At 39.6% G+C, this 144,179-nt stretch overlaps 1 protein-coding gene across 1 annotated transcript; it reads left to right on the plus strand.

Annotated features, from left to right (window-relative positions):
- Window positions 1-1,814: 1,814 nt before the first annotated feature.
- On the plus strand, window positions 1,815-92,013 carry DKK2 (dickkopf WNT signaling pathway inhibitor 2). Its single transcript, XM_063460063.1, has 4 exons — window positions 1,815-2,273; window positions 71,449-71,599; window positions 80,508-80,663; window positions 90,321-92,013. Exons 1-4 carry the CDS (start codon window positions 2,055-2,057, stop codon window positions 90,569-90,571), a joined length of 777 nt encoding a protein of 258 aa, XP_063316133.1. The 5' UTR covers window positions 1,815-2,054; the 3' UTR covers window positions 90,572-92,013.
- The last annotated feature ends 52,166 nt before the right edge of the window (window positions 92,014-144,179 follow it).

A 144,179-nucleotide genomic window follows, 5' to 3' on the forward strand; every position in this document is an offset into this window, starting at 1 on the left:
ATGCACTGTGCAAACTGAGTATTGTGTTTTCTTGTCTGTCTGTCTGTCTGTCTATCCCCTGCTTCTGTGCACTTGTGCATAATCCACTTCTATGGACGAATTGTGCGAATTTCATTTATGGGTTTCATTTAGGAAACAGACACATATGGGCATATTCTATAAATGGCATGTGCACAGTTGCTAGTAATTTAACTTTTAAAAGTAATACCATATTTTTTTTTTCACTTAGTTTTCCCATACAGGGAGACTGCAGATAGCAAAATAAGCATTGCAAAAATTATATTACCAGAGTGAAAACGATGTAACCTACCACACGTCAACGTGTAAATAACGAAAAGAAAAATAAATCATGAACACACAAACAAAATCTTTGTTCATAACAGGAACGCCTAAAATATACTGACTTCTGAAAATCAAAAATGCAAGCCCAGGAAGCTGCTGTGATTTAATATGTATCACTTGCTCATGTAAAACAGACATTCATTACTTCCCTGGAATTCAAAAATCAGAGGAAATAAATGCATGCATACCTGCAGCCAATTACCATTCAGAGGGGAGCTGGGATCATGTCCATATGTTTATTGAAATATTCCCTCTGATTTGATAACCATATGGTACAAACAGTATATTCACCATAGCACTGAACTCATTTGGTAATAGAATAGGGATGGACCACCTGCAGTCCCTCAGCTTTTATTATTATTATTATTATTATTATTATTATTATTATTACACTGCTACTCCCATCAGGCACAGTATTCTAACACTGCATAGAACACACCTAAGACAGGTCTAAAGTTTATTCTGAACAAGACATTTTAAGCAGAACAGCTGCGCAGTCACCAAAAAGACAGCACATGCAGTTAGGGAAGGGATTAAAAAATCAAAAACAATGAAATATGTCTAATTAGTTGCCTCAATACACAATACTTTATTTAGAATACTTAGTGTAAAACTAACAATAGTATGCATATTGTTGGTGGGTGACTCACTCTAAGCAGACATGGGAGTGACAGTTTTCATGAATGGGTACATCTCCTTCCTAATCAATTTCTCAAATAAAAAAAAAGTCATAATAACAAATTTAATGCCACAACTACAAGAGATTACAGTAAAAAGAAAAAAAAAAGCTATCACACCCTTCACAGGTTTTCAATCATGTAGTCGGTGTAGGAATAGCTTGTCAGGTTAGGTTACAGAATAAAAGAAGATGCCACCTATATATACATCTTAACATTGACTTGGTGCTGGGTTCACAGATACATTTATGAAGAGGGAAGAATTTCTCTTCTCACTTGTAGCAACTGCAAGAAGTAGTTAGGATCAGTTTCATCCTTTGTCACTCCTGAATGTGGGCGGGGGAAATAAACCCATTGTGGAAACCTATAAAAAGAAAGGAGCTGAGATCATAAAAGACCAAAGAGAAGGGGGAAAGCCAGGAAGAGACAGAATAACATGGAGTGATTGCATCTGGGTTGTTTTGGACTCACAGTAACGTGTGAACTGCAGCAGGGTCTGGCTCTGTACATCACTAGCATCACATCGGTTTGCCTTCTAGACTGGCTGCAGCCTCCCTCACTGAATGGAGCCCGATGCGTCTCTGCAGCAAAGACATCTTAATCCTAGCTATGCTCACCTGGAATCCGGTCTCAGTGCAGCTCGGATGCTGAGGAGAACAGCCACTCACACATAGATCTGCAAACAGCCAGGATACATTCTAACTTGTTTTTAAAACTCATTTCCTTTTTTATAGTTAAAACATTATTATTTTTATATATATATATATATATATATATATATATATATATATAATTTAGTTATTGATGTGAGCATGCACTGGCATGCTTATGGACATTAAATTTGCCATTTTCTCTTTTTTTTTTTTTTAATGTCCCAATGAAACCAGAGATGCAATGAACATCCGTTTAATTACTTGCTGACAGTCAGGGACACAAACTGAAGAAGCCCATTGTGAATCGTTCTCTGCTTTAGACTGTTGGGGGGTATCTACCTTAATTTTCTTCCCCCTCTTGGCTTATCACAAGGGGAGAGAGATGAACATGCTGTTCCTGTTTTGGAATTGGGAGTGTAGCTGCCTGTTGCCTCTGCTGGCGGCGGTGCTGTTGGTGGAGAGCTCCCAGGTGGACATCTCAAGGTCTAAGGTTAACTCTATCAAGTCCATCTTGCTGGTACAGACTCCAACTCTAGCCACCAACAGGTCTCTAATCATTCATCATGGCATGTCTCATAAGAAAGGCAAAACCATCGGACAGGTAAGAGGAACTCAGCTGTGCGATCTGCAGCCAACTGGCAAGTAAGAGCATTTTAAAATCAATTGGTTTAGCTAAGAGAGGCTTCCTGGATGCTGCTGACTATATAATCAGCAATGTATGTTTTGCCCAAGCAGAGGGAAAGCCCCACATATAAGAGAAAACAAATCTGTTTTAAATGTTTTTGACGTCAGTAGTGATTAGGGAACTATTGTGGTCAGAACGTTAGCCATGATTAATAGAATGCCATATAGTGATATATTACTCCCCTATGCTGCTTATCAGCGGGCATATCCGGGTAAGGCTTACACTACTGTACACTGCATGCCATGTTTGGGGCAATTAATTAAACCCGCAGGATGTAACTCCATAATTCTAAACGTTAGTCTGATTCCTTTCTCAGATGCCACTTGATGCTTTAAATGTATAGTACCGGTGCGATTTACTAAGGTGCGAAATGATGGAGAACCTTCACTCCAAAGAGACAACTTTCTCCAGCACATATGCTATTTTCCTAAGTAACTGTAATTATACAAAAGTCTCTATTGGGAAACAAAACATTGCAGGATAACATAAATTGCAAAAGCGTCTCCCAATGGAGAGGACACAATGTCTTTGACTACATTTTATCCATATGTTAGCCCCAGCTGTCTGACATTCCTCTTGGATATGTATATTTAGTGAGGGGGGAAATAGCAATTTAACTGCTCTTAATTGCAAAACAGTTAAACTTTTAGCTGCCCATGGAATGTACATACAGCGATCTTCTTGGCATGAAGTGTTATACATAAATGTGACATGTATTTACATGACCAGCAGCCATGATCTTCACACACGTGGAGAGTTGGTGAGTGGTACACGATTCTTGCATTTCACTTTTACTGAGAAATCACACAGCATGACTATCATTACTTTGGGTAACTGCGAATTCTCTGCCTGTAACTTTTCTTATGATATCATGTTTAAAGGAGCCCCTGCCATAAGGATTGACAAAGCCTCCCTTTGTGGGGGAAGGAATATTGCACTAGAGTGAAGTGTAGATTAACAATAATTGTTACAGTGTCTGGCTGTTTGCAAGCAAGGTATATATATATATATATATATTTAAAGTAGCATTGGTCTAGCGAAATAGCATTCGTTAATTTATGAAGATTGCCCATGATCCCAACACCTGTAGAAGGACATGTGGATAGTCCAGTGTGAGATTACTATATTGTGATCAGTCACAGGGAGAATTTTGTTGTGGTTTGGAGAGACACTTTAAAAGCCCATGTGGCGTTCACAATACATTTCTTGGGTTTTCCAAAATCCAAAGGGGATTTTTGCAAAGGGATTCCATAATGGGAATGTAATAGCTGATGAAGAGTGTGGGATGGATGTCGATTAGATCAAAGCAGGAGCTTAGTTTAGGATAGGAAAGGGACAGACATTTAATGTCATAGTTATGTAGATTTCAAATTGGAGAGTTTGTATCCTATATGTAGCCCAAAGGGGTTGAGAAGCGGGGTGGGGGGGGGGGGGGGGAAGAGAGCAAGGCATATTATAAAAACCAGTAGCAGCATCCTAAATTCCATTTTAGAATTCATCATTTTATTTACACAATCTTAAAGGTGTATTCACTGTGAAGTATATATTTATATATTGATATATTAGATGTGTTAATATATTTTATTATTCATTAAGAATGAGTGATAGTTGATATATATATAAAGCATTCCTTGTTCTCTTGCATTGAGTTACATTTTATGTTTATGATATACTTGCAAGGGATTTTGAACATATGATATAGGACGATGTATAAGAAGCTATGCAGTCTACACAGTTTTGGACTGCGAACAAGGGACTCCGCTATCTACAATTGTACAGGATTGTTAATATGGAGAGTTTCAATCTACATGCTTAAGACAAATGTATTTCTGCTTTTTGTGCGATAAAGAAAAATGGCTAGTAGAAATGCTAACGTGTTAATAAAACAGAGCAAATAATGGATAATTTCTCATTGGTAACTTTAAGTTGTTCTGCACAGTTTTTACATTTGATGGGTTATATTGGTAAATATTGGATTTGAATACTAATATTAGACCTAATGAGCACTTTAAATTGCCCCACCGTGCAAATAGATATTGATTAGACCCAATAGTCCAAAGGACAGATTCTTTTTAACTCATTCTGTAGAAGCTGGGTTAGTGATGTGTAAAGTACATAAATAATTCCGCACAGAAATCTCCCTTTTTTTTTTACTGTGTGGCGGTGTGCTAAGAGAAATTATATTTGAATTGCTATTCTCCCCAGCCACTTGGATGGAGCTAGAGGAATTACCATGATTTTCATTTTTTTCACAAGTCTTTTATTTGCATTTCAGTTCCACATTTATTCATTAAACAATGGGATGCAATGAAGCGACAGCTAATGTTTTTTAAAATTTATTTTACATTTTTTAAACTATTATCTATTTTTCAATCTTAGTGTTTTGATTTGTTTGCTCCAGATTTTGAAAGGCACATGCCAACTCACTGTTTAGTAGAAAACTCCCTTGAATTATGTCCTTTACAAGCTGGCTAGGCAGACAACTCATACCTTCAGTTTTCCAGAGCTCCAGACAGAGATTTCCAGCACCCCATCTTATCACAAAAACATCTGGTTACTATTAACTTGGTCAAAGTAGTTTTTCAAAAATGAGCTAACGTATGCACATCAGGAGATAAGTGACTTACCGAAAAAAGAACATTATGAATTTCAACTGAAATTGCAATAATTAAAATGGCAATCAATATGTCAACTAAAGATAAACATGTGTTATGATACTAACAGATAAAAAAAAAAAATCCATCATGTACCATAGGCAAGAGACGCAAACGGAAAAAAAGAAAATATAATAGATCAAAGTTTGTTAGAACCTGGCTTTCCTCTTTTCTATAGATTACATGAACATATGGGTGTATAAATTAGATTCTATCCATCATTTTGTGCTATCAGGCCAGATAGTGACTTTCACTTTTAATACTAGAATTTTTTCCTAAACAAAATTGTTGTTGACATTATACATGTGCTTAATGTCCACTAAAACACATATCTACTATGCGCTATATGAAAAAGTAATGTTGGCTGCTGTTGTACAGAGGACAAGCACACATTAAAATAAACACATTATACAACACACTTGTGTTTTTGTTGTATCAATAACTTTTATGTACCAGTTTATCTAGGTTACCACAAGAACATTTTATTAGACCTTTAAACATTTGTTTTATGCAATCACAATTAATAATGGCCATTAAAGACTGGACTGTGACAGAGATGTTTCCTTCAATGACTAACCACAGGTTCTATAGAGCATAGAGCAGGAGTAGGCAACCTCCAACACTCCAGATGTTTTGGACTACATCTCCCATAATACTCTTACAGTCAGCATTCTTACAGGCCAGTGAGATAGCTCAGTTGCTAGTGCATCATCAGTAGAATCTGTTCAACTCTTGGGTTGCAGGTTGACTCAGCCCTTCATCCTTCTGAAGTAGTATTATTAAATTGGATGTTGGGCTGAGTTAACATCCCAGGACATACTTGAAAACCACAGTAATCTAAATGTACCTTTCCTGGTTAAATACTTTGTTATTATTATAATGCAAGCAAAGCATCAGGGGTGATGTAGTCCACATAATCTGGAGTTACTGATAAGCAAGACTATCATATTGTCATGTTGATGAAGGAACATAGTAGTCATTGGACTAAATATTGAACAAATGCCATGAAAACTGTTGGATTGCTTTATATTTAAAACCTTATCTATTATTGACATAGTTTTGCCATTAACAAATAAGGCCCTAGATGCATCTTTAGAGTTGGTTTGCACCCTGGATAATAAGATTCACACAAAAAACAACAAATAAACAACATTTTGCCAGAAGGGAGTGTTTTCCTAATTTTGCATAAAAAACAACAGCCATATCTCATAATCATTTCTAAAACTCTACCAGTAATTAAAGCAGAAGAAAACGTTCCGCTATTGCTATCAGGCTGTTTTTGATTTTCAGAGCAAAACAAGTGATTTTTTTCAAATATAATTTATTTGAAATTGTACTTTTTAGAGTTGTGTGTTTTTGCTACGTTGGTTATTTATTTGAAGTGCAGTCTCAGTCTTAATTGTATAAAACAGATTTAAGAATACTAAAACACAGCTTAATCCAGAAATCTCTGACAGATGGGGATAGTTATATAAAAGAAAACATCCTGTGTTAATCAGGATTTTTGTAGAACGTTAAATGCCACATTCAGATATATTTATCTTAAATGGACACCTCCTGTATGCACAAGTTTAAAATACATATTTTCTTTTTTCGTCAGCCGGATGTTTTTACTTTTCCGGTGTATACTTCCTTTGTATGGAACAGTGGAACAATTATCTGTGCATTTAGATCCTTTCAGTGACTAATAACTACTGCAGGGCTTATTATAAGTGCGAACTTTGTTTGCTTGTGAACTACATTTAAGGTGATGACCATCATGGAAAATGTACACTGCACAAAATTATAAACACAACACTTTTGTTTTTGTCCCCATTTTTTATGAGCCAAACTCAAAGATCTAAGACTTTTTCTATGTATACAAAAGGCCTATTTCTCTCAAATATTGTTCACAAATCTGTATAAATCTGTTATTAGTGAGCACTTCTCCTTTGCCGAGATAATCCATGCACCTCAGAGGTGTTGCATATCAATATGCTGATTAGACAGCATGATTATTGCAAAGGTGTGCCTTAGGCTGGCCACAATAAAAGGCCAGTCTCAAATGTGCAGTTTTACTGTATTGGGGGAGTCTGGAGGGGGGAGGGGGTGTTCGAAAATCAGTCAGTAGCTGGTGTGACCTCCTTCGCATAGAGTTGATCAGGTTGTTGATTGTGGCCTTTGGAATGTTGGTCCACTCCTCTTCAATGGCTGTGCGAAGTTGCTTAATATTGGCAGGACCTGGAACACGCTGTCGTATATGCTGCATCCCAAACATGCTTAATCGGTGACATATCTGGTGAGTATGCTGGCCAAGCAAGAACTGGGATGTTTTCAGCTTCCAGGAATTGTGTACAGATCCTTGCAACATGGTGCTGTGCATTATCATGCTGCAACAGGAGGTGATGGTCGTGAATGAATGGCACAACAATGTGCCTCAGGATCTCGTCACGGTATCTCTGTGCATTAAAAATGCCATCAATAAAATGCACCTGTGTTCGTTGTCCATAACATACGCCTGCCCATATTATAACCCCAACGCCACCAGGGGCCACTCGATCCACAACATTGACATCAGCAAACCGCTCACCCAAACGAGGCCATACACGCTGTCTGCTATCTGCCCTGTACAGTGAAAACCGGGATTCATCCATGAGGAGAACACCTCTCCAAAGTGCCATGGAATGTGTGCATTTGCCCACTCAAGTCGGTTACGACGATGAACTGCAGTCAGGTCGAGACCCCGATGAGGACAATGAGCATGCAGATGAGCTTCCCTGAGGCAGTGTTTGACAGTTTGTGCAGAAATTCTTTGGTTATGCAAACTGATTGTTGCAGCAGCTGGTCTCAGATGATCTTGGAGGTGAAGATGCTGGATATGGAGGTCCTGGGCTGGTGTGGTTACACGTGGTCTGCGGTTCTGAGACCGGTTGGATGTACTGCCAAATTGTCTGAAACGCCTTTTGAGATGGCTTATGGTAGAGAAATGAACATTCAAATCACAGGCAATAGCTCTGGTGGACATTCTTGCAGTCAGCATGCCAATTGCATGCTCCCTCAAAACATGCAACATCTGGGCCATTGTGCTGTGTGATAAAACTGCACATTTTAGAGTGGCCTTTTATTGTGGCCAGCCTAAGGCACACCTGTGCAATAATCATGTCGTCTAATCACACTTGTGAGGTGGATGGATTAGGCGATAAGGCGAAGTGCCCACTATCACAGACAGGGGCGGACTGACACCTCACAGGGCCCTCGGGCAGTGGGTGATCAAGGGCCCGCCCTCCTGGTTTTCTGGCCCCCTGCTACTCTTCTCCCCCTTCTTTCTGCCGCTTTTATACATATATTATGTGTAGGTTGCCCAGCACACAGAATGGCTGCGTGCGAGCCACACATACCTGAGGTGGGAGCAGAGGTGGGTACTGGGGGCAGAGATGGGCACGGGGGGTTGATGTGGGTACTGGGGGCTGAGGTGGGAGCAGAGGTGGGTACTGGGGGCTGAGCTGGGTACAGGGGGGCTGAGGTGGGTACAGGGGGCTGAGGTGGGAGCAGAGGTGGGTACAGGGGGCTGAGGTGGGTACAGGGGGGCTGAGGTGGGAGCAGAGGTGGGTACTGGGGGCTGAGGTGGGTAAAGGGGGGCTGATGTGGGTACTGGGGGGTTGAGGTGGGAGCACAGGTGGGTACTGGGGGCTGAGGTGGGTTCAGGGGGGCTGAGGTGGGTTCAGGGGGGCTGAGGTGGGAGCAGAGGTGGGTACTGGGGGCTGAGGTGGGTAAAGGGGGGCTGATGTGGGTACTGGGGGGTTGAGGTGGGAGCACAGGTGGGTACTGGGGGCTGAGGTGGGTACAGGGGGGCTGAGGTGGGAGCAGAGGTGGGTACTGGGGGCTGAGGTGGGTAAAGGGGGGCTGATGTGGGTACTGGGGGGTTGAGGTGGGAGCACAGGTGGGTACTGGGGGCTGAGGTGGATACAGGGGGGCTGAGGTGGGAGCAGAGGTGGGTACAGGTGGCTGAGGTGGGTACAGGGGGGCTTAGGTGGGAGCAGTGGTGGGTACTGGAGGCTGAGGTGGTTACAGGGGGGCTGAGGAGGGTACAGGGGGGCTAAGGTGGGAGTACAGATGGGTACTGGGCACTGAGGTGGGTACAGTGAGGCTGAGGTATGTACAGGGGGGCTACAGTGTGATCAGAGGTGGGTACTGGGGCTGAGGTGGGTACAGTGGGATCAGAGGTGGGTACAGTGTGATCAGAGGTGGGTACTGGGGCTGAGGTGGGTACAGTGGGATCAGAGGTGGGTACAGTGGGATCAGAGGTGGGTACTGGGGCTGAGGTGGGTACAGTGGGATCAGAGGTGGGTACAGTGTGATCAGAGGTGGGTACTGGGGCTGAGGTGGGTACAGTGGGATCAGAGGTGGGTACAGTGGGATCAGAGGTGGGTACTGGGGCTGAGGTGGGTACAGTGGGATCAGAGGTGGGTACAGTGTGATCAGAGGTGGGTACTGGGGCTGAGGTGGGTACAGTGGGATCAGAGGTGGGTACAGTGGGATCAGAGGTGGGTACAGTGTGATCAGAGGTGGGTACTGGGGCTGAGGTGGGTACAGTGGGATCAGAGGTGGGTACAGTGGGATCAGAGGTGGGTACTGGGGCTGAGGTGGGTACAGTGGGATCAGAGGTGGGTACAGTGGGATCAGAGGTGGGTACAGTGGGATCAGAGGTGGGTACTGGGGCTGAGGTGGGTGTTGAGCTGAATTAAAATTATTTGAAGCTTACCTGTGCTGTCTGCCAGGCTGCTGCAGCTCCATATCTTCCGGCTGCTCTTCAGGCAGGGCAGGACGTGATGTCACTTCCTGGCCCCGCCTCTTCCTCCTCACACAGCACCGCACGGCTGGAGACCTGGCAGCAAGAACTGAATACTCACTGCCAGGTCTCCCTGAGAGAGGGGACACGGGGAGGGGGGGAGGGGGTTAACTACAGAGTGATATGCTGCAGGGGTCCTGCAGCATATCACCGGAATAACGGAAAAATCATGTTCTGGCTGAGGAGATCTCTGATCTCCCCAGCCAGAGCATGGCTGTGCTGCCGGGCCCCTGACTGCCTCGGGCCCTCGGTCCGTGACCGATCTGCCCGACCTGTCAGTCCGCCCCTGATCACAGATTTAGACAAATTTGTGAACAATATTGAGAGAAATAGGCCTTTTGTGTACATTGAAAAAGTCTTAGATCTTTGAGTTCAGCTCATGAAAAATGGGGGCAAAAACAAAAGTGTTGCGTTTATAATTTTGATCAGTGTAGTTTACAAACATCTGGAGTGTCAAGATCACAGTGTCAAGTATTGACTTTCCAGTCATTTCCACAAATCCTTATAACAATATATTTTGTTCAATAAGGGCATTAAACAATTTAAGCACATTTTCCTTTAATTCCAAATAATGGAATTTTAAACAGTGCAATTACTTTTAGACTTGCTAGGCATAAACACTTTAGTGTTCCAATTTTATTGAAACTTTCCAAAATTTGTATATTTCTAGGGGTGCAGTAACACGACGGGTTCAAGTCAAATGCTTGTAATTTTAAGGTTGAAAAGTAAGAAGTATTTATTTTCATTGGGTTTTGTTCTGACTTATCAGATATCAGCACTTGGTTAAAAGTTGAGTTAGACTTTTTATTACAACACAATTAACTTTAAGTTATCTGGTCTGCAAAAACATAAAAAAGTTCAGCCAAATTTTTTTTCCTTCCCCACCCCTAAAGTATCTGCTGACTAAATTAATGGGAGGGGAAGAAATAACTTATTCATTGTTTTGCTTCTTCAAATGTCATTGCGATGGATTCACAATCCCATGAGAGCTCAGTCTCTTGCAAACAGCACCATGTCGTTCCCCTTGATATAAATATATCACTGAGAACCAAACAGTAAAGTGACATTTAAAACTGTCAGGATCAGGTATTTTCCTTCAGGGCTAACAGGAAAAGAGAAGCCCTTGGAAAAAAAGGAAATCTCAGAGGTGTTCAGGTCTAAAACATGATTTTGTCAATGATGAAAGGGCAAAGGGATGGATTTCGCACAGGCAGACATTATTAGCACCTTTGAATACATTCTTATCTAGAGAACGATAGAATGTGGGAACATATTACAGAATTTTCAATAGGAAACCTTGAGAGGCATCCAGCAGCACTGCACGCTGGCCTGAATGAGTTCATTTCAACTGATATACAGTGACAAAGAAAGGTATAATGTGGGAAAATACTCAGTATATTCTTACACCTTAGAGTGAAAAGGAATTCAAAGAAAAGAAAAGAATTACTTTGAGTGATAACACAAATATGTTTCAACTTTTTGAACTTGTTGAGTTATGCACAAATTAATGGATTCGTCACTAGTGCTTGGCTAAATTTCTCAACATATATTCATCCATCAATCCATCCGCCTGTTGGTCCGTCTGTCTGTCCATCAATCATCCAACATGCATAAAGACTTGTTGGTCACGCGTAGATGTCAAGACACACTCTTACATTGAAAAAAAAAAAATTACAATGCAAAATCATTTTTATATGATTAAGGAAAAAGCACATTTTAACACTTGCAGGTTTAAATTTTTTTTATTATCAAACCATTTGTAGAGGCAACAGCAATAACATCATCTTTTATTAGCTTGCTATGTCGGGACTCTTATAATGAAGATCTAAATACTCTACATCAATAAAAGTATAAATAAGCATTGTTAACCGAGAATATACCACTAGCAGCATTTAAACTGTGTCATTAAGGCACTTTTCATTATTTTTTGTCATTATTAGTGTACGTTTCTTTGCAGTATTTTATTTTTGATATTTTGATATATTGCCATGAACAATAGATTTATTGGTACGCAGTGTGTTGAACTACAGACAAGTACAGATAAGTTTGCTTTTGGAATTTTGAATATATATTCGTAAGTTGGATATCTAGTCAGATATATAAGGTACAGATGTATTCTTCCAAACAATTATAACCCAGAATTTAGTAGCAATGAATGGATAAGTGATTTTGTGTATTCTGTGATGGGAGTGGAAGGATGAGGAAGTTATAGTCAGCTAGTTTAGTTGTCAGAGTTGATGATAGCATAGTTATTTTTAATCAAAAGAGAATTATACTGTCACCCCACTCCCTCCCCTGCAAAATGAATATTTCATAACAATAAAATCTTTATGAAAATAGTCATATTGACTCTGTTGGAATTTCACCAAAATTCCAACCGAGTAAAGAGATATACTGAGATAAAGTAGGGACTAGTGCCAGGTGCAGAAGCGGACCAGACAGAAGATTATTGCGTCACCCGCAAAGGAACAGGTTCAGGTAAGTTAAACTCACCTTTGCCTGCCCTCCCTTTCCCTCCGACCACCGGACCCCCAGTCATGATGTCACAAATTATGCAAAGGCCCCAGAGAGTGACAGTTCTGCTTTAATGATTTTGACATATCTCAAAATTTCCAACTGAAAAATACATGGATGTTTCCACATGTGAGCATTTGTATGTGTTATTCATGTTGAGGTGATGATGGTCCATTTAACAGGACCCTTAGTATGCATCGCAATAATCTTGGATCTGGTGGGACAGTCTCAGTTAAGTTGTCCTGTAGTGGTTTTCCAAATCCCTGTTCTGTTCTGCATCTGAGGAGACCAAGCAAATATTCCCACAGGGTGCAGGCGAAGAGCAACAAGACACTGGCATGTCCCCTCTTTGGGTGGGACTGTCCCATTTCTGGACAGATCCTACCAACCATTATATGACAACTCCACCCATCCCTTGGGCCAGTGATGTTATTGTCAGGATCGGGACAGGGATCCAACACGCAGAGTACAAAGAGTGGAAAGGTACGTATACCGGGCCTTAGAATGGCCGGACTAACGTACCGAGAGTAAAGAATAGTCAGAGACAAGCCGAGGTCGAGGGAACGAGAAGACAGATAAGCGAGAGACAAGCCGGGTCAAAGGATAACAGAGAAACAGGGTAGTACAACGAGCCGAGTCAAAACCAAAAGAGCAAACTAGAATACCAGAGCACTGAGTGACTAGACAAGCTAGAACCACGACAGGGCAATGAGCTGAAGTAAGGAGTAAGCTTAAATACCCTGGCTCTGGATGGAAATCACGCCTCTGACAAGTACCGATTGGATATCGGACACTTGAGTGACAGATTGCTCGTGCTAGCGTCATGACGTCACGTATTGAGCGTCCTGCTAGAAAAGGACGTGGATTCCTCGCGGCCGGTGTTTAAGTGACTGGATGAACCGCGAGGAACGGAGGAAACAGCTCGCCTGGACGGATACACCACCAAGTCTCTACCTCCCTTAGAGGTAGAGGCCTCAGGTACCCTGACAGTACCCCCCCTCTCAGATACGCCCACCGGGCGGAATGAACCGGGGCGAGATGGGAAGCGAAGGTGAAATGCTCTGCGAAGGCGAGAAGCATGGACGTCCTCCTGAGGTACCCAACTCCTCTCCTCAGGACCATATCCCCTCCAGTTGACCAGATATTGCAATTTTCCCCTTGAAATTCTGGAGTCAATGATGGAGCTGACCTCGTACTCCTCCCGACCTTCCACCTGAACAGGACGAGGCGAGGAGACCTTAGAGGAGAATTTGTTGCAAATGAGGGGTTTCAACAAGGAGACATGAAAAGAGTTAGGAATGCGTAAGGCAGGTGGCAGAGCAAGGCGATACGCAACCGGATTGATACGAGTGAGAACCCTGTAAGGGCCTATGTAACGAGGAGCAAATTTCATGGACGGAACTTTTAGGCGAATATTCTTAGTACTCAACCATACCCTATCCCCAGGAACAAAAACAGGAGCCGTTCTTCTATGTTTGTCAGCGTGTTTCTTGAACAGCGAGGAACTATGCAATAGAATTTGTCGAGTCTGGTCCCATAATTTCTTCAGGTTGGCGACATGATCATCAACCGACGGTATCCCCTGAGAAGAGGAAACCGAAGGAAAAATCGAAGGATGAAAGCCATAGTTCATGAAGAAAGGGCTAGAGCGAGTTGAATCGCAAACAAGGTTATTGTGTGCGAACTCCGCCCAAGGAATCAGACCGACCCAATCGTCCTGGTGTTCGGAAACAAAGCAACGCAGATACTGTTCGATCTTTTGATTAGTACGTTCAGCAGCTCCGTTAGACTGAGGGTGATAGGCAGAGGAAAAGTTCAGTTTGATGCCCATTTGAGAACAAAAGGATCTCCAGAAACGTGAGACAAATTGAGAACCTCTATCAGAAACAATCTCTGAAGGAATCCCATGTAGGCGAAAAACTTCTCTCGCAAAAATCTCTGCCAATTCAGGAGAGGTCGGAAGTTTAGGTAAAGGCACGAAATGGGCCATCTTAGTAAATCTATCCACCACCGTGAGGATAACAGTCTGTCTTTTGGAAGCAGGCAAATCAACGATAAAGTCAATGGACAAACAGGACCAAGGTTTCTCAGGAATGTCCAAGGGATGTAACAGGCCACATGGGGATGCATGAGATAGTTTAGTCTTGGCACAAGTCTCACAAGCTGCGACGAACTCCTCAATATCCTTACGAAGAGAAGGCCACCAGAAATCCTTGGATATCAGAGAGTACGTCTTGCGAATACCAGGATGACCAGCTATTTTACTTTCATGAAAACACTGTAAGAGTTCCAGTTGAAGTTCAGGAGGAACAAAGTTTCTTCCCTCAGGAGTGTTTCCGGGAGCCAGATGTTGTGACTTCAAGATCTGGTCAAGTAGCGGGGAATGAATTTTGAGACTGGTATTAGCAATAATATTGCATTTGGGTACAATGGAAGACAAAAGTGGTTCAACTGAAGCAGAGGGTTCATATTGGCGAGATAGCGCATCGGCTTTAGAATTCTTTGACCCAGGTCTGTAAGTCAGAACGTAATTGAAATGGGTAAGAAACAACGACCAACGAGCCTGCCTGGAGGACAGACGCTTGGCCTCTCCGATATAGGACAAGTTTTTGTGGTCTGTCAGGATGGTAACAGGATGTAATGTACCTTCCAATAAATGTCTCCATTCTTTCAAAGCCTTGATAACCGCTAGTAATTCTCTGTCACCAATGTCATACCTGCTTTCAGTACCGGTCAATTTTTTAGAGAAAAATCCACATGGATGTAATGGCTTATCAACACCCAACCTTTGAGATAGAACAGCACCTAAACCAGTCTCTGATGCGTCTACCTCGAGCAAAAATGGCAGAGAAGTGTCAGGGTGAACTAAAATTGGAGCGGAAGCGAAAAGCTCCTTGAGAGTCTTGAACGCAAGGAGAGCTTCAGTAGTCCAATTCTTAGTGTCAGCCCCCTGTTTGGTCATGTTAGTGATAGGTGCAATAATGGAAGAATAGCCCTTAATAAAGCGCCTATAATAATTGGAAAAACCAATAAATCTCTGTATGGCTTTAAGACCTGCGGGTAAAGGCCACTCTAGAATGGATTGGAGCTTATCCGGATCCATCTTAAATCCCTCCCCAGAGATCACATAGCCGAGAAAGGTTACCTGGGTTTGATCAAAGCTACATTTCTCCAACTTGCAGTACAAGCCATGCTGGAGAAGCTTGTGCAAAACCCTCCTGACTTGTTTGTGATGAATCTCAATGTCACTAGAATGAATGAGTATATCATCTAGGTATACAATGACGCACTCTTGCTGAAATTCCCTAAGAACCTCATTAATCAGATCTTGGAATACTGCTGGCGCATTGCATAACCCAAAAGGCATGACAGTATATTCATAGTGGCCATATCGAGTATTGAATGCCGTCATCCACTCATGTCCCTGCTGGATTCTCACCAAGTTATATGCCCCTCTGAGGTCTAACTTGGTGAAAATTGTAGAGCCCTTCAAACGATCGAAGAGTTCGGTGATCAAGGGAATCGGGTAGGCATTTTTAATGGTTATCTTATTCAAGCCTCGATAATCAATACAAGGTCTCAAAGAACCATCTTTCTTTTTAACAAAAAAAAATCCAGCCCCGGCAGGAGAGGAGGACCTCCTGATGAATCCCTTGTCTAAATTTTCGTGAATATATTCCTCTAGGACTGAGTTCTCCTTTATAGATAATGGGTATACATGACCTCTGGGAGGCATGGTACCAGGGAGTAGGTTAATTTTGCAATCAAAGGACCTGTGTGGGGGTAAGGTATCGGCTTTCTTTTTGTCAAAGACTGCTTTTAAATCTAGATACTGAGGCGGAATTTGTGTCTCTGTAGGATTGTCAGAGGTATTCGATGTATTAGTTAATCCAAGGGGTAAGACCTTCCGCAAGCATTTTTCTTGACAATTCTCTCCCCACGAAACTATCTCCCCTGATTCCCAATTAATAATAGGGTTGTGTCTCCTCAGCCAGGAGTACCCCAGGACTATGGGAATAGACGGAGAAGAAATGAGCATTAAGGATATATCCTCTTTATGCAGGATGCCAACAGTCAAGTTAATCGGTATGGTCTCATGGAAAATAACAGGCTCAAGTAACGGTCTACCATCGATGGCCTCGACAGCCAGAGGTGTCTCCTTTAACTGGGATGGAATAGCATGCTTGGCAGCAAAACCCTGATCTATAAAGCTCTCAGCAGCTCCAGAATCGATTAGTGCCATAGTCTTAACTACTCCCTTCTCCCATTTTAAAGAAACGGGTAACACAAGCCTGAGCTCCTTATAGTTGTGAATAGAGGACAAAGTAGAAACACCCAAGGCCTGTCCTCTAGAGGAACTTAGGTGCGAGCGTTTCCCGAACGATTGGGACAATTTAGGCGTAAATGACCCCTGACTCCACAATACATACACAAACCCTCCCTTCTCCTGTACTGTCTCTCCCTTTCAGTGAGATGAGTACTGCCTATCTGCATAGGTTCAGGAATACGTAAGTCTTCGAACTCAGAGATTTGAAAGGTAGGCGCTAGTTTAAAGGAGGGTCTACGGGTCCTATCTCGAGTGTTCTGCCTCTCTCTTAAGCGTTCATCAATACGAGATATAAAAGAAATTAAATCCTCCAAATTTTCAGGGAGTTCTCTAGTAGCGACCTCGTCAAGAATTACATCTGATAACCCATTCAGAAACACATCTATATAAGCCTGTTCGTTCCACTTAACTTCTGCCGCCAAGGATCTGAACTCTAGTGCATAATCCACAAGTGTTCGATTATCCTGTTTAAGGCGCAACATTAATCTAGCTGCATTGACCTTTCTGCCAGGAGGGTCAAAAGTTCTTCTAAACGCAGCTACAAAGGCATTATAATTATAGACGAGTGGATTATCATTCTCCCATAAAGGATTGGCCCATCTCAAAGCTTTTTCAATGAGCAGAGTAATAATAAATCCAACCTTTGCTCTATCTGTAGGATAAGAGCGGGGTTGTAGTTCGAAATGGATGCTAATTTGGTTTAGAAAGCCACGACACTTCTCCGGTGACCCGCCATAACGTACTGGTGGGGTAATACGGGAAGAAGCACCTACAGTGGCTACCTCTAGACCTGAGACAGCAGGAGAGATAGAAGGAGTACGTGTCTCCTCAGGTGGATTACTAGCACGAGACAAAAGTGCCTGTAGTGCCAAAGCCATCTGATCCATCCTATGTTCCATGGCGTCAAACCTGGGATCCGAAGAACCAAGCTGACTGTTTGTACCTGCAGGATCCATTGGCCCTGTCGTAATGTCAGGATCGGGACAGGGATCCAACACGCAGAGTACAAAGAGTGGAAAGGTACGTATACCGGGCCTTAGAATGGCCGGACTAACGTACCGAGAGTAAAGAATAGTCAGAGACAAGCCGAGGTCGAGGGAACGAGAAGACAGATAAGCGAGAGACAAGCCGGGTCAAAGGATAACAGAGAAACAGGGTAGTACAACGAGCCGAGTCAAAACCAAAAGAGCAAACTAGAATACCAGAGCACTGAGTGACTAGACAAGCTAGAACCACGACAGGGCAATGAGCTGAAGTAAGGAGTAAGCTTAAATACCCTGGCTCTGGATGGAAATCACGCCTCTGACAAGTACCGATTGGATATCGGACACTTGAGTGACAGATTGCTCGTGCTAGCGTCATGACGTCACGTATTGAGCGTCCTGCTAGAAAAGGACGTGGATTCCTCGCGGCCGGTGTTTAAGTGACTGGATGAACCGCGAGGAACGGAGGAAACAGCTCGCCTGGACGGATACACCACCAAGTCTCTACCTCCCTTAGAGGTAGAGGCCTCAGGTACCCTGACAGTTATCACGATGCTCTCACTGTTGGGGAGGTATACCTTAACGCAATACACCATTTTAGTGAGTAAGAAAGTATTACAGTATTTTTTCAGGCTAAAGGAAACTCCATGATTTTGATCTGATAGTTAATGTAGAGTTGTTTATTTGATAAAACAATTTTAGCCATTTTGTGCATCAAAATCAGATAGAATTGCAATGTTTGAAATACTGTACCTGGATATAACATTTAAGTTGGCAGAAACTAAATTCATCCAAGGTGTAAAGTCAACTGTAAAATTAATCCACAAATAATTCAAGTGGGAAGGGGAGCAGCAAAATGGCAAATTGGAGATTTTTTTGTTTTATGTCAAAATGAGAATGAAATGGGCAACACCTCGGAAATAGTAATGTTTTAATTGTTAACAATAAAAAAAGACCAGGAAGAGAAATATCATGGATTGTCAAATTAACCATATGTTTATTTATGACTGCAGCAGTTTATCCATTTTATTTTTTAGCAGCTCAATAGTTTTTAGGTCCATATTTTTTTAGATGTTAAAGGTTTACCTTAACCATTTGGAGGAGGGGGACCTTTTTGTGTAATATGCCCTACTGGCACTATGGAGAAGGTTCTCCTCCTCCGTTTGGAGTAAAACCTAAACAAAATGATTTTTACTCACCTTAAATCCAGTGTCTGGTGAAGTTCCCAGTGCTGATCTTCTGCATCCCCCCCAAAGTCATAGAGAAGCCTATGATTGAACTTATTGACGTCTCATAGAGAAGACTGTGATTGGACCTATTGCCAGCTCAGAGTGCGTGCGCACACTACAGACTGACGAGGGGAGGGAGGCAGAAGGAGGTTTTTTTTTTTTAAACTAAACAAATGTGCAACAGAGGCAGGCAAAGGGAGTGTCCACAAGGAAGGAGCATTGGGGGGGATAGGTAGATTCCCCTTGCAGGCACTCTGCTTTCGAGGGGAAGATTTCTACATCGGTTGTCAGGTGACAAAAGCTATGCACATAATTAACATTATCCAGCCAGGAACAGAGTTCTGGGCTGCCAAAATTGTGTGCTGGAGGTGCAGCTTGTCCCCAGCACACAAGCACAAACATCTCAGTATGAGCAGTGTTTCAAGCTGAAACACTCCTCATACATACTCCTACCACCATTAACAAAGTTCAAATCGCTGAAGTGGCTATGGTGCTTGGAGTAACCCTTTAAGTTTCATTGTATACAAGGGGACTTGTAGAGATGTCGATGATGACATCACCATAGACAATTCCTTTTCATTGCCATAGAAAAAGAAGAGAGACACATTCAGGATCTTCACACTACATCCACTTGGGGCTCTGCCAGAAACATTGAGTCCTGCCTACATCCATGATGATGTCCCCGGTCATTAAACACAAACGGTCACACACAAAAACAGCAACTGAGTGGCAAGATGACAACAGAAAACACCTGTAAAGTAAGTGGAGCGGCTAATTTTTAGGGACATAAGCAATGTATATTCTAATCAGATGTGGAATTAAAATAGAACCTAACACAAATGGCATTTTTTTGTCTGCTTTGTAAAAAAGATAACGCATCTAGAAGAATATGGGGAAAGCATTACAATACAGCTAGTGGATGTTTAAATCATGATCAAAGAGCCTCAAATCTAAACTGTCACGCTGTGTGCTTATTTTATTATTCATCAAATATTATAATGTTAGATTTTGCTTTGAATACTGGCTTTGTGAAGCACATTAACCTTTATTAGAACTGGAGAGCAAGTATTAATTTCTGTGTGCAGTTCAGTTAAGATTTATAGTGTCTATTATTTTATTATATGTCAGGTTCACTTTTAGTCTGAAGTGTGAGCCAAGGTAAATAAAATGACAACTTCTTAAAACATGGATTTAGAAACACGTTTTTAATCTTTGCTGTGAGCTCATCCTCTCAGAAGTTAGCCACTATTTATACCATGTATCTTTAACATCCTGGTGAATGTGACCTCATAAGGTGGTGATACGGGTTGACAGGCCGGGAATTTTGGCTCAGTAAGTGTACACGGCTGTTTCTAATGGCCTGCTAATATATCTAATGGAGGCCTCTATTAAGATATGTTCTTTTTTTTTTTCCCAACAACTATATCCTGCTATTGTTGACACACAGATTTTAGGAAAACTATGAACACCTGTTTGACGTGTGCAGCTGAACTTATCTAAGATTTATTATCTCCTCAATTGCTCATAAGATCATAAAAACAAAATTGTGTAACAATCACACATCTGTTTAGGAAGAAAAGGAGGGGACATAGCTTGAGAGATGTTAGACATGCTCCATTGTCAGAATTGATTCATTGCTGGAGAGAAAGGCTTCGTGAAAATGTCAAGGATGTGGACTAAGATGGTCAACAAAATCCTCTTATGTGCATGGTTTATGAACTAAATTGTTCACCTTATTAGTGTAAAATGTTACGCACATTCTCAGACCTGTCTGATGCAACAGGCACATAGACAGCCTGCGTAGGTACACTCATTATAGATTGTGGATTATATTTTAAAAGAGACAACGGCGTGTGAGACCAGTTTAGTGGAATTGACTAAGCTTATTTACCTGTTTTATGGGATAATGTTCACTAGGGAATGTAATTGACATTTGGAGCTGTGCTTATACAAATGAGTTACATCCTGTTAGCTAACCAACTTAAATGTACATTTGGTTTTGTTATAAAACAATATGTGGCTCTTTTGCAATGTTGTAGACGACATATAATCAGGGCATATGAGACTAATCATGGCTGCAAAGGCAACCTAGATTCAATGTCATTCAATGTCCTTCTTCAAAAGTGATAAAGTAATCCCAAATGTTTGTTTTGGCCTAGCGTAGGCTTCGTTCTGTGTGTTGCAGTTGTTGCCTTTCAATGCTAGTAACAACTACATGCCTGGAAGTAACTTTCTTTCCTAGGAAGAGACATTTAGTGTGTATTCAATAGTAAATAGCATGCAACACAAGCTCAACTGAGAAATCCCAAGAATTAATAGTCACACATAGGGAATATTTCCCAATATTACTCAACCTCTCACGCATTGTATTAAGGGGCTTTTATACAATTGTACCTGAGGTAACTTTCCAAATTTCATATAAAAATGTGCTGTTATAAATGTTGCTATAAAACAATATGCTTTCATTAATTGTAAGGTAAATCAAAGGGTTCACTAATGCCTTGTTTCCCCTGAGCGGTATGGTTCGGGTCGGTACGGTTCGGAAGGGTTAAAATGGTCCAGCCTATTCAGGTGAGCGTTTCCACTGCAAGTTGGACTGCCAGGGGCATGGGGGGGTTTAGGCCAAATGCCTAGCGTGCCATTTGTGGTGAGCATTGACGTTTTCCTGTCCGCCAATCAATGGATTGTATAGTGTGACGCCAGTAGCTCCGCCCTAACCGCACCGTACCATTTCCTATGGACCTACATCTGAAGGGGGCCCAGGAATGGTGTGGATTGGTTCAGTTGTATGGGCAACTTTCAGAATGGAAACACTCAAAATAGCATACCAGACCGTACCAACCCAAACCGTACCGCTCAGTGGAAACGGGACATAAATCACACATTGTGAATACATTATAACTGTACTCAAAAATAGTATTTTTTATCATGTTCAATAAAAATATCGCAATGTGGCAATACTACAGTTCTTGATCTAGATACTTAGACATCCTTGAAACATGTTGTTTTGTATTGCTTGAAAGGGATCTAAATAAATGATATGGTGTGTCTTCATACAGAAAAATTCTGACAAAGTTTGATCTTTTTGATCAAATTCTACACTTCCTTTTTTTGGTCAAACGGTAGTTCTAGTTCCCACTTTCCAAGTTGTTAACACAAAGCTGCTTTTATCCTCAACTTTAACATTATCTTTCATTCACAATTTACACAACCAATTTAACTTAATTAGCCTGATTAAATAATATAAACGATCGTATTGTGTGACATGTTCTAGTAGTTTCGTTTTGTAAGCTTTCATGATATATTTTCTTAGAAATAAATTAAATATTCAACACTGCTGAATTGTGTTGATAGAATTAGCCATGTTCGTGCCAAATTGCTTATGATCAATGAAATATAATAGGAATGTGTCCAATACTCTGTTATTCCACATATTTTTATAATAATGAACACACTGTGGATAACACCCCCCCCCCATTTGAGCTTTAGCTAGGGACATCATTGATTTGTCAAAGTCTCCTTTCTTAACCCACTCCCTTTCAACATCGTATATACCCTTAGGGCTAAGTTTTACATTAGCCCTTAAAGCCCTATTTGACTTCCCATTTAGCACTGTGTTTCCCTCAGCATAGTTATCTCTATCAATAAAATAGCAATTCTTCCTTTTACACCTATAGAACAATTACTGTCCAATTACCAGAAACCTGTTTACCTCTTGAAGAATTTAACCTTTAGAATGCAAATGGTGGGTCCCCTCATTCTTGCCTTAAACTGCAATGCCATGTGAGTGGGTCCTGCTGGATCCCAGTTAAGAAGTCAAACTGTTCTAAAATGGTTTGACTACTTACAATGAGAAGCACCAGGGCACTCCTGGCACCATAACCACTATAGTACACTGTAGTAGTGTTGGTGCTTGGAGTATTTGTTGAACTCCTCTGCATCTCCATTTACAACTTTACAAAACCTGCCTGCACAGGATTGTTTAACACAGAAGTATTTTTTTCCTTGAATCAATTATGCCAAATTTATGACATGACCTATAATTTCTAGAACAATCATTTTAATCTGTGACCACAAAAGTATTTAGTCACTGCTACCTATATTTTGACTTTATAGGCAAACCAATATTACATACACACAATTCTTTGTATAGGGGACTAGTTTTTCCATATGAAGTACTAATGTGAAAGGGAACTTTAATTTGCAAAATATTGCCAATAAGAAAATTCTCCAACTTGTTTTCAGTTCCTGAAATTGTATTTACCCCATAGGTGGATATGTAATAAAAATAAACCGGGATTTCTCCCCAAGGTTACAACAGTAAGAAACATCCCATTATATGCGTTTAGACCATAAATAAACAGCACATAATTGCATGGTAGTATTTACAGTCTAGTTTAACTGTATGCATAATTATATACACGTCTGAAAGATTCCTAATAACAGAGAAAAATAAACTTTTGGACTTCCTGTATACCCCTTTTTTTTTTAACCAAATTTGTTACAATTTATGTCCTTGTGCTGTACACAATAAATGAGGTGAGTGGCATTTCAAGGGGATTGACTGCATTTATAGAATTATTTAAAAGACTCACCATGCTGGAGTTAAAACCACCATTTAAAAAAAAAAAAATGCAGTAAATAAAAATATGCAGCAAATAAATTCAAAGGTTACTCATTCTTGAACCCCATGTCAGCGCATGGGTTACTGTAATGTAACCCCAGTGTCTGACTAATAAACTACAGCTTGTTGCAGGCATGGGTGTCGGGATATGGACAGGTATGTGCCTGCCTGTGAAACTGGAAGCCCTCCTAAGGGAGCAGGAAGAAGTTGGGGCTCACAGTGCACAGGTCTCCTGCTATTCTTAGATACCATTGACATGAATTCACACCAGAACACATTGTCCTGGGGAAATTGTGTGAGTGCTTAAGTGAGTGTGTGTAAGTAACAATGTGTGTATGTTAATGTGAGTGTGTGTAAGTGTGTGGTGTATGCTTATGAAAGTGAACAGATAGGTAAACATCACAGCTTAGGCTCAAAGATTCAATTTATTGGAAATCACAGGATACAGAATAACATGCAATGTTTTGGCCCATGAAACTTTAATCATGCTTGCTGTCATGGTTATGGTGCCTTGGCACGCACCCATTGTAAATTGTTAAGTAGTCTAAAAATTTTGAACAGTTTGACTACTTACCTTGGGTCCACCGGGAGAAGCCATTCCCTGCAGAAATTAGTTTAGAAGAGCAAATGGAACTTCTGACTCTCGGGAATTAGTGGTGGGGAATAGCGCCCGCTGGATACCAGGTAAGAAACTGAACCATTCAAAACCAATTTGATTACTTATGGTAGGAGGACATCAAGGCCTGCCTTGCAGCCTTACACTATACTACAGCAAGCTGTAGTGGTCATAGAGTTTGAAGCATTCTTTTAAGTTATCTTTTCCACCTATATATCTACACACTATACCAGTGGTTTGCATTATATGGCTGGTATAAAAAAATATCCAGGGCTGCATTTTGTTTCTAGTCCAGTCCTGCATAGCTTCATGCTTTGGGGATATTTTTCACTGGCAAAGACTGAGAGACTGGTCAGGGTTGTGGGAAAGCTAAGAACAACAAATTGCAAAGGTACCCTCAATGAAAACCTGGTGAACAATGCCTTGGACTTTACACTGGTCTGAAGTTTCAATCTTCCAACAAAACAATGACTCTAAGCACACAGCCAAGACAAGAGTGGCTCAAATGACCTCGAGTGACCCAACCAAAGGCTAGACTTGAACCCAATGAACTCTGAAGAGACCTGAACATGGCTGTACACTGATGATTCCCATCCAACCTGACAGAGCTTGAGAAGATATATATAGAGAAAATGCAGCAACAAACCAAACCAAGGTGTGCAAGCTGGTCACATCAAATCAAAAAAGACGAGGTTGCAAGTGCTGCCAAATGGGTTTTAACTGAGTGCTAAGTTAATGGTCTGAATGCTTTCTGTTTAATATATTTCCAATGGTGTCAGAAATCCGTTTTTTTTTTTGCTTTGATACTATCGGACATTGAGTGTAGATTGATGTGACAAAATTGTAGAAAAAAAACTGCAACATAAAAATATGTGACAAAATTGAAGCATCTGTAAACTTTTTGAATGCACTGTTTCATTAAGTTAATAATTAAATTTGACATATAATTGTATTTCAAACCACATGTCAATCAATTCTAAATCATAGAATACATGATACTAACATACAGCATATATTGCAAAGGGCTTAGATGTAGACTATATTGGTTCTTTGTATTTTAAAATAAAATCCTATCAAACAAAACTACTGGAAAAATCTAACTAAACCAACTTCCTGTAAGGATATTTTATTGGCTTGTATTTTTAAAATTATGAGACACAGAGCATTGCAAAATGAAACGTTCCAATATCTCACCTATTGTTTAACTATATAAGGTGTTACATATAAAAATAATATAGAGACATTATAAACATGGTATAATTGACATGGAAACAATTAGAATATTTCTGCTGATTGCTCTGGTTGTAAAGTTTCACTCCAGAAATGTTCTTTATAAATAACACCTATAGCCTTTCTCACAGAAACACAATATACCTAACGGAAAAAAATGAGGAAAAATTTTGCAGTAAAAATGTCCCAGTCTCTTTGCGTTGGAGTTCTTGCTCAATGTATAATTGGGCAAGACTGTATCTTGATTGAATACATGTGCTGTCTGTGATAATAAAATTAGAAATGCATCATTATACAGAATACATTAAATGCCCTAAAATGTCCTTAAACCTAAAAAAAAAAAAAAAAAAGCCTAAGAACAATGAAAAGCAGATTGCAAAGTTGGAGGTGGGCAAAATACTACCAGTTTTTGTGTCTGTTTTCTATTATTTGTAGACATTCAGGTTTTCAAATGATTTGTTTTTCGTTCCTAAAAAAATATGTATTTGTTATACCTTTTATTTCATGTAAATAATATAAATATATAAATATATATATATATATATACATACAAAATATAGTCAACTTTTTTTACAGAAAATAAACTCCAAATGCTAATGAAACTAATATGATTGTAAAGGCAATTTACCCTGCTAACAAGGTTACAAGGTCTGTATTTCACTACTATGAATCTGGTTTTAAGCTTGTGCTTTTTGTTCTTGTTAATATGTATGAAAAGTCAAATCTACAAAGTTCAGATAAATGGATCATTGTGTGACATTCTACTTGATCCACAAGAGGGCGTAACATAATTATCAAAAACCTGTGCACTGCAAAACTCATTTCATTTGGATTCTCTTCATTGACGTCTCAGTTCTTAGGGCAGGAAAAAATAAAATAGTTTCACTTATTATTATTATTATTATTGCCATTTATATAGCGCCAACAGATTCCGTAGCGCTTTACAATATTATGAGAGGGGGATTTAATTATAAATAGGACAATTACAAATAAACTTACAGGAACGATAGGTTGGAGAGGACCCTGCTCAATCGAGCTTACATTATGATTGATATTACACTCCTCTAGTACATCAAGTGTTAATTATACTTTCTGTTAATCAATTTTAGATATATAAGTGAACAGCCAAATAAAATTATTATTAGCTGTGTGTGTAACTGAATTTGTTTATATCAGTTTATGTAAAAATGCTGTATTTTTTTTAAAGTTCTATTTTTTTTTTTTAGCAATACTGTGCTTCTTATACAGTCTGCAGAACAATTAAAGCACAGTGTGAAGTTTCCAAACACAGAATAAGATGAAGACAGAAATGGAAACATTGCGCTGAAAGGTCATTTTGTGTCACAGTATATGCAATCGTGACAAATTGGCCCCTTGCCGTACTTCTCGACTGAAAAAATAGCTCCTGGAAATAAATAAATAAATAACTGCAGCATTGTTTAGCTCCCATTATAGAATTTTCCGAGACTTTTGCTAGCTTGTTTCTCTCAATAACGATCCCAATTTATATTTCATTTTTTACATTATATATGTCATTATCATTTATAAATCACATTAAGTCATCTTTAATCACATAATCACTGTCAGGAGCAAAACTACTATTATAATACAAGAATAAGATGTGAGAAGGTACTAATATACTAATCAGTTGCAATACAAAATAAATCACAGTTAAGAAACATAGAGACAAAAAAAGTCACAATAATGGGAATCTTACTTTTTACTTTTTACTTTTTATTTGTACATTATCATTTCATGAGGGTATGAGCTACACCTTGCTGATTAGGTTTGGATTTATATGTCAGGTTTCTGTAGGCACCAAATTCTTAGACGGCCTGATAAATTGAATTTAATGGCTATTGCAGGTATAAAACAAGTATTGTTATTTAACAACTGCTTATGTACACACACACACATATATATATATATATATATATATATATATATATATATATATATATATATATATATATATAAATGCATGTAGGGTTAAAGATACTGTTAGAAGTAGTTAGGGTAAAAGGGGTGTTAAGGTTTGAGACAGGTTAACATCATGGTTAGTTCACATAGGTGTTTAGTGTTAGGTGGGTTAAAAGCTTGAGAAGACGTACAGTGTGTGGCAGAAGGGGCGTTTAGGATTATTTTGTTAAGGGTTTGAGTGGGGTTAAATTTAGTATTTGCTTATGGAAGTATTATGTTTTTAAAATAATTTAAACTTAGTATTAAGGTAAAGTAAACTTACCTTCCTATGTCTTCTGTAATCCACCCAGCCTCCTATGAATGAATGCTGTGCTGCAGGAACTGTTACACAATGTGCTTCATTCACTGTTCCTCCTGCAAAGCATTTCCTGTGTGAGAGGCTACTGTCACGACTACTATGTGACCCAACATGCAGAACTATGAAAAACCGAATAACGTATACCACTTAGAATGGCCAGACATAAACGCAAGAGAATAGTCAATAAACAAGCCGAAGTCAGGGATACAACAGTAGACACAAAACGTAATACTAGCCAAAAGTCAGGATACCAGAAGTAGGGAAAGTCGAAATATAAGCCAAAGTCAAATACTAGAAATATTAATGAAAAGGAACGCGCTCTCAGACAACCAACAAGTAGAAACCCACGACAGGGCACTGAAAAAATACATTACAGGGTTTAAATACGCCTATCAGTGGTGTGATTGGCCAGTACGTGGCCTTTGACCCCAAAACGTGCATGTGTCAACAGTGTGACGTCACAAGCACGCCGGCGCCATTTTGGATGTGGGCATTGTATAATTTATTACTTAGAACGAGTCCGCAGTGGCCGGTGTCCCTTAGAATGCAGCACCAGCCGGGGCCCGTCGCACTGGAGTATCGGCGTGACTGTGGCCGTGACAGCTACTAGTAGGCAGATGAGAAGTAATCCTGCCCAGCCTCACACACAGCACTGAGTTTTATACCATCTATAACTGTTTCTGCAGCTCTGCTATCAAACATAGGAGGCTGATTGGACTACTGAGGACTTATCTCTCTCCATCAGCTCAAAAAAGGCATATTATAAATGTTAAAAACAGGTGGCCTCTATAGGACAGGCGCCTTTAGGCAGGTGCCTGCTCTGCCTAATGTGAAATCTGACCTTGACGCTGATGAGGCCCAAAGAAAGCCAAAACGATTGTCCAGGATTGCTGTATCTCCCATGCAGAAGTAACTTGCTATCATTGTGGATTGGGACTGCGCTTATGTGGGGGATCAGTCAGATATGCAAATTATATAGGATATAGTGGCAGAATTGAGTAAAACCTTCTTTGAGACCTGAAAGGGTACTAACTGAATGCCAAACTATTGAGGTTTCACTTAGCTTATACCCACTCCCAGAGTTCTCATATTCTCTGTTTTTGGCTTTTTTGCATGTTAACCTCTGAAAATAAAATTAATGTATGTAATTGCACTATTCTGAAAAGTAGAGAATGTGTAATTAAGAAGAAAAAAATAGTTTCTGAATAATTAAGGCTTGCATACTTGTTATAGAACTAAGGAAACATCTGTATCTGCAATGAAAATCAGGGGATACTTGCTTCACGTTAAACGTTCATCATTTATGTAATAGGAGAAGCCATAATATAGTCAAATCTTACATTGTGTGTTATCAACGGGAGTCTAATATTTTCATCTTGTAGACTGTAAGCTCATTAGAGCAGGACTTTTACTGCCACTTGTTTCTGTCAATATTATTTTCCCTGGTCAGTTCTCTACAATTCCTTGTTTAGTAAATAGCCTTGTGATTATTTTTAGCAGATTTTTATTTACCAAAATTCGAATGGTGGGGAATTAACAATTGAAGTCAAAATGGACAAGTTAATTTTCCCTTTAACTCCTTCAATGCCAAGCATTTTTTCTATACAAATATATTTGCATAACATTTGAATCATGAGATGCAAAGCTTGCCATAGATAAAAATTGTAATATTGATTGCTGTTCAGAAAAATATAAATATTTAAAGTTACACATTTTTTCCACCCCTTTGTTCATCCTTTATAAAATATATTGGAGGAATGAAAAGCTTTAGAGAGTATACAGTATCCATTTATTTGCTATTAAAAGTAAAACTATTTTTTTTCTCAAATACAGTAGATGTAAGAAAATAGATGAATAAACATGGCCAAAGAGCCTTCTTGGTGGTTTTTGTAAGGAATCTGACAGCATTTTAGCCCATATGAGCATATGTCCCACTTACCGTAAAGACCATTACAGACCATTAAACACCATCTAGCCCCCTCTGTCCCTGCTTGCACCCCCCTCACTCCCCCATAGGAATGCATAGGATTGACTGAGACTTTCAAGGAGGCAGGGGCAGAGCCAGCACAAGCCAAACAAAGCCCTGGTCAATCAGCATCTCTTCGTAGAGATGCATTGAACCAATGCATCTCTATATGAGGAAAGTTTAGTGCTACCATCCAGAAGCACCTTTAGTTGCCACCTGAGTAGTGGCCAGTGGAGTTATCACTAGGCTGTAATGTAAACAATACATTTTCTCTGAAAAAAGCAGTGTTTACAGCAAAAAGCCTAAATAAAATGGTTATACTCACCAGAACAAAAACAATAAGCTGTAGTTCTAGTGACTATAGTGTCCCTTTAAATTATATATTTCAAATATAAAAATATTTAAAAAGTGTTACAGAGATCTGCCTCTGTCTCTGTAATGTTAATAAGGAATGTAGGAATGGTATGATCAGTAAAGCTTCCTTTACTGTTTGGAAGGAGTTTTCATTACAGTCCATTTGCAGACATTAAAGTGGTAGCATGGGTTCCAAAAAAACAATGTATTCCCCCACAAGCTGGTATCAATCCATGAAAAAAGGTTTTATTGCAAAGCAAATGAAAGCGAAAATGTCTATACACATATTTGGTAATGAAGGGGTAAATGTCCCTACTCTGTTCCCAATTTCTATACATCACCTAGGGGTGATTCGCTGTCTATCCTACATAACAATCTACTTTTAAATCAAATTCCATATACTCATAAGACTGTCTTCTATTTTTTGACTAGGAAATAATTTGGTTAAATACACATTAGTAAAAACCATGAATTTCCTTTTTGTGGTATGCGGCCAAAATTAAAATTTTGATGCATTGAACACCTGTTCATCCGTAGATTCCATGATTCTACCCAAAAGTATCTACTTTTCCCACATTACTGGAAACAGACCAAAGTCAGCTGGAAACCAACTGTGTTCTTAGGATACCGAACTGCATACTCCACTTGTTCAAAGCTGTGACAACACACACATTAAAGCTCAGAAATTGTCCTAACAGACAGAAGATTTTGTTCTACAAAAATATATATATGATTAACTCTATGATGTAATGCCTGATTTATCCACTTTACCCCAACATCATACAATCACGGAATAGGCTTTGCCCAATATGGCATATTACACAGGAAAGGTCCCATCCTCAAAAAGGGTTGGAGTACCCTTTAAGCATTTTTGCTGTTTTTCACTGTTTGCTTAATTCTGCAAGCCTTCTTTACATGTGCCTTTACTACAGGGAGAATGATGGGAAGGGATGATACAAACTATCCCTCCAACCCTTGCTGAAATGTCTGGAGAATGGGAGGGAAAGGTTTTCGTTTGTTTGCTTATGTTACTGCTGAGGCATTTCACACCAATGACATTAATGACAGCTGCTTTGTCTAAGTAAAAAAAAAAACTTGGAGAAACATATTTTAAAAGCCAGGTTACAGACAATAGTCTGAACATCATGTTTTTCTCTGATTTCTTTTGGTCTTTGCCACAATACTACTTCTAGAAGGGTAGTGTTTCCTCCCAGCTTCGTTCTTGCTTCCCTAAGGGCAGGTCAGAGAGTGACGCAGCTCGGAAAATCGGTTCCATTCTGATCTCTACAGCTGTTTAAATTCCTTATAAAGTCAGAGAACCTGCTTCTTTTCATCTCCTCTGCATGAGAGGGATTACAATTTCAATCCCTTTCCTTCCTTTCTCTGTTATGGACGTGCCAGGAACTGTGACTTGCCACTGTTGACGTTTTTATAATTTTGGCCTCAATTGCTCTTGACAAACTTATAACCAGTTGGTTGTACAATAAGCTATCCTTTCCTTTCTGAGGAAATGGCATTTTAATGTGTCTGTGAGTTTATGAAAATTTGCCATTGTTACTAGACTTTTTTTTATTGATTTTATCAAATATAAAGATGTTTGATTCATTTGTTTCATTTTCTTTCTAAACTGTAAGTTTGCAGGAAGATTTTTCAATATATTTCTCTACCATTTCATCTTTGTTGTTCTGCGCTATGGGGTTTGTTGGAGCTTGAGAATGAAATAACAGCAATGTTATTTTTGGAGTCTTGTTTTTAAACAGGTATATTTGATAATTTAATTCAGATCCATTGCAAACTGAATTAATGGTTTCAACTGCAGATATCAGCTTCCACTAAGAAGCGTAACTCCAAATACTTTGGGGCAGACTAGGATATGTACGTGCTGGTTCTTCCTTGAGATTAGTGAAGTGCTAACACAAACACTTACACTAATATTTACATTAACCCCACTCTTACACTGTGTAATATGGAAAATATATGCAACAGTGAAGTGTTTAATAGTAGCCTAAACTATAACCCTAGCCCTAAACCTAAAAGCTGACCTTAACAAGCATAAAATATACACAATGGTGAAATACTAGACTTGGGCAGTTGTTTTCCTAAAAATGTTTTTGTCCATCTGAAAGACGAATGGACAAATGCAAATTACTAATGAAACAAAGAACGGATTGATTATTGGATGAAATGCAATTAATTTGTTCCGTTACAAGGAGGGAGCTACCAGCTCCTTCCTTGTAATATTTAAAAAGAGAAGTAGTGAGATACTGTGCGCCTGCTGCTTCCTAAGCTCCACCATGCCCCCTCTCGTGCTACATTAAACAAAATTTGCCTCTATTTTTCTTTTATATTTCAGTATATTTTTTAGTTTACGGTTAGTGTAAGTGATAAGATATTGTAGGGGATTAATGGTTAGTGTAGTGCAGGTATTAATGAGTAATGTAGGGATCAACATTTATTGTTAGTGTAGTGTAGTGGGTTAATGTTTAGTGTACTTGTAGTGGATACATGCATTATATCCCATTCCCCTTCTTTACAGGGAATAAATGCACAGATTACATCACTATCTGTACGGGCTTTTAAAATGATCCGCTAGTCGTAAAATATTTGTATGCATGTGTGTGTATGTATATAAATTTGTGGAAATGTGTGTGTATAAACATATATATTTTCACAAATTCCATTCAAGTACATTTGCATCTGGAAGTTGAATATTACAAAAACAATACACATTAACGGCCAAATTTTCTGTGCACTTCATGACTATAGCAAGGCCAACTCTTGCAAGTCCAACGTGACTGAATTTGACGGGAGCAGAAACTATCACGTTTTCTTAAGATGCTATCAAGTTGCAGAGTGCTTTACCCAACTGTTTTATAGCAGCTCTGTATTTTTAGCGAACAATTACATTTTCAAAGTTTGCAAGTGCATTATGTCCTATACATTCTAGTTATCCAACCAATATTTGGGAATAACTAGTAAAAGAAGTGAAACATCCACGGAGGAAGTTTTCCTAAAATGTTGGTTTCATGTTTACAATATAATGTAAATTTGTTTGAAACTTGATTCCTGGATTAGTAATCTGTTCTCCATGTGGTTTGTGTTTTGTTCTTCCGCTGTTAGTTTTCAAAACATGTACGGCATCCAAATGTCCCTGCACGTCTGACACCTCTATTTTAAAGTGCCTTTGACAATGGACTGCTCAACTGTGATTAACTGAGCAACAGGGATCCCCACTGTCTAATAAGACAAATGAAAACAAAGACTCAACTAAGAATATTTTTAAACCAGAGGGGGATAGCAAATTACTTTATATGGGAAAAAGGGAGCTGATGTGTTTTACACTTATCATGTTTTTAAATATTTATTCACTTTACTTATTTGTTTAGTTGTTAGGCTAATTTTAGCTCAGCAACATTAATTTGATGTAGAATTTCATATTTATATGAATCGTACTGCTAGAATCAAGATAGACCAAAGCAATCTTAAAAATAGTCCAGAATAGTCTATAAAAGATGTTGAGCACCCCTTTAAAATGAATTTTGCAGTGCAATAGGAATTCTTGGGTAGGCAGTAGGTCCTTGTGTCAACGAATACGATGGGTAGAAGATTTCTTTGCGTAATCCAGACATACATGCAAGACAAGAAAACGAAAAATCCAATAGTGCAATATGTTAACTTAAATGAGTAATAGGTAATAAAACAACGGTAGCTTACTCACATTTGGTGAAGCTATGACCAGCTCCAGCTTCGATAGTGTATAGTGGTATAATCCCCACTTACAGGATGTGTTGGTAAGTGTCCGTAGAAGATGGTGTTGTGGCACCCAAAATGACAAAAAGATAGAAAGCAGATAATAATGCTCTCTATTGCAATAAAATTGGCAAAATATTAAAAATAGTAAATACTCACAAAGGTGGAGCAGGAAAACTGCTCTATGGATAAGGTGCCAGTGGTATGATCCCCACCTGGGATTTCTTTGGAGTAGACAGGAAATGAGGTAGCCAGGAAGTAAGTATATTTAAAAAAATAAATAAAGGTGTTTATGTGATAAGTCGTTATTCTACACCCACTGTTCTAGTCATTTTCCAATTAGATTGCAATGCTATTATAAACTGATTGCAGTCATGATGAAGCTACCATCAGTTTATACAGAGCCATATTGAGCATGCATCATGCACTTATTGCATGCCACTATAAGCTACTAGAGGACCTCTAAGCATCAGGCATTAAGGTGCCTAAACTGATCCCTTTAAATGACATAACTCTGCCCAAATACAAAATAAATAAAAATCACTTTCTAGTAGATATAGCCCAAATGAAAACTTGTATGTATTTAAAAATGCATTTTTTTCCATTGGTGGTATATCTAAAAACAGTTTGCGAAACCTGTGTTTCTCTTGTCTGCCAGCCCTCCCCTTCAAACCACGCCCAGACATTATGTGACTGTCCAATCACAGACCTCCCAATGCAGTTCAGTGAGATGTCTTTGCAAGGCAGGTGTTCTGAACAATTGCTGCCTCTTGAGTTTAGCCCCACTGAGTTAACCACACCAGGAAGTTAAATAACCTGTTGTCTGCTTGAAAGCCAAGGGTGTGTAGCCAGGTTAATTTATTAATTTTAGCTATCTTAAACTAAAAATCTCATCTTTCAGATTCCCGTCAAGCTAATTTACATTAGTGGTCCTTTTCCATCAGTGGGTCATCAGTCATTATTTTATTTCACTCTGTGTTATGTAAAATAATGTTATGTAAAATATGGAATGTATGTGGGAAAGCAAAGATTCTATTAAATAGAAACATCTGTTTTCTCTATTCTATTTGTAGCAAATTATAATTGCAACTGACAAAAAAAAAGTTTAAGAATCACTGTAAATCCTTAGAAGGAAAGCCTGACAATCTTTATGGAATTTCCTCTATATAGATAAGTAACATATTTTTCATTATCTCCCATTCACTACAAATAACATCGGATTTGTAGTCATCTGATTCATGTTTAGCTTTTACGCCATGAGCTTATTAACGTATTTTAAGACTAATATAATTAAGTCAGAATGTTTCTATATATTTTCCATAAAGAGAAACTCGGATGCGTCTGAATATTAAATATGTTATAATCTGCTCTAATCCCCAATATGATGAGGGGGTTTATTCACTAAAGGTCAATTCGCTGTGACTTTTAATCTCATCTGTATTGTTAGTTTGTCTATTTTACTCTAGAATTCGTACATTTGGATTTCAGTTCACGGTTCACAGTTTAGAAAATTAAACGCTCAATGTAATGCTTTCATCCTGGATTCTGATTAGCTGGGTTAAGTGTAATTTCCTTGAATTCATATACTGACCTTTGGGTGTGAATAGGAGAGCTATGTAATATGTGGCATTGATGTAATTTTGATTCACACTTAATCTAAAATCATGCATCACAGGAAAGGGTGTGGAATTCAATATATAAATGAAAACATATTCAAAGAATAAAAAAATAAAAAAATGCTGCCTTTAATTTTTCTGAGTAATACTTCCTATCATTCTTTCAGAGGAAAAGCCAAAATTTATAGATTTGAAATTACATGCAATTATATGACCTAGAGGCTTATTTACTAACGCACTAGCAGCCAGCAGGCAAATGTATCATTAAAAAACTAAAACTAAATAAATATTTGAAAAACCCTATTGGGGGCTAATGATATTATATACTATACTGTAAGGGAGGTTTTAAACCTCCCTATACCCCTACCTGCCAGATCACTGTTCACCCTGCTGCCCCTAACCTGGACCAATTGGTGAGGGCTGTTTATTAATAGAAAAGGGGGACATCCTAATATTCATTCAGTTACAAAGAGGGAGCTACTAACTCCTTCCTTGTAATATTTAAAAATATAAGTAGTGGGAAACTGTGCTCCTGCCACTTCCTAAATCCCTATACCCTAAAGGGAATTAGGAGTTAGGGGGTTCTATTTTCCTATTTCCCATGCTTGTAAGCCAACCAATCAGAGCACTCTGCCAGCCAAGTCTTGAGAGAACACCCACGTCTGTCTCACAGCAAAAGCTAGGCTGTAAGATATTTAATACATTTTTCATTATTTTTTGCCTAATATTTAAAAATATATAATTTGCTATACGCTTTATGCAAAAATAAGTTTATTTTATATCTTAAATTTCTTTAGGTTCCATTAGCAACACAAAAATATAAACACCTTCTAACGGTAAAAGATACACTTGTACCCGTAGTGGAGTGCTAAAGTGCAAGGATAAGGGGAATGACTTGCCCCCATTTATACCAGGTATATGCAGTACAAAATCCAATACATAAAAAACAAAAGAATACAAATATAGTGCAGATGGTAAAATATTTTAATAATGAAACAGTGTAAAATCAGACCACTCACATGTAACAGAGCCTATATTCATTGGCTCCGTATATCAGGTGGCTATGCTCTTAGGGCAGTACACACCACTCCTTAATGGAGATATATCCTCCAATAAAGAGAGAGAAAGACCAATATGGTGTAGTATGTTAATCAAATCGATAACCAATGTGAGGTAGATGTTGAGCTCACCTTATCTAGTGCCAAAGGTCCCTGCTCTAAGGTATATAGGTATAGTGCCACTAGAGAGGGGGTGGCACTTCCCCAAAAAATGAAGATTACTAAAGCTGGATAGGATATCTTAAAATACTAAAACAATTTATTAACAAAAAAAGTTTAAAAACGTAAAATAAATACTGTCCACACTGTATCTGGATACCCAAGGTCAGCCAATACGCGTTTCACTCTCCTCTGAGCTTCTTCAGTCAGCTCCATTAGCAACAGTCTAATATGTTAAGATTGCTGTTTCAGAAATAAAAATATGACCTAAATTAACCGTTGCTCAACCAAGTATAATTAATTTACCCTTTGGGACAGCCCAATGCGGTGCTGACTTGATTAAAAGAAGGAAGTGTTAATGACATCAACATTCTAAACACTATTAAAGTGGTGAACAAATATAAAACATTCTAAACATCTTAATACCAGGAACTTATTGTAGAATTCTGAGCAGAGAAAAGTGAGCATGTGTATTTACAGAACAACAGGAAGAGGCTAATTTATCAGACATGAGCAAGGAGTGCATGCTCACTGCAATGAAAGTAAATGAACATCTGCATGGGGAAAGCATCAACTGATGCTCTAAGCTAATCAGTAACTCCCCATTCAAAACACAGCTGGAGAATTGTACATATTTTTCCAAGCCGTTATTAGAAATGGGGAGACACTGATTGGCTTAGACTTGGAGTGTTAGCTGATGCTTGCAGTCAGTGTTATTCAGTATCGCCCCTGTCCAAAGCTGTTTGGGGTTTCCTTGTTCAATATTCTCAGAGAAGCAGGAAAGGGACAGAGCTACACAGCCCTGCATTCAATAATAGTTACAATTTGATGCTGATGAAGTTGTTATGGTGCCCAGCATTTTCCTTTAATTTGTAGCATTTCCAATATTCTATAGTTTACTTAAATACACATAGAGTTTGAGTTGCATCATGTTATTACTCTCCACAGCCTTGTATGTATGTGTACATGCATGCACTAACACATGCAAAGACAAGTGAACAATCACCAGCATACACATGCATACATATTGGTGTATTTTGGATTTGTGCTGCCCTAGGCACAACTAAATTTGGGCACCCCCAAAATCTAAATTTGCCCCCCCCCCCCAATTCGTGTCAAGGCCATTTTTTGGATTGACAGACACATGCCCCCATTGATACCTGCACTGATATACACTCACTGACAGATACACTGTCATTGGCACACACTGTTTAACCAACACACACTTTCACTGACAGACACACACTGACACACCAATTTACTGACAGGCACACACTCTCAGATACACATAAAATTACATACACACACTGTCACACACTTACAGGCACACCCATTCTCACTCACAGACACACACTGACAGCTACACTCACTCACTCACTCACTCACAGTAAGGTGGACAGCCCCAGAACATGAGGCAAACAAGGCATTTGTCTGGGAGCTTGGGGTGGCATTTTTTTGCCCCCCCCCTCCACCCCCTGAAAGTGCCACCCTAGGCAAATGCCTTGTTTGCCTTGTGGTAAATACATCCCTGTGCACACACATAGACAAATCTCTTTCTATATTTGTATTTCAGCAACATAATTCTGAACAGATTTATTTCCTCTGTAGCACTCAGAAAACATGGTCATGAAACTAAAAAAAAATGCAATTTCTTTGAAGGGATATGGAAAAATCATTACACAGCAAGTGAAAAAGTTATACACGTAACTATCTGCCATTATGTTTCTAAAATATACAAAGCTTCTGTGGTGGCCTCACACTACGTTAACTGTCTGTAAGTGAGCTTTATTGTGTCTTATTAATTTTCTATTTTGGGCAACTTTGCCAGAAAGAATTGTTCTCTAAAAATAAATTCAGTTATTTCTGATTTTATTATGCTATTCTGATCATTTATTTCCTTCCTCAGACTTCCATGGAAACAATTTAAATGCAAAAAGGAAAATAGTTTGTCATTACAACAAGTTGACTTTTATATTCCTGAGGTTATTTTAGTTTTTTTGGAAATTAATGTGAAGCTTAAAGGGAAACTCCAGTGCCAGAAAAACGATCCGTTTTTCTGGCACTGGAGGGTCCCTCTCCCTCCCACCCCCCAATCCCTGGTTACTGAAGGGGTGAAAACCCCTTCAGTGACTTACCTGGGACAGCGGCGATGTCTCCGCGACGCTCCTCCTGGTGATTACGTCGGCCGGTGGGCGAGACTAATCTCGCCCACCGGCCGAGGAGACCTAATGCGCATGCGCGGAAATGCCGCGCATGCGCATTACGTCTCCCCATAGGAAAGCATTGAAAAATCATTTCAATGCTTTCCTATGGGGAATAGAGCGACGCTGGAGGTCCTCACACAGCGTGAGGACGTCCAGCGACGCTCTAGCACAGGAAACCTGTGCTAGAAACTAGGAAGTGACCTCTAGTGGCTGTCTAGTAGACAGCCACTAGAGGAGGAGTTAACCCTGCAATGTAATTATTGCAGTTTATGAAAAACTGCAATAATTACACTTGCAGGGTTAAGGGTAGTGGGAGTTGGCACCCAGACCACTCCAATGGGCAGAAGTGGTCTGGGTGCCTACAGTGTCCCTTTAATTTTCATGTCAGACATTTGAAAGAATATAAGTGAATTACTATTATATAAATCCTGTACATTGTGGCAGCTGTAGAAAACAAACTTCCCTGTTATAGAATTCTGGGGGGCTGAAAACCAAGTAATAACTGGGCATAAAGAGATACAAGGGAGGTATTTTTAAAGAGACGAAAAGTCATATAAAAAAGTAAAGCTTAACCACAATAGATTGCACAATTTATTTCTGTACTGAATTTTTAGAATTGAATTTTAAAGTCAGTGTATAGATGAATCCACAGTTTATGCACTCAAATAGGCAAGAACTATGTAAAAAAACATCTTTATTTGGACGTCCAGATATTCAAATCAGTGTAATTTAATATTACAATTACGTCATTAAATCATCTAATCTGCTACCATTACAGAGGTCATTATGGTTACACAACCAATAGCTATGAACAATGAAGTCCTCAGTATGCAGCAATATAAAGGTGAAATGATAGAATATTTAGCCATCAGAAAGCAGGCTGGGCAAGACTTTAAACAGAAAAGATCTAAACTGCTGACACTGATTTTGAAAGTGCTCAACTCACCTTGCAGAGATCCAGAATCTTCAAGCTGTACAGGAGTACTAGGTGATGCAGATGTACTCACTCCATCTGTAATCTTATTTAGCCAGAATGCCTCATATAACCCTCAAAGATCAAACATTCAATAAAACATACACCTTCAGATCATTTCACAAATACAATGTCATATAAACCCCACCCCAGGAGACTACAGAGCTCATGGAGCAGGCAGCCAAGACAGACTACTAAAATGTTTCATACATACTACTCAGCCCAACACTGGACCTACTCACATATTGACATGTTTCTAATGTCCTGTAGACCTATACCTCTCATATCATGATTGTGAACGCATTTCGTTCAACACAGGAACTTCATCAGGGACCGCACAATAAAAGAAATCACCAGCAGTATTGCAGATTGTAAAAAAATATACATCCCTGTACATACAGGGATGTATATTTTTTTACAATCTGCAATACTGCAATACTGCTGGTGATTTCTTTTATTGTGCGGTCCCTGATGAAGTTCCTGTGTTGAACGAAACGCGTTGGACCTATTGCTGCACTTTTATATTTTATCTCTATGGTGTTGTTCCACCTTTTTAAAGAGAATAAAAATTACTAATATTTTCTACTACTACTCACCTGGAGTCCTGTGTCCCATTGGCTGCTCGACATTTGTAAAGGATACCAGTATCCCCCCATATATCCTGGGGAGGCACCTTTGAATGCTCTTTTATCTCCATTATCTCGTGAGTGCATCCATTTAAGCGCACAATTCACTGTATATACTGTATTACACTATTGTTTTTTCTTTGCATGTTCCCTCCATAGACTGTACAGCCGTATCCCATTTCTGCTTGTGGTTCTATACATATATAACGATCGTTTTTGGGTGGATAACGATCCTGGGAGGCTACAGATTGATTGGAGTTAAGTAATTTACACGATATTAACACTTAACAACGGTGTTGTTTTGTTTTGTTGTTTGCTATATCCACAGAACTACATATACAGGATTTCATATCTCCAACACCTTGATCATGGAAACTTAATGCCTCCATACTAAAGGACAAAAGACAAATATCACCAATATTAAACCAACAGAGTAAAACAAATACTGAAAAAAAGGATTAATAAATTAAAAATAAAATAATGTATTTAACGAGATAAAATATGTAGTGTACTAGGTATAAAAATGTATAGTCCCAAAGTTGTTTTCCTTTCTAGTCATGGGTTTCCATGCAATGTTCCTGATTGTAGCTTCACTTTATAGATGCACATGAAAGAGAGCAAAATACAGGAGAACTAAATAGGGCAATATGTTAGTTCAGATGGAGAACGCACAAGGTATAAGCTCACAATTGCCAACTCACGTGTAGTGGAGCTATTACTAGCTCCAGTATAATAAGCCTACATGATTTTGATACCCTCTTGTAGGATATCTTATTAGCACTTTAATCACTTTAGTCACGTTGTACTGAGGTGGATCAATATAGTACAGAAAAAGAAAAAAACAATAGTGCTCTCCATAAAATTAAATGCGCAAGTAATAGTTGAAATATTACTTACACTGTAGTAAGCAAACAGACCGCATATAAGCAGTATAAAATACTGGTAACACCAGAGCTCCACTTTATAAAGCCTCAAGGGATAAAACGCATTGTAGATTTTATTCTGCATATTTAAAATAAAGTATTATTTGGCTACCTCATTTTTTGAGTTTTTGGACATATACATTTAGCTATTTTAGCCTTCTAAGGCTGTATTTACCTGGCATCTGTTCCTACTACCAACTACATCTGCGGACGTTCGTCAAAAAAATCCTATGTGGGGCTTATACCACACACACTTGATACAAAGTGTGGTCTGCCTGCACATCACACAAATGATGAGGAGATCAGACTTGTCGATGTTCTACATGTGGTTAGAATGTCATAGGTCTTTGAAGGCACAGCAGGGTGTTGTATTAGGTGTTGATGATGCAATCAAGACCCCAGACAGAGTAGCGGCATGGTGGGACTATTGTAAGGGCCATTTCATTGATGGAGGACCCCCTGGTGGGAACACTCACATTTCTGTGTATAAATATTTGTGGTGTGAACCACACAACTGCATTCTACTCCCCTTCATACAGTCTTAACTAATGTGTGGGGAAAAGCTATAATTATCGCTTTACAGGAGAGATGGTCTCCAGAGATTTAATCCCTGCAATGAGCTATAACCTCTGCAAGATGCAAACAGAGGGCTGAGGAGGAGGAGAGGTACACAGAGGGCTTGTGGAGGGGGGACACACTGAGGGCTGAGGGAGAGAAGAGGCTCACAGAGGGCTGAGGGGGGTAGTGCTACGGAATCTGTTGGCGCTATATAAATGGCAATAATAATAATAATAATAATAATAATAGTGGTACACAGAGGGCTGATGCGGGGGAGTGGCACAGAGAAGGCTGGTGGGGAGAGACACACAAAGGGCTGAGGAGGAGAGGCACACAGAGGGCTGAGTGTGATAAGAGGCACACAGAGGGATTGGGGGGAGTGGCACACAGAGGGATGAGGGTGGGAAGAGGCACACAGAATGGCTGAGGGGAGCAAAGAGACACACAGAGGAGTTGGAGGGGAACAAAAAGACACACAGAGTGGCTAGGGAGCGAAGAGAGACCCATAGAAGTGGTGGGGGGAAGAGACACATACAGAGGAGCTGGGGGGGGGGGCAAAGAGACACACAGAGGGGCTGTGGGAGACAATGAGACCCAATTAGGTGCTAGGGGGATGAGAATCACACGGAGGGGCTGAGGAAGGGGAAAAAGACACACAAAGTAGATGGGGAGAAAGAGACACACAGCAATGTTTTGGTTTTTTTGGTGGGGGTAGTGGCGCAAGTAGCTTGTTTGGTCTAGGGCGCAAAATAGTCTCACACCAGCCATGGATATGCCTACTATCACAGGAGCATAGTACAAGGTACAACTCAAATGGCATACTACCAGTGTTCTGTTACACAAAATGGCCAACATCACAACAGACAATTGTTGGAGACTCTGTGGGCATAGAGGTTCCTGTCTCCACATGTGGTGGTCCTGTCCCGTCTTATCTACATTTCGGAAGGGATGAGGAGAATACTAACAAAAGTATATATATGCAAAATGCAATCTTATTATCTCATTGTCATTACAACCTGAATTAGAATGTTGCGTGACATTTTTTCATATGGAAAATAAAGAATAGAAAAATAAATACATTGGCAGGAAGTGCGCACGGCCAGAGAGTGCCAATGGGGAACCACAGATGTAGATATTGTGACATGACTGTAGTGGCATACCTCATACACCTCATCGCAATATAATGAAGCCATTGTATATGAGATGGAATGCGCTAATCAGATCTGAGATTCACAGAGAGCCACCATGACACAACTGTAGGAAAACAACAGAATACCAGAAAAATACTTTACTGGCACGTTTATTAATCTTAAAATATAAGCAATTGATGGGGGCGGGACCTGACAGCCAAGATGGCCAGCCACACATTTTGAGAGCTCCTGCAACCACGGACAAAAGTGTGAAGATACCGACCGACCCAATTGCATTAGCGGCAATTGGAGATCGGGATCAGACACAGAACAGCACTGTGAACATAATGACACATATCCGGCACCGAAGCACCGTGGACACACTTCAAACGACCATGCGGCCTAAACCGGAGTGGAGCCTGAAGCCCGGGAAGACGGCCGATCTCCCGGCCCGGGACGCACTCCTAAGCGGAAGCCCATCACTGCCCTGCTACCCCCCCCCTATGGACCGGCGGGGGACATCCCGGTCCTCGCTGGGGACAAATATCCCCACAGTCACGCCTGCACAAGCGACAAAGACATCAACCAGCCAAAGCTTACAAGGCCCCACCAAGATGGTGTCGAGGCTGCGGCCCAAGACCAAGCACCCACACCTCGCGCCACCCAAGCACACAAGGGACTTTATCAGCTTGCTCTGCACCTATCTCTGGGCAAAGCTCAAAGCCCGAAGGCAACCCCACTGGATGGCAATGAGAGAGGTGGTGGCGTGGATCCGCCCGTCCACATGGCGCACCCTGCTATGGCACCCCCCTCGCAAATCCAGAGCGACCTCCAAAATGAATCAGAGCCGACGCTCAAACAAGCAGGAAACGGAGCCGGGTCCCCCGATTGCTGCAACCCACGAGCCTGTGCCACAGGAGAAGCCCAGACCTACCACTCACTCAGCGGTCCCAGACACCATGAACCAGCACAGTACCAACTTGCACACTGCCACCCACAAAGCCCGCGGCAACGCTGATCGAGATGCAACGAGGCAGAACTCAGGGGAACGAAAAATGGCAGAGAGCTCATCCACGACCCATTGGGGAGAGAACCCGGAAGATAGTAGGGAGGAAAGAGGAGCCTGGTACCAAGTTGCCTTACAGATTCTGGACTATGTGTGGCATCGGCTGACAGAAACGGGCAGAGACCTCGACAGTTCCTTCTGGCAATACAGGAGCAGTTGTGACTGTATATAGGATCCTAAATGCCAACCTTTCCAGATGGTCAGTTAAATTCTATCACTGTTAATTTTGCATACTGACTTTACACGTTTATAGCACTTAATTTAGCAAAGGGAGCAGCCTAGAGCCTAGATATGTCTAATACTTAGAATTCCACTATTACACAGCACTTGACAGGCTCAATAGGAAGTCTAGCATGTTACAACTTTTACCACTAGCTTTACCAGACCTTGGGAGATTTTGCTACACGTAAAACGACAAGTCATGTAAAAAATGTTCTTGTCTCAACTCTCCTGCCTCCTTACCCAGCGGTACATTTAAGTATCTCAGCATGCCATTCACAGCCGCTAACGGCTCGCTCGCTATTGTCTTAACACTATATTTAAAATAGATACTAGCATTACATGTTAGACTCTATATGCATTTACGTTAGCAGTTTAAGGTCTAATTTCTGTTGATAATAAGCCTAAGACCTGGTTACCTCACCATGGCGTGACCTATCAAGCGTTAACTCTAAGGCACTTATCGTACGCTCCTGCATAATCCAAGCCACTACCATAGTCTAACTTTGTCTGGACCACCCGTCCTTATAAAAATGTGCCGGTAAGATACTACTCTATCACACTAGCATATAAAGTGCACTGTTCCTCATGGCACATACTCGCTAAAATTCTACTCAATATTACGCTTATGTTTAACTACTTTAACTATTCTCACGCTAAACTCGCTGGCAATACTATGAAACGTCTAATTACCCAAAAATGTGCAAGTCCTTTTTATGCCACACATATGTTTATCACTCTATGAATATCGCGCTTGTGAGAGCTGTTGTGGCTATACAATATATATATATATATGTTGTAACCTCATATGCACAACAAAAATAAAGAATAAAAAAAAAGAAAAAAAAGAAAAAATTAAATAAGCAATTGATTTAGATTAGGTTTAGATTAAGATTTTAGTTTGGTAAGTGACAGTGTCAGGACGCATTATATACTTTGCAGTTAATATACATTATGTCACTAAAACAAACAGACATGGTTCCAGGCTTATTGCAGAAGGTAGAGCAAACATGCAAGCATTGTCAGTATGTTATTAAGATGTTATTCAAAATCACATTTCTGGTGTTCATTAGTTTTCGAGATGGTTTTACTGTTTGCTTCTCCCTTTTTGCAAAATCTAGGCTTCCATTTTGGAGATTCCCATTTTCCAGACTGTGCTTTTAGAATGCTATCGAAATTCTACAGAGAATACAATCTACAAATAAAATCAAGCTTCTGTTAGAAGTGATAAGCACCGATAATTCAACAGAGGCTTGTTGTTTGTATTGGAAGAGCAAAACTGTATTAACTTTCTGAGAGGGATCCAAGAGCAGCACTTTGAAGTGGTTTGATAGCTGCAGTATTTTGTGATGATGGGTTAAAGTGCATGTAGCGCTGATGTAGAAGGCCATTTCCTGTTGGGCATATTATAGTTTAATGTCTGCTTCAGCAGAACGATCTTACTTTGAAATTATATTTACTGGGACATATCATACAGCTTGCTCACAACCATCTAGTCTCACCTACTCACATGTTAAAAACAGTTTTATGTGATTCTGCATTCAATGGATTTTGAATGCGTTGTATCACACCTCCTCTTTCACACTTTTGACAGTTTCACATAGTTTTAATTCCCTATTTTAGATGTTTCATTTTGCCAGATGACTACAATAATAGATATATTGCAGAGCTCTTACACCTGGGCCGGGCTATTTGGCTAATATATGGCTGCATTGCACTGCTGGAACAGTACAACAAATTGCATGCTTTAAATTTAAACAAACAGAGCTCCATCTGTCTTTCAGCATGGATGACAAAAGCATCTCAGCATAAATAGAATCATGTACGATGAATACTAACTTGTAGTATTACAGTTATCATATTTACTCCATGTTTTAATATGTTTAATAGAGCCTTTGGACTTGTTTAGTCATGTTAATGGGTTCCTTAACTTATTGACAATGTGAGCATACATCATATTTTTTCATGTATTGTAGTTTGCCAGCAATATGTTGTTAACTGTTTGTCTAAGATGTTTCTTGTTTTGTTTCTATTAACATGTGTCTTTAACACATTCCCTGACAAACGTTTAACCTTTAAAACTCTGTTTACCTTCCTTTTTTGCTGCAATTAAGGTTTGCAACCTGTAATTTATTACCAGAGCTCCATTTTGCTTTTCTGCATTATTGTATTGTAGAGGTAGATAAACTGTAAAAGCCACCCCAACACCCACACACTTTATAGTTTGTAGTTCATGTTTCATAGCTGCATTTCCATACCAGAAAGCATTATTATTATTGGCCCTAAGTCTTAAGTCTTGGGGATAACTGGGCACTCGGAGGCTATATGCAGTTGCGTTATGCCATCACTTGACCTTGTGATTGCAAAGTGCTGGAACTCCAGCGATTGCATAGTGCCATGGTGTTCGTGAGGTGTGAAGAGCTAGAGCGGACAGTGGGAAAACCAGATGGGCTCGATTTTTTGTTGAACATCACATCTGATGGGGGAACAGGATCAAAAGAGTTACTCTAGCCAAAAACAGTGTTTTCTTAAAACACTGTTTTTGGTTATAGTAACCTTTAATAAAGCAAAACCCCTTTATTCAGGTCAAGATGAAATGTTGGAAGTGCTCCAATATTACTCTCTCAAGTATTCTAAATATATATCAAGGGTCCTCACTATGGGAACAATGGGTTTTACATTTGAGGGTGACTTCTACTTACTGGCCTTTCAAATTCTATATATTTATAAAATTACTTATTTTCAAAATATTGATAATTTACGTAAAAAAATATTTTGATGCTTGTTTTTACTAATTTTAGGGAGGTTCTCTTAGGACATATATTTATTGAACTTTATATTCGTTTTCTTTTGTTAATGTTAGCATATTGAAAATCACAAAAAAATGTATGTGTCATTGTTTCTAAAATGTTTTCATTGATGATAGAATATGTTAATATATTTGTGCTTTAAATATGCATTTGAATTTATAATACTCTGTATAATGTATATTCTGGCTGTCGGTACTTTTATGGTACATGCCAGTTTATTCCAAATTCTGGCTGTATTTGACTTTAGGAAAAATGAGAATTGCCATTGTGGTCGGAATTTGGTCATTTTCAGCATATTTTCTCCATCAAAACAAAATCTGCTCTTAGTAACCCTGTTTGTCTAATTTTATTTGTATAAACACCTGCATTTAAAGATAGATTTGAGTTTCTTATGGACTTTGGGTTGAATTCTCCTAGCAAAGTAAGGGTTTACTTTGTTTACTGAATAGCAATTCCTCCATTGACGTTTATGGGCAAATTGCTATTGAGTGAGTGCCTCATTTTATTACTAAACATCGGTTTCTTCTTTTCATCTGTATTTTTTTTTTTATATACAACTACACATTTACCTTGCATTGCTGTTAATTTCTAATTACAGTAAAATAAACCAGCTGCAATCAATGAGCATGGCATACCTTACTTTGTATGATTAACATATTTTTGTTAATTGGCTATTGAATGGCTTGTTTCTATCATGGAAGTAAAATAAACCAAATACGTTAGAAGAGATTCTTTAACAAATGTGTAAAATTATTGTCAATTCATAACAAAGCACAGACACCAAACATCTGGGATACTTTATTTGCTTAATTGCAAAGTTGATGGCTTTACATGACATTACACCGAAATAACCCACCCGGTGCAATCCTTCAGAAACTTCAAGAGATTAGAAACTCTGTGTCCTATCTGTGCTTTAAAGGAACACTCTGAGCAACGTAACAATTATGGTGCCACCAGGGCTACCATCAGAAATTTTGGGGACATTTACACAGCTTCAGTTCTGGGCCCCCGGGGCCTGCCCCAGAGTCCCCCCACAGTCCTCCCACAAGGATGCAGTGTGTGTAGAGTGGATGCAGAGTGTGTGTGTCATGAATGCAGTGTATTTGTGTAGAGTGTGTGTGATTGTAGTGGTTCAGTATGTGTAAAGTGAATGTGGCATGTTTGTAAAGTGGATGTGGTGTGTACTGGATGCACTGCATTAGTAGTGCATGTAGTGCATGTGTGTTGTGTGTAGTAGATCCAGAATGTTTAGTGGATGCAGTGTGTGTGTAGTGGATGCAGTGTGTTTAGTGAATGCTTTGTGTTTGTATAGTGAATAATGTATGTTGGTGTTGCATTGTGTGCATTGAGGGAATGCAGAGTGTGTGTATCACATGTAGTGTGTGAATAGTTAATGCAATGTTTATAGCGGGTGCAGTGTGTGTTTGTGTAGTGGATGCAGCGCACATATTAGATGCAATGTGCATAGTGAATGCAGTATGTGTTTGTGTTGTGTATTTAGTGTGTTTAGTGGATGCAGTGTCTGTTTGTGTAGTGGATGCAGTGTGTGTTTATATGTAGAGTAGGATAGGGACTGCATTCTGTAAAGAAAAAGTTGTGTTTTTGTTTTTTATTTAAAAAATGTTTATCATTCATGTATTAATGTTACCCCCTGCCTCTTTCCTGTGGCCAGGAAGGGGAAAGGGGGGGGGGGGGGATATTACACTCCATTGTGGTCTGGTGGTATTGTGCAGGCTGCCAGGCTTCCAGGTGCCTGCATAGTAAAGATAGGGGGCCAAGCAAACAAAATCTTTAGCTTCCAGCAGTTCCTCTCTCCAAATCTCACCCACCCTTTGTTGCTGCACAGAGCTGAAACACTCTAATTGCTGGGAGCTTGAGACACAGTTGAAGAGAAGAACTGCTGAAAGCTCAAGAACATGTTTGTTGGGCATCCTTTTCTCTATACACGCAGTGGGGGTCCACAGGGGCACATACACATATTGATCATTGCTATATATGTGCACATAGAAATGTTGTGGCTTGGGTACCATGCAGCCATATCAACTGTCCCCCCGATGGTGGTCCTGGGTGCCTGGCAACTCCTCCCCTCCCCCTTCCCCCCAGTGTAAGTAATCAATCCATTTAGTAACAGTTTGGTTTCTTAGTATCCACAGGCCCTCCACTGCAACCTTCTCATAAACTCTGAAAGTAGTCAGATGACATTCTCTACCAATGAGCTTGCAGTGCACAGCGGGTTTTAGCTCAGGAGAGCTAACTGAAGCTTCTGGCTCTCATTGGTGGCTGTGAGGAGGAGGGGATGGCACTTGGTAAACACTGGGTAAGAAGTTTAACTGATACTAAGCAATTTGACTACATACATTGGTGGGGAACCAATAAACTCCTGGCACTATACCCACTGGCTGAAGTGTGCCTCTAAGTAACTGACTAGCCATGGCTTCTTAAACCTATAGGTTGCTACCTCCAGTTATGCTTTATAAAGAACAAATGTGACATTAACTTGTTGGCAATATAGCAGCAAACTAAGCATAAACATTTATTTTCTTTCATTTAAATATTTATTTATTTTCAGAAGTAGCTTTTTTCATTCCCAAAGTCCTGTTTTTGTGTTTAGTCTAAGTTCAAAATAAGTCATTTTTAAACTGCTGAGCGAGTAAGTAAAACTTATTACAGCTGTTTTAAGGTCACAAAGTTAAGATTTATGAACAGAAATTTTGATGCCATCAGCACGAAAACGTGATATGGCTTCACATGAAAGGAGCATATAATTTTATATAAGACAAAAGAATAATGACTGTGTGAGAGAAAACAGAAGCCCTACCAGTACGTCATTTAGATAACGCCTAGACTTTTTGTAAATGATCAGATTTTCCACTGAAAGTATGTTTTTATTTTTGCCATCCCATTATAATCTGTAAATGCACGTCTTGTACTCATTAATGTTTAACTCATGTACAGAATCCCATGAGTTTCTACACTCGTGTTAGGCTTCTTTAGTTGATTGGATTCAGATTTGCAGTTTGAATGTGGAACAGCACAAAGAAACAGTCAACATTTAAAGGGATCCTATAGTGCCAGGAAAACAAACCCGTTTTCCCGGCACTAAAGGGTTATTAGGAACCCCCTCCCTCTGAGCTTTTCTCCCGCTGGGCTGAATGGCTTAAAACCCCTTCAGCCACTTACCTTCATCCAGCGCCAGGCTCCCTCGCCGCTGGTGACCTCTCCTCCACCTACCGACCTCAGCTCCCGAGTGGAGCATTCAAACCACCCATTGGAAAGCATTACTCAATGCTTTACTCAATGCTTTCCTATGGACGCCCAATGTGAGTTCAATGCGATTTTCACATTGCCTCTAGGGCAGTCTTAGGGAGGCAGCCACTAGAGGCTGGATTAACCCTCAATGTAAACATAGCAGTTTCTCTGAAACACTGCCACTGCCTAATAACACTTTTCTCAAGTAGAAAATGAAAGGATTTAACCCTATATTGTAATACTCCAATAAGTTCTAAGCTGTGTCAAAGTACCCTAAATATTGATGAGTCCTAAGCTAAATTTAATTAATATGCAATATAAACATGCTAGCTGCATAATCAATTTACTTCTTTAAAAACCAAAGAAAAAAAGAGTTACCTGCACACTAGCCCAAATCCCTATGCATATTTAAATAAATGGAGATTATTTAGCAAATCCAATGGTCATTAGATATAAGCCCACCTGCCACACCAAGGCAAAGTGCTCAAATAACTTTTATTCTTTGGTTTTTATTTTATGTATTGGGGCTGATATGTGCTATGGTCATTGCTGCCACACAGGAGTAGTGGGAGTTTGAGTGCAGGATTTATTTTTGTGTATTTGAATATACCTCTTGCTACATACTACATTGTATTTGCTTCTCAGTAAAACAGGTAAACAATTTGGGGAACCATTGTGTAGACCCCCTTCTTGGGAAACTGCATTTCTAATTAAATCATCTCTCCATCTCACAGCTGGTGAAGGAGCAGATGAGAAGATCATAGCTATTAACCTTTACCCCCAACAAGCACAGGATGAGGGAATGATAGCAGCTCCACTTGCCTCAGTAACCAAACTGCCCTCCCATGCCCAATTAGTCCTGTCTTTGTCCATTCTTTCCAAAAATGTTTATAAAAATTTACACAAAACCTGGTATCCCATATCATGCTTACACCATTTCATGTTAAAATACATTATTGACTCCACAACCACTTCATGACAAAGAGACAAAGAGTGATTAGTACCTTGACAAACTATTAGGGAATCATTTAAAAATGTTTGCTATGTCTTTATTTTAGAAGTATTTCCCTCTTACGCATTTATTGTACAAACACACATATTATACAGTGTTTTGTAAGATCCACCTAGTGCTTTATTTTTAGTATGTGAAAATAGATTCATGTTTTAGTCCTGATTTCTACAATACCACAATCACCAAGTATTTTCACATATTTTGGTGCAGTTACAGATCATATACTGAAAGGAGTGCACTTTTAAATTATACTATAGTAAGTTTCTGGACTAATTTTATACTTACAGCCTAACCTTCTCCATCACTCCCATCTACTGTGAGTTATAGACAGAATGTTTTTATTTTTTTAGGGGGGGGGGGGATTGTTGGCTTTACTATAACTGACTACATGTTTATTCTGTGAAAAAAAACAGACACAGCTTAGTTAAAAAAGAACTATCCCTAGTGTCACTGAGTTATACAGGGACCAAGAGGATTTCTTTTTTGTAATGAGTGGGGGATACTTATTGGCTCTTAACTACATTTACTATGAGTGAGCAATGAAGGTGGAGGGCAGTCCGTGTGCCTGTTAGAATGTTTCATATACATTTAGTCTCCAGGGGAAATAGCACGCAATGACATGCTGTAACTATCACTCGTCTTCTAGAGCAAAATATTTTGTGACTGCCTCAGCATGTCAGTAGGAAGGGGTTAAGTAGCATTTTGCTTTAGCCGTGTGATGTTTACTTCAAGTATAATGCTAGGCATGCAGCAAAGTCTTCAAGGAAACGTTTGTCGAAGGTTGGCAAGCATGAAACAGGCCAGTATTAATTTCATTGCCACATCCCAGTGTTATAATTATATGTATCTCCCAGCCATAATTGTTTTAAAGTGTTCACAATCAAGAAAATCCCTATTGACAGCAAAATAAAACAGTGGAACAGACGTTATCAATGGAGGAAATGGCGTCTTTGCATGGAGGGATTCACTAAATGTATGACTTGTAATTTCATTCAGTACTCGATATTCATTATGTGTTTAAGAAACAACCACTGAAAAGTCTTCTTTATGTAAGCAAATCATCAGGGAGTCCTCTAAATTATGTGTGTGAAGACTGTTTGGTTTTGTCAATATGTGTATCTCGTATGGTTTAACTTTTTTAAAGTCGGGTTCATTAAAGGCTAGTTGGTGTGGTATGGCCTAGATGGGAAACAAGGAGTTGGTAGGTGTAGCAGTAATGCAACAATAACTTGCCCCAGGTGCTCTAAAAAAGAGCGTGTAGCTCTAATAATAAAAGTTCGCAATGAGACAAGCTCGAGGCATGGTCCGTAGTCTGATGGATGTGGGCAAATTTATATGGGAAATAATTGAATCAGAGTTCGGATATTATTTTTGACTTATATCACTGAAAACCCCAAACTTACAAGAGGAAGTAAAGCAAATCAATTCCCTGGGAAATATTCTTGAACCAAGATATTAATAATCTTTCCATCTTAGTATTTTCTTCTGGATCTCATTTAACAATGTATTACAACTTAGCTGTACTGAGAAATGCACCTAGAATACTTAAGATGGATATTCTCCATGATAATTTTAAATAGAAACATTCCATGTGTCTCTCTATGTCAGGTTTTTAATCAGGTCACAACTGGTAATTTTTGACATGTTTTTTCTAGGAACAATAAGTACAATATAGAGGAATAAGAGTAGAAAGGAGAATATAAACTAGAGGTTTAGGGAATATGCCCAAAACAGGTAACTCAGGAAATAACGCCTATAAAGGAAAATATAGGACAAAGGGTGAAAACAGAACCAATAAGCGAGATTATAGGTAAGTATATTGAGGGATATAGAATAGAAAGTTAGGCAATATGCCCCAGACAGGTTATTATGTAGCAGGAAAATCTATAAGTGGGGTTATAGGCAAAAGGTAGTAGGAGAACCTATAAGTGAGATTATGGGCAGTAGGTAGAAGGAGAACCTATAAGAGAGATTATAGGTAAGTATAAAAGAGAGATATCAATAATAGAGAGTTTAGGCAATATGCAGCAGACAGGTTATTTGGTAGTAGGAAAACCTATAAGTGAAAATATAGGTAACACGTAGTAGGAGAACCTATAAGTGAGATTATAGGTAATTAAAGTGAAGGCAAACCTATAAAATGAAAATATAGGTTACAGGAAAACAAATATAACAAGACAGAACTAAATAGAATATTGAGGTTTAAGAAATACAGTTTTTCAGACTTTAGGGGATCAACCTCTTTGGTTTTAGATTAAGTGTTTCAGATTTCAGATAGTTGTAACAGGATCATTCAGGGTAGTCGCAAATAACAGGCATGTTTGTATTATCCAGGTTGATTCCGTAGATTTAGATAGGTGTAAAGTAGGTTTGAAATAAAGCAAGAATGTATTAAAGTCCAGTGTGGAATTAAGCAGGTAGGTATTGTAGATCAGGTTTGTCCCCAAACTTATTGGTAAAAAGCAGATTGGAAATGAAGCAAGTTGATTGGATGAATCAGGTTGGGTCCAATGCTAGGCAGAAAATAACAGGTTTTCTCTGTAGGAGCCAGGCTTAGAAGATCAGTCAGGTTGAACATCAAGTTCAGTCATTCAATGTAAATGCCATTTGTTCAGCAGGGTGTGGCCTCTTATAGCAGATTTAGTAATCATGCTAGGCAGGTGAGAGAAACTGTGGTTAGACTAGTGATTAGGCAGGCCACTAGTGGTGGAAAACTGGAATTTGTATAAATAAACCAGAAAAAAATAAACATAACTTTGGTAGTCAGGATAGGATCCCCCACTATCTATCTATCTATCTATCTATCTATCTATCTAGCTAGCTATCTATATCTATCTATCTATCTATCTATCTATCTATCTATCTATCTATCTATCTATATATCTGTCTATCTATCTATCTGTCTGTCTCTCTGTGTCTGCCTCTCTGTCTGCCTCTCTGTCTGTCTGGCCTGCCTACCTATCTATTTAGCTAACCTTCTACATAGAGGTAAAAGGCTGGTCAGATACATATAGCAGCACTACATTTTACGATGAGAAGCCAAACACATCACAGGTTGAGAGCTTGATCTCCAAAAACAAACTTTAAATACTAACACAATTGTCTCAGTTTGGAACAAACAAAACAATCTTAAATTACATAATGGCCCCAGTTTACTCCCATAAATATCTTGGTATGCAGCTTGACCCTGACCTCTTATTTGGACTTTGTGTTGACTTTATCCTAAAATGAATGCTCTGTTCAGAAACAAAACTTATTTAAACCATGTGGCAAGGAAAGGGAAAATCATTCACTGTCTATGAGAATGTAGTATGCATCTGTCCCATTGGCCCAGTGTACTAAACTGAACATTCCGTTTTGTGATGGTCATATCCACAACCAGCTCTATATTTAATTATGCTGCCCTTAGATTTGGGCTTTAGGGGACATTTGGGCCCCCTGTTATCAATATAATATCCCCCGCACACCCCTAAAGGGTGTTGACTGGTGGGCATTAGGTACCCCCAGTTTGTCAAAGGACCACTCCACACTTGGAAAAAAGCCCCAAGAAAAAAAACCTACAGTTTAGTAGATATACCCCCATGAATAAAGGCATGTATGTTTTTATGAATGTATTCATTGAGAGTATAGTCTAAAACCGTTCTTATGACTGCAGCCTCTGTAAGCCCTCCCCTTTTTCACAGGAAGTGACATTCCATCACTTCACAGAGAATTGTCCAATCAGAGGCCTCCCTGTGTCAATGCCCCCTTCCTGTGTCAAAGCCCCCTCCCCTCTGTGTTCCAAAGCTCTTGCCCCTCCATGTCAAGGCCTCCCTCCCCTTCCTGTGGCAAAGCCTACCTCCTCTCTTACCTCCCTCCCTCACTCCCTGTGTCAAAGCTCTTTCCATTCCCCTCCACTCCATGTCAAAGCCTCCCTCCCTCCTCCTCTCCCTGTGGCAAAGTCCCCCCTCACCTCCCTGTGTCAAAGCTTTTTCTCCTCCCTGTGTCAAAGCCTCCCTCCCCTTCTCTCCCTGTGGCAAATCCTCCCTGCCCCCTCCTATCCCTGTTGCAAAGCCTACCTCCTCCCTCCCCTCTTCTCCCTGTGGCAAATCCTTCCTCTCCCTGTGGCAAAGTCCCCCCTCCCCTCCTGTGTCAAAGCCTACCCCCTTCTTCCCCATCCTCTCCCTGTGTAAAAGCCTCCCTCCCCTCCCCTGCTGACCTTGTATTTGCTAATCTGGGGGTAGAGAATCTGTCTGGGTAGAGGAAACTAAAGCTCCTCTACCCTTGGGTTGGCAACTACAAGGTCAGCAGGGGAGGGGAGGGAGGCTTTTACTGATTTCCACATTTATGAGTACATTTTTTAGAGATCAATACTAATAATTTTGGAATTCTAATAAAGATGAACCTTTTGCTACTTTATTTTTTATTCAGAATTTTTGATAATTAATTCATTAATATATGATCCGTTTCGTGGAGTAACACACTGTAAGACAACCAACAGGATCAGTGAGTAACCATTACATTTGATTCAAATACTGTTTATTGCTGGAACACATTAGACTTCTAATCTACCATCTGCCCTCAAGAGAATTAGTGGAACTTTATCAGCAATATATTCCATTCATTACAGGTATCAAGTTGTACATCTTGTGCTGAGACGTAATGCGTGCCTTGCCCATGATACTCAGGGGGGTTCAAGTATGATGCCCTTCTGGTACTAAAAAGGATAATCCCTTTAATTGGGTAATATAAATGCTCACTCCGTAATAAACGGTGCCATGTTTCTGTCCTGTGTTAAAATTCATTGCTAGAAACAGTAATTCAGAGAATGGCAGCTGGGCCACCCACTATTGCGTGTGGTGACCATTATAAGAAAACCCTAGCTTTCATGTGTAAAATATTTACTCTGAGAGCTACAAGGAAAGTGTACCCAGACTGATCTTGTGCCAAGCATGCAGGATTAAGTCTTTAAAGGAGGTTACTAAACATATCGTGAATATTACTTTCAGCTGAGTAGGATAGAGAGCACTTGATCAAAAGAATGCTTAATAAGTGGAGAAGCAGTGGTTAAAATGATCCAAGACGACAATATAGATGTATTTAATCATTAGGATGATATACTATTTATATAATAATGGAATATCAAACGATTGGCAAATCAAGGGAATTGTGTAACCTGTTCTATTGAGTGACAAGTTACAGTACAGTAAATCACTTGAATATGCAGTTGGGGGGGGGGGGGGGGGGGGATAATTATTTGCTCAGAAATTGTAATATAATTATTCTTTAAAATGTTCAAATATCCAAGAACTAATCATGTGAATTTCCTGGATTGTACTTATTTTCCCTTTCATTTGTAAACATTCACATAATTGTAGACAGCCCAGATACTAGCTGACTGAACTGAAAAGCCGTTTTAACATTTTTTGTGGGGAAAATATTAAAACTTTATTTGTCTCGGTAAATTGATGTCAAGGGATAGCAGGCAGGACATTTTAATCCCAGAACATTTTTAAAAGCTGTGTTATGTAGGAATGTTCGTAAAGGGATCTGAGCTAAATTTGATGGGAAATAAAAGTGATGTGACTTCCTTGCTAAATACGATTTTATTAACTTTCTGAGACATTTGTGGTTCCCAAAGTAAGATTTATTTAAAAAAAAAAATACTGAAATTCATACAACAAATAACAATTAGGTTAGTCATTTTAGGTAGAAACAAGCCCTAAAGTAAATAGAAAAATCAGCAGCACAAGCAACATTTTAGTTTGATCCTGCTATCATGAGTGCAATTCAGATGGTTCCCCAGATGGTACCCGGGAATAACCCATTATGTGGTTTAATGTCTGCATCACCTGAGACCCCAGTTTTGGATATTAACTATGGCTTTAATAGTCTGCTTCCATACACAACATATAGTTCACAAAAATATAACTTTATTAAAAATAATAAAAAAACATGTTTAAAAATGTAGTATATACAGGCAAAAGGCAATAGGGGGTTGTAAAAGTTTGATATTCATACTATTTTTTGCTAACTCTAAGCAATGTGATAAAAATCTATTAAAAATGAGCTTAACCCTGTAAGGACCACTAGCATTTCATGGTCCCAGCGCACTCTAAATCAGTGTGGTGTGCTGACTTGCAAAATTTAAACCTACATAGTCGAGTTTGAAAAAAGAAATATCCAGATCGCCAAGTTATAGATTTCATGCACCTGGTCTAGTTTAGTGTAACTTCTGCAAGGTGATTCTCAACACATTGCAACTCACTGTATTTAGAAAAGAAACGTTATAACTTCTAACATAGATTTGTACATAGATTTGTCTCATAGTTATAAAAGGTATCCTGCAACTTTAAATCCAGTAACATTAATGCATTTTCGTTGCTTTAGTTCAACTAATAAAAGTCTGTGAACTCTCCTATTATATGTCAACATCTGTGACAACGGTGGCATCTGTGGCATGAACCCAAATGATCTGGTTAAAACTGTTTGAAAAAAAGAAACAGAAAAAAAAAACCCAACTGTGGTATGGATTTTCTGAAAGGTTACTTTTGTGGTCATAGGGCTGCAGATTGTAGGGTTATAGAGAAGGATTCACCACACAGTTCACTCTTTACAAAGAAACTGTGTCCGTTGGCATTGTGTCCATTGGCAGGATGTCCATTGGCATAAGTTGCTCATACAGTGAAAATCATTGTATGAAAATATATTTGGTTTTGGAAAAAAGATCTCGCCAGTTGAGAGCAGGAGTATGAATTCCTAAATTTTAAATGTTTTTCTTCCTGTCTATCTAGGAATATAACATTTTAAATTATTACAACCTTCAAGCGTTTTAAGGGGACAGACCCAGGGCTGTTGTTATATGTTGTCCTTATTCTATGTATACTCACAATGTTCAATGTGTATATTAGTCTATTTCATTGAAGGCTGTAACTATGTCATACAATCACTTATGAACTATCATTCATGCTTCCCATGGTTTTGTAACCAGACACTTTCACTAAACCAAAAGCATCTCTGATTGGCTAGATATGTTATAAGGTATGTTCCCATTTGTCACTTAGTAGACCCCAGTACAAACGCAACACAAATAAATTAAGAATAAATTACACAAATATCAGTAATTCTGTTTCTTTACTCTACTAAGACGTGTAAGTGCATTACAAATATATATATTGTTTTCCTTTTTTTTTTTCAATCCAGCAATCTAGTGGAATTATCGTTGTCTCCTCTTCTTCATTTCCTTTCCTTTGAATTTCACAGCATGTGAAATATTGGTTCACTTTTTTTAATTTCCTTTGAGGTTAAAACCTGTGCCATTTCCACTTTGAAGATTGCCCTTTACCTTTACTGCCATTCCAGCGATTTCTGATCAATTGTAGATGGTCCAGGAGTTGCCATAAATAGTTTTACTAGAGGCTGGTAGCTTAAAAGTTACAGGTTTTAGGAAATGTGAAATGAACTCCTTGTATTAAGTAGCGCGATTGTTTAGCCTGTGATATGCTTTACAACTTTGTCATTATTTGTCATGAGCGCCACATGGGATAAACATGTTTTTTGGGGGGTTTCTCATCTCCTTATTTGAAGGCTTTACATTTATTTCAAATTATTTAATTTGAAAGAATACAAATGTTTTTGTAAAAATGCTAACTTTTGGTAACATTTTGGTAAATGTGTTTGTAAACACATGCATAGATATGTACTATTGTAGAACACAGACACAAACACAGACACTAATCTTACGTAAATCTCGAGGTTTGGAGTATTGCAGTTTTTGGCAGCATCAAAACCTCTAGACGTGAAATCATTGAGAAAATGATATATTTTATATTGTACCATAAAATAGTGAATGTTGGGTTCATATGAAACAGTTTTCATTGTTTTAAACAGAGTGAAATAGAAAGGGGCACAGTCCTAGAAACTAAATTTAAATTACACTGCGTGAAAAATAGAAATTAAGTTAGCAAGGGAAGGAGAGGAGAAGGGAGAGTTGGAGAGAGGGTTATAGAGAGGGAGAACGCAAGAATAAATGAAAAATAATTTTGCTTTGTTTAATCCTCCATATTAAATGAGTACATGACCCAAAAGGTACTATTAGTAGGCCTAGTATGGATGAATTTTGGCGGCTTCCAGTTACTTACTATACTGCGTAGGCCACATCTTCGGAAAGTAGCAATCAACGGTGAATAAATGTACCAGTTACACAAGAATCTGTGCTCCTGAACTCTAAAAATACAAAACCACTGGATTTTTGCTTTCTACGAATCTTTTTTCCCACATCAGCAGATTTTTTACTTGCAATTTGTATGCATCAAGGGACCCTTGGATGATACACACGCAAGTTTAGACTTCAACAGATGTGTACAGTATTTTCCTTATTTTTGTTAAAATAGAGAAATGAACTATGTGGCTTTGTCTTTAGCTGAACTATAATATCACGTATTTAAAGAATTAATATTCAGCATATTATTTTTAGATTATTGCAGGATTGTCCTAATACACTATCCCTATTAGATGTTAATAATATAGTTACTGTATATATTATGTCGGATAAATACGGTATTCATTTTAGCCTTTATATAGTGGTAGTTTTGCCACTTCCTTCCTAACTCCAGTATCTGACTGACAGTGACTACAAGTCTAAAGGGTCCCCACTACCTTAGCTTTTCTGTTTAAGTATTGCGATGATCCCCCTTATAACTAATAGTGCAGCCATCCAAAATAAAGTGCCACTCTAAAACAAAAGGTATAGCCCCTACCTCCTCTGCCATACATTTAAATATATGTGTTGATTTCCTTATAAGTTTGCTGTTTGTAAAGTTGACTTTTCTATGTCACTTTCCAGTGTAATGTCTGCAATTTTCTTACATTTGTAGCCATTCATAAAAAGAACAGATCTGCATATATTGATATCTGTGAACAAAAGTGTTTTAACTTTCATGTTGAACGTGATTGAGCAATTCCAGGTAATCACATTGCTACTTCAATTTCATACAAATCATGAGAGCAATGTGTCCAGATGTGCCTACAACCACTTCATGACCAAGTGCAGTGATAAAGCTGACACCCACAGAACCCTTAGTGACATTAAATCAAACGATCGAATTTGAGCTACAATACTGGTAAAATAGCTAAATAGCCCTATCTCAATTATAAAGCATTATCCACTCTCTGATCACCACCTCTTATCATTTGCTCTCACATACCCCCTCACCCAAAAACCTCAGCCTAACCCCCCTCAACTCAGGAGGGACCTTAATTCTCTTGATCTCCAACAGTTGTCAGCTGACATTGATTCACAACTGCTGTCCATCCCTTCCCTCTCCTGTCCTTCACAGGCCATCTCCATATATAACTCTACTCTTACATCTGCCTTGAACACTGCAGCGCCACTCCAAACAAGCACCTCGAGGAGGACCCGCCCCCAACCATGGCATACTAAATCAACGCGCTACCTGCAAAGATGCTCCCGTTGTGCTGAACGCTCATGGAGGAAGTCTCGTACACAATCAGACTTTCTCCATTATAGATTCATATTGTGTTCATACAGTGCAGCCCTTGCCCTTGCCAAACAGTCCTATTTTTCCACTCTCATTAGTTCATGTTCCCGCAACCCCAGGCGTCTCTTTCACACCTTTAATTCTCTTCTTCGCCCTGCTGTGGCCACCCCCAAAACTAACCTTACTGCTGATAACTTTGCATGTTACTTCACTGACAAGATTGAACAGCTAAGGAAAGAATTCTCCCCTCCTTGCCTTTCTGTTTCTCAATCACACATAGATCATGCCTTTCCTACCCTTCAGACATTCTCCCCAGCTACTGACCAAGAGGTGGCTGCTCTTCTTTGCTCCTCTTGCCCCACCACTTGCCCGCTCGATCCTGTCCCATCTCACCTTATTAGATCTCTCTCCACTTGTCTCGTGCCTTCTCTAACACACATCTTCAACTGCTCGCTCTCCTCTGGCATCGTCCCTGCTGACCTTAAACATGCCACTGTAGTACCTATACTAAAAAAACCATCCCTCGACCCATCCACCCCCTCTAACTACCGTCCCATATCCCTGCTCCCTTTTTCCTCAAAGCTTCTGGAAAGACTTGTCTTTACCCGTGTGTCTCATTTCCTCAATTCCAATTCTCTCCTTGACCCTCTTCAATCTGGCTTCCGCCCTCTCCACTCTACAGAGACTGCCCTTATCAAAGTTACTAACGACCTAATCGCAGCTAAATCCAAAGGCCACTACTCCATACTAATTCTTCTTGACCTCTCAGCGGCCTTTGACACCGTTGATCATGCTCTCCTTCTTCAAACTCTTCAATCGCTTGGTCTCTGTGACTCTGTCCTCTCATGGTTTTCCTCTTATCTCTCCCAACGCTCATTCAGTGTCTCCTTTTCTAATGATACCTCCTCCCCTTGCCCTGTCTCAGTTGGAGTTCCCCAAGGCTCCGTCCTTGGTCCCCTTCTATTTTCTCTTTATACTGCCTCTCTTGGCAAACTTATTACCTCTTTTGGATTTCACTACCACCTGTATGCTGATGACACCCAACTATATCTCTCCTCCCCGGACCTCTCCCCTGCCGTCCTGCAACGTGTCACTGCTTGCCTTTCTTCCATCTCTGACTGGATGTCCTCCCGCTTTCTGAAACTCAATCTCTCAAAAACTGAGCTCCTTGTCTTTCCTCCTCCTAATACTGATCCTCCTCTTTCGCTCTCCCTCCAAGTTTGTGGTACCAACATCAGTCCATCCTTGCAAGCGCGCTGTCTTGGCGTCATACTTGACTCTGGTCTCACCTTTGAGCCTCACATCCAGCATGTTGCCAAATCCTGTAGATTCCATCTTAAAAACATAGCCCGCATCCGCCCCTTTCTCGCACCAGATACTACCAAGGAGCTTGTCCATGCTCTAGTAATTTCCCGCATGGATTATTGTAACCCTCTCCTGATTGGTCTCCCCAATAGCCGTACTGCACCCTTACAGTCCGTAATGAATGCTGCTGCTAGATTGATTTTCCTCTCTAGTCGTTTCTCTCACACCTCACCCCTCTGCCAGTCCTTACATTGGCTTCCTGTATGCTATAGGAGTCAATTCAAGGTACTAACTCACACCTATAAAGCACTGAACAACTCTAGCCCCTCTTATATCTCCTCACAGATCCATAGGTATGTCCCTTCTCGGTCTCTCCGTTCTGCCCGTGACCACCTCCTGTCCGTTGTCCGCACTCGTACGGCCAACTCGCGCTTGCAGGACTTCTCGCGGGCGGCTCCCTTCCTATGGAATAGCCTGCCTACCGCCATCAGACTCTCCCCTAGTCTTGCATCTTTTAAGAAGTGCCTTAAAACCCATCTCTTTAGGAAAGCTTATGGCCTCCAAGACTAACCCTTACCTCACATACCTGTCTCTTGCCCTCTCCTAAAGGGCAGCCCACCTTATTTGATTGTAAATTCCTGTCCTAATGTGTTTTACACCCCACCTCCTATAGAATGTAAGCTCGTTTGAGCAGGGTCCTCTTCAACCTATTGTTCCTGTAAGTTTATTTGTAATTGTCCTATTTATAGTTAAATCCCCCTCTCATAATATTGTAAAGCGCTATGGAATCTGTTGGCGCTATATAAATGGCAATAATAAATAAATAAAATAATTCACAGTATCGCAGGAGTGGAGACAGTAGCAGGACCCTGCTCTAACTAATAGCTGTTACACATGGAAAGAAAGCATTGTTTATGCCCTCACTACCATGCATGGAATGAAAGATGTGGAATGGCAATAATTTGCTGGTCTCCCCATTTAACAGCTGTGCATGGTATTCCCGTGTATTTATTCGTATTTATTTATTTATTTACCTACCTGCTTGTTTTAAGCTTCCAATTGACTGTTTCATTGTATAGTTTGTTCAGGTAAAACCATTACTAGCTTTCCACTACAAAAAAATCCCACCATGCGCTACCAACCTAAGTCAATGTAACCTAATCAGTATAATATTTACTTGGGAAATAGAATTTCAATGCTAGTGTATTTGCCTTGAACTGACACAGACAGCGTGATTTGCTTCTATTAGATACTTTTACTACTGACTTACCTTTAGTCAATAGTACCTTGAAAATGTTTTTTTTGCCCCTGTGTTCTGCATTCAGTTGGTTCAGCTTAAGATTTGGCTTACAGATTCCTTGTAATGATTAAACGATTTGTCAGATTCACTTTTGTGCAAGAAACTGAGAAAATAAAGGTATGTGCACTGAGTGGTTGATAACACTTAAAATGTTGGCCCATGTCAAAGCCGATGGATGTTCTTCTCCAGTTTAAGATCCTACAGCTTATATCTATACATGATCAGTTACTTAAAACTTCTAGCTATTATAGAAACATAAAAAAGAACTTGAACGTATTCCAATCTGCCAACCGCTGCGTTACTTGAAATGTTGACTTTGTACGTTTATTATCATCCAAATTGCCCTCTGACTCCCTGTTTTAGCCAACTGGGATCCATCCCAGGAGTGTGGTTTTTGAAGATTTGAGTGGGCTAGGTGGCATAAGAAGGGAGCAGAAAAGGTCAGACGGTTTTCGTTTTGAAGAGTTACGAAAATATTTTTGTTTCTGTTAGAGGTTTTGGCGTATTGGAATGTACTATCACACCCAGGATTATTTTAAAAAAATACATGCTGATCTCTTAGGTTCATGTTTTGTTTAAGGTAAATAGGAAATATATATTTTTTCAGTCTCAACATCTAAATATTATTTATTAATCATTTAATGTGTTATTGAAAAAAATAAACTGAACAAATTAGGAATTTGTTCACTAGATGTGGAATTGGGGGGACTTTAAGAATAGAAATGCAAAATGTGGCTAAAATAACCGCAATGGAGAAAATCTCCATTTCAGCCAAACCATAGGTTTTTTTTTTCCAAATGTGCTATTTGTCCTAATGTTTTTGTTCTGTTTTTGTTTTGGGAACATAATCTTTAGTATATTTTTGCATCATTAGCTTTTATCTATTGGTGTTTGAAGTACTTATCTTATAATTAAAAGCAATTCTATTTTATATTTGCTTTTTTATTAAGATATACATATATTACATTTATGACCTTAATTTTTTTTAAAGTACCATATTCAGCTTTTTTTTTTTATTTACATACATTTAAGTTTAACCCCTTAAGGACCAAACTTCTGGAATAAAAGGGAATCATGACATGTCACACATGTCATGTGTCCTTAAGGGGGTTAAGCAAGAAGAAAATTCTGAACCTTGTCTTTTACTTAAGTTTACATACTTCATTTTTTATATGGTGTCAGATTAATTTTATAATGTTATCCAATAAATAAAAAAAATATTTAAAAATGTATAAAAAAGTATAGACAAAAAAAGTTTTTTCTTTTGAATCTATATATTCAATATATATCTATATTTATACATGTTTTGTTTAACGTTATTTGATATGGTTGCTGCTAGAATTAAGGTTTATGGCTGTGTTAAACCAATCTGCCCCAATATGTCCCCTTAGGTTGGCTTGACTGGTGGGAGTTGCACTCCACAGCTTCAGCTGTCGTCTTAAATTCAGCACCTGTCCTCTGCATGTGTATACATATGTATATCTCTTGATCGGTCTGTTATTATAGAAATCCTACACTGCATTTGTATCAATGTCAGTTGCGCAATTGCTTTCTGTAACAAATGGGGAATAATACACAGATTTCTCCTGTGAAGTCTGAGTGCCTTAATCTTGACACATATGCTTCCTGGTCTACACGAATTTTGTGAAGGTTACACTCCCAAGTGCCACCAGCTGCCATTTCAATGAAGAACGTTAAAATAGGGACTGCAACTTCCACTAATATCAGGCAGCATTTGGACATGTGTGTTCCAAGGCCGCCCTTAGAGGAAATACTAAAATGAACCTCTAATCAGGGAAAAATCAGCGTTTACATTGCTGCCTAGTAACACCTCTAGAAGCAGTCACTCGGATGGCCACTAGAGGTGCTTCCTAGTCCACTGCTGCATAGTGTGCAACACTGGCGGTCAGCATCTCCATTGATTCAATGCATCTCTATGAGGAGATGCTGATTGGTGCAGAGCGGTGTTTTGCTGCGCATGTGAAATACCCTCCCAATGCTTTCTAAGGAAAACATTGGATTGGCTGAGATCATCAAGATTAATGATCTCAGCCGTTGAGGTGAAGCCAGATGGGACAAGCCGCAGTGAGACCAGCATGGAGTGTGAGAAAAGTCGAGTAAAATCAACTTTTTACTGCGATCTAAGGGAGCCAGGAAACAAAATAGTTTAACACTATAGTGTCAGAAATACATGTTTGTATTCCGACACTATAGTATTCCTTTAAAAGACACTTAATAGAAAAATATGTATTTGGAGAAAATATTGCCATCTTGCAGTTCTAGAGACATTCATAAACCACTCCATCTTGAATTTAATTTAACTCCTTGATGGCATTGTTTTTTCATAATACACCGTTTTAATGCCATCAAGAGCTTCTGGAGACATCACAAATTAGTGAATATATTTTGATATATTGTAATTTTTATTATTTTCTATACACTTTTTTGAACTTGTGATCCACAATAGCGTGTGGACCAGAGATATGCTATTATGTTGAATGGAATGCACATGCAAACATACACACAAGTACAGGCACACACATAAATACTCATGCACACATCTGTTGGGTTTACTGTCCAGACTGCAGCCACAATTCCTGTCTGACCTTGGCTGGTTCCATACAAGAAACACTGCAAGCACCATAACCACTATAGCCCACTCTTTTCTAGTGTATATACTATACACTATATACACCTTATACTAATATGAGGGTCATATTGAACATCATAGATTGTTTTTTAAACAGATTACAGTGTTATTTATAAAAAAAAGCAGATAAATGCACATTTATTGGCAATTTTATTTCAAACAGCTGCCCCATTTATTAAGCTTGGCTGCGTGAATTTTAACTGGTGTTAAATCCACCTGCAATTCGATAAAAAAAAAATTGGGCAAATTATTTTTTAATTATCAACTGTTACCTGCCGATAAAATTAAATCTAGATTCATATTTTTTTTTATTATTCCTTTAAAACACTAGAGGACAATATTGGACATGCATGAAGCAACACATGCGTTATTTGGAGTTTTTCATGCTTTCAGAAGCTTAATAAAAAGTAAAAACGAAAAATCTCGAGTACAGTCGTTAGGGCTGAGAATTAGTGCTAACCAGGGGTACGTACCTTGTTCAATGACATATCGTCTCACATCCGGGATATCTACCCAAGACGATACCTAGTCCACCTCAAAAGTTTGAAGCATTGTACAAAACCCATGTATGTATCAATTGCCAAAAGATGTAATGATGTCTACCCATATGATGTATAGTATACCCACTGTTTGAATATGAATACCCTCTTTCTCTCTGTTCCCTACTGCCTCTTCACTGACTTAATAAAAATTGTCAAATTGAAAAAAAAAATTTGGTACAAATTCCTGTTAATGTATCCATTGTACATATTGGAGATTGCACTCTCAAACCGTTCACCTTTCATTAACTGTCTGAGCACCAGAGACCTTTAAATAATCCTTTGCTTTCTCTCTTAGTTTAAAATATGCCAAAGCCATGTGACGATGATGTGTTTTTTTGTTTTTTTTTAATATAAAAAGCTCTCCCATTTCACTATCTTTCCAGCATTATAGTCTGCGAGTCTGCAAATTCATAGCATTTATTGGTTTGGCGGTTATGGATTGATACCAAATATTTGCGGCCACATCGTATTTTCTTTTTGGTTAAGGAGGTATAGATGTTGCACTAATGTCTATCGCTAACGTAACCTTTTGTCTTTAATGAAAAATTGATTGTCATCCACAGACCCTTTGCGACTCGAGCTTAATTTTTTTCCAAAGTAATCATACTTGTGTCCAGTAATATAAACTAACAAATTGCAATACTAGCTATGTTCCACTTTAAAAAATAATAATAATTTGCAGAGTTGGAATGTACTGTCTTTTCATGTCTTCATGGTGTGTGTGGTTAAGAAATATCTCACCCACTCATGTAATAAATCATTTTAACAGCAGCTGTGCCACTTAGGGCACCTGCATAAACAGACAGATCTTGTACGTTTCCCAAATACATTGTGTTAATGAACAAAACCCGGACCTCACACATTGCAAGACTGACTGCTGAATACGAGATGCATCTGTCAGATACACCAGCTTTCAGTTGAAGAACGAATTATTTCATTACTCTGTGAGATTATAATTAGATGTTGAGATTACTTGAATTCCTGCCAGGCAATTTTAGTGTATCCATTCGCATCAGGTGAACAAATACATTTATTTTAAAGTACTGGAGCTCTGTAATTTAATCTTCAGAGAGTTGTGCAGTGTGTACAGAACTTGGAAGATCTGGGTTACAGACTGCTAGGTTACTCTCTTTTAAAGTTGATATGTAAATATTGAGGGTTTTGTCTCATTAAACCTAGAATATTAGGACACTTTGTATTATCTTAATGCAGAAAAGATTAACCCCCAATACTAATAGCATTACTGAACCCTACAAAAAGACAAGCAAATTGCAATAAATGTTTTAAAAAAATACAGCAAACAAAAAAACGACTGCCCCTGCCTCTTGCTTTCTCTAATGAGTGGACACGTGCATGGATATTTGGAATACGTATTATCATGTTTTCCTCATTAGTGTCATTATGTCACGTTTTTGTAACTATGTAGAAAAAATAATGGATACCGCACTCTCCAGGCTTCCAGGGTACTCAGGACCTGAGGACAGGCTTGACAAAGACCCTGCTGGGTCGAAACGTTGCTGTTGTTTTGCTCTAAATAGCGCTGCTATTTTGGCTTTTATCCTTGAGTGCCTGAATCAATGTGTATTTTCTATACCTTTTTGTAGCTAGCCATTTTTTTCTACTTTTCCCTTACTAGTAAGTGTATACTTTCCATCAGTTGTCGTTAGATGTTTTTTGTATAAGGCTCACAATGGTGGGTTCTGGAAGAAGACTAAACTTTGCTGCCTAATGATTGGCTTAATTTGTGCCAATTTTATTATTATTATATAATTATATTTTCTCCCAAAAGCAAATTCAAATAACATATTTTTCCATGATACATTTCTTGTATGTATCCGTGATTTTTTAAATGTATTTCTTTTTTTCATTATTATTTTTGGCATTTATATAGGTGTATTTATTCCACAGCACTTTAAATTTTCAGAAAATGGTGGAATTCAACAATAAATGAGACAAATACAAAATGTTATATGAACAATAGGTTGATGACCCTGCTCAAATTAGCTTACAATTTATCATGCATTTATGTCATTTCAAATATCTTCATGTACTATGTTGCCCTCTTTGGAAGCATGTAAAATCCCTAATGTTCCACTCCAGCTTCCATTTACTTTTTATCCATTTCTGCCAAAACCCCAAGCAGAACATTTCAGATTAAACCAAAGCAATTTTTCAATGAAGACATTAATAGAACAGAGAAACAAAGAAGAACTCATTTTTCTCGGTTTGCTTTAGAATAGGAATGGAGAGTAAACTGAGACATCACAGATTGTGTTGCATTTTTATTATTATTATTATTATTATTATACGCATAAGATAGAATTTCATGCCAATTTAGTTTTTGGTGCAATGCTTTTTGTCCAGATGCTGCTGTTTCTAATTTTGAATTGTTTATGTAATATTATTATGGTTAAAAGGCATGCAATTTACCAAGCTTCTCCTTAAGTTTTAGATCTGAGAAGCTACACCATGTAATGTTTTCTTAAATATGAGGCCTACTGGGATTTGTGTTTTTGAGTACACTACAGGAATTAATTGTAGGACGTAAAGTTACGCATACACAACAGATTGTCATTGCTGAAGACACCACTAGATTAAACGGTTAATTGTGACATTGACAGGGTATCTCTATAAAAGTGTATATTTTAAAGGGCTAGTCCAAGCATCATCCTGGTAGTAGGGCAAACTAAAAAAGTCTAGTGGCAGAAGCCAGGTTCCGATCCTGCCACTCATTCGTTGGCTGAGAGTGTCAGCTGATCACTCTCAGCCAATGAATTACATTCTGTGCATCCGAACTTCTTCATAGCAAAGTATTGTATACAGTGTTTTTCTATGATCTGCCACGTCATTTGACCAGGTTTTAGTAAATCAGTGCAGCGAAAGTGCCTCTAGTGGCTTTCATTATGACAGCCACTAGATATGGACTTAACCCTGCTAATTTTTGTAAAAAAAAAATGGAATGTTTTACTTTGTAGGGTCAAAACGACAGGGCAACTGCACACAGACCACTTGATTGAGCGGGACTTTAGTGCCCTTCTAACAACTAACGTCCTGATTAGATTAGGATATTTAAACTGAATTGCACAGTGATTTGATCCTCACTCAGCTGGCTAGCATTGATATTATCCCTTAGTTCTGAGAAGGTTCTTTTTTTTTTATCTCACTAAAACCAGTTTTACATTATTCTGCATTTGTCTACTTACACTTATCTATAAACATATTGGAAAGTGCTTGGGAAACAGATACAATCTCTTACCATAAAATATACATACAAGATCTGTATTCGTTGCAATATTTACATAAAATTGTATTCTCATAATGATTGGAACAAATAACTTGCACCACAACGAGACAATGTTTCTTGTTGTTTCTTAATGCTAATTTCTGTGTACATTCCTCAAAAAAACAAAATTACAACAAAATCTGTAACTAAAGCCATTTGATTTTGTATTATAATTGAAAGTCAATTTTCCTATTGACTGCTCTGTTATTGTTAACATATGCGACAAACTTGGTTTCTCATCATTATACATCTGCAGAATGATTACATATTTTGAGGATGTGACAAATTTTCCATTGCCATTAAAGGCACCATTAACTGTAGTACCAGGCTAAGATATGGAACAATCCTTCTGTTTTCAATACATTATTGAAGAATAATGTATAATGCCTCTGCAAAATGTGACTGCAAACCCGTAGTGTAGTTTTCACTCTATAAGCACTTGCAGGTGGGTGTACTTTGTGCAGGCATAGAATAATCAAAGATACTATCTAGGTATCATTTATTAATCAAGCACAACAGATCGGAGAAAGCATACTTAAATCCAGGGCAAAATTTCTAATAACATATTTGAAGTAACAAAATAGATGCACAGATTGTAGGGTTTGTAACTTCACTGTATGGTTAATGGTCAAAAACACAGACAAAAAAATACAATGATTACTTGCATTCATATTATGACATAATTATTGTAGAAAACTGCATTTTGATTTTAATGGCAATCACGTCTTTCTCAATATCCCTTTCAGCTACCTGAAATAGAATTATTGTTGTAATGAAACATCTCACCTACTTGTAAATCCTTTCAAAATATATGCAATATATTTTTTAATTAATGAATGAAATAAATAATGAGAGAAAAGGAGATTCCACACTACCGAAATAACCTAAATTACTGTAAAGTGAATCACAGTTTTTTTTTTTATAATTTGGTAGTTTGTATAAAAGCATCAAAACATGTTTACATTATATAGACTATATTATATATATTTACATTATATAGACTATATTATATATATATTTTACTATTTCTGGCACTCTTCCCCAATAAACAAAAATGTACCTTTAAAAAGACCAAGGTGCTGTGCCAGCGCAATGTATAACCATTGGAAAAAAAAGAGAGCAGTCACTGGATTTAAAGTCACAAATTTCGATCAAAGCTTCAACCGTCTAGTGGTCTGTATCAAGAAACGTTGATCGAATTTATGCGACTTTAAATACAATTATTTGAATTTATTCACTAAATTCAGTGAGTGCTCTCATTTTTTGGATGGTTATATATATAAGTATTAATATATATTAATTGTCCAACAGCACTAGACCAAAAAAGGAGTAAAAATAATAAAAACAAAATGCTAACCTTAAAACAGTGAATATAATAAGTGCTGTAAAATGTGGTATACCTGTAGATATTTAAAAAGGACTTATTTATTTATTTATTTATTTATGCACAATCTGCTTATAGAGTCCTCATCCAGGGTTGTTTACACAAATTATTAATACACCAAAGGTAATGCAGCATATAGCTACGTTGTTCATTGTTTGTTCTTTACACTGATTTCCTTTCATTTTCCTCCAGCCATATCCTTGCGTTAGCGACAAAGAGTGCGAGGTTGGAAAATACTGCTACAGCCCTCACCAGGCGCCATCTTCCTGTATGATTTGCAGACGAAAAAAGAAACGTTGCCATAGAGATGGAATGTGCTGCACTGGGAATCGCTGCAACAATGGTGAGAACTAGCTTGATTTTTGTTTGAATAGATGAAAATTAGCTATCGTTATGTTCTACACAATCTTAGCAGGAGTTCCAGGCCCATGACTTGAAATCCCAAATCCCAAAGACCCAAACAGCCACATTATAAATATTCCAGGTTTTTAATGTGCTTATTATGAATTAGGTGGTTTTCCAGTACTCAACCTGTACCCGGCACAGACAGTGGATTTTATATAGTTGCTGTTATCCTTAGAGTAAAGGGTGGAAGAGTGAGGTCCTGGCATGAACCAGTTTCATGGGTGAGGATCAGAGGTTTTGCAATTGTTAGTCCTTCACAGAGGAATTAAAAGGGTGAGGTGTGAGACTGAAAGAACCGCTGGCAAAGCATTCGTTTAAGAACTGGTTTTGATTTATATTGTTTCTACATGCTATTTTTTATGTTAACCCCTTCACTACCAAGTGATTTGCAGGAAAACCTCCTGTAAAGCAACGTTTGAATGCATTTTTCATTTCAGTATGCATAGATAGCAGATTATTTAATGGAAATATTGTTTACCAGTTCATGAGGTTACAGATAGGAAAACAGAGTTATAAATAAATAACATTTCTCAGTATGTAACATACACATGTTTACTCACAGAGTCTATATACCCTCTCACCTATACGTTGTCCAATAAGCACTCAGTTCTGTGTGTGTGTGTATATATATATATATATATATATATATATATATATATAGCAGGACTCCTCTACCCCGGCTGGCTGGCTATCCCCGCTGGATTCTTCTCATAGCTGGATAAAGTGCTTGTTAGAGATTATAACCCTTTCCCCCAGTAACTAGACAACACAGAGACCTGGGAGTACAGCTGATTTTATTGAGCCGGATGCAGCCTTTTATGCAGAGACCCCCAGCATGGGATCTCCATTCAATACATACAGTGCCTGCCCAGGTGTCTCTGTGTCTGGGAGATAATTGAGTTGCTGTCCGCTAAACTAATTATCTCCTGGATACAGAGTGCCAAACATGAAAAACACCCCAAAACACAGTGAAAACACACAGGAACCCCACATGTCTTACATCCCCTGCTAGGCCTGGTCCGAGCACCCATGTTGGCCAAATAGCACCCGGATCCATAAAGAATTGTCAAATCGCCATCGGGGTAAAGTTTTGACTTCACACATGAGGACTAAGCCCCAAATAGTTCCAGCATAATCGGGGCTTGGGGCAGTCAAATAGCGGGAGCTCCTGCAGTTAAACAAAAGAGGGCTCCCCCTGGTTCTCAGAGGGCAATTGTTTCAATTAGTTTGTAGTACCTTCCCTCCAAATAGCGCTGTTCTAGCAGGTTGGCAAGTGGGTTAAAACAGTGGGTCAAGGTGACCGGGAGTCGCAAGGTCAAGTAGCCATATCTGAGTTCCAGGTGGTTCAGGGCTAAGTACGGCTGGGGCCCGTTCAGGAGTTTGTGTAGCCAAACGACTGCCATGGAGGGCACTTTCAGCAATAAACGTTCAGGAGAAGATAAAGTACTGAACCAGGTGGGCAGTGAACAATTATAAGGTATGGGTATAAGGTAAGGTATGGGTGCAAGGACATGGACTGCCAATATATATATATTGTATATATTCCTTTGTCTGGTTCAGGATTCCTTAGAGACCCAACATGAAGGATGTAATAGAAAAACGTATACCGGACCTTAGAATGGCCGGACTTAATGTTAGACAGATAAAGCATGGCAAGCCAAGGTCATGGGAGCGAGAAGTCACAGGATCGAGGAATACAAGCTGAGTCAAGGGAACCAGAAAACACAGTAGCGAGGTACCAAAGCCGGGTCAGGAACACAGAAATGAGAATAGTCAGAAAGCCGAGGTCAAAATACAAAATACACCGAAAAGCAAAGCACTATTGGGAACTGTGAGTAGAGCCACAAATGGGCAAAGAACTATGGTTGAATCTGCCTTTTATAGGCTGGACCTTTAAATTTGAAGCCACATCCCAAAAGGTCAGAGATTGAACGTCCGAGTTTTTCCATTTTGGCGGGCTGTGATGTCATTAGCGTCATGACATCGGCACGCATGCGCCGCGGTGAAGTAATCGGTGTCATGACGTCGGCACGCGTGTGCCGCGTCAGAAGAGGGGGCGAAGCTTAAGCTGCCAGTGTCGGAACTGCTGGAGGTAAGCCCATGAGAGTGGAGAGGTTCCCTCTTCTCCTGAAAGGATTCCCCAACCAAGTAAGCATGACAGTCTGTATATTTTGCCACATTACCATGACATCATCCATTCCATATCTCCCTCACAGTGAAGCCATATTGCTACTTTGGACACATATATGTACTCAATACACATGGCAGTATGTACTGGTACCTCTACGTGTATGTCTGGCATTGTGTAGCAAGTTTATGCCTGAGAGTGTGTGTCTGGCAATGAGTATGCTTGAGCATCTGTGAATGCATATCTGTGTCTATGTGTATTCATGACTGTGCCTGCAATACATATATATGTCTGTGAGCATATGTGTAGAGGGAGCAGCTTTCCGTGTGTTGTGTGTATGTCAGGGGGGGGGGGGCTGCTTGTGGTCTTGCTGTGTGCATTGTGTTTACATTGGAGTTGTGTTGTATGTGTTAGGGGTGATTGTGTGAGTATGAAGTTACAGTCTGTAGGGTTGTGCCTGTATGTTCATGAGAGTGACTGTGGCAGGGTTGTTGTGACAGAGTGATTGTGACAGGGTGACTGCAACAGAGTTAGTGTGTTAGTGTGACATGACAGCTTGACTGCAACAGAGTTAGTGTGTTAGTGTGACATGACAGCTTGACTGCAACAGAGTTAGTGTGACAGGGTGACTTTGGCAATGTGACTGTGTGTGAGGGGTAAGTGTGGGGAGTGTCTGTGACATGGTGACTGTGTGTGTGGGGGAGATGTGTTGTCACAAGGAGAGTGTATGTGAGTGGGGAGACGGAGTAATGTGACGTAATGACTGTGTGTGGGGGGAGGTGATGTGACAGGGTGAGTGTATGTGTGTGTGTGTGTGAATTGATGTGACATAATGACTGTGTGTGTTTGAGGGGCAAGGGATGGTGATGTGACAGACTGTCTGTATGTGTGTGGGAGGGGTGATGTGGCAGGATGTTTGTATGTTTGTGGGGCAGTGGTGATATACTACATACTATATTACATCATGGCAGTGAGGGGGCTCTGAACCTTGGTGGCCAGGTGGATCCAGTTTCCTTGGTGGTCCATTTGCGGAGGATGGGTGCAGACAGCAATCGTGTATACTCAAAGACTTTTATAAAGTCTACTTGCCTCAAGATTCCCTTTCTAGGTTATCATGTGGTAGTTGACCTGTGTTTATTTTTCTCCAGTAAGTGGTGTTAAGTGGTTTTCCTTAGAAAAGTATTATCATTTAAAAACCTGTACTGAATGATTAAGACTAGAAACAAATAAGTTAAGAAAATAAAAAATCTTTTATTAGTTCACTGAAGATAGAGCTTTACATTAAAGGACCACTATAGGAACCCAGACCACTTCAGCTTAATGAAGTGGTTTGGGTGCCAGGTCCATCTTGTTAATTAATCAACCAAGGTAAATTGGGTTTAAAAATGTAATGGAGCACTATAGTACCAGGAAAACAAACTCGTTTTCCTGACACTATAGGGTCATTAGGTCCCCCCCACCTTCAGGGTCCCCCTCCCGCTGGGCTGAAGGGGTTAAATCCCTTCAGCCACTTACCTTTCTCCAGCGCTGGGCTCCCTCTTTGCTGGGGAACTCTCCACCTCCTGCCGACGTCAGATCCGAATGCGCATGTGCCACGGGTGCGTTCAAACTGCCCATATGAAAGCATTACTCAATGCTTTCCTATGGACGTCCAGCGTCTTCTCAGTGTGATTTTAACCGTGAGAATCGCGGAAGCGGCCTCTAGTGGCTGTCAGGGAGACAGTCACTAGAGCAGGGATAAGCACTCCTGATGTTGTGGACTACATCCCCCATAATGCTCTTACACCCATAATGCTGGTAAAGCATCATGGGAGGTGTAGTCCAAAATATCTGGAGTACCGAAGGTTGCCTATGCCTGTACTAGAGGCTGGATTAACCCTCAGTCAAACATAGCAGTTTCTCTGAAACTGCTATGTTTTCAGCTGCAGGGTTAAAACTAGAGGGACCTGGCAACCAGACCACTTCATTGAGCTGAAGTGGTCTGGGTGCCTATAGTGGTCCTTTAAGTTAAAGATGGATCTAAAACACAGCATAAATTAATGTCTTGCATGGGATGACAGAATATAAACAATTAAACAATAAAACCTTGACTGGAATACCCTTAATCATATGCGGAAATAAGTCTAATGGACTCATCCTCTTTTGGTTTTCTGGTTGCTACTTGTGGGGAAAAATATTTCTTTATGGAGAGAATGTGGTAAGAATATACTTATTATTTTGAGAGTATTTCTTTCTTCTTAATACCTTAGGGACTTGAGTTTAAATGAAACCTTTGAGAATGGAACCCGGGAAACAGAAATTGAAATCTCAATCTGAGATTTTTCCAAAGAACCATGGACCATTAAAAGGGATGGAATAGCACTGTAAAAAAGTGCATGGTGTTTAATGAAACACAGAGATGTCAATATGAAATGCATTCTTTGCCCAAACTAAGCTTGTTTCATGTGAAGTACCACACAATGAGATTCCAGAAGGTCCCGTGAAGTTTTAAAAGCTTTTTCTTGGAAATAACAGTATTTGTTAAGCAAGATCATGAAAGAGTGGATTTTTCCCCTGTATTTTGGCATTTTCATCTTTGTGATGCTTTATGGTATGTAGGTATCATGTAGGCTTTTAACAGTAATAGTTTTAAAAAAAAAACAAAAAACATTACAAGGTTATGTCTGGGTCTGATACTGTATGGCTTGAGCTTTTGGAAGCAGAACAGATGCACTTCTAAACCATAATAATTTCAAAGAATGTGTTTTTAGATTTCCGTTGATGGCACAGACAAAACCCGCAACATTTCCACTCATTTTCACTCATGCTACCTTGCCAGCGATTTATTGCTGATACATGCTACAACAGAAGCAGGAACAAACATATCATTTTCTAGCGTTTTGGAAACTTTCAAACTAATTTGTATAATAGATTATTTCCTTCTATTACAAATATAGTTTTTTTAAATGAACAGTTTTGTTATATTCTGATCCTGGCATATAGAAAATTGTGTCTAGTTAGCAATTTGCAACATTTGCTACACAATTTTATATGTAAACTTTCACAATTTGAGATAAACATATACAGAGCAAATTACTGAACTAGGAATCATTTAGACCAGGGATAGGCAACCTTCCTCACTTCAAGTGTTGTAGACTTCATCCCCCATAATGGTCTTACACCCATAATGCTGGCAAAATATCATGGGAGGTGTAGTTCAAAACATCTGGAGTGCCGAAGGTTGCCTATTCCTGGTTTAGACCTTACAAGAGAGTTGGAAATTTAGGCCATACTAGTCAGATTGGAGAAATTCTCCAACTTTGGACTGAACTTTGCAGCCTAGCGAATCATTTTACATTTCTGTTTGAACCCAGTGTATTATCACAAAGGGCCAACACACAAGCACAGTCTCCATAATAACTGATTTCAAAGCCTCTCCACATGGTTTTCTAAGTGAAGAATGTCAAAACATAATTTAATGATTCTCAACAGGATAAATGCCTTCAACTGTAACCATTTTTCTGGGTGGTCGCCTAATTTATTATCCTATAATAGATTACGCCACTCTTTTTCTCTTACATCAGTGGTAAAAAATTGTGATCATTAAATAATGAGATGATTATATGTATTTTTTTTGGTTTTTCCTTTTCATTTTTTACTGAAGAAAAGGCAGGATAAGAAAGATGTTGCACGTAACTCTAATTATATCAACCATAAGTCTGTTTTAGCTTATATATATATATATATATATATATATATATATATATATATATATATATATATATATATATATAAATGTGAACGTTTATAGCCCAAATTCAAATGCAAGTTAGTTAAACATTTAAGATCATATTTTCTATTATATACTATAACAAGTTACCTAACTGGTCATTTGAGGGGTTGCCTGTCTTTTGTAATCTGCAAAAAAAAGCAGCACTCAATTGCAGTGCAAGCTGTTAGACAATATATGTTATGTCCCAGAGGTGCAGTAAAAATAAAAATCCAGCGCACTCCCTTATCTGCTAAACCGCTGTTTTGCTAGTTTTATTAAAAACACCTAATCTAGGCAAAAAATAATGGGGGTTTAGTTACATTATATGATCATACATCGCATAAGCCTGCCACAAAGTCAATGTACCCCATCTTTGGCAGGTCCTACTCTAACAGCCAACTGTCTACTAAATAAGCTACTTACTTGGGGAAATCCTTCCATCTAAAGTTCTCTGCAGTACAGGGCTAAATAGGGTACTGAGAGGAGACACCTGTGACAGGGAGGGGTGCAAACCGAAGGAGCTGGCTAGACTCCTAAATATATACATGTATATGAAAACAAAGGACTAGCTGCACTCACCTAAACATGCTTAAATGGGGTGCTGAGGTGCTACAGCATGATGTCTTAAGAAACTGCATGATGTAATGAGATGGTTAGTGGTATAAAGCATCACAGAGAATAAAAGATTGCACGCATTGTGTCAGAATTTATCAAATATATAAAAAAAAAATAAGTTCCTTTCCTAAAACTTAAAACTAGATCACTACACCACAAATGACACCACTTTTAAAATGGACTCGTAAAAGAGTGGTATTTTGTGTAAACATTTGATATTACACAACTTTATTTCCTATTTGAGGTACATTGTAAGTATGGTCATCCCTGATATCTAAATGGGCAAGGAGAGCAGAGTTATACTTTATATTTCCTGGCCTTATTTTCACGGGTATACGTAGCAATGGTTTACTGTGTGAAACAAATTGTACCATTTTCAATATAACGGGTCTCCTCTTCCAGTGCCTTTGGTTTAAATTAAGATGATTTGCTTTTTGATATTATCTCCAGAATGTTACATTTAGGTCAAATGAAATATAAATCCTTCGGACAACACCAATAAATGTGTCAACACAAACACTTTCCCTGTTTGTGTTAAACAGAGAAATTCCCTGAGTATATCAAACTGACAACATAATACATATTCCATACATAATGTTAAGTATTTCTCTATAAATAACAGAGCCTGTCATGGATGACCTCTATCTGCATTCCTATTTCATTTAAGATCACGTTAGAGTCAGTGTTAAACTCTTGAAACTACATTTAATCTGAGATGTGAGAACCCAAAATGTGAATTTAAAATCCCCTCTTAAAATGAGAGACCTTACTGATTCAATAAGATCCAATTTCTATTTCAAAGACTATTTTGTTACATAAACACAGAAAACAATCTGTACTGACAATTTCTTTACTAATCTAGAAATTTAGGTCATGTGCCTCAGTTCTGGGAATCAATTAGCTCATGAACTAATCCCATTATACCTTTCTAAACTGTACGTAGAACTTATTTTTTAATAACCAGAACCTGATATAAATAATATTTTTTTTTTTTATGAGCGTTGCTCTGTTTTTAGGACCTAAGATGTAGAGCTAACTTATATATCTTATGTCACAGACTTTAATGCTTGCCGTCCTAGTGCTGGGCATTATATATCTATTTAACCAAATATGTTTTCACTTAATGGAATACTCCAAATACCTAAATCACTTGAGCTTGCTTTATGTGTAAAGAGTGTGTCCTCTTTTTCATTTTATAAAAAGTGCAGATTTGAAAAGAATTTGCCACTTTCATAAATTACCTTGTTACACCTCGTGGCTGTGAGTCAGACCAAAGGTCCTGTTATTTTCTGGTTTGTGTAGCTCAGTGGAGCTAAACTCAAGAGGCAGCAATTGCTCACAACACTTGTCTTGCAAAGACTTCTCGTTGAGCTGCATTAGGGAGACTGCTATTAAACAACCAACCTGTGTAAAACAACCTGTGTAAGACAGTCAGGGCTTGGCTAGCAAACGCTAAAGAAAAGAGATCTGCAGCTTTTACAAACTGTTTTTAGGTATATGAAAAAATGCATAATTAAACGCATGCAAGTTTTCACATATTATACACATAATAACTATGTATGCAAAACATTTTAAATTGACAAAACCAAAATGATGAATCCGGTTAAAAAGTGAACCACATAATTTCCTTTTTTTTTCCAGTTGATTACTTAAAGCTAGCTGGATGCTGGGATCTATGCTGTTACAAGACACATAATTAATTTAGGAGCAACAAGACTTATCAGCATTCAGATATAAATATTTTTATTCACTAAACTGAGAATTGCTACAAATACTCACAACATAGCGACACAGGGAGCCGCGACACTGCAAGCTGCTGAACAATGGATACAGAGACTAGCTCTCTGTATCTTGCGCTGCAAGCTTGTCCTTCAATACAACAACAGCACCTTATACACAGAATGCAACTCCTATCTTTTTTCCTCTTTGGGTGTTAGTGGGGACGTCATGTTAGAGTTTCGCCTAAGGACTCACAAAGTCTAGAGCCGCCACTGGTTAAATGTACATAGTACTTTTTCTTGCATATGTATGAAATCATATATATTTTTTTGAAATGTGCCAACATAGCTGTAAAATACAATTTTTTAAAAAAAATAGCAATGAGGATAATCAGGTTGCAAATTGTTGTCCTGATTGAGAACACATGGGAAAATAGAATAATTTATTTGATTGAATTAATTTTGTATTGGTTTTAGAGTACAAAATGGATTTTCTTTTTGTTTTCTGTTATTTTTAGTGGTTACATAGATAGTTTCCCCATAATTTGCACCTATGTACACGTCTCTTTTAACTATAACTATAATGACCATTTTACCAGTTGACACTAAAATGCTTTATTTATTTCCTCCGCAGGTATTTGTATTCCTGTTGCTGAGACAATTCTGACTGCTCATATACCAGAACTGGAAGGACGTTCCAAAACTCCAAAAAAAAAGGGTCATGTGTCTAACAAGGATCTAGGATGGCAAAATCTTGGAAAGCATCACTCTAAACTCCCACATATAAAAGGTAGAATTTTTGTTTTGTTTTCTTAACTTTTTATTTTTTTTTAACCAATGTATTGTGAATTGTGGTAATTTTTTACCTTTTTGTTTTTTCAATGTTATGGTTTTTGTCCTAAATGTTACATGATTGTGTTCAATCACAATTATTGGCTGACTACAAACCACCAGGATCTTCCTATGAACATAAATTTAATGTGCAAATATATTTTGGAAAATTTTAACACTGATGTGTCTAAAATCAGGATAAAGCATCTCTTATTTAGAGGGACACTTTAGGCACCATAAACACTACAGCACTCTGACGTGCTTATGCTGCTAGGAGTCCATTTTCTGCAAAACCGTTTACGAATGGTTTGATACTTCCCTTGCTATGTCAGGTGCCTGTGTTCCTTCAGGTCTCAGTTGTTCTGATAAAGTGGTAGTATATACTTCAGCTTTGTCATACCAACTCGTACCAGATTTAAACTGTATTCATTGTCTGAAAGCCATCAGTTGAAGCAGCACTGTCACTGCAATATCAAAAATTAATATTTCATAAAGATAAAATTACTGAAATTCCAACTCAGTCAAAAAATATTCTGAGACTTTTGTCTCAGTATTTCTTCTACACTTGACAAGCGTGACACAAGGTAGAGTTACTACTGTCAAGCTTGCCATTTCCCCCAGCCGTCACCAGTGATGGCTGTAGGGAAATAAAACTATTTCTATGTAGCTACATAGAGACTCCTAGTAGCTAAAGTGAAAGGAGGTTAAAAGAGCAACAAGAAGAGGATGACAGAACTCACAAAGGACCCCTTTTCCTGACCCCCACGGCTACAGGACCCCCATGGCTACAGGATCCCCAGTAATGAGGTCACCATTGTTTTTTTTTGTAAAACATGCAAAGACTTCAGATGGCGACAGAGTAGGTTTAACACTCTAAACCAATGAATACTGTCTAACCTGGTTTGAGTTGGTATGGTAAGGTATGAACTTCTGCTTCATCAGAGCAGCTCAGACTGCAAGGACTGCATACATCAAACATCAAGGAAAGTGTCAAACTGTTTCAAGCAGTGTGACAGATTACCAGAAGGTGGCTCCCTGGGACTCCTGCACCATAATCACTACATTTAATGTAGTTGTGTTGAATTGTTTTATGGAGTTTTGTATGGACATTGGCAATAAGCTCTGCTCCCCTACTCTGTACTAGCATACTTTTTCTCTTCCTGAGAGTCTTAATTGCATATGTTCAAATTTTGATTATAAAAATAAACTTCTTATGCGATAAGCTCAGCAGTATTATAGTACATTAAGTGACTATCACAGTGGTCCCCAAACATTTTAGGTTTAAGTCACACCTAATCTTTCAATATTTTTCCAAGGCTCCCCTAGTCAAAAGAAAGTTCTAGTGTGTATGTCTGTACAGCACTTTGGCATATAGTGGCACCTTAGTGTATAATGTATAGTGTTGGTGTTTGATTGAAAGGGTGCTTGTATATAATTTTAGTGTGTAAATAAAGGGGTGTGTTTGTATGTAATGTTTGCGTTTGATTGCAGGGTCTATTTGCATGTAATATTTGTGTAAGATTGCACCACGTTATGTTGTGGTGGTGTTATATTGCTAGGATGTATGCACAAATACACTACCACATACATTTTTATTTTTTATTTTTTTTATTTTAAGAAAGATACATTGAGATTTCTCTCATTTTCAAGTATGTCCTGGATCCACAAAACATACATACTTACACAGATATGCATACATATTAATACACAGATACAAATAAACACACTGACACATACACGCATTCATATAGTCTCTGGCACACACACACACCTAGATACACACACTGACACACACACAAAGAAGAACACCCAGACACAAAGATACACACACAGATGCACACACCGACACCTACACATCTACAGATACACACACTGACACAGATACACACACACCGACGCATACAAACCTTGACCCAGATACACACTGACACACACAATCAGATGCACACTCTGACACACAGATACACACAGTGACACACCCACCTTGACACAGATACACAAATGCACACACTGACACATACACACACTGATTCACACGCTGACACATACACACCTTGACACATATACACACACTGACACACACAAACACAGATTCCCACACACAGACACACACACAGACACACACTGACACACACACACACAGATACATACATGTGATTCTATTTTGAAGTTCGCAGATACCCTCCTGTTAGCTTACCTTTTCTGTCAAAACTGGGCCTCTGTTCATCAATAAAGAAATAATACCCATCGGGTGGCCACCCAATAAGTCCCGGGCCCTGTTCCGGGCCCTGTTGCAGACTTGTTGGAGGTAGCACCGGGGAAACATTTCGCAGCAACCATGTACACCAGTCAGTGGCGGCTCTAGACTTTGTGAGGCCTTAGGCGAAACTCTAACATGAGGCCCCCACTAACACCCAAAGTGGAAAAAAAATAGGGGTTGCATTGTGTGTATAAGGTGCTGTAGTTGTATCGAAGGACAAGCTTGCAGCACTGGATACAGAGAACTAGTCTCTGTATTCATTGTTCAGAGGCTTGCAGTGTCGCGGCTCCCTGTGCTGCTTGTGAGCTCTCCAACTGTAGTTATGGCATAATTTAACTAAATTAATTTGCAATAAACTAATAATAATTTAATTAGCAATTATGCTAATCATTTATACACAACTGTGGGGTATGATTACACAGCCTTGCAGTCGTGTACACAATACTGCCAGTGTTTGTATTTCAGAGTGTGTTTGGGATTGTCTACCTGTGTATGTGCATGAAAGTGTGACCGAGAGTATCCTTGTGTGTGAATGTGTGTCTTTATGAGTATGTGTCTGGGACCATATGTGTGTGGGGTAGCTGCTTGCGGTGTGTGGTGTTTATGCGGACTGCCTGTGACCTTTCTGCATGTATGTATGATGAATGTCTTCAGTTTGTGACTGTGACAAGGTGAGTAAAGGGGTAACTGTGGAAGGGTGAGTGTGACAGGATAAGGGGGTAAATGAGAAGAGTTGGGGGGGTGAGTGTAACAGAATGAGGGAGGGTGAGAATGATAGGGGGGTGATTGTGACATGGTTGGAGGAGGGAGTGTGACAGGGCATGGGAAAGTAAGATTGACTGGATTGGAGAAATTTAATGTGACAGGTTGCATGTGGCATAGTTGGGGGGTGTATCACAGGGTTGGGGTGAATGTGTCATGTTTGGAGGAGGCAGTGTAACATAATGAGGGTAGGTGAGTATGACAAGATTAAGGGGGTTAATATGGCAGGATTAGATTAATGTGGAAGGGTGAGTGTGGCAGGGTTGTGGGGAGAGTGTGACAGAGTTTGGGGTGAGTGTGGCACAGTTGGAGGATAGGATTGGAGGGGCTTCTGTGAGTGTGACAGGGTGAAGGGGGTGAGTGGGACATACTGATAGAGGATGAGTGTGGCAGGGTTGGGGACTGTGTGTGACAGTGAAAGAGAAAGTGAGTCTGACAGGATTAAGGGGGTTAAAGTGATAGGGTAATTGTGGTAAAGCAAGGGCAGTCAAGTTTGGTATGGTTGGAGGGGGTGAGAGTGACAGGATTAGAAGGGTTTAATGTGAGTGTGGTTCGGTGAAAGGGGAGACAGTGTATTGGGGCTAAAAGTGATTGGGAATGGTGATAGTGTATGTGTATGGGGTGATAATGTGTGCATGTGGGGGTGACAGTGTGTGGAGGGGGGCTGTGACGGTGTGTGTGGGGGGGGGGGCTGTGACAGGGTGTGTGTGGAGGGGTGACAGAGTGTGGGTGGAGGGGTGAGAGGGTGCGTGGGATGGTGGGGGGCTGTCATCCCACAGCCAGTAAGGTGGGTTGTGACGTGGTAGGGGGGAACTGTGACAGGTTGGCGGGGCTGTGACAGGGTGGGGGACTGTGAGAGGGTTGGGGGGACTGTGACAGGGTAGCAGGGGCTATGACAATATGTGTGGGTGGCTGTGGCAGGGTGGGTGTAGATGCTGTGATATGGTATTGGGCTGTGAGAGGGTAAGGGGGCTGGAGGGGCTGTGACATGGTGTGGGGGCTTGAAGTGCCCCCACAGGGTGGGGGTGGAGTGGCTGTAAAGGTGTAGGGGGTGGAGGGGCAATGACAGGGGGTAAAGGATGAAGGGACAGTGAGAGGGGGTAGGGGGATGGATGGGCTGTGACAGGGGGTAGGGGGGATGGAGGGGCCGTAACAAGGGGTAGAGGGGTGGAGGGGCTGTGACAGTGGCTAGGAGGGGCTGTGACAGGAGTAGGAGTGGCTGTGACAGGGGTAGGAGGGGTGGAGGGGCAGTGACAGGGGGTAGGGGGGATGGAGGGGCAGTGGCAGGGAGTAGGGGGGTAGTAACAGGGGGTAGGAGGATGGAGGGGCAGTGACAGGCAGTAGGTGGGGTGGAGGGGCAGTGACAGATGGTAAGGGGGATGGAGGGGCAGTAACAGGAGGTAGAGGGTAGTAACAGGTGGTAGTGGGATGGAGGGGCAGTGATGGGGTGGAGGAGTTTAGGGGCAGTGACAGGGGGTAGTGGGGTTGTAACAGGGGGTGGGGTGATGGAAGGGCAGTAAGAGGGGGTGGCGGGGTTGGAGGGGCAGTAAGGGGGTAGCGGGTAATAACAGGGGGTAGGGTGTGTAGGGGCATTGACGGGGGTGGGGGTGGATCGTAGTAACAGGGGGTAGGGGGTAGTAACAGGGGGTCAGGGGGATTGAGGAGCAGTGAGAAGGGGTAGGGGGGAAAATATGGGTTAGGAGGGTGGAGGGGCAGTAACAGGGGGTAAGGGGATAGTAACAGGGGGTTGGGGGTAGTAACGGGGGTGGGGGGATGGAGGGGCAGTGACGGGGTAGGGGGAATGGAGGGGCAGTGATATGGGGTAGGGGGGTGGAGTGGCAGTGATATAGGGTAGGGGGTGGAGGGGCAGTGACAGGAGGTAGGGAAGGTGGAGGGACTGTGACAGGGGGTGGGGGGGTGGAGGGGCAGTAACATGGGGTAGGGGGTGGAGGGGCAGTGACAGGGGGTAGGTGCGGTGGCGGGGCTGTGACAGGGGGTAGGGGGGTGGAGGGGCAGTAACAGTGGGTAGGGGGTAGTAACACAGGGTGGGAGGGATGGAGGAGCAGTAACAGGGGGTAGGGGGCTGGAGGGGCAGTGACAGGGGGTAAGGAGGTGTCGGGGCAGTGACTGGGGGCCGGGGCGATGGAGGGGCAGTAACAGGGGTTAGGGTGGGTAGTAACAGGGGTTAGGGGGTGGAGGCGGTCGTCTAAATCGCCTAATTAGAGAGCCGCCTCTGAGCCAGTCATAGCACAGTTTGGAAACTGTTGGACTATCATATAGAATATTAGACCCATTTCCTAGACTGATTAGAGTTCACTGCATATCCCACAAAGTTCAGGGATTTGCTGCAAATATGAGGACTTAAAATATGATTTTTTTATTTTTTTCTGCATATATTATAAGGCAGTATTTCTATAATGCATTAAAAAAAATAGCACAACTCAACTGCAGCCTGGAATATTCCTTTCAGACCAAGAGTAGGTTAGCTGTCTCAACTACTTAGAAGAGACTGTCTTCAATAAAACATAATTAAATTTTTCCATCCTTGCAGGTGTCTTCATTGGAATAACAGCTCTTGGAATTATGTAGGCTGTAGAAATTCCGTGGTTGTGTACATCAATTAACAATGTTTATGTGTGTAGGCAAATGTTGTTTGTTTCCACGTTATTAGCTGGAGGCTATTTATTTACTGTATAGCAATGCCTGATTGCATGACTTTATACAAACCTCAAACTAAACATTGCAACAACACTTTATTGGAATTAAAACAAAACTAGATCTGAAAATATGACAATTTAACTTGAACTTCTTAAAATTATACACAGTAACAAACTGTAGTAGTGCATACAGATTTAACTCCACGAGAAAAAAACAGTTGGTGATGGAATTAACTGTGCTCTGAGCAGAATGCAACATTCGTCTGAGCATTCTAACGTGCTAAAAACACACAGTACCCAAACACAGGAAAATATCAATTAATTGCCTGCTGATTGCCTCTGCACTTGCTAAAACATGTCCTATTAGTGGTAAGAATAATCAATCTCTCAATTCAACTGTTTAACACCCTAATTCTGCGATTGGTTGTAGCAATGAAAGGGAAAACAGAGCTGTATTATAATAGATCTGACTCACAATAAAAACTGCCTGTGCCATTCAAGTTTCCTGGATCTGATGTGATGGTCTCAGTTTAGGACCTGCTAACCTGTTTTTTTATGGCATACCAGAGTAAATACCCCAACTTTTGTCCCAAGAAATTATCATCTCAAAGGGTACAAATGTTGTGTTCTTGCATCTTGAGTTTCATGCCAGTGTTGAAGAGGGTTTGTTTCTGCCATACAAATGACAACGATCTGATTCATTGAGTGAGCCCCAGACTAGGAGAGCATCAGACAGGATCCTAAAACCAGTTTCACCCATAAATGTAATCAATGGCATGAGTTTGTTTCTGGTAAACAGCATTGTGACACAGGGACAGAACGTGAAGCATACACAAAAATAGTTACGGGGAATAAACAGGTATTGGGAAACCACTAATGCATATAAAACAGATCAGAGAGCATGTTACTCTCATGGGCGCCGTGGGACCCTTCCAGGCCTTGCTGGTACAGCCGAAGGTTCCCAAGACAAATAGCGAAAGGCAGGACTGCAGGGAAGATTTCCAGGCACAAGGGGGGAAATTTTGAAGTGCGTACAGTAGGATCGAAAGCTGGATTCAGAGAGATGCTGAGTGTATTTGTGTGTACTGTGCGCATGATAGTGTTTGTGAATCTGCATATGTGGATATGTGCATGCATATGTGTGTATCTTCTAGAGTGTGTTTATGCATCTCATTTCATCTGTGTGTGCCACATACACATCTTGATGCACATTGCTAATGTATGTGTATATGTGAACAAGCGCCTACGTGCAAGAAACAACATCACAAACAGCTCTGCATTCAAACAACAATGCTATACACAAATACACACCTGCATTCAAATACCAACATTACACACAAACACACCTCTGCAGTTAAACACTTATACTACTAAAACACATCCCTGCATTGAAATACAAACATTAAACAGTAAAAACACACCCATGAATTCTAACACACCACTGCATTCAAATGCCAACACTGTACCCAAACAGCAACACTACACACGAACACAGTCCTGTATTCAAATGATACCACTTGTATTTGTGTACAACATTGTACACAAATACACTCCAGATTTCCAACATTTGCTATATAAAGAAATACACAAACATGCACACAGACATTGCACACAAATACAACCCTGCAAGGATGGGCAAATGGTAGATCTACAGCTGGCAAAGCTTTGTAAGAGTTGTATGGCAGTGAAGACCTACCTTTTGGCTACCTCTGCTTTATAAGTGGCCCGTTTTTTTTTTTTCACCAGGACCCTTTCTACATTAGTTCCGCCACTGTCAGACACCTTAGTTCATTCCAATCTTCTTAACCATTATGTTACATTCTGCTTTAGCAATACAAGTGTTGCCCTTATTGGTACTCAATTTGTTATTTGAGAGTGTCAGCTGATACTATACCAAATGTTCTACCTTAGAAGGGCAGTCTATAAACATTCCATAGTGGTCACAGTGTGTAGACTGCTACTTTAGATAGTGTTTTTTTTATCATATGCAAATTACTGGGGTTACTGATGTGTTGTTTATTTTCTTTTTTTGTGGCAAATTTATACCACACTTATATTTATTAGCCTGTATGTATCTGCTAGCATACTAGGGATAAAAAGAGCAATAGCGTGAAAGCTAAATTTGTGTACAGCGAGAAAATTTGGTTTGGCTGAATCGTTATTTCCTGAAAATAGAAAGCTTTTTGGGATACCTGCATTTCAGCAATGTCGGTTTGGCTTGGCAGAATTTTGGTACCAAAAACTGATTCAGGAATTGAATCAAACGAACCAAAAAGGTATAATAATGGGCCAATAAGTGTACTGCAAAATATATTCATAATACACTATTAATTATATATTTTACGGTACACAGATAGGAGTGTATTACTGCTATTTGGTTCAGAGATCAAGTGAGTAACCAATAGGTGGAAAATGAGGAGAAGCAGTAAAATTCAATAAATCTATATTTATTAATGTATATATTATATATTTCCTAAATATATAATATATAAATATAGATTATTTTGTACTCCCTCTCATATGTTCCCTGTATTGCTCACTTTTCTCTTGCTATATGTTTAAAATCAACATTTAGTGACTGTTCCCTGGCCATCAATGTGGGTTGTTTTTTCACACCAGTAATCTCTTTTTTGGTGTTATGAGTGGAATTCAGAATCCAGAATCAAAAAGAACATGCTTGGTCATTAAGCATTTCGGCTGATTCATGACTCGGATACATTTCAGTCCAAATTTAGGGAATTTGACCAATCACCTGATCTTCTCAAATTCGGACGAATTGCAGATCGGACCGAAATTAATCTCCAAGTCTAGTGAAAGCTTTCTTTAGGTAATTGTAGAAACCACAATGCCATTTCCTATTTACCAGATGGTGTTAAAGTTTCCCAGATGTCAAAAAAAGTTTTTGCTAGAAATCCTGCACAGAGTTAGACTTGGCAGTGTAAATCAACCCTTTCAGTGCCACAGAGTAAACTATTGTCGAAAGTGAAAATAAAACAAATTTAAAAAAAGGACAAATGACATTAAGGGAACAGTACACACACACAAAAATGTAACATTTCTAGTTTTAGAAGGCTACTTAAAATCATGCCATTTAGTAATGCATTAAAGTACCCGTTTGTGGGTTCAACATTAATCTTAACAAGGGTGATAAATATAATAACTACACAACTTACTGCTTAAAATGCTTTAAAACTCAGTTTTATGCATTCCAGTGGTCATTTCTGTTGGAGAATCTATGAGTAAACAAGTGAGTTGTTTAATGCAAAGTATATTTACTTAGCCTTGGAAAAATAATATCCTTGGAAAAGTTAAAATTGTAGATTGGGAGGGAAGGGTGCACTGTTCTTTTAATGCTCATTGTGAGTTTACTAGTCATCTTAAAGAAGCTGAGTTTAAACAAGTTTAAATATTTTTTTCATCCAAATTTCCTTAGAAACCTGGTTGACATATTACGTACGTATTTGTGGATAGATCCCTTTATTACTATTATTATGTCAGTTTATTTTTTTTTTAAATTATTGTAGAATTTGGATTAAAGCCTTTGTGTGAAATTAGGTATCAAGGCATACTGCTAAAAAGAAATAAATTATATGCTTGGTTTTAGCACTAATCAGTTTTTGGCATGCAATTTAATTTCAATTAATGTGAATATTGGATGATACATATTTTTGTACAGTTATAGCCCTATTGTGATTTCTTTTTTTGGGAATTTGTGAGCACATTTAGTGAATTGAGAGGTACACAGTCAAGCTTTGGAAATTTACGCTGTAAGAATACATTAGAGAAAACACAATATTCATTGCCAACTTTGTTTTGTACTTGTTGAAAGCAATCAACCTCTTTTTATTTTTAGCTTGTTTAAATCTTGGCTCGGCAAAGTAACATAGAACTGTGAATTTAGATTAAATCAACTGACACTTTAATATCTTTCTTGCAGGACATGAAGGAGACCCTTGCCTTCGGTCATCTGACTGTATAGAAGGCTTCTGCTGTGCACGTCATTTTTGGACCAAAATATGTAAACCTGTATTACACCAAGGAGAAGTGTGCACCAAACTAAGAAAGAAAGGCTCCCACGGTTTGGAGATTTTTCAGCGTTGTGACTGTGCTAAAGGGTTGTCTTGCAAAGTATGGAAAGATGCCACATATTCTTCAAAATCAAGACTTCACATCTGCCAAAAAATTTGAGCGTTTGTTAAGAAGCCGTTGTTACAACAGACTGTGTGGTAACAGAAAGGTACAGAAAGGACAAGTACATACAAAATGGACTTTGGTACTGAGGACATACACTGAACTGAAAGGAACATTCATTGAACTGGACCTATTGAAGTTTATCACTAGTGTAAATAGACTATTTCCAGAAGGATTACGTCATACAAATAACTATTATTTTAACAGTGCATGTACACTGATTTTATAAAATGTAAAATCATTAATAATTTAGAAATAATCTATCTTTGTGTATGCTGTTTAAGTACTTAATCAATATCCAAAAGCATGGATTTGTTGTCCATATTCAACAATATTTCACAGTGCTCGAAACACTACAAAATGTGTTAATGATGCTGCATGGAGGGAGGTGGAGTACAGGTATATATTTAAACAGTAAGGAGGGGAACGTTAATGATTGCGAATACAATATGACCTAACAAATTTATCTTATGGCTGTCATATAGAAACCAGAAGGTCACTTTCTGCAGTGGCACAAAGTACAACCCTAGTAAAGAGAAGAATTGTATAATGCTAACATGATTTTCTCATGCGTTGATCACTCAAATGGTTAATAAAAACCATCCAAATTGTTCTATTTCTTTGCACTGGCACAGGACTTTCAACATAAGTTTTATTTTTAGCAGATCTCTTCTTGGGATATGGTCATAACATTTTATTATTCCGATCAATCAAGCTAAATCACCATTACATAGTGTCCTGTTCTTTGTCAAAAACCCATTTTAACACACAAAAACAAAATGCTGGCTTAGCCATTACTGGCAAAGTAACCTAGAAAAGTTGAGACGATCATTTATGAATAACAGACTGACACGCGCTAGGTATGGCTGCGATCGTGCAGAACACATGCTGTAATTATTATTAAATTATACCAGTTTGGAGGGAAAAAAAAACTAAACTTTTATGCACAACACAGTGAGCATTGGAACCTTTGAGTTGGTTGCTGCCAATTTGTTTATTGAATTCTTTAAAGAAAATCTGGGTTTGGAAGCTTATATGTTTATATATAAACTGGTATCACAATGTCTAAGATATGGAATATAAAACTCACAGTCTAATGATATCATTTTCATGAGACATTCACTTAAAAAAGCAATATTTTCTAGCAGAACATTGAAGACTGTAAATCCACATCTTTAATGCGTTCTACTTTGCCTTTATCTAATCACAACGTATTTTCAGGAATAATTTTTTTACTCGTTTTTATGTTACGCGGTGGTTCACAATGTTTACATTTAAAAACCCGTTTGCTACTTCCAACAGTTCCAATATGTTCATTTTTTTTTCTATAGTCATGGCTAGAAAAATAAAATACTCATATTTGTAGAAATATAGAATGTATTTCTTCACTTTGCACATTAAACTGCCGAATTATTTAAAAGTCGAAGTGCAATTGAAGTTACTTGTTTTACTTTTTTTTTTTTTTTTTTTAACTATTAAGAACCAATGATCTTTGTGGGTTGTCCACCTTCCCATAATTCCACTGCAATGACAAAACAAATAAACAAACAAAAATGTTTTCTTTTGAAATACATACAGAGAGAAACAGGGATACATACATAGGTAGGTTAATCCACTACTCAACCAAAGAAAGAATTGTCAACAATTCAAAAGTAATTTTTGAATTTGCATCAATCTGTGAGGAGTTTTATTGGGTTAGGTCTCAATTGTTTTGTACTTAACTGTATGCTAACATCAAGACTCAAATCTTAGATCACTACCAGCACCGTAATGATGAGACCCAAAGGTCCACTGTTGACTTTGGTCGTTGGTCCTTTCATATTAAAACTCATGCCTTATTATAAAAAGATATGTTTATAACAATACTCAGTTGCCAGGGGTACCTGTGAAATTGCAGAATTAAATCTGAAACTAATGCCTGTCTGTTCTCATTTGTATATGAATCAGGAAATTCTGGGAACATTAGGGAATGATTTTTCTGAATTACTGTGCTCAAGGCAGACTTTTCCCAAGCACTGTCTTGAGATTTACAAATGATGAACAGCAACAATTGTTGAATTTGCTTGAACCTGTGTGGAGTCTTGGAGTGGTTTGTTATCAGTACAACTTATCTAATACTTACATTTTATATCAATATCAATAAAAATTATTGTGCCAAGTCAGTTATGTTTTCCGTTGGCAACGTTGGCTCAAAATTTGAAATAAATTTGAACAATGACAATTCATTCGCGTTCGCTGTGTCAGAGAAAAATAGAGAAAGAAAAAAGAAAGTACATATCTAGAGATAAAAATGTACAGCAAAGGAGCAAAATCACTTAAAACTTTTTCTTCTTATGTATTTTTTAAAATTACGATGGTTTACAAATTGTAAAAACTAATTTCTGTAATGAAAACCTGATCAAAATGCAGTTATATCGAGGGTCATAGCATTCCGACATCTAAACTGTTACACGTTCATTCACTAAATTAACACACATGGTATGCATTAATGTGCTCCACAACATATATTGTTTAAAATATGAAGAGGAAATTACCCTTTAAAGCATTTTATTACTTCTGGTTCTGGACTGCATTTTTTTCCATTACCATATCAAATGTACCATTTCAAGAATTAACGTTTGGATATAGATCTTAAATGCAGATTTAATTAATGTATATGCGATGCAAAATGACAAATGAAAAGAGGCAAGCATATGTACTGTGTTTAAATGCCCAATTCACAGATTTTTCTATCACAGCTGACATTATCAGTATAGCTTTTATAACTTTCCCCTCCACTACTGAGTTCTCCAAGGAAAACTAAACAAAACAGTAGCTTATTCACCCAAGACAGATTTGCAGACTTTAATGCCATGTAGCAACATTTAAATATACATTACTAAGCTGTAACTATAGATTTTTTTTCCCAAACATTTTTCAATAGATTAAAGAATTCTAATTTAAGTTTACTACAAGTCAGGGTGTAGTGAATAAACCCCAAGGTGTAAAAATCATATGACATTTGAAATATTGCAGATTTTGAACTGGAATTTGTTAAATATTTATATTTCTCTTTCAGTCAATCTCTCTCTCTCTCGCTCTCTCTCTCTCTCTCTCTGTCTCTCTATTTCCCCTTCTCTCCCTCCTCATCCACTCCTAGTTATTCTATTCTCCCTCTCATTATTTATAGATATATTATCATTAATATAATATATATAATGAGAGACAGAAGAGAAGAACGAGAAGCTGGTGAGGGGGGAGTGTGAGGATGATTTAGCATAGGGAAGAGAGAGAAGGGAGAGATTGACAGAAAGAGAACTGAAAAAGCGGGATTGGATTAGGGTAAGAGAGAAGGGGAAACAGAGAGACAGAGCTAGGTAGAGAGAGAAACAGAGAGAGGAAAAGGCTAAATGACACTAAAAAAAGAGAGTGTGATTGAAGGATGTCTCAATACACCAAATCAATGAGGTTTTGTTTTTTGTTTTTCTAAAGATAAGTCAATGGGATAGAAACCCGATTATATTTATATATACATTACATAAATATTATGTATATATTTTACAGTACACTGATATACAATATAATTTTGCCATTTGCCCTTCTGCTGTAATTTACGTGAACCTTTTGGATTGCAAGTGAAGGATATGGAATAAGCTGTAATGCATTATAAATCCATGATATATATCTACAAAGGACTTGAGAATAAATATAAAATAAAAATGTTGTTAGATTCCATTTTTTTAAAGGTATCCTTGAGCAGCAATTTCTACACCCAATGAAAGTATTATTATTTTTGGACTTCATAAGTAGTCTGCATATGCCATGTTCTTAATATATCAAGATTTTTTATAGGAAAATTAGGATTGTCCTTCAGTTAGTGTCTAAATCTAACATGCTCACATTCCCATAATATATGAGAGGCAATCTATAAAGGATTTATCTGTTTTCAGTCATTATTTACATTAAAGGGACATTGTGGGTACTATAACCATTTCATCTCTTTTAATTTAATATATAATGCCTAGACTCCCATGGCACTGTTATTCCAACAGTATTATATTTTCAAGCATTTTAACAATGAATAAGGGTCCATAGTCACCCACATCCTGGATCACTAGAGATTAAAGGTTACATTTCTTAGGCATACAAATCAATACCAGAAAAGGGCAGCTCTGATAGGTTGAAACCAGTCACCTGACACTTTCAACCAACCACAGCTACCAATCGATGCTCGGGCTTCCTCGTTGTTCTATGCAGCACAGAGGGAAGGGCTGCAGGGGGCACTTCTTTAGCATTAAAACATTCAAAATGGAAGGACAGTATCAGAGAACTACAGACACTATAACCACTCCAATTACATGAAGGGGTTACAACCCAGCTGTGTTCCTGTAATCCGCCATCCAAAATAAATTTAAAAAATAATTGTATGTGCAAAATAAAAAGTTTGCAAAATGTAACATCCCTTTTGTTCTTTTTGGTCATGAACACTATCTACAAATTTTAAAATAAAGTCAAGAATATTTTTTAATATTCAGAATTTCACTTTTTATTTTTTTCAATTTTAATGAGGATTAGTAACATAAATATTTGATTTCATTTTGAGTTCTCCCATTGTAAAAGTTAGGAAAAGGAGTCTGATGGCTTTGTATCACAATGTTACAGTATGTTAAAAACATAAAACAAAATACAATATTTGAAAACTACATTCAATAGTTTCAACCTAGATTATAAGGCCAGAAATCACATGTATAAGTTAAATACTTCGAACCTTGATGAGTGATAACTGAGACTGTAATTGTTTTAACTGGTTAAACATTTCAAGGGTTACCACTATTTCTCTGCAAATCTCAATATAGAGAACATAAAGAAATATTTAAGCTAATTAATCAGCACTTATCATATTGACATAACTTGCATGTTAATAACACCTCATGTCTGGTGCACATAATTCTTCTCAGTGAAACCAATACTACACTGGTTGATAGATTATTTTATTATGTTAAAATGTAAACTGCTTCTTTATCTGTTTAATGTAAACTCCAGGCATGGAATTTCATTGATTAATACACCTTCCTATTCATTTGGAGAAAATGCTATCAGCTGGGGAGAACATAACTCTATGATATTTATTTTCCTTTTGGGCCCCTTTCTACAAAGCATTGACTGCCAGTTGGACCTGATATGAAGTATTTTTGTGCTGGGAATGTTATTTCCCTGGGAATCAAGCCAAGACCACCCTAATCAATTAACTTTGAAGTTTTAGCATCACCTCATCAGAATGGTTTTCTTTCCCCCTCGTTATGACTAGCTTTAGAGCAGGGTACATTAGGTCAATAATTATGGGACGTTCAATAAATCTGACATCATACAATGGTTTTCATTTACATAATGATAACTTATTTTGACATAGTTACATTTAAAGCAGTATATGTTTATTCTGAATTTCTGTGTTGGAAAAAAAATCTTAACAGTTCATTATAATCGTCGCAGGTTTGTAAGTCTATTGCTGTTATTCCCTCAATCCTCCACTAGTCCTAATTCCAGATGTGCTGGATATAGTAAAAGTATTCCCTTTGTGTAGAGTTTCCCCAATATAATGGGCACAACCAGTCGTATTGGGTGAAAGCAGCAATTTGAACTTTACTAGGCCACACTCGGCTTCTTATGCAGCGCCCCTAGCATAGGGTTTCTAATACAAAATCACACTGGTGTCCTTCCCACAAGTTATTGTGTTTGAGAGATAATTGAGCTCCAAATAAGCTAATCCAATTACCTTTCCAAAAGGAAGACTTACATACACTTTTTTTCGTATCCCAAAAATAAACAGCAACGCAACCCCACTAAACTTATATTCCTGAATAGCCCCGATGTGAGCGCACAACATATCCAAAAAGCGCTCAGATCGGTTTGGTAAAAAAACGTGCATATATGAACTGGCTGCCTGGTAGGGGTGGTATTGTCAATTTCAAAATGGGCTAATTTGATTGTATGGGAGGTCAGAACTTACAACCTAAATTCCTCTTTGAAGCTGGGACCCCAGCAGAGCTACTCTGTAAGGTGTGAGAAGTCACACACACGTGGCCTGGAAGTCTGGTTTCTCTCATTTGCCATATGTCTTGGTGTCTGGGACATAATTGGGTCAAGACATGATAACTCAATTTCCTGCTGGACACCAAGCACAATAGCTTTTACATAATACAATTAACATAAGCTCAACATCCAGCTCAACATTTGACATAATACCTCAACATTAACACAATGTAACCCCATATCCTATATATCATTTTAAAGTCTGTGACCAGGTCTTTTCAGGATGCTAGCTGTTATGCCTCTCCAGTAGGCTGTGGCACGGGAGCTTTCATGGCAATAATAGAAATAAAACATTAACAATTTCAGTGTTTTCAGTTATGTAGCACACAACCTAAATGTTAAAATGATCTTAGGCTGTAAAAACTGTAAAATTATTATTTTACTTTTCTTTTCAAATTATTTTCATTGAAAACTTTTGAAAAATATATTAAAATGTATAACATAATAATAAATATTAGCTTTATACATTAATAAAAAACAATGGGGAAGGGTAAAAAAATAAAGGAAAAGGGGGTATTGTAAAATGAATATCATATGTTGCAGAATATAATAAAACCATTAATATATATGTTTATGTTGTTACTCAATTTTTTGGCAGGGCGTTCAGAATTGTCTACAGGAGAAACTCTTTTCTCACTTCACCCTCCCATATGTCTGAGTAAAGCTGCAAATTAGTCTTTTGGGGTGAAAGTTGCCTCAATGAAAACTTTAATTATCAATCGTTAAAATCAGCCAAAGGTCTCCTTTTCAGAGCTCAGTTCTTTTGTACATACGTTCACTGCTCGGGATAACGCGCAAACAAATATGCGCAAAGTGTTTAACCCTAGGGTTTTTGATGGCGCCGGAAGAGCCAGGAGCCGTCTGTTTGGCCGTGTTAATAGAAGTTCGATTAGGCAGAACCGAGGCTCATATACAGGGCAGGACAGTTTCCTGGAACACCGCAATACTCTGGCCTTCTTCCCACAGCGTCGGTGACCCTGGGTTTCTCGTGGATCATGAGGCACTCACTCAGGACGACGACCTTATGGTGAGTCCTCTCAATCTTCATTCTTCCCTATTGACAGTATGGGGCAGACTCCTAAATTTTTTTCATGTATGGTCTCTCATTTCATCAGATACTTGGGTATTAAACACTGTAAAAGGGTATTTTATAGATTTCCTGTCTCTGCCAGTACAATATTCCCCACCAAGGGAAATATTTTTTTCCTGACAAGATGCAAACCTTGTCACCAAGGAAATATTGAATCTGAGACACAAACAAGCCATCATAGAAATCCCTATGTTTACACCGTGCTCTTAATACTTATGTAACCTACAACCATTTCAAGATGGAAGGAATACATTGTTTACGAGATCTTCTCCAACCATTGGACTGGATGGAGAAGTTAGATATGCAAGATGCCTATCTCACAGTACCGATTGCATTACAACACCAAGACTTCCTGCAGTTCATGTGGCAAGGAAGGAAATGGAGGTTCACATGCCTCCCATTCAGACTGTCTTCTGCCCCTCTGTGTTTCACCAAACTCATGAAGCCCGTGATCGTTAAGGAGTATGTCTCATAATATACTTGGACAACATTCTCATCCTGGCTCAATCTATTTAACTCATCCAGACCCATCTGAACTGGACTCTGACTCTGTTGCAGAATCTAGGCTTCCTAATCAATTGGGAAAAGTCCATCTTGGTTCCCACACAATGCATAGAATGTTTGGGTCTCATCGTAGATTCTGCTCTTCAGACCTTGCATCTTCCAATGACAAAACTGACCAGTATCAAGAAGGAAATCAGGCCCACGCTGGCAGCCCCTCAACTTACTCTCAAACAATTATCGAGAATCATTGGTCTCCTGGCGGCTTCCATTCAAGCCATTTATTCGGGGCCTCTTCACTATCGAGCCCTGCAATGCTTACAGACCTCCCATCTTAAGGATGACGTATCCTACACAGATATGGTCACTCTGGACTCGGAGGCAAAAGACAAACTGAAATGGTGGCTTCTTCACATGAAAGCTTGGAACGGTCGCGGCATTTTCGGCGCCGCATTAGATTTAATAATAGACTCCGATGCGAGTTTACACAGTTGGGGTGCTCGCTGTGGAAAGATCTCTAGCAGTGGCAGATGGTCCGATTTTCAATCATGTCTCCACATCAATTGCCTGGAACTCCTGGCCGGTTCTTTTGCAATCCGCAGTTTCTCCTCAACTCAGGCCCAGTGCTCTATCCTTCTGAAGATGGACAATATAGCAGCTGTCCGTTACATCAACCACCTCGGAGGCACAAAATCGAAGGTCCTAGTGAACATGGCACGAGATTTTTGGCAGTTCTGCCTGGCACAAGGCATTTCCGTTACCGCAGAATATATTCCCAGTCTCTGCAACACCCAGTCTCTGCAACACCACTCCCAACACCTCAGAGACCTCAGCGATTGGCATCTGGATTCCAGGGTCTTCCAAGACATCCAGTATTTATGGGACCCTCTGGACAAAGACCTTTTTGCTTCCTGCTTGAATACACAACTTCCCAGGTTCTTCAGTTGGAGACCTGACCCATCAGCACTAGCAACAGATGCTTTCACCCAAGACTGGTCGTCCACAAGGAACTATGCATTTCCACCCTTTGCATTGATTCCCAGTTGCCTGCTGCAGCTACGGCGCCAGTCTGGAACTCTAGTGATTGTGGCTTCCTTGTGGCCGTCCCAACCATTGTTTCCTCCTCTCCTAGAGATGGCTATCGATTTGCCCTGTCTCCTTCCATCCCTCAACTGCCTGTTTCAGGATCCAGATGGATTGTTCCATTCCCTTGTTCAGCAGGGCCTTCTACAACTCACGGTGTGGCTGATTTCAGGGGACCTTGGTCAATCGAGGGAGTTTTGGAATCAACTCTCCACCTTCTCGAGGGTGCATGGGCACCCGGCACGAGACAGGCTTATAAGTCTACTTGGAGCAGATGGCATAATTGGTGCCTGTAATGAAATTTGTATCCCGTATCGGCTCCTCTGACCTCGATTCTCCACTTACTAGCCTCACTATTTGATGACAGTAAAGCCTACCGAACAGTGAACCTCTAGTTTTCTTCCATATCAGCTGGAGCCCCGGTCAGACACCATCCTATGGTGTGTAGACTCCTACGTGGTATCAGATTTGCACGTTCTCCATTGCCACGTTATTCAGTATTATGGGACGTTTCTATCCTCAACTTTCTTGAATTGTAGCCGACTAATACCTCTCTATCACTGAAGCAATTTTAATTTTAGACCTATATAACACTTTGCAGGGACAGTAGTTTCCCATCTTTAAACCAGCATAATAGGAGTCTCCATGTCTTAATACAATTCACAGATTTTACTATTAACATGACGTAAAGTCATGATTTTATTAACCACACAGAGGCGAATATTATTCCTCCCCCATTCCGAGGATTGATTGAATATGGGTAAGTTGACTTCACGGTAAGTCTTTGAGTATGGGATTTTCTTGTTATGATTGTCTGAATTCAGTCTAAAGTATGTCAATCTATTTTGCCTAGTTATGTTTGAGGATGTGCACTATGACCTTTGCGTACATCCAGTTTTATACTAGGATATTGCCATATTTCTCCTCTCTATTACAGTTTAATTTGATATCTTATCCTTATGGGCATTCTCTTTGTTGGTGTTCCCTTTTCTGTTGGATGGTTGTCCTTGTTCGAGATCGCAAATAAAGAGGAAACAGTTTACTAGACACCGCCTATTATGCTGGAGAGTGGAATCCGATTGACTGTTCCGATCGCTACGAAGATGTGCCACTATTTATTGTCACCATACTGTTTATGTTATATTTTTTCTTTGCTACTGAGGGAAATAAAGAAAAAGTGCAGCATAATACTTGCCTCCGTGTCCTTAATAAAATCATTATTATTAATATTTAATGTTATTATTTATATAGCGCCAAAAAATTCTGCAGCGCTTTACAGTGGGTGGACGAACAGACATGTAGTTGTAACCAGATAAATTGTTAATAGTAAAATCTGTGAATTACTAGTGTAGACTTGATGGCTCCAACATCAGGTGCTCACTTACAGTAGTGAATTTAATGTGTTAAACTACAAAATAAATTTCACTCTAGCAATGTAACACAGCACCTGCCTATACTTTATGCTTGCATAAAGAGCCGCTGTCACCTCCCCTCTCCCCCCTCTCTTGACCCAGAGATGTATACACAGACACACACACTGCTCTCTATATCATACAGGTACACACACAATACAGAGATAACAGTGTACATTGCAAACAGTATATCATAGCATCCATTCCCTTGACTGACTAAACACCATGAGGTGGCACCAAAATGGCGCTGTAGCTTGTGGTTTGTGCAAAACAAAACCGGGTGATCAGGCCATCCATCAGACTAATTTCCAAGGTTTTTACATAGTTACATAGCTGAAAAGACTCATGTGGCCACCCAGTTCAGCCTTTCTCAAATCTGTTTTTGCTGTTGATCCAAAAACCCCAGTTTGAAGTGCTTCCAATTTTGCAACAAACTAGGAACAAAAAATCCTTCTTGACCCTAGAATGGCAGTTAGATATTTCCTTGGATGAAGAACCTCTTACCTTACTAATTTAAATGATATCCCCATATACAGAGGCATAACTAGGACATACAGGGCCCCGGTGCAAAAATTGTCCTGCCCCCCCCCCCCCCCCCCCTCTCCATTTGTATAATACATCACATACAGATACATACATGGACACACATGCTAATACACAGCCATTTAGATACACAGAATGACACTTCTACAGATACAAACAGTGGCACACATACAGATACATAGGGGCACACATTGATAGGGGCACACATGCAGACAAACAGATACACATACAGACCCATGTACAGAAACACAGACACACATAGAGACACAAATGCAGATACACAGACACACTTTATGACAAACATTCAGATACACAGAATGACACGTATACAGATATAAACTGTGACACACATACAGATACATAGGGGCACACAATGACACGCATGCAAACAGATACACATACAGACCCACATGCAGACAAGTACAGACAAAGATACACATACAGACACACATGCAGACACACATAACATTTTTTTAAAACACCCTCCTGTTTCCTACCTTTAGGTGCCAGAGGGTGACTTCCCTGGGGTCCAGTGGCTGCCTTCGGCTGATGGGAGTTAGAGCTCCCACTCTGACTCCCTACTCTCTTCCCCGCGTGCTCTCCACCTGCGCAATTCTCTTTGCTGGGAGGAAGTGACGGCTTCCTCCGAGCGTCAGTGGGCGCTCTGACGTTATCACTAGGGCCCAGTCGCACTCTTAAAGCACACCAGCGCTGACCGGGCCCCAGGTAATTCAGTGCCATTGGGTGGCCCAAGAGCATGGGCCATCCGATTGGCCCCTTCAATGCGGCCCCAATGGTTGTTCTGCGCGGAAAGGGAGTTGGAGGCCTTGATTATGGCCTTCAAGTCACCATTAAATCCATTTGCTCTTTAAATAAAAAGCATACATGGATGTATAAAGCACAATTGGTTGGGGTAATGCAGTGAGGTACAGTATCAAGGTAGTCCATACAGCCACTGCACCAATATTCTTGCTCACTCATTTGCTGTTCGGAGGTCATGGCAGGTTGAGAGACCATGGGAAATAAAATGTAGTCCAATATCAACCACACCAGAAGGCACGGTTGTAACAAGTCATTCAGCAGCCCTTCAGTATTTATCATAAGCTGTGGAAATGTTTTAATTTGTCTTGGGAAGTTTGTGGCCATCTCCAGAAGTTGAGTGATCGACACCAAAAATGTTTTTCTGAGTTCTCACTGGAAGCAGCATTCTCGATATCAAAAGAAATAGAAGGAAGTATATTTCCAACTTTGAGACCAATCCTGAAGGATATCATCCACTGTCAATGCTTCTGGAACCAGTTTCCAGCTGAAATCTTAAATGAGTATGGTGCTCCCAGCCAGATAATGCATTAGAGAGTTGATAAATAGAGATAGCGCGAACATAAAATTTTCCGTTCGCGAACGGCGAACGGGAATTTCCGCAAATGTTCGCGAATGGGCGAACCGGGCGAACCGCCATAGACTTCAATAGGCAGGCGAATTTTAAAACCCACAGGGACTCTTTCTGGCCACAATAGTGATGGAAAAGTTGTTTCAAGGGGACTAATACCTGGACTGTGGCATGCCGGAGGGGGATCCATGGCAAAACTCCCATGGAAAATTACATAGTTGATGCAGAGTCTGGTTTTAATCCATAAAGGGCATAAATCCCCTAACATTCCTAAATTGTTTGGAATAACGTGCTTTAAAACATCAGGTATGATGTTGTATCGATCAGGTAGTGTAAGGGTTACGCCCGCTTCACAGTGACAGACCAAACTCCCCGTTTAACGTACCGCAAACAACCGCAAACAGTCCTTTTTCACAACCGCAAACTCCCCATTTGCACAAGGTTGGATACCAAGCTAGCCATGTCCCGTTCCTTGTCCTCACTGATGTCATTGAAGATCTCTTCCTCCACCCAGCCACGTACAACACCAAGGGTCCCCGAAAGGTGACAACAAGCCCCCTGGGACGCCTGCTGTGTTTGGTCTTCCACCTCCTCAAAGCCACCTTCCTCCTCTGACTCCTCTTCTTCAGGCTCCTCTCTCTGCGTTGCTTCTCTCTGCGTTATTATAAGGTTTGTTAAGTAGTACTATTCCTATCAGTTTAATCCCTGTTACGTCCCCTATCAGAGGACGTGTACATGGCATCGATTTTAGGAACCGGGAGATGGAAAAAGATGCTTGGTCGGTCCTCCTACTTCAAATTTGGGGAACTGCGCGTGCAATCTAATGTGCCACCAGAGAGGAGTGGTGTGTTAAGTAGTACTATTCTTATCACTTTAATCCCTGTTACGTCCCCTATCAGGGGACGTGTATATGGCATCGATTTTAGGAACCGGGAGATGGAAAAAGATGCTTGGTCGGTCCTCCTACTTCAAATTTGGGGCACCGCGCGTGCAATCTAATGTGCCACCAGATAGGAGTGGTGTTAAGTAGTACTATTCTTATCAGTTTAATCCCGTCCCCCTCATCAGGCCTTTTTTAGTCGAATGTATCGCCCACTGTCAGTCCCTTCGGATCCATCCCTCATTCATCTTAATAAAGGTGAGGTAATCTAGACTTTTTTGACCTAGGCGACTTCTCTTCTCAGTGACAATACCTCCTGCTGCACTGAAGGTCCTTTCTGACAGGACACTTGAAGCGGGGCAGGCCAGAAGTTCTATCGCAAATTGGGATAGCTCAGGCCACAGGTCAAGCCTGCACACCCAGTAGTCAAGGGGTTCATCGCTCCTCAGAGTGTCAATATCTACAGTTAAGGTGAGGTAGTCTGCTACCTGTCGGTCGAGTCGTTCTCTGAGGGGGGACCCCGAAGGGCTGTGGTGATGCGTAGGACTTAAAAAGCTCTGCATGTCCTCCATCAACAACACGTCTGTAAAGTGTCCTGTCCTTGCCGGCGTGGTCGTGGGAGGAGGAGGATTACTTTCACCTCTTCCCCTGTTAGATTCCCGTTGTGCTGTGACATCACCCTTATACGCTGTGTAAAGCATACTTTTTAATTTATTTTGGAACTGCTGCATCCTTTCCGACTTGCGGTAATTCGGTAACATTTCAGGCACTTTCTGCTTATACCGGGGGTCTAGTAGCGGGGACACCCAGTACAGGTCATTCTCCTTCAGCCTTTTTAATACGAGGGTCCCTCAACAGGCAAGACAGCATGAAAGACCCCATTTGCACAAGGTTGGATGCCGATCTACTCATGTCCCATGCCTCGTCCTCAGTGATCTCACTGAAGGTATGTTCTTCCCCCCAGCCACGTACAACAACACGGGTACCAGATAGGTGACAACGAGCACCCTGGGATGCCTGTTGTGGTTGGTCTTCCTCCTCCTCCTCCTCAACGCCACATTCCTCCTCTGACTCCTCTTCCTCACAGTCCTCTTCCAGCGTTGCCGCAGGTCCCGCAAGCGATGCTGATAAGGCTGTTTCTGGTGGTGATGGTGACCACAACTCTTCCTCTTCACGCTCATCTACGGCCTGATCCAGCACTCTTCGCAGGGCACACTCCAGGAAGAAAAAAAATGGTATAATGTCGCTGATGGCGCCTTCGGTGCGACTGACTAGGTTTGTCACCTCCTCAAAAGGACGCATGAGTCTACAGGCATTGCGCATGACCGTCCAGTAACGTGGCAAAAAAATTCCCAGCTCCGCAGAGGCTGTCCTAGCATACCCCGGTCATACAAATAGTCGTTAACGGCTTTTTCTTGTTGGAGCAGGCGGTCGAACATTAGGAGTGTCGGGCTGTCGCAAATCAAGCGCCTCACTGGCATGTTATTTCGCCGCTGGATATCTGAAAAGTGTGCCATGGCCGTGTAGGAATGCCTGGAATGGCCACACACTTTCCTGGCCTGCTTCAGGACGTACTGTAAGCCTGGGTACTTATGCACAAAGCGTTGTACGATCAGATTACACACATGTGCCATGTACGGCACATGTGTCAACTTGCCCAAATTCAATGCCCCCAACAAATTTCTTCCGTTGTCACAAACCACTTTGCCAGTTGGTGCGGAGTCAGCCACTGATCCACCTGTGCGTTCAGGGCGGACAGGAGTGCTGGTCCGATGTGACTCTCTGCTTTCAGGCAAGTCAACCCCAAGACGGCGTGACACTGCCGTATCCGGGATGTGGAATAGTACCTGGGGAGCTGGGAGGTGCCGTTGATGTGGAGCAAGACGCAGCAGCCGAAGAGGACTTAGCCGAGGAGGTTATGAAAGAGGATGGAGTAGGAGGAGTAGAGGAGGTGGCAGCAGGCCTGCCTGCAAGTCGTGGCGATGTCAGCAACTCCTCTGCAGAGCCACGCATTCCATGCTTGGCAGTCTTCAGCAGATATACCCAATGCGCAGTGTAGGTGATATACCTGCCCTGACCATGCTTTGCAGACCAGGTATCAGTGGTCAGATGGACCCTTGCCCAAACACTGTGTTCCAGACATGCCATTACTTCCTTTTGCACAATCGAGTACAGGTTGGGGATCGCCTTTTGTGCAAAGAAATTTCGGCTGGGTACCTTCCACTGCGGTGTTCCAATAGCTACAAATATTTGGAACGCCTCAGACTCCACCAGCTTGTATGGTAAATGCTGGCGGGGTAAGAGTTCAGACAAGCCAGCTGTCAGATGCCGGGCAAAGGGGTGACTTTGTGACATTGGCTTCTTACGCTCAACAATGTCCTTGACAGACACCTGACTGTGGGCAGATGAGCAGGAACTGCTTAAGGCGAGAGACGGAGTGGCGGATGGTTGAGAGGTGGCAAGGAGGACAGCAGTGGTTGACGTGGCTGAAGATGCTGGACCAGGAGGAGGATGGCGGCTTTGAGTTTGTGTGCTGCTTGTACTCATGTGTTGATCCCATAGGTGTTTGTGATGTGCGATCATGTGCCTTCGCAAAGCAGTTGTACCTAGGTGGGTGTTGGCCTTCCCACGACTCCGTTTCTTTTGGCACAGGTTGCAAATGGCATCGCTGTTGTCAGAGGCAGACACACAAAAAAAATGCCACACTGCTGAGCTCTGCAATGATGGCATTCTGGTGGTGGCAACAGCATGCGTTGATTGGCGTCCTGTCTGGCTTACCCCGGGTGCCGATGCATGCTGTCTGACTGTGCCACTAGCTCCTTGCGATGACCTGCCCCTGCTTCCAACTCGTCTCCTCCTCCTCTCTGTTTTCCCATCAGAACTTTCCCCCTGTTCTTATTCTCTTCTAGCGGTCACCCACGTGACATCCACGGACGCATCATCATCATCAACCGCTTCACTTGTATCTGACAACTCAGCAAAGGAAGCAGCAGCGGGTACAACATCATCATCACACCGTACGTCCATGTGTGTAATGCTGCCTGACTGAGACATATCCCTGTTATCTACATCCTCTGGCAATAATGGTTGCGCATCACTCATTTCTTCCAACTGATGTGTAAATAACTCCTCTGACAGTTCAAGTGAAGTGGCTGTGGTGCTAGTGTTGGTGGTGGCGGCAGGCGGGCGAGTGGTAACTTGAGAGGTGCCCGAAGCTAAGATGGAGGAGGATGGTGCGTCAAGGTTCCGAGTGGAAGCTGTAGTACATTGGGTGTCCTGTGTTAGCCAGTCAACTATGTCCTCAGAACTTTTTTTCGAGTTCAGGGTACGTGGCCTCTGAACACTGGGCATTATTCTAGGGCCAAAGGGAAACACAGCACCACGAGCACGACGGGCCCTGCGGGGTGGCCTGCCTCTGCCTGTAATTTTTTTTTCGATTAGTGGTACTATGCGTGCAAGCTACTGTGACAACAGATATGAGGGCACTGTGCACTGGCAGAAGTTGGCAGAGTAGACGCTGTAGGCCTGACACACACGCTTGCAGACAACTAACTGCTATTCAATCTATTTCAGTCAATTTTTTTTTTTTTAAATGTACACTACTGTTACACCAGATATGAGTTGCACTGGTGTGAAACCGTGCCCTGGCAGGCCCTGAAACGCACACGTGTGAAGGAAACTGACTGCTATTATTTCACAGTCAAATTTCTAGTTTTTTTTTTTTTTAATGTACACTACTGTTACACCAGATATGAGTTCCACTGGTGTGACACTGTGCCCTGGTAGGCCCTGAAACGCACACGCGTGAAGGAAACTGACTGCTATTATTTTACAGTCAAAAAAGTGTTCTTTTTTTTAAATGTACACTACTGTTACACCAGATATGAGTTGCACTGGTGTGACACTGTGCCCTGGCAGGTCCTGAAACGCACACGTGTGAAGGAAACTGACTGCTATTATTTCACAGTCAAAAAAGTGTTGTTTTTTTTAAATGTACACTACTGTTACACCAGATATGAGTTGCACTGGTGTGAAACCGTGCCCTGGCAGGCCCTGAAACGCACACGTGTGAAGGAAACTGACTGCTATTATTTCACAGTCAAATTTCTAGTTTTTTTTTTTTTAATTTACACTACTGTTACACCAGATATGAGTTGCACTGGTGTGACACTGTGCCCTGGCAGGCCCTGAAACGCACACGCGTGAAGGAAACTGACTGTTATTATTTCACAGTCAAAAAAGTGTTGTTTTTTTTAAATGTACACTACTGTTACACCAGATATGAGTTGCACTGGTGTAACACTGTGCCCTGGCAGGCCCTGAAACGCACACGTGTGAAGGAAACTGACTGCTATTATTTCACAGTCAAATTTCTAGTTTTTTTTTTTTATGTACACTACTTTTACACCAGATATGAGTTGCACTGGTGTGACACTGTGCCCTGGCAGGTCCTGAAACGCACACGTGTGAAGGAAACTGACTGCTATTATTTCACAGTCAAAAAAGTGTTGTTTTTTTTAAATGTACACTACTGTTACACCAGATATGAGTTGCACTGGTGTGAAACCGTGCCCTGGCAGGCCCTGAAATGCACACGTGTGAAGGAAACTGACTGCTATTATTTCACAGTCAAATTTCTAGTTTTTTTTTTTTTAATGTACACTACTGTTACACCAGATATGAGTTGCACTGGTGTGACACTGTGCCCTGGCAGGTCCTGAAACGCACACGTGTGAAGGAAACTGACTGTTATTATTTCACAGTCAAAAAAGTGTTTTTTTTTTTTAAATGTACACTACTGTTACACCAGATATCAGTTGCACTGGTGTGACACTGTGCCCTGGCAGGCCCTGAAAAGCACACGTGTGAAGGAAACTGACTGCTATTATTTCACAGTCAAATTTCTAGTTTTTTTTTTTAATGTACACTACTTTTACACCAGATATGAGTTGCACTGGTGTGACACTGTGCCCTGGCAGGTCCTGAAACGCACACGTGTGAAGGAAACTGACTGCTATTATTTCACAGTCAAAAAAGTGTTGTTTTTTTTAAATGTACACTACTGTTACACCAGATATGAGTTGCACTGGTGTGAAACCGTGCCCTGGCAGGCCCTGAAATGCACACGTGTGAAGGAAACTGACTGCTATTATTTCACAGTCAAATTTCTAGTTTTTTTTTTTTTTTTTTTAATGTACACTACTGTTACACCAGATATGAGTTGCACTGGTGTGACACTGTGCCCTGGCAGGCCCTGAAGCGCACACGCGTGAAGGAAACTGACTTATTATTTCATAGTCAAAAAAGTGTTGTTTTTTTTTTAAATGTACACTACTGTTACACCAGATATGAGTTGCACTGGTGTGACACTGTGCCCTGGCAGGCCCTGAAACGCACACGTGTGAAGGAAACTGACTGCTATTATTTCACAGTCAAATTTCTAGTTTTTTTTTTAATGTACACTACTTTTACACCAGATAGGAGTTGCACTGGTGTGACACTGTGCCCTGGCAGGCACTGAAACGCACACGTGTGAAGGCAACTGACTGCTATTATTTCACAATCAAATTTCTAGTTTTTTTTTAATGTACACTACTGTTACACCAGATATGAGTTGCACTGGTGTGACACTGTGCCCTGGCAGGCCCTGAAACGCACACGTGTGAAGGAAACTGACTGCTATTATTTCACAGTCAAAAAAGTTTTGTTTTTTTAAATATACACTACTGTTACACCAGATATGAGTTGCACTGGTGTGACACTGTGCCCTGGCAGGCCCTGAAACGCACACGCGTGAAGGAAACTGACTGCTATTATTTTACAGTCAAAAAAAGTGTTGTTTTTTTTAAATGTACACTACTGTTACACCAGATATGAGTTGCACTGGTGTGACACTGTGCCCTGTCAGGTCCAGAAACGCACACGTGTGAAGGAAACTGACTGCTATTATTTCACAGTCAAATTTCTATTTTTTTTTTAATGTACACTACTGTTACACCAGATAGGAGTTGCACTGGTGTGACACTGCGCCCTGGCAGGCCCTGAAACGCACACGTGTGAAGGAAACTGACTGCTATTATTTCACAGTCAAATTTCAATTTTTTTTTTAATGTACACTACTGTTACACCAGATATGATTTGCACTGGTGTGACACTGTGCCCTGGCAGGCCCTGAAACGCACACGTGTGAAGGAAATTGACTGCTATTATATTACAGTCAAATTTTTTTTATTTTTTTTAAATGCAAGCTATTGTGACACCAGATATGAGTGGTGGCAATGGGAAAGTGGGCACAGTATACGCTGTGAGCCTGACACACATGCTGGCAGGCAGGCAACTGCAATTAGATTACACAGGAAAAAAAAAGCAGAATGTTCTAGCCCTAAAAAGGGCTTTTTGGGGGCTGTTCTTACAGCAGAGATCAGATGAGTCCTTCAGGACTGTAGTGGACACTGAATACACTAGCCTAGCTATCGATTTCCCTATTAAATCAGCAGCAGCTACACTGTCCCTCCTCTCACTAAGAATGCAGCTTCCGAATGAATCTAAAATCGATGCTGTCCAGGAGGTGGGAGGGTCTGGGAGGGAGGGTCTGCTGCTGATTGGCTGGAATGTGTCTGCTGACTGTGAGGTACAGGGTCAAAGTTTACTCAATGATGACGAATAGGGGGCGGACCGAACATCGCATATGTTCGCCCGCCGTGGCGAACGCGAACAAGCTATGTTCGCCAGGAACTATTCACCAGCGAACTATTCGGGACATCTCTATTGATAAATTGTAATTTTTTGGTTCACACAACCAAGTTGGAAAAAGCCTATAACCAAGTATTTTTTTGAGATCTTCTATTTTTGTTGAATATCAGCACTGTCAATTTTCCGCAAGGAGCCTACATGCACATTGAACATGACTCCATGTTCTAATGTTAAGGATTTTACAACAGATTTTTTCACTCTATGTGTACAATGGCAGATGTTATTTTACATTGTGACATGTTTTTTCCTTAGCGAATTTCATGTAGTCTGAAGCATGTTCTGAGAAGAAGAACATATGAGGTGTAAAGCCTATAAATTCTCCAAAATCAAAAGGCGAAAAGCAACTATACGATGTAGTACTCTGACAGAATAAATGTCCACAAAATTATTGCTAACAAACAGCAGCCAGATGATTTTCACATTCACAACAGGTGACTGCGACATCCAGTTCAGCCAACAGACTATCTGCTAAACAGACTTCAACTTTGAAATTTCCCACGCAAATTACAGTGGTGACACTGCTGTGCATCAGGGGAATGCGAGATTACATTACCTTCTGCTATGAATTACTGCTTTCATTGGAAATAACCTTAAGAGTAAAACACTTGGGTGTCTCAGGCTGAAACACCTGGGTGAATTGGAAGCTATTTTATAAATCACACTTTTCAGAATAAAGCATACTTTAGTTTTAATGTACACATTCTATAATTTATGATAAAGCTCTGTGAAGGATTTTGCAAAAACCCTGTTGTAACCACTTTCACACAAGGTTTGAATGGCAGTAAAATTAATATAAGTTTGTGAATGTGTGGATTAACTTTTTAAGAGCATATATTCAATGTGGACTCAACCTTAAAAATCATTCAGGATTACAATAAATGGTGCAGCCATCTGAGCTATTAAGTCCCACTTGAGATTAATCTATTTGTTTTTGTAGCTTATTCTCAGAACCTAATGTATATATAGAACTATGTGAAAGATGGGGGTGGGGATAGATAGATAGATATATAGACAGACAGACAGACAGACAGACAGACAGAGATAGATAGATAGATAGATAGACAGACAGACAGACAGACATAGATAGATAGATAGATAGATAGACAGACAGACAGACAGACAGACAGACAGACAGGCAGGCAGACAGACAGACAGACAGACAGAGATAGATAGATAGATAGATAGATCATAGGATGTCCCATAACACCAAATATTAATGAGGCTTTTTTATTGTAAAGACATTGAACACCAAAATTGAAACCCAGTAACAGTTTCTGCTGGAGCCTGCTGGAATATATAGCACTGACAAATTTGAAGAGCTAGATAAAAGCTCTAATGTTGGCATGTTTAGAGCATTTCGTAACCAGATTCACCAGATTCACCAGATTCATTCTTCTATGGCATGTGACTTTGTATGGCATTGCTTGTATATGCTTTGTGAGCACAATGTTAGTTATAGTCCGTTTGAACTAAAACATTGCTCTTCTGTACTGACTCATGGAATTTCAGTAAAATGCTCTATTACCTAGCTTGTGGCAACAATCGCCAAATCCTCAGTATTTGCACCAAGTGCAGGAACTTGAAAAGTGCATTTTTTTTTATTTACTTAATAATATTTTTCTATATTTTGCAGATATTTGTAATGCACTATCTTTAGAACACATTAAAAATGGTTATCATCTTCAGCCAAATGAGGCTCTAACACCAACTTCTGACTAGAATAGTCTAGTTACATAGGTACAGTATATAGCTGAAAAGAGACATGCGTCCATCACGTTCAGCCTTTCTCCCATATATTTTTGCTGTTGATCCAAAAGAAGGAAAAAAGAAATATCAACAGTTTGAAGCCCGCTGTAGTGTTTATGATGTGAGGAAAACCCTGGACTGGTTTTAGCAATGGTTTGCCCCCTTACTTGCGTCCGTGCTGGGCTCCAAGGATCCCAGGTGGTTAGGTGATGCATTTCTGGCCACGGTCGTCACTCTCCATTGACCGCTCTCAGCCAATTACTGACAAGTTACTGAATAAGCATTTATCAGAACAGTGTCCAAGTTTCAGGCTGGCTAGTGACCACCTAATAACGCAGTCAGAGATGGACTTACACCTCAGGCATCAGAGGGGTAAAACTGTGTGCGCAGCATTTCATAGTAAAACGCTGCGATTACAGACTCTAGACACCATGACCACTTCAAATCACTGAAGTGGTCACGGTGCTTGGAGTAACCGTTAAACTTAGTAGATTCAATTGTTGCAAGTAATAACGTGCAATGGTCTGAGAAGGTAAGTTTTGCCAAATACAACCAAATTGGGAGTTCACATTGCTGAAACCTCAATCCGATCCTTTTATGGTGGAACAATATTCAATATTTCCTTTATTTATTAACTAAAATAACTCAAATTGTTCATCATTAATGATTTGGATTACAGATCAGAAGAGGACAGGAGGTACTTACAAATACTCCACATGTTAGATATCTGATTAAGCAGTCAGAATGCTGAGAACAGCATTACAGAACTGGAGTTTTGCAATAAACACAACACGTAACACATAATCATTTCATTAAGAAGGATATTATGCCGAAATCAGCTGCTTTAGAATAAGATGGAGAACCAGGACAGTAGTATCCAACATGCTCCTGTCTTTGCCATTATTTATCGATCCATAGGTCAAAGCTTGCTTCATACGTCATTTATCATCCTTTACAGAACCCGAAGAGCAATGAGATTATAACGAATGGGACTGTATTAGGGAAGATACATTGTTTGTATAACACATGTTTTTATTTAACGCTAAATAATTTATTGTTGTTTCAGAGCAAATTACTATTTTTTTTTCGTCTTGAACTTCCAGGACATTTCCCTTTAGAAACAAAAATATGTAGCCCTATAAAACCAAAGTTGTACATGCCATGTTTAGATTTTCTCTCACTCAATAAGACGTGTTTTAAACATTCACTTTTCAGGTTAACTATTTAAGTTCCACACACTGAGTGCAGTATCTGAAGCCTCTCGAGGGCTTTCATTTATTTGGAATGTATTCATATAAAAAAGAAAACTTAAATTTCCAAAGGTTACTAGAGTATCCTATCTGTTGCTTTTTTAGAAACAGTAATGAAATAAAAACATCTCTGCAAAAAAGAACTACAACCCCATTAATGCATTTGACTGTCTGTCTCTGTCCATTCATTATCTGTCTGTCTGTCTGTCTGTCCGTTTGTCTGTTTAAAGGACCAAGCACACTTTCAGCTTTCCATAATACCACACACTTCTATTTCAATTAATGGAACAATAAATTGGTGAGATAATTCTTGGCTTAAAACATACTTCTTTGTGTTTCTAGTTACCATGCAAGTTGGGGTGCTGACCTTAGATGTATGGGAATATCCGTTAGCAGACACTTAAAAAAAAAAATACACAGGAAATATGTATACATGCCCTGATCACATTATTGTTAGACAAGGTGAAAAATAATTCCTTTATGTTGAATAGATGTAAGAAATTATACATATATAAAAGCTCCAAAGAATGCATTTTCTCATTTATGCCATTAAGAACTGTTACAGTTAGCCATAACGAGCAGACGTGTGCAAGCAGAGCTCCGCAGAAAACAGCCTGAAAATAGCAAATTACCCACCCGAAAATCTCCTACCTAAGCCTTTACCGGGCCATTACGTGATGGGGAAGAAATCAAAGCACCAGGGGACCCCGAGACCGACAGGGGCACGAGATATTGGGGATCTTCTCCTCCGACCTACACAGGCCCCAAACCGCGCTGCACCTACTACAAAACATGGCGACACGGCTTCGGCCTCCTCCGAGGATCAAGCGATGGACGAACTGGACGTATTCCCGAGCTCAGGGGGCCTACACCTCCCGTCATCCGACGAGGATAATGAGCTGCCCTCCACGAAGGGGGACATCAAGGCCTTGCTACGACACCTCCGCGAAATGTTTGCCGCAGATGTGGCCACCCTGCGGGAAGAGATACAAACGGTGGAGGGGCGCGTCAAAACAACAGAAGGGGAGACGAAAGATCTCTCTGCCCGGTGCACACAATTAGAAGCCCAAAATACTGAGATGCGGCGCGCTCAGGCCCAACTCGCCGGCCGCCTAGACGCCATTGAAGACCAGAACAGGAGCAGAAATGTAAAAATCCGGGGCATCCCGGAAACTGTAGCCCCAGGCGAATTGACACACTACGCCGGGAGACTGCTCGCTTCCCTGCTCCCACCGCAGCAACCAAAGTTAACTGAGATAGAAGGGGCCTATCGCATCCCGAGGGCCGCTACAGCGCCAGCAGACACCCCAAGGGATGTCATCTTGCAGCTTCGCACAAGGGCAGCCCAGTTAACCCTCATGGCTGCCGTGAGAAGCAAGGCAAACCACTCATTTGAAAACGCTACCCTATCCTTCTATCAGGACCTGTCCAGGCCCACAGTGCTGTGGAGAAGCAGACTCAAACCACTAACGGTCAAGCTCCGACAACACTCCATCCCATATCGCTGGGCATACCCTAGAAGCCTGATCATGTCCCATGGGGGAGCAACAACCCGCCTTACGGAGGCGGCAGAAATGGACTCAGTGATGCTTGCGCTGGGACTATCGACGGATCCAGTTAGCACCGATCAAGCTCCAAGACAGCAACACCCTCATACCTGGGACATGACCAAAATCCAAGCATTCCGACCCTCCGGGGCCACCACCTCGTCATCTATGGCCTTTAAAGCACAGAGGGCCGCCCGCAACACGCTGGGTACCTGAGGCCCAGACGGAGACTCGGGGATCCCAAGCATAACCATACTACACAGCCAAGTTTGAGGATCCCACCTGTGATCCCCCGCTACAAGGTTCCACATTCCTATTTCTATTTCTATTGTTTTAAACACTTATGACTTATCATTAGACTTTCGTTTAGACCACAACATACCCACAACCCGCAGTCACCCAAGGAGGACAACCCCGACCACTGGGAAAGGTAACCTCGGACACAAGCAAAGACGACGCACATCGAGACCCAGGTCACGAACACTCACTTAAAATGCTTAATTTCACCTCTGGCATGACAGAGGAAGGGGGACTCTCTAGAGACTCTAAGGTCAAACTATTATGCTATATTGTTCTTCACATATTGTCTGTGCCCGTAATTCCGCATCTTAAGTATATCTATCATGCTGTCTAGCTAATAGGTAGTATTGTGTGCTGTGACAGGTAGATTTTAAAAAGTACCTTATTATTTTTATTTTTATTTTTATTTTATTGAGCTCTGGCAAATACATATTGTAGGTTACGAAGGGGCTGTGAAAATAGGTGAAGCAACATTATGTTACAAGCATTTTGAGCAATAGCACTACAGCCGATAACTTATTAGGTCCAGTGGCACAACAGAAAATACTAGACATTTAAAGCCTATATGCCAGGAATTCCTAAAGGGTTCACTCACACCATGCTTCTGATTGTGTTACATTGCTTTTCGTATATTTTTGCAACTAATATGAAAAACCTAAGCACTGTTTAGCCATATTGTCTGTAGCCAGATACTGCTTTGCTTCGATGCATGTCCACACACTACCTCCCATGGCATAGGTGTTTTAGCACTGGCAAGCAACGACCACCATTATCTTATTCTAATATATCGAATCCCACCTCGCCAACATCCCGCTTAGTTAAACATGTACAACTAAACAAAATGGGAGGACTAATATGCCACCACCTAACTTTTAGGAAGCCCAAATAACGCTGATGTGGCATCAGCTGATATGCGGTGTTCATCGCCACGACAAACACTAAACTCCCCTCATGAGTTGCAACACCTCCACAGGTCAGATACGTCCGCATACTCAAAGGTGAACACCCCTGCCACGGACCCCTACACTTACTATCCTCCTTAGACTTGTGGGGCAGATGCTGTAATGAGGTGACGTCCTCACTCTGCTATTTCCATCGATGTTATATTTATTTATATATGGTTTTCACTTAAGGTTAAGCTCACTCAAGTCAAGCACGGTCACTTAACCCCTTCCCAGCGTTAATCAAGAATGACCGGTAAATGCTGTTGCGGCATTGCTGGCGTGTATGCTCCAATTTACCTGCAAGGGCCTGGCAGGACGGTTACGCCACATACCCAAAGGGGTAAGCCCCCGCCACAGCCACCTAAACTTGTCTCTATCCTCAGAACTGTGGGACTGGCATTTATGGTAACAATCTCTTCTTGCTTTCTGCATTTATCTTTTCTCTTTTAATAATGCTCATACTTAAAGTTTAAGCACATTTAATACAAAATTGTGCAGTATTATTTAGTGTCATCTTTATGTTAACCAGGAATGGCCGGATATTGCTGTTGTGGCTTTACCGGCGTGTATGTACTAAACTACCTGCACTGAAAAATAAAGAATTTAAAAAAAAAAAGAACTGTTACAGTTATGCCCGTATCTATGTAATTAAAGCAACAATCGTGAACTGCCATTATTTAGTTTAAAATACAAACAGTAGTTGCCCTGTCATTAAAGGGACACTATAGTCACCAGAACAACTACAGCTTATTGAATTTGTAGAATCATACCCTTCAGGCTTTTTGCTGTAAACACTGTCTTTTCAGAGAAAATGCAGTGTTTACATTACAGCCTAGTGATAACGCTACCCATAGAGATGCCTTGATCTTGATTTTTTTTACTGCTGTGCAATAGCATACATTCACAATTTCAGTCCAATTACCAAGCTTTCCTTAATATGTCAAGGAAGTTGAACTGAAACATTGATTATATGAAAATGCACGTCTGCTTACAATAAATCTGCTCTTTTGTTTATTTTAAAGCCCTATGAGTGCTTTCTTTTGAGTGATAGTTTTCATTTGTTTTTCCCCACTTCCATATCTGCACACTGTGCTGGCGCGGTGCATTATAGGGCTGATATAGAATTTCCAGGGCTGCTTTTCATTCCCAGTCCGGCCCTGCCAGTATTTAGTTATTCCAAGAACTTTTCCAATGTCTTACTTTATTTTTTGGGTGAGGGATCTTTCTCTGTTACAAAATATGCAGCCACGTGTAATATTTAATCTAAATCATACATTCTGCTTTATGTAACATATAGTCAACATATTTACTGTAACTTGCAGCTTTAGTTCAAAAGTCAACCTGAATGTATGCAGACATTGCTTTGTGAGATCTGCTACCCTCTCCTGGGTCCACATATAATGGTAATTGTCCATCTAGTCAGACAGAACTATCACCATCCTGTTCGTAAATGAGATACTTACAATTAAGTATCTTCCAAAACAATGAATCTCACTATATCCAGTTTCATAGAATACTGCTCTGTCACATTAAATAAGATTTGTTTTGTTTGTTCACATATACTATAACAACGTTTTGTTACACTTTGTACCAACTGTACTATATTACTTACATAAAGAAGCCAGGTGCACATGGTGTAATAATATACAAAATGCACTAACATTATACTGAATAACATCAGTATATACTTAGCATAGCTGAGATTCCATCTATTTACGCAATTACCAAAAATTACAAAGGTAACAACATAAAACTTTGGCTTCTTGTGAATTTCACTTCTATGATTTAAATGGCATTAATTTACATCTGATCATATATTTTGGATGGCTTATCCTTTGTTTTTTGCTTGTGTAAGACAATTCATGAGGAGGAGAATATTTCTGTCTAACATACGTATTGCAAATGTCCTAGTGGCTAAGGTCACTTGACTACACGCCATCACGTTGTCATCCTTCTATTTAAGGAATAACATTGTGATGCTGACTGTACTAGAGTTTCAACAAATTTCACATAAAGATCAGTTAAGTAGACCCTCACCATGGCCTGTGTCTTGAGGAGGGTGTTCACCAAAAACCTCTTAGACGTGTGCAAAAACTTGTGTTGACTGGTTTGTCCAAATCGTACTCCTTTTAATACACACCAGAACAAATAAAATTCATCTGGGATTTACCTATGACGTCTTATTCATTGAATATCATTGGTCCTACGTTCAGCAGACAATCCTTTGACTTTAGGTAACACTTTTGGGGCAACCACAGGAAAGCATACATTTGAGGAGAGTCTTTGGAAGCAGTTAGTATTGCAGTTAACATGTTTGTCTCCCATTATAAAAGTAGCACAGAACCCACAGATATTGCGGTGCTGTGTCATATTGGTGGACTTGACATGATAAGGTCATAGGGTGTAACACAATCCACATATGTGTTAGCTATGTGATTTTATATAACCGTGTAAGATTTGAAACAGTATTTTTGGGCGCGCTGTTCATTAATCTGTATTTTTAACAAAGCATCACAGTCTTTGTTGAAAGGGGAGTGTGAGCTATTTTTTCTTGTGCAAGGTAATTAAAATTGCCAAGGTGCTTCCGATTTATGAAGTGATATGTAATATCTTGTTCAGAGATAATGCAAACTAACACTTTTCCATTGCATTAAGAAACAAATTAATCAGTGATTTTGAAGGCAGTAGAATAGATACATTGTATAAAAATTAAAAATGGCTAAATACCAATTTGTATACGATGCATATCTGACATTTTTACTCATTTTATTGAATGGCTGAATGCATGTATAAGAAATTGGATTTTAGAATATCAGCACAGGTTACACACAGTTTAAAGATATATATAGTCCTGAACTTAATCTCTGTGCCTTGCATACGTTCCTTGTATATTTATACTTGTTGAAAATGTTGTGGTCTTTGGCTCACACCATATTAATAAAACCCAGGTGTATTAGAACATGATTAGATGACATGTTAGAAATTTGATCCCAAATCAAGTATGTGGATGATTGTGTGGTAAAATACTAACCTCCAATGATTAAATACTAATCTTCAACAAAATCTACAAACACTTTCAGGATCTCTCACTCGTAATATCTGCAATATTTGTATTGTCAGGGGACCTATACCCTGCATCTGCTCTGCTCCCAAGAGCCTTTCCTTGCTTGCTTTAAATCTTTCCATTGTACAGTACTAATGAGGACACATTATGTTTGCACTAACAAGACTGGAAGCATTTAATGAACAACACTGGTAATGTCATAAAAGTATGTTTAAAATGAGGGAAGGTGAATATTGACATTAGAATTGACAGTGTCTAGTCAAAAATGTGCAAGAGAGTTGAATATACCCAAAGTGTACCAAGAATGCATGAAAGTGATGATGTTATCGCACATGTACTCTTGTGTCATGTCTGTGTAGTGGGTGTTCAACAGTCTAGCATCTTATCACAAATCGTGAACGGTATTTTGATACTATAGCAGTCAATAGTTTACATGTTTTTCAGTTAGTACATGGCAAGTAATGTTAATGGTTTCAGTGAAATGAAGGAAGACTGATGAAGTGCAAGTAAAGTTCTTATAGAATATTGCAATATTTTTTTCTGAAGAGTGTGTCAATCAACTCCAGAGTTCTTTAGATGGAGTTTAGGTTAAAGTGAGTTTTGTGGGTTTTTTTCCCGAACAGGAAAACAACTGATGAAGTTTGTCCACTATTCCTATGGTAGGAGCTACGTTTCCTAATAAGGTCTTTTGGGTATTGTTTGTGAATAATGTATTAGTTTTTGGAAGTACATTTTGTTATAGAGAAATTTTCTTTGAGAAATCATTCAAATTTGAAACTATTTTATGTACTAATCATTTCCAAAACGTAAAGCATATGTACACCTTATAACAGAGTAACTGAAAAGGATGACATTCACTTTATCACAACGTACAAAAACAAGCACATACGCTATCTTTGCTTTCAGTTTTCAAGCTCTATTTTTGCCATTGATTTCTTATGTCTCTCTAAGACACACACTATCATGATTTCATGATCCACCATACTGATTTGTTTAAATGTTTCAACTGAGTTAAAGGATGACTGTCATCTCAAAACGATGTTTACTAGAATAATTGTATTATACAGCTTTGAAAGGATTGGATTTTTTTTAATTAAGTTATTTAAAACGTGATAAAAAAAAGCATTCCTACCTTTAGTGTTTAACAGGATCCATCAGCCATATATATGTAACTTGGGTCAGACACATTTGGATTTGGACAGTGTTTGAAAACCAACAGTTAGTCTCTCTGGTCTTCCCTGCTTATGTGCAGTGAGTGAAGCAGAGCAAACCATAGAGACTAACTGTCAGTTTTATTAAGGAGTTATCTTTGTCTAACTATAGGAATGTTGGGAGTGGAGGAGGAGAACAAAGTGAAATAGGGAATTAGGTAGGGCATGAAGAAGCTTAGGTGTCAAGACATGAACAAAGATGAAAAGGAAAACATAGGAGAGCAGATAGGGGAAATACAGCTACAGAGTGTGGTGCACTTCATTTAGCAGCAGATCCCTTCATTTTTGCTCCTATGTTTGCCATCTCAGTCTACTGGGATGATGGTGAAACTGTTAATCCTCCACCAATATTGGGCTGCAATATTTTGTGGGGTTCATTGCTGTGGCGAATTAAACCTCGCCACGGGCTCCTGGAGAAGCCTGCTTTCCAGCCTCTTGACCCAGGACTATGGGCCCTGCAAAAAGAACTGCAAAATACATTTTAAAGAAGACTCCATTCGCTTGGGTCCCCTGTGCTGTTCGGGAACCGAACAGATCCACAAACTAAAGACCACCTGGGAGCTTGTTAAACATTATTGACACCTTGTAACGATTCTGCCAGCAGTGTTCTAAGTGTTCATCTGCGTGGCTACCATTCGTATGCCCGAACATGTAGTGGTGGCCATCCTGTTCCCGCGAACGCTGGCAGCGGTGTTTGGTTGTCGAGTGCATGGAACTAAAATCTAAGACGCAACCTCGCGAACACCGCTGAACTTCCATCCTGCCTGCGTTCGGTACTTTACATCCTAGAAGAGAACTGTTCGGTGGAATTGTTTGTCTGAATGAGGTGAACAAGTTCCACATTATTCTTATGGATTAGGTTCAGTATTTTGGTCGCATGGAACTCCCGGATGGGACCAGTCGCAACTTTTGAATTCATGGAAGTGTTTTGGGCATCACACCATGCCTTAACCCCCATGGGCATGGAGTTCACCAGAGCTTCACAGGTTGCCACTGGGGTCCTCTTCCACTCCTCCATGATGACATCACAGAGCTGAGAGTGGATGTTAAAGACCTTGTGCTCCCCCACCTTCTGTTTGAGAATGCCCCACAGATGCTCAATAGGGTTTAGGGCTGACGACATGCTTGGCCAGTCCATCACCTTTACCTTCAGCTTCTTTAGCAAGGCAGTGGTAGTCTTGGAGGTATGTTTGGGGTCGTTATAATGCTGGAATACTGCCTTCCTGCCCAGTCTCCGAAGGGAGGGGATTATGCTCTGCTTCAGTGTCAATGTCACAGTACATGTTGGCATGCATGGTTCCCTCAATTAACTGTAGCTCCCCAGTGCCGGCAGCACTCATGCAGGCCCAGACCATGACACTCCCACCACCATGCTTGACTGTAGGCAAGACACACTTGTCTTTGTACTCCTCACCTGGTTGCCGTCACACATGCTTGACACCATCTGAGACAAATAAGTTTATCTTGGTCTCATCGGACCACAGGACATGGTTCTAGTAATCCATGTCCTTAGTCTGCTTTTCTTCAGCAAACGGTTTGCAGACTTTCTTGTGCATCATCTTTAGAAGAGGCTTCCTTCTGGGACGACAGCCATGCAGACCAATTTAATGCAGTGTGCGGCGTATGGTCTGAGCACTGACAGGCTGACTACCCACCCCTTTAAACGCAGCAATGCTGGAAGCACCCATACGTCTGTTTCCTATAGACAATCTCTGGATATGATGCTGAGCACGTGCACTTAACTTCTTTGTCGACCATGGTGAGTCATGTTCCGGGTGGAACCTGTCCGGTGAAACAACTGTATTGTCTTGCCCACCGTGCTGCAGCTCAGTTTCAGGGTCTTGGCATTCTTCTTATAGCCTAGGCCATCTTTATGTAGAGCAACAATTCTTTTTTTCAGATCCTCAGAGAGTTCTTTGCCATGAGGTGCCATGTTGAACTTCCAGTGACCAGTATGAGAGAGTGTGAGAGCGATAACACCAAATTTAACACACCTGCTCCCCATTCACACCTGAGACCTTGTAACACTAACAAGTCACATGACACCAGGGAGGGAAAATGGCTAATTGGGCCCAATTGGGACATTTCCACTTAGGGGTGTACTCACTTTTGTTGCCAATGGTTTAGACTAGGGATGTGCATGTGCAAAAAATTTGTTTCGGTTCGGCACTTCTGAAATTTGGAACTTCTGCTATTCCCTAATCCTACCCCTAACCTAACCCCAATCCTAACCCTACTAGGGTAAGGGGTAGGGTTAGGGTTAGATTCCTGTCATCATTCCCTTAATTTTCCCTCCCTCTCCTGTTTTGCCACTTTTCAAAAAACCCGAAGTACTTCGGCACTTTGGCAATTCGGAAGCAACGAATTGCACATGTCTAGTTTAGACATTAATGGCTGTTTGTTGAGTTATTTTGAGGGCACAGCAAATTTACACTGTTATGCAGACAGTACACATACTACTTGACATTGTAGCAGAGTGTCATTTCTTCAGTGAAGATATATTAAAATATTTACAAAAATGTGAGGGGTGTACCCCCCTTTTGAAATACTGTATAAATAACAGGAGACCATAACAAATAAAAACGTGCTACTACTAAGCTTGCTAGAAGACAGGAACTGTTTTTATCTCAAAATATAACAAAGAAAAAACATAGAAATACAAGCAATCCAAAGGTTTGGAGGCGTTCACACAGATTGGTACCTTCTAAACTGGTTGGTCCTTATTCATAAACCATATGTTGGCTTACGAAAAAGGTGAGATGCTGAGCAAGAAAAAAGCCATTAGACATGTACAATTCGTTTCGATTCGAATTTAAATTTGGACAAATGTTGGCAATTGGGACATTCCGAATGTCCGAATTGTTGAATTTCCAAAGTGCTGAACCGCCGAAGTCCTGAATTGCTGAACCAAACTGAATTGCCGAAGTGTTGAATTTCGGAAGTGCCGAACTACTTTGGATTTCTAAAAAGTGGCAAAACAGGAGAGGGAGGGAAAATTAAGGGAATTACGACAGGGATCTAACCCTAACCCTACCCTATTCCTGTCAGGAATCTTGCCTGATGTGGAGTCCGGTATGTAGAGATATATGCTCACCCTTGCAAATAAACACAGACCAAGGTGACCAGATAAGAAGCCACCTGGCCTGTGAGTCTGTGAATGGGGGCTGTGCAGTCGTAGTACAGGCAAGGACACAAGCAGGAGGATTGTTGAGGAGAAGCCAAAGTCAGAGAATGCAAGAGGTCAGGATAAACAATGGTAAGTGGGGGTAGAGGCAGTATTGTGGGAGACTGGGGCTGTGGTGGGGGGGATAGGAACAGTATTGAGGGGGACTAGGGCTATGGTGGTGGGATAGGAGCAGTATTTGGGACAGTATTGTGTGGTGGTTAGTGCAGCAGTGATGTAAATTAGGGGAATATTGTGAGGGGGTTAGGGACACTATTGGGGACAGGGACAGTTTTGTGGGTGGTTAGGGCAGCATTGTGTGGGGGATAGGGACAGTGTTGGGGGCCGGGTAAGTATGGTGGTGGTTAAGGACAATTTTGGGGGTCAGTATTGTGGGGGGATAGGGACAATATTATGGAGCACGGGCAGTATTTGTGGTCATGGGCAGTATTGTGGGGAGAAAGGGACAATATTATGTGGCAGGGGCAGTATTGTAGGGGGATGTATTATGGGGGTTAGGGCAGTATTATGGGGCAGTTTTGTGGGGGGATAGGGATAGTATTATGGGGCAGTATTGTGGGAGGATATGGACAGTATTATGAGGTGGGGCAGTATTGTGGAGGAAAAGGGACAATATTATGGGTCAGTATTGTGGGGGGATAGGGACAGAATTATGGGGCAGGGCAGTACACTGATATGCATACACATAAACAAGCATAAACATACTTACATAGGCACAGACACACACAGAGAGACACAACAGATATACGCATACACCAACAGGTACACACAGCTACAGAGAGAAACATACACACAAACACAGACAGTCACACAAAGCCAGAGACAGACTCAGACACACACACACAGCTACGAACAAACACACACAAATAGACCCAGACATGCATAGACAGACATTAACAGGCAAAGACAGCCACCAACAAGCACAGACAGATACAGAAAAGCACAGACAGGCACACACAGATACATATATGGTGACCAGATCCACCTTGTCTCCTGGACACATATTGCTTAGCAGAATAGCACAGTTTGTCAACTATTCAATAAGCAATTATGTGAGTGACTGATATTAATGGTTAGCAATAGTTTAGCAGCCTAGTTTTGCATAACCTTGGTCTAGAGGGAGTTGTCAGATCCAAGTTATCTTTGCAAAACAACCTAGTTTCTGTATGTTGAAGGCCAAATGTGTAATTTAAGAAAACGCCAGTTATATTGGAATATGATGGTTGAACGCATGATGGTCAACAAGTTTATTTCAGTTTATATAAGGTGTGTAGTTCCTGTTCTCAATATTTTTGTTTTTCTCTATGGCATTTTAACAATGCATTTTATGTTGTGGAAAGTGATACTTTCCTCAAAATGTTGTGTTGTGGGACTCCTGGGACATCTGTTTATGTGTTTGTAGGGTTTTAATAAACTGATTTGTTCAAGATCTGGAATGCATTTAGCATTTTGTGCGTATTTGGGTTTCTCATACAAACATCGACATGGGCATAAGCAATGAGTACACTTAATTATGAAAAATTCCTTGATTGTTAAACAATTATCCCATGGCTATAGTGTGTCATTCATACATTCCTCATTGTTATGCCAAACATAATGGAATATATATAACATTTTCTTCCTTTTATATGTATATATATTTATTTATTTTTTAGGTATTTTCATGTATGTTTTTAATAGATGACTGCATTAACTATTTTTTTCAGAAACTCAAACTATACCAAGTAACCATTTCATTACCAGTTATAAAGCACTGCGAAGCATCAAGTATGAACTTCTGCATTCTAACCCAATAAATCTTGTAAAAACCCTAAACATATGACTTCTCTGCCCCCACCCCCCTTTTTAATTTCCTTTACCGATTGCCTCTTCCTCCCTTTAGCAAAAAAAAAAAGATAAAAGAGATTGGCTTATGTTAAATCAGTGTTTCTGAGCAGGAGATAAAGACTTCCTATATATTAGACCCTTAGGGTTGTGCATTGGGATTTGGAATTACTGATGTAAATCAAGAAAATAATGACCATATTGGATAAACAGCAGAATCTCATATAAGTTTGCAGTGTAACAAGAATTTCTAACCATCAACCAGTGGGAAGTGTGCTCAAATAAATCTCTTTAGACTGTTCTCCCATGTGAATGAGATTTACATGATATTAGGTCAAATATATGTTTTCCCTATCCGGCTATATATAGACAGGTGGCTTATGACCCAGAACCATTAGGAATTAAGCCGGTGATTCTCCATTTTCCGTAATAACATAAAATTCCTTTCGTTGAGTAGGAAAGAAGCCTAAACATCCTTTTGCTTACTGAAAGGCAAGTTTAACTAGCTAAATAATTGGAAACACACTTATAATTTATGTTAATGCTAAGCCTTTCCAAATTGCGACTTAAAAGGTAAAACTTTTAGTAATTGTTTGCATTTCTGGTAATTAAGGATGAGCCAAACAAGAATTTGTGTATTCTATGCTATAGAAACTTTTCTAATACACATATATTTAAATATATACGTTTTCAGGAACTGCATGGATTAATTTGTTTATTTACATTTTTGAAAATCCAAATATTACATTTCAATGAACTATAATTTGAAGTTTAAAAGGGGCAACTATAAATGTAAAAAAGAAAAAGTCTCAAAATAATACACCCAACATTTTTGGAAATCTAAAATACTGAAATAGCAAAATAGCAAATTATGGGCGATCAGCGGTTTTGTCAAAATTCCACAACTCTGAATTGCCATATTGATGAATCACAATACAAATAAGATTGGCAATGAGTGAGCCATTATGTTTGTTTTGTTTTAGAACTGTCTGTGGCTTCTAAAAGAACAAACAAAAAAACAGATTGCCAGTTGAATGGCACCACACCGAATAGGGCAAGGCTTAACAATATACAGATTTTGTACAACATGGCTGACCAAATGTTTCAAATTTAGGACCCAGTGGTTTCAAATTCAGGCCCAGATTAAAAAAAAACTAAATCCAAACTATTTTCCTGCTGGCAGCACTAGCAGCCAATAAACAATAGTTAACAAACCCTGTGCAGCTATGTTGTTGCTGGTCAGCGGTTGTTTGCCAACCGCCTTATTAAAGAGATAAAATTAAATAAATAAAAGTCTATGGGGGTCAATAAGACCCACATATTACAATAAGGGAGGTTCAACACCTCCCTATGCATGTCTATGATGTTTCAGGGGCATGTACTAAAAACTAGTGACTGGTCAGCCATTCTGATGGAGTCTATAACATATGCAATAGGGAGGTGGGCAGTGGAAGGTCAGTAGGTGGGGGCTATTATAATATTTATAGATTCCTAATATTCACTTCTTTGGAGCCTTGGCTGTGAGAGTGCTTGGATTGGTTGACTTACTAGCCAACCAATCAGAACACTCTTACATATATTACTGATATTATAGTATGGGACATTCTTCCATGCAAAGCAATATTTGACATAGCATGAGAAAGTCATTATAATTGCTTTCCCTGTTATGAGAGCTCAGTATGTGCCGAGCCCCCACAAGGCAAAATGGATTCATTTTATTGCATATTTTAAACTTTTCTGTATTTTTTTGTGTGTGTGAATCTGTTTTTGTTTGTTTTTTCCATTATTTGCATTAGGATTATTAGATTTCTGTGCCTTTTTTTGAGGGCTGCATAAAAGAAGAATTAGAATAAAGAAAACTAGCTCACCAGTTAAATTATAAGAGCCTCCATCTGTTGACCATGGGTAAGGGGGAAGGGAACATAAGAATGTCCCAGGTTTATTTTATTAAATAGTCTCCACTCATTAGCCACAGGTGGGGACAATGGGGTAGACAGTTGTCTGTCCAATCCCTATTATTTTTTTAAATCTTCCCTTCCGATGCAAACAGCCTGGACAGCAATGGCTCCCCAGTTGCTAGTTTTTTTAAAGTTAGAAGACATGCCCACACCTGCCATGTGCAACTAGCAACTACTTGCCTACTGCATGCTAGCAGGGAAATTGTTTTGGTTTTGGTTTCATTGGAGACTGGTTTGACAAATTCAGTCTGGATTTGCAAATTGCATCAAATATGTCTGATTTTGCAATTCGTATGGCTCCATATGCAGCTGGTTACTTTTGCCCCATTCAGTACTTTAGTGAATAACCCCTATAATTATATTTCCATCAAGCTTTCTAAACTCTTAGTTTTGAGGTGCCTAATGCCCAAAGGATGGACTTAATTGTATTGCTACATAATGTAACCTGACCTGCCTACTTTGTCAAATAATCTGCTTTGCAATAGCTTTATTTACATGCTAAATTACATGCTTAAGTTTATTCCTGTATTTTAATGTGGCTCTGCCATGGCCTGACTCTTTTTTTTATGTCCCTTTTCAACTCTACTAGTCCTTAGTGTCCCCAAAACATGATTCATTTTCCTCTGGTCGCCAGTTTTCACAATTTTTTTCCTCCTTGATCACAACACTATACTTTTGAGGATTCTGGCAATGATGTTTATTCATTGCTCTCGTCTGCTCATAGTCTGCCCTGCGATGTAATTCCCATGCATGAGAAGAAAAAAAAAGGTATTTTTTAAAACAAAATGATTGTGAGATTTTTGATAGATTATTTTTTATATAAATGAATCTACACAGCAATGCATTTTTACTTACGTCTAATTTTTCGCAAGCATTATTCTTTATTTTTTTTATTAGTATAAACATCAACATTAAATCATTTAAAACAGAAAATGTTTAAGCTTTGTTCTGTACCTTTTGTTGCCCAATTTCTAACTTATTTCATCAAAATTACTTATCCTCAAAATTTCTTACTACTTGAAGCAGGGCAACATTATTTGTTGGTATGGAGATGTGTCTGCGCAGTCCCAGCAAATATAGCAAGTGACCTAAGCATCACAACCAGTTACTCTGTAACTGATATTAATGATTAAGCCATTTGCTATATTAGTTTAATTCCAGTCTGAAGCATTGTTTCATTTCATCTTACAATATTACTTCTGAAAAGTTTCAGACAGACCAGAAGGAGTGATTTTTTGCTGATTTATAGGGAATATTTTTTATATATTTGTATAGGTATTTTAATAATAATTATTATTTTATTATTATTATTTATAAAGCGCCAGCAAATTCCATAGCGCTTTATCATGCTGATTAACATATTGTTGCATAGTTTGTTGTTTATAACAATTCCCATATCCTCCTCGTGTGTTGTTGTAAGTACTGAATCTAAGAATAATGTATGTTTAATATATGTGCTGAATCTAAGAACAAAGCTAATATACTTCCCCTATTTGCTATCTTGATGTGGGATTTCCATATTTAAGAACATCAAATAAGGGTGCTTTCTGTGACAAATCCCACATAAGGGTACCAAATTAGGGAGTTGTCTACTAAACAGCTGATTTTTATTTTATTTTATTTTAATCTTTCAATTGTTTAGTAGATAAATTCCATATTTGCTGTTGTTATGTGGGGTTGCTATATTTAAGGACACCAACAAAGAAAGCTATCTACTAAACAGACCCCCTAATTAGGTGTTCAAAAAATTTAGAAATCCCATATAAGGGCACCAATTTAGGTAGTACTCTACTAACCAGCTGATAGATCACAATTAAGAAAAGCCACATTCTTACTTTTAAACAGTTGTTTAAAACTTCTTAAACTTCTTCATTTGCTATCCTTATGTGGGATTGCCATATTTACAGATTCCAAATTAGGGCCCTATCTACTAAGCACATATACACACACACAATATTTTATTTATTAAAAGATTCACTCTGCCTCCCTGCTTTGCTCTGGGAGGACTGAAGTTTGTCCTCTTCCTAGTGGCTAGTGGTTGGCACTGGGATCACGGTGTTCTCCTTGCACAGCTCTCTTACACACCCTCTTGTGATGCTAGTGCCAGGATGATGACACAAAGTGTGTGAGGGAGCTGTGCAGGGAGTGCACTGTATGTGTAGGGCTCCCTTCCTCCTGCGCTGCCCAGTTAGGGTGTAAATTGCTTGGGTGTTCTTCACCCTAAAGTGCATAACTTTGCATTTATCTACATTCAATTTCATCTGCCATTTGAGTGCCCAATCATCTAATCTACCGTACCTAGTTTTGTGTCATCTTCAAACACTGACACATTACTTTTTTTTACCGATTTCAAGATCATTATAAATATGTTAAATAGAAGCGATCCCTGAACCCTGAGGGACACCACTTAACACTTTTGTCCAGCTTGAAAATGTACGTACCCTATCTTTAACCCTTTAAGTCCGGAGGATGTACTATTACGCCACGCAGAAACCGGCTCTAAACGCCGGCGGGCGTAATAGTACGTCCTCGCTTTTATTGCCGCCCACGTGGCCGGCGGTATTCTCCCGCTGCAGATCGCGGTCGGGGGGGATGCCTGGCCCCCCGGGCAACCCCCCCTGTGGCCGGTGACCGCGATCTGCAGTCTCTGATCGCAGTGACAGGCTGTCACTGCGACCAGTATTCCGCATGTGTCAGCCGATTTCAAATCGGCTGACACATGCGGCCGGCGGCTTTCCCGTTGTGCAGATCGCGGTCGGGGGACTTACCTGGCCCCCCAGGCAGTCCCCCTGGGGTCAGTGACCGCGATCTGCTAAGTCTGATCGCAGTGACAGGCTGTCACTGCGATCTCAAAGCACTCTGATCGCAGTGACAGCCTGTCACTGCGATCAGTGTTACATGTGTCAGCCTATTGGCTGACACATGTAACTGGCACAGTGATCCCCCTGCAGATTGGAAGGGGGGAGTGCTTGTACCACCCAGGCACTCCCCCCTGTGGTCAATTACCCAATCTGCAGGAGGTGATCACAGTGACAGGCAGTCACTGTGATCACTGATCCTGTGTGTCAGCCAGTGATGTGAAATCACTGGCTGACACTGTCTCTGCCCCCTGTCCTGTAAAAAAAATAAAATATTAGTTCAAAAAATAAATTAAAAAAATTACAGTTACAAATAAAATATACTTAGATCATATGTATTATATATATATATGATCTAAGTATATATATATATACACATACACACACACACACACATTTACACATACACGACGTGTATTTAAATATTAATAAATATATATATATATATATATATATATTAATATCAAATTACACGTAGACTGATACTGATTAAATATATATATAATTATTGTTATATATATATTTATATATAATATAAAATATATATATATATGTAAATACGTAAAAAAATAAAATTAAAAAAATATTTAAAAATAAATAATAAAAAAATATATAGATGTGTGTTATTTCGTTCTAACTGTATTGTGATAATATATATATATATTTATATCAAAATACACGTAGAACAAAATAATATATATCATAATATATATATCTATATACATAAATATATACGTATATATACCTATATATAAATAAAAATATTTAAGAAAAATTATATATATATATACGTATATATACACATATGTATATATATACATATATTAATTCTACACATATATTTATGTAATAATTTTACATAATTAGGTATCCTAATTAATTACAATTAGCGGGACCTGCCTGACAACCCATGCCGAAAGTATAGGGAATTTAATTTGCTAGCACTATATTTAACCCTATAACTTTCCAAGACACCATAAAACCTGTACATGGGGGGTACTGTTTTACTCGGGAGACTTTGCTGAACACAAATATTAGTGTTTCAAAACAGTAAAATGTATTACAACGATGATATCGCCAGTAAAAGTGACGTTTTTTGCATTTTTCACGCACAAACAGCACTTACACGGACGATATTATTGCTGCAATACTTTTTACTGTTTTGAAATACAAATATTTGTGTTGAGCAAAGTCTCCCGAGTACAACAGTACCCCACATGTACAGGTTTTATGGTGTTTTCAAATGTTACAGCGTCAAATATAAGGCTTGTGTTTCATTTTTTTCACATTAAAATTCGCCAGATTGCTTACGTTGCCTTTGTGACCCTATGGTAGCCCAAGAATGAAAATTACCCCTATGATGGCATACCATTTGCAATAGTAGACAACCCAAGGTATTGCAAATGGGGTTTGTCCAGACTTTTTTAGTAGCCACTTAGTCACAAACACTGGCCAAAATTGGCGTTTTTGGAATTTTTCACACACAAACAAATACTAACGCTAACTTTGGCCAGTGTTTGTGACCAAATGGCTACTAAAAAAGACTGGACATACCCCATTTGCAATACCTTGGGTTGTCTACTATTGCAAATGGTATGCCATTATGGGTGTAAATTTAATTCCTGGGCTACTATACAGTCTCAAAGGCAACGTAACCAATCTGGTTGCAACGAATCAAAGGCAACGTAACCAATCGAATTTCAATTTCAAATGTAACACGCTATATTTGACCCTGTAACTTCCCAAAACACCATAAAACCTGTACATAGGGGGTACTGTTTTACACGTGAGACATCGCTGAATACAAATATGTGTATTGTATTGCAGTAAAAGCAAACAGTATTTTGACATCCACAGTTAAAATGTCACATAGAACTAAAAAAAATTAAAAAAATATTTTTTTCTCCCATTTTTTTATATATTTTTTATATTAAATTATGTTTAATACCTAAATATTTGATGTTAAATGAAAGCCCTGTTTCCCCTGAATAAAATGATATATAATAAGGGGGGGTGCATTTAATATGAAAGAGGTGAATTACGGTTGGACAGACATATAGCGCAAATGCCAGGTTTTGTTTACGTTTTGTTCTGTTCACAACTTGTACATTTGGCTGCGGTGTTAAGGGGTTAAGCCAATGTTCTACTCAAGAACAAGCATTTTCATCTAGACCAATTTCTTATAGTTTGAACACTAACATCAAATGCCTTGGCAAAATCCAAGTAGATCACATTCACTATGGCACCCTGATCTATACTTCTACTTAACTCTTTGTAGAATGCAATTAGGTTAGTTTAACATTATTATTATTATTATTATTATTATTATGTTATTATGTTATTATTTATATAGCGCCAACAAATTCCGCAGCGCTTTACAGTGGGTGAACATGACCTAGGTTTCATAAAACCATGCCGATTATTGCTAGTAACAATGTTCTTTCCAATTAATTCCTGAATATGATCCCCCAATAACCTTTCAAATACTTTCCCAGCCACAGACGTTAAGATCACAGGTCTATAATTTCCAGGGAAATATTCTGAACCCTTTTTGAATATAGGAACCACATCTGCTTTTCTACGATCATCAGGTACAATTTCTGAAAGAAAAAATCCTTGAGTAATATAGAGCTGTATATTTTTTTAAGTTTCAGTTCTCTAGGCAATGTGTTTACCATACTCTGTATGTATGAGCTTGACCCTTTTTTTTTAATTAATATGCAACTTGTTTATTGTACTCTGTATTTCTGCTATTTATCTTCTTTGTAATTTTTACAATGTGCATAATTGCTTTAATGTCCTTTGATATCTCTTCTTATTCTTAAAACATTACTTATTTATTTATTTATTATTGCCATTTATATAGCGCCAACAGATTCCGTAGCGCTTTGGGCTTCAAACCTCATTAATGAATCTTGTATGCACCTGTGCTGATATCACAGAAGCGAAGGCACACCTGTGCGCTACCGAACTTGTTGGCGCCATATAAATAATAATAATAATAATAATAAACAACAACATGTACTTGAACAAAACAAAATTTCTTGTTCTAACAGCAACAAGAAAAAAACATTAACGGACCAACAATGGAGAATATTTTTTAATGCATGGACATCACCAAATGCTGTGTTTCCTCGTTTGTGATACTTTTCCAGGCCTTTATTGCAGCTGTCTTCAATTGTTGTTTGTTCGTGGGTCTTTTTGCCTTCTGTTTTGTCTTCAGCAAGTAAAATGCATGCGCGACCTGGTTGAGATCAGGTGATTGCAGAATATTCCACTTCTTTTCCTAAAAATCTCCTGGGTTGCTTTTACAGTATGTTTTGGGTCATTGTCCATCTAAAAAATTAAGCACCATCCAGTCAACTTTGATGAATTTGGCTGAATCTGAGCAGACAATATACCCCTATAGAATTTATCCGGCTGCTTCTGTCTTTTGTCACATCATCAATAAACACTAGTGACTCAGTGCCAATAGAAGCCATGCGTGCCCATGTCATCATAGTATCCCCACCGTGTTTTACAGATAATGTGTTATGCTTTGGATCAGGAGCCATTCCAGGCCTTCTCCATACTTTTTTCTTCCCTTCATTCTGGTACAGGTTGCTTTTAGTTTCATCTGTCTATAGAATGCTGTTCCAGAAATGGGCTGGCTTTTTAAAATATTTTTTGGCAACTTGTAATACTTTCTATTCTTGAGGTTTGTGAATGTATTTGCTCTCATGAAGTTTTCTGTTTATGGTGGACTTAGATAATTATATAACTACCTCCTGGAAAGTTTTCATCACTTGGCTTGATGTTGTGAAGGGGTTTTTGTTTACCATGGAAATAATCCTATGATGGCCACCACTGTTGTTTTCCATGGACTTCCAGGCCTTTTTGTGTTGCAGAGCTCACCAGTGTTCTTTTTCCCCCCTCATAATGTAATCAAACTGTTGATTTGGCCACTCCTAATGTTCCTGCTATCTTTTTGATGTTTTTTTTTTTTCGAGCCTTAGTATTGCTTGCTTCACTTCCACCGAGAGCTCCTCTGACCACATGTTGTGGGTTCACAACTACAGCTTCCAAATGCAAATGCCACACCTGGGATCAACTCCAGATTTTTAGAGGGCTACATATTAAAAAGCTGTAATTCCTAAACCATTCCACCAATTTGGATGTGAATACCCTCAAATGAAAGCAGAGAGACTGTATTCACAATTTAACTGAAACTATATATATATATATATATATATATATATATATATATATATATATATTGTGTCTATTGTGTTGGAGTATGTCATATGTATACATAATAAACCAAATAAAGGGTTTATTATCGAGATCGAACGGTCGAAATGTCAATTTTTTTTCAGATGAAAATGTTTTTACTTAAAACTCTATTAAACACTGATTTGTTTGATTGGAAGACTTTGGAGTGCTCTCTTTATTTGGTTTAATATATACTCAATGAGGGTTTGCACCCAGGCAATCGTATTATTAATAAGAGACCATCATCTACCTTAACACCAAAACAGCTTGGAACACAACTTTTAAACATCTTCAAGAGAAATCTAGTGTCACAACTGGAATTAAACAGACTACAGACTACAGACCACAACCATGCACCTTGAGGAGGAAGAAATTCCCATACTCACATTCTTACCTGCAGAGAATGTGACACATACCAGTTGATGCACTATCTCTAGTGAAGTACTAAGGGGGGGGGCAGTCTTCCTCGGGTGCCACTCAGTGGGGGTGTGCCACGCTCTGTACCTCCTGCTGCTTCAGCCATAATATCCTCTCCCTCGGGGCTCTGGCATTCAGTTAGTGAGTCAGAGCACAGTGAGGGGATTCCCAGCCTGTGTTCTGATCCACACTGAGCAGCAGAGAGGTTATTATAGAGCGTACCAGCAGGGAGCACAGAGCATGTATTCTGCCAGGATGCTGCTCTGTGGCCACTCCGAACATGCAGGGGATCAGAGTTAGGCTTTTTAGATCCCCTGTCTGCACCAAGGGCCGACGCATCCTATAGGCAACATAGGCAGTTGCCTAGGGCGCACTGGCCTGGGGGCGCAAGATTTGAGTGACCCGGCAGGAGGGAAGCGCAAAGCAATCCCTCCTGCCAGTCACTCAGTGTAGCGTGGCAGGATATCCCCAATCCCCACCTTGTCATAATACCCTCCCTGCCCTATATCCCCAAACCCCACCTTATCATAATTATGACAAGGCAGAGGGGGATACAATCCTGCCATACCCCCTCTGCCTTGTCATAATACCCTCCCTGCCATATACTCCCCAGTCTTGTCATAAGACCCTCCCTGCCATATACTCCCCCGCCTTGTCATATTACCCTTCCTGGCATATACACCCCCACTTTGTCATAATATCCTCCCTGCCATAAATTCACCACCTCCTCATAATTTCCACCCTGGCTTATACCCCTCAGCATGTCATACAATACCCTCCCTGCCATAGACACCCCCAACTTGTCATAATTCCCCCTCTGCCATATACCCTTCTCCTGATAGTAATACTCACCCACTTACATATACCTTCATGTTGTCACATTGCCTCATGCAATATCACACACTAAGTCCCAGACCCCAATCTACTCCGACCCACCCAGACACATACAGCTGTTCCCCCCACTGTCACATAGACACATTATACACAGGCTCACATTCACAGATTACATATGCAGTCATGCACATTGCACATACATACGCTGTCACAAACACACATTTTCACACAAGGGAAAAGGACAGATATATAGTGGGAGGCAGTAAGATTAAACATTCTTTTTGGACTACATAGGAGTTTGTGCGAGCTCTGCTGTGAGCCGGCAGCCAAGATATGACGTCATCCTGGCATCGGCATCACTACTGGGTGCGTGAGTGAGCTGTGCAGTAAGAGCACAGAGATCCCAGCATCCCATCAGGGATGTGTGTAGTTAAGTGTGTGTTTTTTAGGGATTATGTGGGTGTATGTCTGTTATTGTGTGTATATTTATATACACTCACAACCACAGATGTGCACACACATACATACGTCTGTGTGTATGTATATCTGTGGCTGTGTGTGTATATAAATGTGTATGTGTTTAGCATGTTTTTAGCAGATAGCTCTCTTATTTGGCGTCCTTAAATAAAGCAATCTCACATAAGGACACCAATAGAAGTTAAGAGGTGTCAGCCAGCCCAGAACAAGGAATCTGGGTCGCTAATGTGAATTCTTTGCAAATTTGTTGTCTGATGTCAGCATGCTGTCATCAGACAACCAATGGCAGCAAATAACCTCATCCCCTAGTGAATATTTTTAATGTCCTCCTCCCCCCAAGTTTTTACTGTGGTATCTTATGTACCTCCCCTATATATTGTTCCTAGAGTCACCACTGTTTCAGGGGCCCAGTTGTGTGATGCAGTGTTTTAACAGTGTGACCGGGCTTCTGTAATAATGTAATGGCAGCGCACACTTAGTCCTATATACATTAAAAACATTTGCAAGTGTTTTTTACATTTTACAGGGGGATTGGGGGGGGGAGGGGGGTGTAAAATGGGGGACCCGCCCCGGAATGCAAATGCTCTAGGTACGCCCCTGACTATCTCCAATGCTGTTCTGCATAGGCCTCAACCCCCTTTAGCCAGATCATAAAGAAGAGTGGATATGGATACAGTTTCAAGAGTAGAGCTACCATCAGCCACCTTCTCTACATGGACAACATCACGCTGTATGCCAAGAATGACTGGGACATTGCTTCACTTATATACACAAGGACATTTTAATATTGTTTGGACTAGAGAACTGTGGAAGGATGATAGCAAGAAGAGAGAAGATGATCAGGACAGAAGCAGTTAAAGTTCCAGAAGGCCAAGTAAAAGATGTAGAGAACAGCTAAAAGGGTAGCACAAACGCATGGCAACCATGAGGCAAGGAGGATAGGAACTTCCAAGTACCTCCAAAGAGTCAGACAGATCCTGACGTCCCAGCTCAATGGCAAGAACAAGATCCAAGCAATCAACACATATGCCCTACCATTTATCAGGCACCCAGTTGGAATAATAAGTTGGCCAAGAACTGGTCACCATGGATGTCAAGACCCAAAAACTACACACTATGAATGGAGGATTCCACCTGAAATCCAGCACCCAGAGACTGAAGGAGGTCAGGGCCTGATAAGTGTTAAGGCCACAGTCCTGGATGAAACACAGAACATCCACAAGTACATCATGAAGAAGGCTCCCAAAGATGAACTGCTAAGGGAATGGATGAGACAACAACAAATAGAGGATGCAGAAAAAGAGGAGGTTCTATGGCAAGACAAACCTCTCCATGGGGTGTATCACCTGCAGATAGTGTATGTGGCTCACATGACAAAATCCTACCAGTGGTTGGAAAAGGCAGGGCTGAAAGACAACACTGAGACACTAATCCTAGCAGCACAGGAACAAGCACGCAGCACCAGATCATAAAAGCTGGAGTCTACCACAGCAGGCAAGACTCAAGGTGCAGACTGTGCAAAGAGGCCTCTGAGACAGTCCAGCACCTAGTAGCCGGATGCAAGATGTTAGCAGAACACAACCAAGTTGCTGGGATTGTGTAACAAAACATCTGCACAGAATATTGAGTGGACCTGCCTACATCCAGATGGGAGATACCACAAAGGGTAGTTGAAAATGACAGGGCTAAGATCCTTTGGGACTTTAAGATCCAGACAGACAAGCAAGTGCTGGCCAGCCAACCAGTCAATGTGGTGGTAGACAAGGAATGGAAGACTGCAGTCGTGGTGGATGTGGCAATACCCAATGACAATAACATCAGAAAGATGGAACATGAGAAGGTGGAGAAATACCAAGGATTGAAAGAAGAGCTAGAAAGGATGTGGAAAGTGAAGGCAGTAGTAGTCCCAGTTGTGATAGGAGCACTCAGGGCTGTGACTCCCATATATATATATATATATATATATATATATATATATATATATATATAGATGAATAAGAGATCATTTATCTCTTAAGAGATTATAAGAGATTATTTATCAAGACCTGTGAGTGCATCTCTTATTCATCCATATGTATACTACAACATGGGATAGCACCTAGGCATTTAAACTATTTGTTTTGGAAAGGGTGAGTGCCAAGGTACATACTTTTTTTATATATATATACACACACACAAGGTCCTGCACACATCTGTCAGAAGTAGTTGCCAAGGTGCAATCTCCAGTATTGACTAAATAACTAATCACGAGCGAGAGCTCTCACTGAAATTTTTAACCAAATTCAAGTATTTATTGCGAGTACAGTCAAATTACATCAACGTTTTAGTCTGTAAAGACTTTTATCCTTTTTGCTGGTTCAGCTTCTTCAGTCAGCTTCAACCTTTAATGGGATTTAAAGGGCTCTAAGAAAGGTGAGCTTAACTCAACATGCAGCTTCCTCCTCCAGGGATGGCATGCTGGAGATGTACCAACAGGTGGTCCAAATCACTGCTCCTCGTAGGAGGAGCATTAGGCACCTTAGGCATTTGCAGAAGATTCTACCATACAGAAACATGGAATATTGTATTTTGTTTGTTTTCACATTGATAATTCTCACCAATTCATCGTACATGGTTACCTGATTCCCCTCTCGGTCATCAATTATTTCCCGTATAATTGTAAGCACTGTTCAATAAATGCTAAAAAATGTTAAAGCTAATAATAATCTATACACTGAAGAAATAAAAAGTGATATTTTATTTTCGACAAAAAACAAAAGAATAAAATAAAGAATATGTAAGCGAATAGAAATTGTTTGGAATGCCCAAGTCAAAAAATTAATCAAACAGTTCTGACAGTACCTAAAGTGAAAAATGTTACCAGCTTAAAATGATTCTGTAAAGAAGAATCAAACTGAATTCTTCAACATATAAAGCTACAGAATGTTTTTGAGATTATAGTTATTCTCAGGGATGTAACCACACCAGACACAGATTGACAGTTAATTTAGAATTAGATAAAAGGATGTTCATAAAACTATACATGTTTGGCATTTGTTTAAGAAGCTTATCTTTTGTATATAGCTAGGACTTAATTTACAGATTGATAACATTGTAGGTGCGAAATAATGTGTAATCCCTAGGAGTTTGCAACATTTTCTGATCCCTGCATTTCAATAATTTTTATTTTCATTAGAATTTGAGCATGCCAATTTAATCTTGGAGAAACATTTAACTTCTTATTGGGTCTCCGCAAAAGAAAGCAGGAAAACAATAAATTTTTAATATGGTAGTATAAAGTAAAACTGTTACATAAAATATGGAGGAGGAATAAATCGTCCTGCTGTGTTTGGATATAAAATGCAAATAATGACTGTATACAGTAAATGGCAGAGCTGAAGCTCAAGGAAGCATGTTGACCCCTTTAAGTGATTTTTTAAAACTGTGTTTCCAGAATTTTATTAGGTGTTTTGTGATCTGCAGAAGATTAAAGGATTGGCAACTTTGTATGATGCAGAGCTCTCCATTTGTTAGAGTTGAATCTCTGATGGGTTGGCCAGAGATTCCATGCTTTGGCTTAAACTCTTCCAAGGTCGGTCAGTCTTGAACAAGCCCAACACAAAGACTTAATATTAAAAGTAAGCCGGATCATGCACTTGTCCCTGAAGCCATCTAAAATATATTTCAGCCATGTAACCCTGGAGGAAAAGTGCAGCTGCACAGTCCCTCTGACTGATTAATATTTGGTTTACCATTTTCAATTCAGATTTTAGAGTGATTAAGTATTTTCACTATATATATGTGTGTGCTTGTGCTTGTGTGAGTGTGTATGTGTATGTTTGTGAAAGACATATAATACATTTTTTGTCTGTTTAGCAGCTGACTGGTGACATAAACAAGATGAGTGAGCATGTAAATATAATGTATTTAATAAGAAATAACATAAATATGTCAGCACACACCTAAATGTTTGAACACAGTAACATGAGCTTAAAACGTTATGTGTGGCATAACACATACAGAGTGTAGATAAACAAGTTAAATGTATACCATTACTATATGATGAAGAAAATATGCACTTCAAATCAGACACATATTTTCTAGAATAATTAGTCATATATTACTTGTGTATAAATGTATTCAGGAATTGTTTTGTGGGATCAACACTCTTTTATCCCGTCCGAATGCCTCTTACTTTCTGTAACCAACTGTCCTTTTTTTCTGGTTGTTATACATGCTTTCATGTTAGTAATAGTGTTTCAAATTCTTACTTAATACTTTTTATTACATTTGATTACATTGGTGTTGGTGGAGTTGCATTGTTTATAGGAACCCCTTGCTACCCTGACTCAATTCCAATTAAATAATTTCTCTATAATCAGATTAACCACTACTTACTTTACACTGTTCTATCCAAGAAGCCATTGACAAGAAACTTTGTACATGAATCAACATCAGCCTTCTCAAATTTACCAGCTGCTGTATACCTCTGTCTTTTAGTCTCCCGCTGCTTACCTGAATAGTCAGAAGAGGAATTTGGTGAATAATTTATGGAGGTACAGTGGCACAAGATTGAGATATTTCCTAAATGCTCATAATTAGTAGATTTTAGAAATCCTATTTAATTTTAATGCCCTATCTTGCATTTTATGCATTTTGAATATTTGCATGGAATCCATATAAACAGAACCATTAAAGGATATACCGTTTATACTTGAGTATAAGCCGAACCGAATATAAGCCGAGGCCCCTAATTTTACCCAAAAAAACTGGGAAAACTTATTGACTCGAGTATAAGACTAGGGTGGGAAATGCAGCAGCTACTGGTAAATTTCTAAATAAAATTAGATCCTAAAAAATATATATTAATTGAATATTTATTTACAGTGTGTGTATAATGAATGCAGTGTGTGTGTATGAATGCAGTGTGTGTGTATGAATGCAGTGTGTGTGTATGAGAGCAGCGTGTGTGTATGAGAGCAGCGTGTGTGTATGAGAGCAGCGTGTGTGCATGAGACCAGCGTGTGTGCATGAGAGCAGCGTGTGTATGAGTGCAGCGTATGTATGAGTGCAGCGTGTGTATGAGTGCAGCGTGTGTGTATGAGTGCAGTGTGTGTATGAGAATGCAGTGTGTGTGTATGAGTGCAGTGTGTATGTGTGAGAATGCAGTGTGTGTTTGTGTGAGAATGCAGTGTGTGTGTGAGAATGCAGTGTGTGTGTATGAATGCAGTGTGTGTGTATGAATGCAGTGTGTGTGTATGAATGCAGTGTGTGTGTGAGAATGCAGTGTGTGTATGAGTGCAGTGTGTGTGTATGAGTGCAGTGTGTGTGTATGAGTTCAGTGTGTGTGTATGAATGCAGAGTGTGTGTGTGTGTGTGTGTGTGTGTGTGTGTGTGTGTGTGTGTGTTGCAGAGCCTTGGTGCGGGGTGGGCAATTTTATTATTATTTTTTTAATTATTTTGATATTTTTTTTTATTATTATTATTTTGTATTATTATTTTTATTTAATTTAATTATTTTTTATTTTATTATATATTTTTTTCGTATGTTTTGTATGTACAGGGCACCTGTTTAGGCCGTGACTTAAAGATGCATATTAATCTTTTAATTAATATATAATAATTAAGCAAGAAGTAACAACATTAATATTTTTTATAGTTCGTGGTATTATGGTCGAGTATGTGGATAGGAAATACACAAACATTGTAGATAATTATAATAATAAGTAACAGATGCTAGCAGAATTTCAATGTACTACAATAGTTATACAATACAATACTAAAAACATAGATGTAACAATCGATTAAACATGAACAAACTTATACAGGCTATAACACATGGTTGATGTTACAATGGGTTCATATTACCTACAAGGCCCCAGCCCTTTGGCTGGGGTTAAGTCAGAGCTGGTACTACATCTTAGGTTCAGTCAGGAAAAGCAAAGAGACTCAATCCAAAAACCAATTCGTGCCAATCAGTGCCCAGGCTCTAGAGGGCTTTCGCCGCCCAATCAGAAGAAAGGTCGCAAAACCCCGTTCTCTGATTGGTCGTCCAAACCCAGTTTGAATGGACGCTCCCTCTCCCATTTGGTCGGCACGGACTTCCATTCGGCCAGCGGGACTCTGCACCCGTGACACAGACTCACAGCTCCAGAGATTCCCTGCTGGCGCGCATCCTTCTCTCCGGTGGACATCCCCACGCAGGTATCCACCAGGCAGCCACGAGTCTTGCCTCGTAGCTCCCAGGTAGGGGAAAGGGACTAGTGATTACAGCTCCTTTCAGACCGAAGACAGGGTGCGCAGCCCGGTTCGAGATACGAATGCTGCCCCCTGGTGGCGTTCGACTATACAAACCGGCGGCCACCCAGGGGAAACACCTGTTCAAAAATGGAGTATCGGGGTGGTCCGGCGCACAGGGCTTCGTGGGTCGGAGCGCCCCCGTGTGGTTGAAAAGTAATACAAGGGGAAACACATATTTAACAAGGGAATAATCATAACAATACACATTGGGGGCACAAAATACAAAACCAAACATCTGAATACTCAGTGGACATGGCACTTAGCGGCGGTGTCCCGCCACAGTTGTGAAACTGGAAAAGCAATGCATCTACATTCATACACAGGATTGAAAAGTCCTACACGCAGGTATTAGTCATCCTTGGCTCACCACTGGTGTGTAGCTTCTGCAAGTGAAGAAGACTGAATTGCATGCCATTAGCAAACAGTGTAGACTAACTGTAGAAGTCCTTTATTTGGGAACATTAAGTGGGGAGGTTGAGTGGGCAGCTTGGGGATCACATGTTGTAGTGGTTACAGTCATAGGTACGGTCATGGGGGCTGAAGCAATGGGACTTTTTAATCCAACTACAGTTGTTTAAAGGGATAAAAGGGTTATAGTGATTGTTTTCTTTATCTTTAAATTTACATGTTTCTCCAGCAACCTTTAATAAAAAGAAAAATCAGTAGAATAGTGCTCTCCCAGGTGCCCCACAGGTGTCTATTCGGGGTTTATACTGAGGAACATAATTTTGCTATCTATTACTTAGGTAGTATAGCAGAATTGCATTGATTATCTAGCTATGCTTTAATTGCACATTATTCAAGGGTAGATGGTAGGGGCATAACATAAAAAGATGAAGAATAGTCATGACATATCCCCAATCCTCTGTTAGTTTAGGGGTAATCAAGTTTTCCTGTGCACTCAAAACCCAGCCTTTTCTGATACCTTCCAGTGACCCTGTTTATGGTGTTTGGGGTGTCCATGTAACTTATTTTATCTAATTTTTACTCAGAGCTTCTTGTCCCATACAAAGTATAATGCATTATCACAGCTATTATTAAGTATTCAGTGATACTTTTTTAAATGCACCAGGACTTACAAATCTCAGAAAACCCACAAATTGCCCAAAGCATTGCCATAGATCAATCTTATATGGAACCAAATGTAAACACTAAAGGAGCCTGGTGAGAACTGGCCACATTTTTTATTAACAAATTACATTGAGCAGAACAAAGACAAACATAAATAAATGGCATGTTGACCTCAAATGTGGGTCCTGTGGCTACATGTAACCACATTTTTAAGGGATTAATTTTAGGCTGGTTTGGAAAATTTGGCTTTAAGATTCTCCAAGATAATTCAGCATTCCGAATATGTTCTAGTAGAGGATGATTTAACTCAAATCATTATATAAAAAATTAAAACACTTGAAATTCAATTAAAACACTTGAAATTCAAGAGAATTTTAATAGAGATACTGTAAAATTCAAAGAAAAATAATTAGATTTAAATAATTCATTAAAACAATTGGAAGATAAAATAGCAGAAACAAAAAACAAGAAAATGAAGAGGGATGGAGATGATAAAATTTCTAATACCTTTTCTACAGTAAATAGAGTAGAAAATCATAGAATGAGACATACATTTAATAGAACCACAACCACCAACTTTAGATATTTCAATAACAAGAGGGGAACTCCCAAGAACTCCTACCCCTATAACAAACCACACACCAATTCCTCTACGAATGCCCAACATGT

The sequence above is a fragment of the Pelobates fuscus genome, chromosome 6 (assembly GCF_036172605.1).
Source record: "Pelobates fuscus isolate aPelFus1 chromosome 6, aPelFus1.pri, whole genome shotgun sequence".
NCBI classification, from domain to species: Eukaryota; Metazoa; Chordata; class Amphibia; order Anura; family Pelobatidae; genus Pelobates; species Pelobates fuscus.

Excerpts from the sequence above, each read along its gene's own strand:
- DKK2 (XM_063460063.1), top strand. The coding sequence starts at position 2,055 with ATGAACATGCTGTTCCTGTTTTGGAATTGGGAGTGTAGCTGCCTGTTG. Across the intron at positions 2,274-71,448 it reads AAGGCAAAACCATCGGACAG|CCATATCCTTGCGTTAGCGA; the intron begins GTAAGAGGAACT and ends ATTTTCCTCCAG. Across the intron at positions 80,664-90,320 it reads TAAACTCCCACATATAAAAG|GACATGAAGGAGACCCTTGC; the intron begins GTAGAATTTTTG and ends TCTTTCTTGCAG.